The sequence below is a fragment of the Temnothorax nylanderi genome, unplaced genomic scaffold (assembly GCF_030848795.1).
Source record: "Temnothorax nylanderi isolate EJ_2023f unplaced genomic scaffold, tnyl_v1.0 TNYL_tig0387_pilon, whole genome shotgun sequence".
In the NCBI taxonomy this organism is placed as follows: Eukaryota; Metazoa; Arthropoda; class Insecta; order Hymenoptera; family Formicidae; genus Temnothorax; species Temnothorax nylanderi.
Window position 1 is genome coordinate 55393 of NW_027249449.1, and position 124035 is coordinate 179427.

General features: G+C 33.8%; 4 protein-coding genes and 2 long non-coding RNA genes across 15 annotated transcripts; 4 read left to right on the forward strand and 2 right to left on the reverse strand.

The window, feature by feature from the left end:
* Positions 1 to 415: 415 nt before the first annotated feature.
* LOC139782103 (uncharacterized) lies at positions 416 to 1643 on the reverse strand. The gene is made up of 3 exons (XR_011720796.1): positions 1294 to 1643; positions 887 to 1172; positions 416 to 741 (listed from the first exon to the last, which is right to left on the reverse strand). It is a non-coding gene; the product is annotated as an uncharacterized lncRNA (long non-coding RNA).
* A 7772-nt stretch (positions 1644 to 9415) lies between these two features.
* LOC139782097 (uncharacterized) lies at positions 9416 to 11850 on the forward strand. The gene is made up of 4 exons (XR_011720794.1): positions 9416 to 9764; positions 10237 to 10323; positions 10543 to 10646; positions 11663 to 11850. It is a non-coding gene; the product is annotated as an uncharacterized lncRNA (long non-coding RNA).
* Positions 11851 to 12794: 944 nt separating this feature from the next.
* LOC139782094 (uncharacterized) lies at positions 12795 to 16282 on the forward strand. Its single transcript, XM_071721040.1, has 5 exons — positions 12795 to 12840; positions 12901 to 13060; positions 13153 to 13385; positions 14058 to 14375; positions 14475 to 16282. Exons 1-5 carry the CDS (start codon positions 12795 to 12797, stop codon positions 16280 to 16282), a joined length of 2565 nt encoding a protein of 854 aa, XP_071577141.1.
* Positions 16283 to 29127: 12845 nt separating this feature from the next.
* LOC139782095 (uncharacterized) lies at positions 29128 to 33172 on the forward strand. Its single transcript, XM_071721041.1, has 3 exons — positions 29128 to 30530; positions 30615 to 31240; positions 32424 to 33172. Exons 1-3 carry the CDS (start codon positions 30213 to 30215, stop codon positions 33007 to 33009), a joined length of 1530 nt encoding a protein of 509 aa, XP_071577142.1. The 5' UTR covers positions 29128 to 30212; the 3' UTR covers positions 33010 to 33172.
* Positions 33173 to 35844: 2672 nt separating this feature from the next.
* LOC139782098 (uncharacterized) lies at positions 35845 to 91393 on the forward strand. 10 transcript variants are annotated; one of them, XM_071721052.1, is made up of 11 exons: positions 35847 to 35948; positions 38919 to 39017; positions 42069 to 42309; positions 79975 to 80235; positions 82432 to 82503; positions 86643 to 86823; positions 89152 to 89286; positions 89467 to 89618; positions 90085 to 90445; positions 90577 to 90766; positions 91092 to 91393. In XM_071721052.1, coding segments are annotated over exons 3-11 (1515 nt in total). In that variant the 5' UTR covers positions 35847 to 35948; positions 38919 to 39017; positions 42069 to 42307; the 3' UTR covers positions 91253 to 91393. The 10 variants fall into 10 exon arrangements, with proteins under 10 accessions (XP_071577146.1, XP_071577153.1, XP_071577147.1 ...); XM_071721053.1 differs by lacking the exon at positions 35847 to 35948 and adding an exon at positions 37633 to 37651; XM_071721049.1 differs by lacking the exons at positions 35847 to 35948; positions 38919 to 39017 and adding exons at positions 39609 to 39804; positions 40385 to 40473.
* Positions 91394 to 92683: 1290 nt separating this feature from the next.
* On the reverse strand, positions 92684 to 121163 carry Slo2 (slowpoke 2; the record flags this gene model as incomplete). Its single annotated transcript, XM_071721055.1, has 9 exons — positions 92684 to 102091; positions 103098 to 103211; positions 104868 to 104999; positions 106293 to 106478; positions 109004 to 109175; positions 109570 to 109821; positions 110590 to 110717; positions 110822 to 110927; positions 121072 to 121163. Coding segments are annotated over 9 exons (2088 nt in total), but the record flags the coding sequence as incomplete, so codon positions are not given.
* Positions 121164 to 124035: the final 2872 nt, after the last annotated feature.

Consider the following 124035-nt stretch of genomic DNA (forward strand, 5'->3'; position numbering starts at 1 on the left):
AATAAATATTTAAATTGTCCAATTTATTCAATTAATTGAACATTTAATAAATGTCACACAAAGATCGAAATGACAGGAACTAAAATTGGCAGTGAAAACATCTCTTGATATTTTTAATATATATTATTAATTAAATTCGAACAACTCGCTGTCGCAAAATTCACGTTTTGCAACGCGCAACACTTGCACATACACACCGGGTAGTTCTTGCGAGACACCGCACACCGCACCGCGAATTCTTCGACGATTTGGTAAAAAGTATAAGAGAATATTTCGCAAAGAAAATAAACTTCTTGGCAGCGAACGGAACAAGTATACTTATGCACATCCACTGACCGATTCAATTCCTGTTAGTATACGGATTAAAATGAAATAACAACGGCAAGTCGTAATCTAGTATGCCTGCGGTGAGAGATTAAAAGCCTCAATAGCATATTTTATTTGTCACACTTTTAATTCGAATGTGTATCCCTTACATGTATACAAATTTATATAACAAAAATTTTGGCGGGTATAAAGTACTATTACATTACATTCAGAATATGTAGATATGGATGAAGAGGTCTAAATATAGATGTTACGAATATTAAACATAGATGCTTTCTAATACGCATGATAATCCATACTCTGACGTAAAGTCATACATTCGACCTCATCAATTTTCAAAGTATTCGTCTTCACGTTAATGTTTTCCTAGAGTTGAATCTGCATTTTGAGTAAGAAACGTAGCGACACCTCTGCCTGCAACATATAAAAATAAAAGATAAAAGATTAATAAAAGATAAAAGATTACTGTTTGCGCAAAGTTTATCAAATTAGTATTGCAAATGTTGGAATTGTACAGTTAAGATTATCTACAGCAAGACACGAAACAAATGTCACAAACCTCGCAGAGCATTCGTTGAAGATTTGCCGCGACATTCCGCAATTCGTGTAGCTCCTTCACGAGATTGACTTCGACCAAGTCCTCGGTGAATTCGTTTCCTGGACGTTGACATCGATGACTTAGCCTTGTATGAGCCAGAGCCATGTAACCTTCTTTATCAGCGCAATTGCTTTGTCTTATTCACTTCTTTATTCACATCGATAACATTGCTATTCGTTTGTAGTTCCCATTCATTTAACGCTACTACCCTGCGTTTAACAGTCCCTTTGTACGTGACTTCAATATTCTTGAATATTTCATGAAATTAAGATTATATGCTATATTAAAGATATGTAATTGAGAGATACCTGCTAATGTGTGTAAATTATATGCAATACTTAGAGATACTCCCTAACGACATTACGCACGATTGGTCGAGGCGTGAAGTATCGTGGTAGACACTCAGATTGAAATCGGTCTCCTTCAAAGTCACGTTACGACGATCGATGCGTAAATTGCTCTCCTTATTTACGAGATCCTGATCGATGTGATACAGCGTGGCTTAGTCGTATCCTTTTCCAATGCCCATCTATTAAGAATTCTATTGCTTGTTCCTTATTCCTCGCATTGTGTTCGAATCCTTACGCTTTAAAAATATTATTATAAAACTTACCTCTATTTCTCTCTCTCTCTCTCTCTCTCTCTCTCTCTCTCTCTCTCTCTCTCTCTCTCTCTCTCTCTCTCTCTCTCTCTCTCTCTCTCTCTCTCTCTCTCTCTTTCTCTTTTTCTCTCTCCTCTACTCTTTTCTTAAGTAATCGTAAGGGCCTGAGCAGAATAGCTGACTTATAATTTTAAGACAGTGTTTTATGCTTTAAATCTTTGTTTTTAGCAACGCACAATACTGTCTTTGTCTCAAGTCTTAAACGAGTGTACAAAAGCTGCGTTCGGGGAGCGCGCTATTAGCGCTATTTGCTTATTCTATCCTTGTTCTACACTTGATGAGCGATAAAGATAGAATGATGCAATAGCGCTAATAGCGCGCTCCCCGAACGCAGCCAAAGTGTCAACATTGTAAGACTTGAGACATAAGACAGTATTGTGCGTTGCTAAAAACAAAGATTTAAAGCATAAAACACTGTCTTAAAATTATAAGTCAGCTATTCTGCTCAGGCCCTAACGCACAATACTGTACAGTATTGTGCGTTACATAAGACAAAGACTTAAGGCATAAAACATTGCCAAGACAGCCATTCTGCTTAGGGCCTAACCGATCGTTACAAATCACTCTCACTCGCGCTAACCACGCGTCATGCATCATCCCTCACGATACACATTTGGTCTGTTCTTTACAGCTGAACTGGCTGCACTAGTTCAGAGTTCATCCTTTTCCTTCCAATGTGGTGTAAAAAAGATAAACTCTGAACTAGTGCAGCCAGTTCAGCTACAAAGAACAGACCTATTGACACATGACGAGGTTAAAACGAACATTTGATACGAAGTAACGCGCGCAACGCATCGAGATAACCAATCAGCATCGCGGTAAAAAGGCAACAATAAATTCGACTATCGACTTAACACGGCAATTTTAAGATAGGAAAATATAAAATATTTAATATAAAATAATATTCGACGCTGACTGGCAAAAAAGATTTATTCGTATTGTTAATATTGTTATGCGATAGCTTTATGCTCACCAAAATAAGCAAGTATAAGAAAGAAAGAAGCGTCAGAGTCAGAGGATCACCACTACCCTGTTCGATCATCGATGTCAAGCGACAAGACGCCGGTATACTACTTGGATGGGTGACCGGTTGAGAGAGCGGATTTCTTCGGACAAACGCGCGACGGCTATACGCACATATACGGCTTAATATATTTTTTTTGTTCCGGTAATAAAATATTTTATTTTTCACATATCAACAAATAGTTTTTGCGTCAGTAAGAAAATTTTGTTTGCTAATACGAAACATTTTTTTAGTGTAAAATGTATTTGAAACATCTCTGAAGTGTTTCCGCAATATTTCGTAGATATATTTGAGAAATACTTCATAACATTGCCGAAATCTTTCAGCATGGTGGCATTTTAAATAATTGCGGACATTGAAACATTGCCGAAATGATGTAGAAACGGTCGTGAAAAATTTCTGAAATATTAATGAAAGATGTAATATTTCAAATGGAATTTTGCAGAAATGCCTTTGAAATATTACATGCCGAGTGGGTTATGATACACAGGGCTAGAAAAGTATAAATATTATGTCAATAACATTTTCTCACACATCTTATGCGTTTTTAAGTATTATCCAATGTCTGTATACATAAAATATTAATAATATACGTAACGTTTTGTCGTTCCTTACAATTTGTTTTAGATAAAATTCACGTCCAAAAGTTTTTTTTGCTGACAATCACAAAATTTGCAAAATGTGCAAATATATTTATTTGTAGTGCCAAATATCATATTAATTAGCAACAATGGGAATATTAATTGACTCTACGGGCCATTATAATCGCCAAGACAATACGACCACAATTTGGTTCGATTATCGTCAAGACGCTCTTTTAACCTTTTAAATGAGATGCTTATATATAAGTATCAAAGATTACATCAGCTTATATTGGTTAAAAGAGCGTCTTGACGATAATCGAACCAAATTGTGGTCGTATTGTCTTGGCGATTATAATGGCCAGTAGAGTCGATTAATATTCCCATTGTTGTTTATTATTTGATTGGCGAAATAAAAATGTATTCATATTAATTAGCATTATTTAAGTTCTTTACACGATACGAGCACATATCAAGAGACACGGTAGTGTCTCGCGCCAAGTACACGCGGAGCGAGACCGACCGTGACTGTTTTACGCGACGCGACGATTTGCGAGTACTCGAGATGTTGAGATCTCGATAACGAGTGAACGGATCAAGTTCTAAATAGGCTTGATCGATAGCTTGGGGTCGATTTGGGGGGATACGTTCTTTTCATTTTTCCGCTACGTGTCCTACGAGCGGAGATATTGCGACGCAAAGTTCAAATGTGAAAATTTTATATTAAGATACGTCTACGTCGTCGTCTCTCATATCACTGGAGTCGCGTCCCTTTCACTGTTTCGACACTGGCGGTGCTAGTATCGCCAGTTTCGATATGTATCGATATGTATACATATGTATACGTGTGTGTACTGCGCGCAGTGCAGACAGTACGTTCAGCGCGCTGTCACAGTCAGTTAACCTATATTAACCTATCAAGAGACACGGTAGTGTCTCGCGTCAAGTACGCGCGGAGCAAGACCGACCGTGACGCGACGATTAATTCAAGGTAATTGTTTTATTACATGTAATTATCCTATCCTATATCAAGATACTACGTTTTGTAGTAACTTATGATAATTCCTTCGCGTAAACGGGATCGCGTAAATATATATATATATATATATATATACTAGGTGCGCAACTAAGTTTCCGGGTTTTTTTGATCAATAAAAAATGGAAAATTTCAAGAGAAATACAAAAAATGGTTTATTCAAAGTATCGTCCCTCGCTAGCTATACATTTTCGCCATCTCTCTGGCAATACATGAATACCGCGACAATAAAACGACGCGTCTTCGGACCGAAACCATTCATCCAACCAATTTTGCACTTCTTCGAAATTGGTCAAGTGTAGCCCAGCCAAGCCATGCGCCATCGACCGGAACAAGTGATAATCGGAAGGCGCCAGGTCTGGCGAATACGGCGGGTGCGGTAGCAGATCCCATTTCAGCGTTTTGATGGTGTCCTGGACGATGGAACTGCGATGGCACGGAGCGTTGTCGTGCTGCAATATCACTCGTTCGTGTCTCGTGTCCCATTCTGGCCGTTTTTCGAGCAATGTATGGTTTAAATTAATCAGTTGTTGTCGGTAGCGATGCCCATTGACAGTTTCGCCCGGTTTCAGCAGCTCATAGTACACGATTCCTTTCTGGTCCCACCAAAGCGCTCCTTGTCCTCAGTGTCGAAATCGCCACTTCTGAAGCGTTTAAACCAATCTTCACAAGTAGTTTTCGATGGTGCATGTTTGCCGTAGGCCTCCTCAAGCAAACGACGTGCTTCAGCTGCATTTTTTTTCAAGTTAAAGCAGAAAAGCAAAGATTCCCGCTAATGCTGTTTATTTGGCACAAAACTCGACATCTCCGTTGTTAGAAAAAATATTTTTGCGTTGCGATATGTGTTTATATAACGACTGGTTATTGTTAACAGATGTCCAAGCTATAACTTCAGACAACTTCAGACATGTAAGTCGAGTACATGTGTTATTGGTGCTATCTATGTGTGAAACCCGGAAACTTAGTTGCGCACCTAGTATATATATATACTATTACGTTTACGCGAGCGTTACTTATTCTGTAGTAACTTATCATGTACTTAACTCACAAAAGCATATATAGAATTTCAACCAATTTTAAATTGAAATAACTTTTTGTCTGGGATTATAGTATTTTATAGTATAGCCAGAACAACCTTAATTTGAATACTTATAAGAACTATGGCCGGTATTCATAATCGGATCTTATTTCAAGGCCGTCTTAAGTAATGTTTTAAGATGCTAATACGGTCATTTCATTGGGTGGACGGAGTCTTGAGACTGCCTTTGACCGGACCTAAGACGATCTTAAATATAAGATCTGACTATGAATACCAAAGCCTATGTATAAATAATACATTTTATATATCTGCCTCTGCCTCGATTGTAATAAGGGAAACCAGGGACAAACGTAACATTTTGCTCATTTGAATTGATGTCTTCGATTTGCTTGTTTGTATATAAACTCTTTTTTTCATAAGGAAAACACGTACATTCTTTGCTTACATTATAGTATTGATGAAATATATCCATATCTTGTAATTAAGTAGAGAAATCAAATTTTATGAAGATTTGTTACTGTTATTCCTATCCCTAGAGTTGTAACAGCAGAGCTGATTTGTAATATGGTAAAATAAAATGAAAACAAACATAATTATGTAGCAAAACGTTGTATTTTAGTTTTGATAATTTCTTCAAGATAAAGATATTTTTCTCAAAATTATAATACTTCTGGGCATTTTAAATTGTTTTATACATAAATTATACGAACATAAAATTAACGAAAATTTTTAACATAACAAGGAATTTCTCCTTTATAATTTAAACTATTTCTAAATTAAAGTTAGGTAACTACTTATCCCTGAAAATAGTAAAAAAGGTCTCTCTTTGATATATTGAGATCAATATAAATATAAACAAAAAAAGAAACTAATAAAATAAAAGTATGGAATACTTCGGTATCTGCTACAAAATTAAGAAAGAAGTCACTACTCAGAGGAACAATTACGGCAGACATAATTAAATTTATTATTAGTGCCTCATATGAGCTTCTTCTGCCGCCAATTCATACACTTCGGGCGTTGCTAGACCTCTGTTTGTTTCCCTTTTTCGTGTATTCTGTATTCTAAAATAATAATAAGAAGAATCAACCGAATAAGTACATTTATTACGCCAACAGATAATTAAGTGTTACGACTTTTAATCGACTCAATTGGCTATCATTGTCATGACAAATCGACCATTGGCTTTGGTCAGATTAATCGTCAAGACCTTTCGATCATGGGTTTTGGACTTTCTAAATTGATGTAATTTTTATGTTTATATATAAGCACATCGTATTTAAATAATTTAATTTATTGCGAAAAATATTACCTCAGCTAGTGCTGAGATAATATTTTTAGAAGCATTACCCTTATGAAAAAGTAGTACTGGTTTTAATACTGGAAAAAGTATTGGTGAAAGTACTGGAGACATAAGTACTCAAAGTACTACTAAATTCGACCATACTGACTTTGTCAGTACTCCTCCCAGTACTCCTCCAATACTCATTCAGTACTCCCTCCAGTACTCCCTCCAGTACTCCCCCCAGTACTCCCTCCAGTACTTCCCCCAGTACTCCCTCCAGTACTCCCACCAGTACTCCCTCTAGTACTCTTTTAGTACTTATCGAATACTCGTAGGATGCTAACGTGTGGTACAGGCGCAGTACTTGCGCAGTACTATCCAAGTAGAACAAAAAGTCAAGATGATATCAAAATAACGTCATATTGATAGTTTAGTGTGTTAATTTAGTATTTTATTAATTTAGTATTTCCAAGATACGTTACGAAAAAGTAGTACTAGCAATCAGTACTCAGTACTGAGTGATCAGTACTCGTAGTATTGACAGTATTAGTATGTTAATACTCATGAATATTGCAGAATGGTCAGTACTGTGCCTATTAGTTCTTACAATACTGGCAGTACTATCATGATAGTACTCCGAATATTAATCTGATAAAGTACTGACCACTTCAATACTTTGAAGTACTAATGAGTACTATTGCTTGTAGTACTGCCAGTACTGTAAGCACTGACAGACACAGTACTGACCATTCTGCAGTATTCATGAGTATTAACATACTAATACTTTCAATTCTACAAGTACTGATCACTCAGTACTGAGTACTGATTGCTAGTACTACTTTTTCGTAAGGGTAGGTATATACAATAAACATCAATTTAGAAGAACCAAAACCAATGGTCGATTTGTCATAACAATGATAGCCAATTGAATCAATTAAAAAGTCTTAATTATTAATAATAAAAATATTTTTTTATAAAAATTATATATATTTATTATATATAAATTAATTTATATATATTAATTATTAATTATATACATACATACATATACATATATATATATATATATATATATATATATATATATGTATATATAATTAATATATATTGCTCGGGGGGCGGTAGAGCGATCCCCGGATTCGCGATTGAACGAGACTCGAAGGACCAGCGGGGTGTGTCTCGGTCCCCGCAACGCGAGTGAACGATAAAGTACGTGCAGCGAGTAGTATGCAAGCAAAAGCGACTTACCGTTTCGTTGCCCGGTGCCCTCTCGGGTGTGTACTCGAGTCGTCCGTCTCCCGTAGGCTGGCAAACCCTCCGTGATAGCGGGAAGATGTACGGCAGGCAAGGGTAGAAGCAGGCGGCAGGCAAGAAAGGCACGCAGAAGAGGCAGGCAAGCAAAATGCACATAACAGTGGCAAGCAGAGCGAGTCACGGCGCGCGGTGCTCGGTGAATCGGTTCCAGTACAGACTCGATCACTTCCAAAAGTGTGTTGACTCGACGACTTCCGAAACGAGAGTCCGGCTCGCGTCGCGCTCCTGTTGAGAACCGGCGCGAGCGAGTATTTGTTCCAATAATTGGGGGTGCCACCCGCGGGCGGGCAGCACGAGTCGGGTGAGTCGCGCGAATATTGACTTAGATCGCGATCCACCAACGTTTCGCGCGAGTCACCAACGCGGGATCTATTTATCGACGGCGCGACTTTACCGTCGAATCACGAACACGACAAATTACTGTAACGCGAATGATCGCTAATGCTATTGCGGACGAATTAACGATTAACACTAATATGTACAGCTATGTATAGGGGGCGAGCGCCAAACATATATAAATTAACAGACTGTTACTTTTATCCTAACATATATTTTGCCATAATTGGTCATTCATATAAAAAAAAACTAACGTCAAAAGAAATAAACCAAATTGGTTAATCTTTGGAAAACCCACCTATATGAAATAATAGGTAAGAATACCCAATTTCTATGTATTATTGTCCTCTGAACATGAATATAAAACTTAAAAATGGCAGTCGGACTCATAAGTTAAAGAGAAACCATGAAGATAATTATTTGGAATAGGGCCTTTTCCGAATTTTGATATTTTTTGTGGCTCTCTTGATAAAAATTTTTGTTGTGACTCTGACAGTGATAATCAATTATGGGGGAGTCTGAAGAATATGTACCCTGTCAGACAATATATCCCACATAGCACGTAATATTACAGAAATATTGCAGTAATATTGCAATATAGTAGAAATATTACGTATTACAATGAAATATTTCAGAAATATTACTGATGTATTATACGTTTTTAAATAATATTGAAATATTACAGTAATATTGCTGCAATATATTGTTGAAATATAATACTTTAAGTAGCAAAATAATGTCAAATGACATTTTAATGACATCTTATTGACGTCATTAAGACGTTATTAAGGTATCACACAATCATACGTACGTATTGCACAGATAATATATACCAGTTAAAGAATTTTGGACTGAAAGAAAGAAAAATCTGAATCAAAAAATGTGATGGAATCAAAAGACTGACTTGTACTTTCGGGGAATAAAAGTGATTAAGACAAATTTTATAAGTGGTATTTAATTTTATAACTTGTTATTTGTTTTGTAATAATAAAAGGTAATTATATATACAATTAATTTTTAATTAAGAGCCAGTAAGTAAATTGATAATAAAATAAATGGATAAAATTTAAAATTCATATTTCTTATATAATCAATATTAAACTTTTCAAATTACGAGTTTGTCACACGGATAAACAGAACGTTTCTGTGTGCGTAAGTGGAGGGAAGAACGCTAGTGTGTGTGGCTATGCGCTTGGTCGCAGCACCGACCCCCACCATTCCCGGTCTTCTCTCGCTGTCTCTTGCAGGAGTCGGTTGGCGAGCTCGATCGTGTTCGGACGTGTTTTGTCCGAAAGCAAATTTTTTTCAAAGTATTGCGACTGTTACTGTCTGCATTGTTTAACTATCAGTACCTTGTATCGGCGCCTTTCGAGGCCTACAACCTTTGTAATTACGCCGCTTGCGGCTTATAAGACTAGTGGTTCGCCCTGGCCGTTTTTAGAGCAGCACTACTGCTTGAAGGCCATCATTACATAGGAAGAAGAAGCTGTCTCTTGCATGGCTCCGTGGGACCACGCAATCACGTAGTACGACACCGCACAGAAACAATCGTTTTAATTTCAGGTAATTTTTCTTTATTTAATAAATATTGTTCACACAAATATTTTTAAAAGTATTTTCGTATAATTATTACTAATATGTACATTGTACATATATATTTGGCGATTTGTCGTTAAATCCAAAAATAGAGATTACGTGGCATGGTCTGCAAAAACCAAAAACCACGTTTATATCATAAAAATCATTTCAATGACCATCTTAAAATACATATATTTGCCTTTGTAACCTTATTGAACGAGTCTCTAATGAAATTATTTATTAACGGCTTTATTCTTAAATCTTGATGCTAACTTAACCTCAAAATTTTTAACAGTTTAATCCAACTGGAGCCCTCAGTTGCAGATACGTGATAGAAATATGCCGATCCCAAATCTTCTAAAAAGCAGTTTAATCATTAATTAAGTGATTTAACCATGATTATTTAACTATTTACGTGATTTTATAATAATTATTGTTCTTATACTATATATTACAGTATTGCTTTCCATCAGTGGATGTTCATGCAGTCCAGAGCAGCATCAAGTAGTTTGATAGAAGAGCAAAAGATTTATTTATTAGATACGTAAGTAAGAAAAAGTTAAATTTGATATAAACCATGCTTTCCAATATTAAAATCGTCAATACTGAAAATCCAAAGTATACGTGTAACATTTATAACTACAGATTTTCAGTATACATAGATAGTGAATATCGGAATACAGATTCATACTTAACCTACTTTTATGTTTAAAATATATAATTAGATGTAAATAATAATTACTGTTTTTGTATTATGTTGCAGTGTTACGTTGCTTTCCATCAGTAGAAGTTCACGCAGAGCAGTACCAAGCAGTTTGATTTCTATCAAACTCTTCTGAGCGACAGCTTTATTTATTAGATACATAAGTAAGAAAAATTTAAACTTGGTATAAACTGCGTTCCAATATTTTAATATCCAGTACTGAAAATCTAAAGTGTATGTATAACATTAACCATAGATTTTCAGTATAGACAGTGAATATTGGAACGTCATACTTAACCCCGTACTCTTATGTTTGAATATGTAATTATGTATGAAATAAACAGGGTGATTTATTTCGTGTGCCAATCATCTCCGCTCTAATTATCTCAGAAAGTATTGATTTATTGGAAAAATGTTTCGGATAAAAGTTGGAGGGTTCAAGGAGGACCAATAGACAATTTTATTAGATTTTGAGTCCGGACCTGTGTTAAGCCTAATAGGATCCAAGTCAAATTATTTAAATATAAATCCCTTTTTTATTGTATCATCTTTTTTTACTAATTAATATGAACAACTTTTGTCTGAAACATTTTTTTATTTGCCTTATACTTTTTGAGATATTCAAGGAAAACTTGGTTTCAAGAATATACTGTTGCAATAGTATTCTAATTTCTTTAAATAATTGTGTACACATGAAAGCTTCAAGGAAATGTATACACAAATATTTAAAGAAATTGGGGTATTATTGCAATAGCATATTCTTGAGACCATATTAAGTCAAAAAGTCTTGTATCATTTTTCCCTCCGACAAGCATTTATCAAGATATCATAAGCTAAATATTAAAAAAATTACCAAATTTTTCTTGAATATCTCAAAAAGTATAAGGCAAATAAAAAATGTTTCAGACAAAAGTTGTTTATATTAATTAGTAGAAAAAGATGATGTAATAAAAAATGGGAGTTTTTATTTAAAAAATTTGACTTGGACCCTACTGGGCTCAACATGGGTTCCAGACTCAAAATCTAAGATCATCCATTATTCCTCTATGAACCCTCCAACTTTTATCTGAAACATTTTTCCAATAAACCAATACTTTAGGAGATAATTGGCACACAAAATAAAACTCACCTTGTATAATCAGATATAAATAATAATTACAGTTATTGTATTATGTTATAGTGTTACGTAACTCTTTATCAGTGGAAATTCATACAGTGCAGAGCAGAGCAATGCAGAGCATGGAGCAGTTTTGAAGAAGAAAGAGATAGAAAGATAATATCAATATTATTTTCTTAATATTATATGTAATACTATTATTAAAAATAACAATTTGATAAAATTTAATAAAATTTATTAAAATGGTTTAATTTTTAGCAATATTAAATAAATATTGTCTAATATTACACAAATAATATTATTGCGTTAACAATATCAATATTATTTTAATATTGTATGTAACAATACTATTAAAAATAATTTAATAAAATTTAATAAAAATTATTAAAATGGTTTAATTCCTAGCAATATTGTATAAATATCACGCAAATATTACAGTAATATTACCGTAATATTACTGATATATATTACAGTAATATTACTGATATTCATTTGGCGCGGACATTTTAATATTACCGAGATATCTCAGTAATATTACTGCAATATTTCTGTTATATTTCATTGTAATATTGCAATGGAAAAATAATATTGCTGCAATATTACTGAAATATTATGTGCTATGTGGGATTGTATGGCATTTATTGTCTTTCACATTTTAATCCATAGACATTTGACATTCATCGTCAAAACGTTGCCGTAGTGAGAGGTGAAAGATTATTACGGCAAAAAGTAAGTTTTTGAGTTGAATTTCCATGACTTTTGCATTTATTTGCGATTCGCTTTTAGAAAAAGTATTTTTGTAATCGAATGCTATAAACATTAACTTAACTATAAGAACGTAGCTACAACTCTTTCAGGTATTTTTTAAGTTAAGTGCCACATAACCTACAAAAAGACCCTTAGTGGTCTATAAAGGTTTAGACTGTCCGTTGAACCAAAGGCAATGGGAAATGAAGGCATTTATATTAAAGACAAAATAGGACTTGGTTAGATGGCGCGTGTGTGAATGGTAGCGGTGAAAGTGCGTTGTGCGATTTTAGCTTTGTTTCTGGGTTTAAAGATTAGTATGTGGCAAGTAGGGATAATGGAAAGATAGGGTGTAAGTAGAGGATGCGATGAGAATGAAGGGAGATAGTAGGATGCAAGTAGAGAAAAGTAGTATAGAAGTGTTTAGAGAACATGGTAGGATGAGGTTATGGTGACGAGTCAGTTAGGCGGTAATGGCGGTAATGGCGGTAATGGTAATATTAAAGACAAATAGTACCATTTATTAAAATGCCATTAAATTCCCATTGTTCCAGACGCAATGGAAATGAAGGCATTTTTGACAAAGATAAAAATTTCCACACAAAATCCCATTGGTACCAGTGTTAATACCAATGGCAATACTAATGGCAATACCAACGGCAATACCAATGGCAATACCAATGGCAATACCAATGGCAATACCAATGGGATTTTGTGCGGAACTTTTTATCTTTGGCAAAAATGCCTTCATTTCCATTGAGTCTGGAACAATGGGAATTCAATGGCATTTTTTAATGGCAATGAAGGGCACATTTCCATAAGGGTTATCTACCTCATCGCCACGTGGTGAAGGAGGGCAGCACGACGAGAATTCGACCAGTATTCGACGCATCAGCCAAGGAGCGGACGTCGCCGTCGCTCAACGAGTGCCTACATAAGGGTCCAAATTTGATAGAATTGATCGCGTCTATTCTTCTGCGCTTCAGAGAAAATAAAATCGGAGTCGTAGCGGATATTAAAAAGGCTTTTTTGCAAATCAGTATCGATAAAAAAGATCGGGATTTCTTGCGTTTCTTATGGTACGATGCGGGGGGAAATATAATTGTTTTTATAGACATTGTAGAGTCGTTTTCGGAGTTTCATCGAGTCCCTTTATTTTGAGCGCGATTATCAATTTACATTTGAATAATTATGCGAAGTCTGTGAAAAGTTCTGATAAAGATGTTTCGACGGAAAATATTAAAAGATTGTTAGAAAGTTTTTACGTTGACAATTCAGTAACTAGTGTAAATACGCGAGAAAGTTTGAATAGTTTCATCTCAGACGCAAAAAGACTGATGAATATAGCTGGTTTTGACCTTCGAGGGTGGGAGTAACAGTGATGATAATTCCCAAGACAACCAGGCGATAGTATTAGGCGTTACTTGGGATAAAAAAGCTGACACGTTAGCAGTAAAAATACCAGATTTTCCAGAGTTACGTGATTCGAAAATTACGAAAAGGAAGATTCTTTCGTCGGCGCACCGTATTTTTGATCCATTAGGTTTTGTATGTCCTGTTATGCTTTGCCCACGAATTCTGTTACAGGAAACCTGGAGTGAAAATTTGACGTGGGATGATAAAGTTCCATACGAGTTAAAAAATAAATTTTTGAAGTGGATGGAAGATTTGAAAGAGCTTAATAAAATTAAAATTACACGATGTTTTTTAGGACAAATCTCTGAGTCGGATAACGTAAGTTTGCATATATTTTGCGATGCCAGTAAAGTCGCGTATGCTACGGTTATTTTCATTCGCGTTGAAAATATTGATGGTGTGAAAGTTCACTTTGTACAAGCGAAAACGCGAGTTGCGCCTGCTAGGAAAGGCAATACGGATGCGCGAACAAGCATACCGCGTTTAGAGTTGTTAGCTGCGACAATAGGCGCTAGATTAGCGAGAAATGTATTAGACGCGCTTAATTTTAAAACGCTAAAACTTTTTTATTGGACCGATTCCTCGACCGTGTTAGCATGGATCCAAAGAGAATGTAATTAGGCTACGTTTGTGTATAATAGAGTAAAAGAGATACGTATGCTATCGGATCCCGCGTGTTGGCATCATGTTCAGGGCCGTTTGAATCCCGCAGACTTACCATCGAGAGGCTGTACGGTGAAACAGATTATGTCTGCGAGATGGTGGGAGGGACCCGTGTGGCTATATGAGGCGTCAGATAATTGGCCAATGTGTAGAGAATTGTCGTGCGATGAAGATGAAATCAGTAAAGAATTAAAGAAAACCGCGATAAACAAAAAATCTGTTTGTACTCTCATAGCGTTAGAAGGAGATGGTGCGAAAGAGAACGAATTTTTCAATAGATTTTCTGATTTTGAGAAAATGATAAGAGTGTTTGCTTATGTACGACGATTTTATTGTAATTGCCGAGAAAACAAAGAGAGTCGTGTTAGGGGTGCTCTATTGTATAAAGAAGTTCAAATGTCACGTACTCTGTTATTAAAATTGATTCAAGCCGAATGTTTTACTGACGAAACGGATATACGTGTGAAACATCTCAACACGTTCAGAGATAAAGACGATTTAATTCGATTGAATTCGAAAATTGTTCTGCGCAACGACGTTTATAGTTTTAAGTGTCCTATTGTACTTCCCGGTAAACATCGAATTGTTAATTTGATTATCAAAGAAAAGCACGAAAGCTTAAACCACGCCGGAATAGAGATTTTGATGAATGCATTGCGTGAAGAGTATTGGATCATAGGCGGTCGTAAAGTAATTCGATCGGTGATTACGAAGTGTGTAAATTGTCGCAGACAAGATGCGAAGCCTCTCCAAACAATTAGTGCCCCATTGCCTTTAGATCGGGTAAAAGACGCGGCCGTATTCGAAGTTATAGGTGTAGATTTCACTGGGCCCGTTTATCTTAAAGGCGGTCAAAAATCATGGATCTGTTTGTTTACGTGTGCGGTTTTCCGTGCAGTACATCTTGAGCTTGTGACATTGTTGTCCACTGCAGCGTTTCTTATGGCTATTCGACGTTTCATTGCGCGCCGTGGAAGGCCGAGTGTGATATACAGCGACAATGGTACGAATTTTGTCGGATTAAATAATATGTTTAAGCATCTGGATTTTGAAAAGTTGTCTCGAACGTTAGCCACCGAACGAATTCAATGGACATTCAATCCTCCATCTGCAGCGTGGTGGGGCGGATTTTGGGAGCGATTGAATGGAGTTTTGAAGCGATTATTGCGACGAACGCTTAAAAAATCTTGCCTTGATTACGAAGAGATGTTAACGGTTTTGTTAGATTGCGAGGCTGTGATTAATTCCAGACCAATTACTTTCCTTTCCGAAACTAAACAGGATATTTTGCCTATAACTCCGTCTATGTTTTTGCAAGAGATAAAGGAAATCGGAGTATTAGATTTAGACAAGATAGAGAAATGCGATTTATCCAAGAGGTACTTGTATCGTCAGAAAATCAAGGAAGATTTACGCCAAAGATTTCGAACCGAATATTTAGGTGCATTGATTCACCGAAAGTCTAATGCGAAAAATGTACATGATATCAAAGTCGGCGACATAGTTTTAATCAAAAATGAAAATGTAAAACGTTTAGATTGGCCTCTAGCGCGCGTCAAGGAATTAATCGCTGGTAAAGATAATAATGTTAGAGTCTCTCGATTGACTACTGCTAAAAGCGAGTTAATTCGGCCGATTCAAAGACTTTATCCATTAGAGCTTAGATATGAGAAGAGTGAGTCCAAGGTGGACGAAATTATTGCGGACAAATGTAAAGCTACCAGGAGATTTAAGGAATCTGAGAGTTGTACTCCAGATATTAGTGGAGCATATGATATGCGCAGTCGCGATGATGAATCGTACGTAACGAGAAGTGGAAGGAAAATTAAACTTCCAGAACGGCTGTCTTATACTTAAGTTTTTTTTGTTATTCTCATAATTTGAATATGACTGTTTTGTATTGCTTTGCGATTTCAATTTATGTATTCTTTTCCTGTATTATGACATTTTTTTTATATTATACCGTGTCATGTAAGCATTGAGATGACAGGTGCGTGGCCATCTCAATGGTGGGAGGATGTTGGATTACGATCGAGCGTTGAGCTAGCGTCTTTTTTGTTCGACGCGACGTTCTTATTGTCTTATGTTTTTTCGGGCGGCGTGATGGCCGGTTGCGACAGGATTCGCGGTAGTAGCACAACGCGCGCCGTCGAAGTAAGAGCCAAGAAATAAATGTGGCATTTTCTTATATGTATTTCACGAATTTAATTATACCCGTGCCTATTAATTGACACACAATCTGTTATCACTGAGTTTCGAACGCTACTGAGGTGGGAGGGGCATTCAAAAGGCGTTATATACCAGCGGACAAATTCGTAAACAAATGTTATTTTTTTAGTAATCGCTTATTACGTTCATCCCAGGTTACTCTTGTCCCTAGTTTCCGTTACTAATGTCAAACAACAAATTACTAATCTAAATTTTTGAATTGCCTATATCTATGATGCATAAAAGAATGTGGAAACAGGCGATTCAAATTTATTTAAATTAGAGTAGAATGGGGCAAAAGTATGCACACTTAGTTTTTGATCCCATATATCTACCGTTGAGATATAGCTAGAGTCTTGAAATTTGAACTGTAAAATCTTCAAACATTCTTTTTCAAAATTTACTAGGGCTCATGTCTATATTTTGAATATATTTCATGTAATAAATTTTTCTTGAACTGATTGCAAAAACGCACTTTTGCCTCACCAGTGGGGCAAAAGTGCGCAATGCAGGTATATTTGATTTCGTGTAAATTAGGTTATTGACAATACTAAGTTAATTTCGTAAACTGTCATGACTGAATGGCGCCGTATGACAGCCGATTCGACTGAACAGCGTTGAAACTATTAGTATTTTCGATTTGTTGACTCGACCCGACTTGGGTCAGATCAAAAGTTCAGTTTGAAACTCGATGACTTAACTATCATGGTAGAAAGCATTTTTTAACTTCCATCACATATTCTTAGCATTATGGCGGCATATTATCATATTTCATTATCATTTTTCCGAACTTTTAATCTGACTCGAGTCAGGTTGAGTCAACAAATCGAAAACGCTATATATATGAGGTAAGTTTTATTTTTCAGCTTTCTGATATAATGTTTTGATTTCTTCCAAACTATATTTTATAAGTAGAAATAAACTTAAGAAAATCATTGATAAGGCATTTTGATTAACTGGTTTCTGACGTGTGTCATGCATGCTATATTAGACATTTTAAATTGTTATCCGTATACAGTAACGCTTGCCGGTAATTTAGAAAGTGTCTCATGCCCCTTAGAAAGAAACGAAGAGTGAGTTAACCTAAGATTAAAAGTTAACTTTTAAGATTAAAAGTTAACTTTTAATCTTAGGTTAACTAAAACTAAAACTAAAACTAAAACTTTTAGTTAACTCTAACTAAAACTGACGTTTGTGGCACTGGACCTTAGAGTTAACTTTGGATATCAAGTGCGAACTTTTGCCCCACCATGATATGCGAACTTTTACCCCACAAGACACTTTAAATTACCGGTAAGCGTTACTGTCTACGGATAACAATTTAAAATGTCTACTATTATAGCATGACACACGCCAGAGACCAGTTAATCAAAATGTTTTGTCGATGATTTACTTAAGTTTATTTCTATTGTACTTATATGAAATACAGTTTAAAAAAAATTAAAATATTACATCAGAAAAATAAAAAATAAAACTTACCTCATAGTTTCAATGCTGTTCAATTGAATCGGCTGTCAATACATAATGGTGCCACTCAGTCGTGACATCTTATAAATTAACTTAGTGTTACCAACCTAACTCCTACAGGAAAACAAGTAATACCTGCACTGCACACTTTTATCCGTCGCGCACTTTTACCCCACTCTACTCTATGTGTGAAATAATTGAAAAATTACACAGGCACACAAAAAAAAGTGTCTTGGCCGAGACACTACACTAGTGTATTTCCATGTACTTTTTCCCGCTGAATCCGAATCCGAAGTCAGAATTGTCAGATTGGCTAAAATTTATGAGATAACCACAAAAAACAATTTTTTCCCCTTTAATTCGTGTTTTTGAGCATTTTTTTGTGGTTATCTCATAAATTTTAGCCAATCTGACAATTCTGACTTCGGATTCGGATTCAGCGGGAAAAAGTACATGGGAATACACTAGTGTAGTGTCTCGGCCAAGACACTTTTTTTTGTGTGCCTGTGTTATTATTCTTACAATTTGAGAGGCACATTTTATGATCAAAATTGCAAGTAAATATTATATGGATGACCTGATGAAACTTTTGTCCGTTCAATTTTCTTTAGCTATTGATTGTTTCATCATTACATTTATTTTATAATTTTTAGTAATTTAATAATCTTTTGAATGTACACTTACTCATCTCGACTCTGGATTCTTTTGGAATGTCTTTCTAAATGTTGTCGTAAAGGTGCTATATTTGTTAAGAAAGACAATGTTTTGCAACAATCTTTACATTTTGCCTTAGACCCCGGTAACTCCGAGTAATATTGCCTTAAGTCATCAGGTAGTTTGAAAGTGTCATCATTGAGAGATTCCATGTCTTTTTAATAAGTGTACTCTTATTATTTTTGTGCGTCTTGTTGGAGGATTAGGTGTCTTAATTTTTTTTTACAGGTCGTGCACTTTACCAGCGAAGGTTTCAATCCTTTGAAATAATTCCACAACTTTCTGCGTTTTCCTTTCGGTGCCGTCCTGTAATACAGATTGTCTGATACTAAATGTGATACAGTTATCGTCTCAATAAGCAAAAAGAGGCATGGTTTATTTAGTGGAATGTACGTTTATGTGGATATATAGTTCAAATTTACCAAATCGCGTACAGATCTTCAAACTTACTTCTTTCCAAGAAAGATAAAAAAACGCGCCAAGTGTACGTGTTCTATACAAAATTTTTATTAAAAAATATTTTAATTTTATTTAATCTTATAATTTTATTTGTATTTTTCACTACGAAAACAATAATACCGGAAGGTTTACGTCAAGTAAATATAATCAAGAAATACAAATAAAATAATATGACCAAATTATATCATATAAAATCTTTTTCAATAAAGATTTTGTATAGAACATATATACTTGGCTCGTTTGTTTAACTTTCTTTTTTTAAGTATGTATATTTATACGGATGTAACGCTTTTTTTACAAGTACACAAAAACTATAAAAATATAAAATTTTGATATTTTGCAAATAAAATAGACGTGGACAATACAGAAGCAACGGTACTGCAGTGTTTTGACGTTCTGCAGAAGGATTCGTATCATAACCCGTTGAACTTGAAATGCTTGGCCTGCATCGAAATGTGGTGCAATTAGAAATGGAATTATATAAAATATTAACTTTAAAAATCATTCTTTTGCAGAAGAATAAATATTTTAATAGTATGAGCCTCCGCACAAGACTTTCGTATGGTAACGTAGTGTAACGAAACGTGGGTCAACGCACAAGAAACGTATCAGTTACGGCCTTATACGTCAATACGTTTCTTGTGCGTTGATTTACATTACGTTACCATACAAAAGTTTTGTGCGGAGGCTCTAACCGATACGTTTCTTGTGCGTTAATCCACGTTAAGTTACGCTACGCTATCATACGAGAGTCTTGTGCGGAGGCTCTAAAATATCATTGTCTGATATAAACAAAACGGCAAAGCAAATAATTACTCATTAATTGCGCTTGTTTTTTCTGTTGTTTCTTTAAATAATTGGACGGGCAAATTAGATGTATCTTGACTTTGACGTTACAAAGGTTGAAGAAAAAATAGTTCAGTTTACTAAAGTTAAAGAAAAAATATGTAGTGTGCAAAAAATATTATTAAGCTACTAAATAATTTTTTTTGTTATTGCGATAAATATTACCACATGCCTCAGTGGTCGAATTGGTACGACACCATTCACGGAATGAAGGAAGTTCCAGGTTCGAATTCTGGCTGAGGTAATATTTTTCGCAATAATTTCTTTACAGTTTTTAGATAATTAAATCGCGTCAATTTAATTTCGGGGAAGGAAGGGTTTTTAATGTTCCAATGACAGCTGTGTGTGTTTCAATTTCGACAAAAAATCGGCGCGCAGTTTATTAAGTTGGAATATATATATGTGTATTTTGTACACTGTAATTTATTAATTTCGATATTTGAGCACCAAGTACCGCGCCTGACTCGCATTTGCCGTTGATTTTGCTACTAAATAATATTAAGCTACTACCCAATAAGCAGATGATATTTTTGAAATGTTTTTTTAAATATTTATTTTTCATTAATTATATTATTATACATTGTACAATTTATTGTAAAAAAATATTTTTTAAATATTTATTAAATATTTATTTTACATTAATTATTATCGATGAAAATTATTTCATTTTATAGGAAAATTTAGGCACTACGGAAACTCGCGCTGTCACGTAGGTAGGTTAGGTAGTTCTGTAAGCTTTGCTCAGAGGACCCCATCAACCTGCGTCACATTGGACCCCACTGAACATCGATATTATTTATCGTAAATATTTCAGATACAGAACAATTAAACGTTTTTGTGCGCACGTTGGTATTGAACCTAGATCCCGACGAACGTCTTATGAATTTTTTTTTAACTGTAGAATCCCTAGAAATCCATATTATACATATCAAAAAGTTATGACAAGTAAAAATTTATTTTGCAAGGCTCCAATTACATATCTGCCTTTAACTAAAGTATATATACTTATTTCGGCATAATTTTTTGATGGAAGTTATATGTTTTGAAAACGAAAGTTTTCATACCCACCGTCACTATTTTGCAGAACGTTAATACAGAAAACTCGCACCGTCACATTAGACCCCGTGGCTCAAGGGAGCCCACTCTCCCCTACTTGCGCAGTACTATCCAAGTAGAACAAAAAGTTAAGATGATATCAAAATAACGTCATATTGATAATTTAGTGTGTTAATTTAGTATTTTATTAATTTAATATTTCCAAGATACGTTACGAAAAAGTAGTACTAGCAATCAGTACTCAGTACTGAGTGATCAGTACTCGTAGTACAGTATTAGTATGTTAATACTCATGAATATTGCAGAATGGTCAGTACTGTGCCTAAGAGTTCTTACAGTACTGGCAGTACTATCATGATAGTACTCCGAATATTAATCTGATAAAGTACTGACCACTTCAATACTTTGAAGTACTAATGAGTATTATTGCTTGTAGTACTGCCAGTACTGTAAGCATTGACAGACACAGTACTGACCATTCTGCAGTATTCATGAGTATTAACATACTAATACTCTCAATACTACAAGTACTGATCACTCAGTACTGAGTACTGATTGCTAGTACTACTTTTTCGTAAGGGAGGGTACATATTTTTCGGGCTCTCCCGATTGATTATCACTGTCGGAGTCACAACAAAGGTTTTCACCAAGAGAGCCGCAAGAAAATATCAAAATTCGGAAAAGGCCCTATTGTAAAGAATTACCGAATACTCGCGCGATGATATCGCCCGTCAGACGCTTTGGACGAGAATACTCGCGCGACAATATTGCCCGTCAGATGCTTTGGATGAGAATACTCGCACGACGATATCGCCCGTCAAACGCTTTGGACGAGTTAACTCGTTTGTTACACAGAAAAAAAAGTATCAAACACTGATATATTTGTATACAAATCAACACTGATATATTTGTATATACGCAAGAATTAATCTTCTTATAAAGATTTCAATTTTTTATTTTAACTTTTTTTTCTTAATTAAACCATATAAAACTTCGTTTAACTATTATATAAATGACTTCATTCAAGCAAGTTTTTTTTCGTTTAACGCAATATAATCTCATTTCAAAATTATATATTCTTGTGTATATACAAGTAGGGGAGACCGGGGCTAAACCGCCAGCGGGGTTGAACCGCCAAATCAAATATCTCGGAACCTGTATATTGTGCGAACTCGCTATTAACATTGTAAACGCTGCTTATGGTACCCATGTGACCAACGGAGTTTCGGCAGGTTACCTGCCGTGTTATAATTTTTACGAGGGCAAACGTGTTTTCGGAAGGTAAAAGTGAAATTTTCTGCGCGTAGAAATATTGTAATATCTGCAATAATATTTGCTCTCCAAATCTCGCGGTACGTGATTATAAAGAGTAATGCATGCTGAACACGAATCCAGTGTAGTTTTTTCATTATCGTTGATGTCTAATATTTTGTGGGCGATCAAACCTGAAACTTATGTTTGGGGTTTATCCGCCAGTAAGCACCCGGGGTTGGTCCGCCAGTCTTGTCACTGTGGCGCGCCGGGCGCACGACTTCAGCTCACGGCGATTTCAGGTTAGGTTTCCCTCGAGCGTGATTCTGTTTTTCCTTGCACGTGCGTCAGTTTGTATAGGAGGGAAATGGTACGCACGTATCGTCGCAAAACGACTCCCGTCGACAAGGAGCAACTCAAGAAGGCAGTTCTTGCGGTGAGAAAAGATAAAATGAGCGTTTCCGCAGCCGCAATACAATTTGATGTCCGGCGAAGCACGTTGAAGGACTGGTTGAAGAAGAACAACGATGAGATAGAAAACTTGGATGACGTGGTCGTACTACATAAAGGACATATCTCGGTGAGTACTTAACGATTATTAATTTTTAAAAGCATGTGAGGTGTAATAATGTGAGCGCGCTGTAATCCACCACCCCATGGTTCTCCCGAAATGGGAGACGGGTGATCTGCGCAAGCCCATCGATCCGCGATCCGCGATGATCGACGAGACTGAGGGAAGCTCGGCCTCGTTCTCTTTCGTTCTGGGGACTCCGAGCTGAACACACCTTCGAAGGGCCCAGACAGCATACTCTAAATACGGGCCTTGATACGACGACCGAGCGGTCTGAGGATCTATGGAACGCGGATTGTGATGCGATCGAACTGACTGCGGGGCTCAATACGGCCCGTCCAGCATTTTACCTGCGACTGGAGGAAAAGGTAGCGAGGGTCCCCGGAACAGGCGAGAGAGCCAACGAGGGAAGCGCCGTATAATCTAATCCGAGTACACAGATGAGTATCTCACGGTCTTTAATGTAATTCGGAATCATAACCGGCACACGTACTCGGGGATTGGAATGACTCGAACGCCACGTAAATGTATCTCTCTATTTCATATGCTGTGCCGTTGATAAACAGCTAGGTTATTAGTAGTCTCTGAATTGCAACATATCCGCGTACATTTTATATATTGACGACCATCTTCGGCGTAGAGTGCGGCGAGCAGTAATTGTGAGTGAGCGTATGTATTGAGCGAGAGTGCGTGTGTGTGAGCGAGCGTGCGTATATGAGCGGTCTCCGAAGAGAGATAGTTGTAGTCACCGGAATTTCAAATAAAACTGCGGATATAATAAAATGAATGTTTCGATCGGATAAATCCCCGTCCCCTCCAGTTAATCGAGTCATCTTATTTCATGTTTGAGTAAGGTTGAACTAAAGTAAGATCTTACAAATTGGCGCCCAACAACGGGGCTCGATAAACTAAGTAAATGCTTGTGAATGGCAGATGATGGGACGTGTATTTATCTAACAAAATCCGGCAGAAAAGCGAAGCAAAAATTTAATAAGTACACTTTCACAGGAAAAAAAGACAAAATGCCGATAATTCCAGACGATCGATCCGTTAACACGAATGAAAGTAACGGACACGACGCGAGAGAAAAGGAGGAGAGCTTGAACAGACTACGTGAGGAATTGGAGCGAACGCGACGAGACTTGGAGGCCATGCAGAGGATAAACGCTGAATGTCAACAGCAACAACGAAATGTCCTTCATCAGGCTACCAACAATGAGGGAAGTAGAAACTCTATAAATGCTGAAGAGATTGCGACGGTAGTTAGTAATCTACAAAATTGTAATTTAGACATTAAGATGCCGAAATTTAAAGACGAAATTACATCAAATCCGATGGAATTTGTGGAGGGGCTAGAAAAATTCTTTAAAATGAAGAACGTGAAAGAGAATCGGAAATTGGTAATCGTTGAACACGCGTTAGAGGGAAGGGCGAGCCTGTGGATGGACTTGCGAAATGCGGATATTCAAAGTTATGAGGAGTTCAAAGAGCAATTCATTGAGGAATTCTATTCCGACTCGCGTACATTTCAAAAACGCGTGGATGGAGAGACGGTACGAGTCAGGGGGGGATTCGTTGCAAACATACTACTACCGTCAGCTTAAAGAAGCGAAATATTTCATTCCCAAATTGTCTAAATACGAAATCAATTACAAAATCATCCAACAGTATCCCATCTGGATAAAAGAAACGATGGTAACCATTAATTATAATGACGCGAATTTGATCGTGCAAACGCTTGCGAATTTGGATGGAATTCGAAGGGAAAAGGAAAGTAGTCAACAAAGATACGCGAGCCCGAACATAAGACAGATAAGCACTCAGGGATCAATGCCGCGTGAAGGGCATTGGGAACATAATAGACATAGGTATCAAAACAATAGATTCCACAACAGATATCGGAACGAGGATTATTATTCGGGTTATAGAAGGGGTGGTCGAAGCGGTTTGCGAGACTTCAGGTTACCTGATACGCGTTATCCTCCGCCAGCGGATACACGAAGGGATAGAGATAACTTCGACACTAGGATTAGTAACAACGAATCGAGTAATAATTTAAACTAGAAATCGGTGCGATGAAAACCGGTCCGTCATCGCATCGGGAGGATTTTGATTTCGTGAATGAATTGGCTAGCGGAATTGAAGGAGAAAAGGACCAAGATAATGGCGATCGCGTTAATTTATTGGCTAAATGTCCACATGTCCGAGTTAGAATACATAATCAGCAAATGATGGCATTGCTGGATTCGGGTAGTCAGGTGTCAGCGGTGTCGGAGTCATTTTATAAAGAATTAATGTCACAAAACAGAATAAGAGAATTACCCGTGACAAATCTGATGGTCTCGACCGCGATCGGTAAAAAGTCGACACCAATTAAACGTCAAATTTTTATTCAAGTAGAAATCGAGGATATCACGATCGAGGACTCTTTTTTAGTCGTACCCTATTTAACATCAAACGTGATTTTGGGCCACAATTGGCTATCGAGGAATAATGTAATCATGGATTATAAGCGGAAATGTATAGAAATACAGGGGAGACGGTTAGCGGAGTCGTCAGTAATGTTCGGGCGGGATGCGATGGAAACGCTTGTTTGCACTCAAAGGAACGACACGGTATATGTATATGTGATAGAAATGTGTGAAGTGGACGCGAAGAGGGATAATAACCAAACAACAAATGGCGTGAATAGTTCAAATGAGATAACGCGAGAGGAAGATAGGGGGGGAGAACTGAATTGTAATAAGATAAAGGATCAGATGATAATGGAAGTGATTAGGAGCGATCGGGTTGAAGAAAATGATAAAGAAACAATTATATACGAATTGGTACAAAAGAATGATAATAATATGGATAATGAGATATGTGATGGTAATAATGGGTGTAATGATAATATATGTGATGAGATATGTGATAATAATAATAATATATGTAATAAAAATGATGTAATGATAGGTGCGATGAGATAGAGGATGGTAGTGATATACGTGAGAATAATAATATAGGTAATAATGCTCTGGTAGATGAAGATAAGAATGCTGAGTGTAAACAAGGTGGGCTGGAAGACCCGATAGAGATCGCGTGTGGAATGACCTTACTTGACGGCGTCCAAAAACGGACTTTCCGCGAAATATTAGAAGATTTTCGTTCACTTTTCTCGGACAAGCCGGGTTGTGCGAGGGGATACAAGCATCGCATAAAACTAAAGACCGGCATCCGTCAACCAAGAATCCGCCATAGTTACCCCGTTCCGTATGCGTTACGCGAGCCGACGAGAAAAGCAATCGAGAAAATGATCGAGGATGGGATTATTGAGAGGGGGATTAGTCCGTATTGTAATCCGTTAAGAATTGTAAAAAAGGAAGATGGTAGTGTTAGGGTTTGCTTAGACGCGAGAGGCATAAATGAGGTAATCGAAGATGATCAAGAATCACCACCTTTAATAAATGAATTAACGCAAAAGTATCACGATGCTCAGTGGTTCTCAAAAATAGATTTGACTCAGGGATATTGGCAAGTGCCATTAGAAAAATCATCGCGACCGTTTACCGCGTTTTTGTTCGATTTCAAAACATATCTATTTTGTAGAGTTCCATTCGGATTAAAGACCGCCGGTAGTGGTTTCATAAGAGCATTAAGTAGCGCGTTGGGGGAGGAGTTCGACGAGTTTATATCTCGTTATATTGATGATGTAATAATTGGCACTAAAACGTTCGAAGATCACATTACGGTTCTAAGAAGAATCTTTAAACGTCTCCTTGAGTATAACTTCACCTTAAAATTACCAAAATGTGTATTTTTTCAAAAACGTGTTTCCTTTCTCGGACTTGAGGTGTCAACGGAAGGTATTTCGCCGGAGCGAAGAAAGCTTGAAGTCATTATAAATTTTGAAGAACCAACGAACAAGAAACAACTCCAACAGTTTTTAGGGGTGTGTAATTATTATCGACAATTTAATGTGAGACACAGTATGTCAGTAGATTCACTCCGCGAATTGCTGAGAAAGGATATAAGTTGGAATTGGACACGAGTACATTCAGTAGCGTTTAAAGAGTTAAAGGAAAATCTTAATCAAAGTTTAACCCTGAAGCATATTATTCCAAAAGTGCCCTTCAAATTACAAACAGACGCGAGTGATCGAGGAATTGCAGGAATTTTGTATCAAGTTGATGGGGGAGGAAATCATAACATAGTCGGATTAGTGAGTCGGTGCTTATCTCGTCCGGAAATTAAGTATACTACTACAGAGAAGGAACTCCTGGCGATCGTGTATTCAGTAAAGAAATTTCGGGTCTATTTGATAGGTGTACACTTCGAGATAGTAACAGATCACAAAAGTCTAACGTTTTTGCAGTCCGCGGCTTTTCAAAGTGGTAGAATTATGCGGTGGATATTGTTGTTGCAACAGTACTCTTTTTCGGTGACGTATTGTCGGGGTGTAGATAACGTAGTGGCTGACTTTTTCAGTCGAAATCCGGAAGGAAAGTTTGCGGAGGAATACCAGGAGCAAATTGTTATCTCATCGTTGCATCAATGTTTCTCTCCCGCATACAGTAAAGAGGAAACATCGCTGAATGTAATAGCCATGATCCATTATGATGCCAATTTCGCTCGAGGCATCAAGGCGTTGAGCGAATGGCAGCGTGATGATTTAAAAATAAGATGTTACATTGATGCTGCTGATGAGAAGGGGGGGTATGCTGACTTTGTTGTGTATAACGATATACTGTTTCATCGAGAAAGGAGTAGTAAAAACTGGAGAATTGTAATACCAAAGAAAATGCAACGATCGTTAATAGAGGAGATACACTCTAAATTAGGTCATCCGGGTGTTTATAAAACCATCGCATATATGAAACAATTTTATTATTGGAGAGGTATGCCGGCACAAGTAAAGAAGTTTGTCTTGCATTGTGATCTATGCCAACGAGTAAAATATTTGACGGTATCGATGGAGGGAGAATATAACTTTATCGAATCAAAAGGACCAAACGATTTAGTCACCGTTGATTTTTATGGCCCTCTCCCGATGGCCCGGGGAGGGATGCAATATATATTTGTAATGTTAGATGCTTTTACAAAATACGTGAATTTATATCCAATGAAAAAAGCAACTGTTCGTATGTGTGTAAAAAAAATTATGGATATCTTTATTCCAAAATTCGGAAAGCCAAAGCGTATTCTGTCAGATCACGGTAGCCAATTCACGTCCGCATTGTGGAAAACGCGACTCGAAGCTGAAGGTATTAAAGTTTTATACAGTTCAATCAGACACCCGCAGTCAAATCCAACAGAACGCGTGATGCGCGAGTTAGGCCGATTATTTAGAACGTTATGCGCGGAAAAACATACAAAGTGGGCTAATTTCGTACCGAAAATCGAGGAAATATTAAATATTACAGCCCACCAGAGTACGGGACTGTCACCTTATGAGTTGCAATTTGGTCATTCCGTTCAAGACGAAATCCTCAGGCTCGTTCAATTTCCCAAGAGTGAGAAACCTTTGCACGAGTACCTAATTACGATGGCTAGAGAAAATATGAGAAAGAATTTCAAATATCGCAAAAGACAAGGAGGTAAATCGAAGGTTCAATTATCGGTTGGGGACTTAGTCCTATTAAGAGTAAAACATCTCTCAAATGCTTTGGATAAGGTGATCGGGAAGTTTTTCCATTTATTTGAGGGTCCCTATAGAATAATTCGAAGGATAGGAGAGAATGCATTTGCACTCGTTGACCCAAAGAACGAGCAGGCATAAATAGGTATATATAACCGTCTCAATCTCCGAAAGTATTATGTTGGAAAAGATGAAGACCGCGAAAAGTAGATAAGGAAGTATCTGTTCAAGTTCTCGTCCTAATATTTTGCGTGATGATTAGAGAGTCTCTCAAGGACATTTCGACGATGTGTACATGCGAACACTATTGATATTGGAAGGTTTGGACGTAGGATAAGATACATTGACGATATGTATGCGAACACTGAAATTAGAACGTTTATATAGATGTAAGTTGCGAGAATATTGGATGATAATGTTGTAAAACGAAAAACAATGTAAATTGAAATAGGCCCGCTCTTGACGATGTGTCTATGCGAACACTGTAACAATAGTGTTGAAATGATATATGTAAGTTATCGGTATGAGTGTGAGATTGAATGCGGTATGACTGGATCTCGCGTCGGTGTTTTGATGGAAAAATGGAAGGAATACGGCGTTGACGAGTGACTAATCACGAAATACGTTATAAATTTGTAAAAAGAAAAATAAGTTTATGGCCCTCACGCTGAAGGTGTGTCCCATAAAAGGGGGGGGGGGCATTGTGAGGTGTAATAATGTGAGCGCGCTGTAATCCACCACCCCATGGTTCTCCCGAAATGGGAGACGGGTGATCTGCGCAAGCCCATCGATCCGCGATCCGCGATGATCGACGAGACTGAGGGAAGCTCGGCCTCGTTCTCTTTCGTTCTGGGGACTCCGAGCTGAACACACCTTCGAAGGGCCCAGACAGCATACTCTAAATACGGGCCTTGATACGACGACCGAGCGGTCTGAGGATCTATGGAACGCGGATTGTGATGCGATCGAACTGACTGCGGGGCTCAATACGGCCCGTCCAGCATTTTACCTGCGACTGGAGGAAAAGGTAGCGAGGGTCCCCGGAACAGGCGAGAGAGCCAACGAGGGAAGCGCCGTATAATCTAATCCGAGTACACAGATGAGTATCTCACGGTCTTTAATGTAATTCGGAATCATAACCGGCACACGTACTCGGGGATTGGAATGACTCGAACGCCACGTAAATGTATCTCTCTATTTCATATGCTGTGCCGTTGATAAACAGCTAGGTTATTAGTAGTCTCTGAATTGCAACATATCCGCGTACATTTTATATATTGACGACCATCTTCGGCGTAGAGTGCGGCGAGCAGTAATTGTGAGTGAGCGTATGTATTGAGCGAGAGTGCGTGTGTGTGAGCGAGCGTGCGTATATGAGCGGTCTCCGAAGAGAGATAGTTGTAGTCACCGGAATTTCAAATAAAACTGCGGATATAATAAAATGAATGTTTCGATCGGATAAATCCCCGTCCCCTCCAGTTAATCGAGTCATCTTATTTCATGTTTGAGTAAGGTTGAACTAAAGTAAGATCTTACAAGCATGCACTCTGCTCAGCAAAGTTTATATTCATGCAACGTCTTAATTTCAAATGTAGGTTATGGACTCTGAAACTGAAAAGACTTTGGTGGAATACTTAGTACATTGCAACGATATGTACTTTGGGCTATCTGCGAAGGAAACCCGTGGTTTAGCCTTTGATTTAGCCAACAAATTGAATCTGAAGGTACCAGCATCGTGGGAAGCCGCTCGCATGGCCGGTGAAGATTGGCTAAGCAGCTTTCTCAAACGACATCCAATGTTATCCATACGCAAACCAGAAGCGACAAGTTTAGCACGTGCCACCAGTTTTAATCGAACAAATGTAGAAAGGTTCTTTGCGCTGCTAAGATCTCTGATGGAAAAACATCATTTCCAGGTGTGTTAACTAATGAATAATGTTGCCAGTAATGAATAAATGTTGCCAGTTTTGGTTAAAAATAACGTTTCTCATTATTTCCAGGCTCACTGCATATGGAATATGGATGAGACGGGAATTACAACCGTTCAGACACCGAATAGAGTCATTGGACGTCGAGGAGTAAAACAAGTCGGGCGAGTGACTTCTGCGGAAAGAGGAACCCTCGTAACTTTGGCGATGGCGGTGTCAGCGACCGGGCATTTTCTACCTCCATTTTTTATTTTTCCTCGTAAAAATTTCAAGCAACATTTCCTTAACGGCGGACCATCAGGCTGCACAGGTGTAGCGAATTCAAGTGGCTGGATGAATGCGGAGCATTTTGTCCAGTTTTTACAGTTCTTCCAGTCCCATGTGCGTGCTTCCGTCGACGCTCCAGTTTTACTGATACTCGACAATCACGAATCACATTTGTCCATCGCTGGTCTCGAATTTTGTAAAGCGAATGGAATCGTTCTCCTATCATTACCGCCGCATTGCTCGCACAAAATGCAACCGCTGGATCGCACCGTCTTTGGACCGTTAAAGAAAAGTGTACACGCACAGTGTGATAACTGGATGTCGATGAATCCTGGTAGAACAATGACAATATACGATATCCCCGGAATCGTGGCTAAGGGTGCCATTACATGGAGCGCGGAAACGCGGAAACGCGGAAACGCGGAAAGAAAGTAACTAGATTCCGCGTTTCCGTCGCTTCTTTCTATCGCATTTGAGCGGAACAGCGGAAATCATGCGTGTTTTGTGTGTGTGTGTGTGCCAAGAAGTGCTAAACAATAAACATCAAGTATATAACTTTAACAGTTAATATCTCAAGCTTGAGATATTAAATACAAGATATTAAATACATATACAATATTTTATACAAGCTTGAGTAACTCATTGAAGATTGTTGATGACATTCTGAGATAGTTGAAGTATTTTTCGGGATCTGTCAATCTCATCTCTACAAGTAAATTGTTGCTGTCACCTTGTGCAAGTCTTCTTTCTTCGGTAAAAATAGGTCGTACCCATATTCTTCGATTCTTTTTGTCTTCCAATTTCTTGTAACGCAAGTACAAATAATACATTGAAGTCACTTTTTTCATTGTTATTTCTGCATGTCTCATCGGTTCATCTCTTGCTTGTATGAGAAACTTCATAATAATCATTAACATGATATTTGGATCCATGATATACTTTTAAAATAATTAATAAAATACACGAAGTACAAAATAACTTTTTCTTCCGAGATTTGTAATCGATAGAATATATATATATATTTGGAGTCTTTCGCACGTGCCACAACTAGCCTGCACTAGGAGTCACGGCTATAGAGCACTTATGCATTAGCGCTTGTTCTACCGAATAGTTTATAACAATTAAATCACTTTTCCAATTTCACGGAGAAATATCCACAATATTCTAAGCGGGATAGAATATATTATAAAAATACATAACCTATCTGAGGTATCTGCGTGCAACAGTACAGAGAAAAAGAACGAACATTTGACGCGTCCGTTCCGCGAGTTTGTTTCTCCTTATATTACATGGAGCACAATTTGCGCGGAAAAGCGGAACAGTATAGTGACAAATAGACATTTGTATTCATTTCTTAAAATTGTGTTTACTTAATTCATTGCAATTTTTATTAATATGCTTATCTTTTCAGCTTATCTATTGAATACAAGCATTTTAATCAATAAATACCGTTAAAAATTAATATTTTATAATTCTCCGTTCCGCTTTTCCGTTCAAAATGTGCTCCATGTAATATAAGGCATTCAAAACAGACGGAACGGATCGACGGAAATCTAGTAAATTTTGTCTTCCGCGCTTCCGCGTTTCCGCGTTTCCGCGCTCCATGTAATGGCACCCTAAGTCACTGCCACTTGCCGTAACGTATCAAAATATTGTGTCCGGGTTTGAATGCACTGGAATTTATCCATTGAACCCGGACATTTTCCAGGAATACGAATTTTTGCCGAGCAGTGTTACGGATAGGGAGATGCCTTCTACTTCCGCTCATCCCGAAGAAGTCAACCTCAACGCAGCCGACCAGGACACAGCCGACCTGGACACAGCCGACCCGGAGACATCCGAACCCGACACAGCCGACCAGAACGAATTCGATCCCTCGGCTTCTTCCATGTCTCGTCCTGGTGATACACAAAACTTGAGCACGACGCTTCAAAGTATTCGACCATTTCCTAAAGCCGCTCCGAGGCAACAGACTCGTAAAGGACGAAAACGAAGAAAGAGCGCCGTTCTTACTGACTCGCCTGAAATGGTGGAATTGGCGGCTGAGCAGGCGGAGTCCATGCGGAAAAAAAAAGGAAAACCTGCTACGAAAAAGACGTCAAAATCTACACCTGCCACTGCGCCGAGAAAGAGAGGCCGGCCCAAAAAAAATGCCACACAAACAGAACCGCAGCCTTCGACGAGCAGTGGGCGTAGGTAAATCGAAATCAAGGAAGCAGCAGCGGTCGGATTCTGACGAAGACTTGGATAATATGTGCTGCGTGTGCTCAGAGAAGTTGACAATAAACAGAGCATATGGGAAACAGTGCATTGCGTGCGAGCGTAGGGCACACTATACATACGTGCGCTTGTCAGGATCTGTATTCACGTGCCTAAATTGTTTTATGGAATAACTAAAACAATTATTTTTTAATAAATTTTTATATTTTTCTCTTAAAAAACAATTATTAAAATGTATCCTATCATTTTTTCAGGATTACATGTATAGTCGCGGACAGAAAGGTTGTCCGAAAGGTTGTCCGACTTTGAGCCGTATTCATAGTATGAATACGGGTGTATAAGTCGGACAACCTTTCTGTCCACGAGTGTACGTATATGTATTGAAAATGCAGTGTGGCGGATAAGCCCCGGGGGGGTGGCGGTTCAACCCCGGCATTTTTGAGATTTCAATTTTTGCACCGTTGTCGTTTTTGCTCTATACCGGTTAAACAAAGCAACATAGATAAAAATTTCCTATATAAATTTTGTAGCTAAAGGTTCACTCTTTACAGTGGTATACCACATTTAACCACAATTATTTATTTTGTTGTTAAAAATCGGCACCGAAAAAAAACTAGCGGTTTAGACCCGGTCTCCCCTACATAATATATCAGTGTTGATTTGACACTTTTTTTTCTGTGTAAGGAAACTATAGTCTGACTCTCAGGAGTCAAATCGTAAGCATTGTAATGTTGCTCTTTGTGTTGTTCCATGCTTTCGAAGTTATCACACAGAGAAATAATTCAAATAAAAATTAGTATTTTTTCTTTATGCATTTTTTCCTTTTTTACTTTTTCTCTTACTTAAATATTGATATAAAATAAAAAATTAGTTGCTGATTAAACAATCTTGATTTTTAATCATATTGTAGTCAAAGCATGAAGATTTGTTTGACAAACTTACGGCCCAAGTTAACTTCAAAGCCTCTGACGGGCAATATCGTTGCGCGAGTATTCTCGTCTAAAGCATCTGACGGACGATATCGTCGCGCAAGTATTCTCGTCTAAAGCAGTGAATGGGTTAAAATATTGGGTTGTCGGAAAAGTTATGACGTATGGAACACAACTCCTTTACGATTAACGAGCTCTGGACGTTTCTGGATGACAGATTCGTTCAAACTGTCCAATTGCCGACAGTACACATTCGAATTGATTGTTTGGTTTCTTGGTAGGAGCTCGAAAAACACGACACCTTTAAAATCCCACCACACTGAGAGCATAACCTTCCTCTGATAAATGTCTGCTTTCGATGTCGTGTTCTTGTAGAGCATTGTCACCGTAAACTTCACGCAACTTTTCACAACCTTGACGCGCGTTCTTCCCTTTACGGAAGTAAAACAGTAAAATATGGCGAAAAAGCACAGTTTGGTCTTCCATTTTCAACTTGTTGTAAAATCTCCAAAACTCAACCAAATCGCTCAATTTTTTTTTTTAGAATGAAGCTAGAACCGTCAGCTGTCAAATGACCATACATGAGAATGACTCTATAGTACTTCCAAAACTGAACTAGTGCCATCTGTTGCAAAAATACGTCATGACTTTTCCGACAACCCATAACTTCTAACTTGTTGTGTTTTTTTAACAATATACATTATCTTTACATTAAAAATGTTTATTATAAAAACGTATCTGATTAAAATAATTTTCTTAATTTGAAAAATAATAATTTGTAATATTTGTAATTAAAATAATTTTTTAGATTTCTCTATTTTATTTAGTAGTAAATAAATTATGGATATTACATCTTTCTTGTATGATTCAGAATTTAATTTAGATTAAGGTTTGACATTTTATTATCGTTATCACGGTTTGTTTGGAGTCGGTAGATATCTGTCGACGATAATGCATGCTCGCGATTGTAAACACGTGAACTGATATAAATATTTCCAACAAGGTTGATAAATTCACATTCATGGACTTCAAAAGGAAGTATTCGTCTGTTTCTCGATTAATACTTTAGAAGCAGTCGCAGAAGCAGTGTCCGGTCATTTAAATGCCGCGTTCTACATTTCACTTTCTTTTTTTATTTAAGGTGCACCTAGTTTGCTACGCATGCATAATTCCTCATCCTTACTCTTAATTCATTCGCTTCGATCGTTCGATATTGAGTGCACGCAACTATGTATATTACGCTTTATAAAAAGAGACATCTAATATTTTTCACAAAGCAGTGATATTTATGGTATTCCAGAATTATGCTTTAGAAGATAAATATTTAAATAGTGTCAAATCTAAGTGAGATTTTTGATATAATATAAAAAAAATAAAATTTAAAGTTAATTAAAATTGAAAAAAGTGCAACTTACAGAATTTATTTTTTTCGAAATTTACCTTCAATTATCTTCAACGTTTTGTTTTGTATTATTCGGAAAACGAGTAATAAATGTTGCAATTTTATAACTATAATTATTTTTTTTGCCAAAATTAGTTACCTTAAAATTGAATTAATTAAAATTAAAAGCTGTTTAATTAATTTTTATTTGCTTTATTTTATTAGCTAAATATGTTTAATTTTTGCATTATTAAATGGATTAGTATTTATTAAAAATTAATTAACAAATAGATTGATAAAAATACTAGACTTGTTTGACGGTTTTTTTGAATCTCAGACCTTCAATTAAGTCGACATTTATAAATTCTAGTGGAGTTACAAGAAATTGTATGTGAACGTAATACTAAGGTTACTATCAGACACGTTAAAACGTCTTATCAGCTTGTGTCAGTACTATATAAATGTTTGAACAGTATTTCGTTCATGTAGTAATGACAGTGTGACAGTGTGGTGCTTTAATGCGTGAGTCAACTTGCCTTTTCCTCATTGTCAGCGAAATCGTTTGTGCTAACGAACGTCGACGATGTCGTTCTCTGAAGATAACGAGAGGTAAGTAAATACTATATTATATTTGGTAAAAATGTCTGATCATAATCAATTTCTATGTAAAATGGCGACTTTAAAATGTAATTTACGGCGTACAACATTTTGTTAAATCAAAATGATAAGTGTGATGAGATTACGAAGCAAATATATGTATAGGTAAATTTGTGATAATATAATAATTCATTATTTGTGTCATGCAAAAGGCGAGTGAATAAAAATAAGAATTTATTAATAAAATTAAAAATATACAAGTAAATTTAATCAATAATATAAATAAATATAAAAAATTATGTAATATTAAAAGTGTAAAATAAAATACCATATAAAACATAATAACTTTATTTAAAATTTTATTTAAAATTATTTTATTTAAAATTTAATAAATATAATTAGATTATTAAAATTATTATTAACCCTTAAATGCCATACCTCTCAAGAATCTCGTAAATGACACATGGAGTCTAAAAGACCCCAGCATGAAAAATGTCTCCTTACTTATTACTTATTACTTATGATTTTTTGATATTTAGTTATGAAAATTATTTTCAATGTTGTTCAAGGCTTAGAAAAGAGAATAAAATGCTTATATTGTTAAAATTTCAATTTCAACATAGTATAAAAAATTAAGATCGCCAACAGTTAAAATATTGGCTCCAAAATCAAAAAAATAATAAATAAATATGAGCTCCATGGCGGGAACATTTGAAAATATATCATTCTAAAGGGTCTGGGGTCCGCTGGACCCCGGGTGGCATTTAAGGGTTAAAATTATTTTATTTAAAATTTAATAAATATAATTAGATTATTTAACTTTTTAATAAAGATTTAATAAAGATTTAATAAAGATTTAATAAATAGTTAGATGAAATTTAAAAAATATTAGATATTAATCTTAAAGAGAATTAAATTGATAAATTAAATAAAATTGTATTGATAAAAATGATTAGCTAATAGTTATAAGTGTTATAACTAGAAACCGGATTGCGGTGCCATTTTCCCCACTCCAAGGGTGTGCTAGCGGCCGAGCGCCGTGAGAATAATTACATAAATAAATAAATAAATATATTTGCTACGTTACACCGCTAGACCGGCGCGGTGTAGAGGGTACTCCTTCTCACGACTGCTAGCACGCGCTTGGAATAGGGAAAACGGCACCGCGATCCGGTCTCTAGTTATAACATTAAAAGTAACCTAAACATTATAAATCATATTTTAGATTATGTTATTAACAAATTTAATAATTTTAATTTATATTAATTATTAAATATTAATTTATATTTTAAAAATTCATCCATTTTTTAGAGAAACATACTTTCAATTACAAGGATATTTTTAATATTGTAGATGGATATTGCAATGCTTAATCAATTTTAATTGCTAAATAGAAATTGATTAGTTATTTAAAATTTGTTGTGTTTTAATTATGTACCTATTCAGTTCATTGTCTTATATCAACTGGTTAAAGAGGAATAACATCAATATTTTGTGATTATTATCAATGTCAGACTTACTATTAAAGTGCAATGGTCACTTTTAGACTGTGTACTGTTACGACGGACTCATGAAAGCCATCATAGCAAACTATAGGACACTTTACTTAATTGCAGAAGATGGGTGTGGCTCGTGGCTCGTATCTATTCTAGAAAACTCAGAGTTGTGTTGTATCAGGAATACTGGTAGTTATTAATAGCAGCGTTGTTTTAATGGTTCGTAAGGATTGTCATGATTTTTCTTGCATGTGACTCTTATATTACATATTCATCGGCGACATTATATATGTTATTTATACAAATTATCACACTTATATCTTCAAATAATGTAATTTATTAAAAATAAAATATACAAGAAAAATAATGCTGCCAGAATGTTAAATAAAATAAATAAATAATTTCTATGAAAATTTAGTTATTAATAGAAAATAAAATCTTTCTTAAAATCTATTCTAGCTGTTTTATATATTTACACTTGCTAATCTTTATTAAATCCAAGGTTAATTTTCTTTAAGTTTTATTTTGGATACCAGGAATATAATGTGATTCACTTTTTGTTAGGCAAGTAGCTCACAAAAAATGTAAAGTTTACGAAATGTAAGATTAATTTTCTTTAAGTTTTACTTTGGATACTAGGAATATATGTGACTCACTTTTTGTTAAACAAAAAGTGAGTTACGTTTTTCTGGAACCTTTTCTTATTATCAATATTATTTACATTTCACTCCAATCTATATATTATAAATAGGTCGTTATATCACAATAATCTTATCTATAAAATTCGCATACTTTTAAGTTTCTGATGTGTAAATATTAACGTATTATATTCTCTATAATAAATTTAATTGATGTTTGTACATAAACTTTGCATTTGGTGGAACTTATTTTGCACCTACTGAGAGAGATTGTTTAACAGTTTTTATAATTAGTCATCACGAATAAAGGATGTCGTCTATTTAATGCCCTTTTATAAGTTTATTCTCTTGAGGAATAATACCAGAGTCAATTAAATTCACTTGAGCGATGAACGCGTGTTATGTAAGAGCTAAAATTAGTGAAGGGTTAGCGGTTATGACACTTTCTGAATTGTTCGGTGCTGATGAACGTTGACGTATTTTATTAAAACTATTAAAAGAAACATCGTGAAGTAAAAATATTTGAAAAGTCACAGACATGTATAACTCGATTATTTAGTGCTGTATCATTATAGTAATTTATATTAAAATCATCACTGCACTATAAAACATTGCGCGCTGAATATAACTGAATGTAATTACTATACATATATATAATAATAACTTCATAAAGTTAAAACTTTGTTAGGAAATCACAAACCTTATTAACACACATATACAAAATGGCATTTTTAAAATTATTCAATCCCTAAATATTATGCACCAATCATTATAATCTAATTTTATTATCATTAGTTAAATGAGTTCTTAAAGGTTATTAATGATAATGTTTAATTTTTTGATTTTAGAAATGACGTTTAAATGTTGCACTCGCCTATGACTTTTATTAGTTGGACATCCGATAGTTTGTCTAACATATCTGGGGAACTAAAGGAATTGGCGATTGAGTGAGTAATAACTGACCTATCGTCTGTGTATAACTATTATAATTTTATTTTTAGCATTAATTTAAGTTCCATTTTCGTGAATTGATAAAGACCACGTGCGATAATTATGATAAGATAGTGTTTCTTTACCAAATTTGTATATCTTGGAGATATTAACAAGATTTTATACGGATTAAATGTTATCAAAAAAGTATATCTTGGAGATATTTTATATGGATTAAATGCTATCAAAAAAGAGCTTGAACTGTCGTTAGCAAAATTTCGTAGGCATTCATTTTATGACTGCATAATAGCTTGTAAGAAATTGTACTGATAACATGATAAAGATACATATTAAGTATATTAACATCGAAAAATTATGTTCTATGCTCAGATTTTGTAGCATTTAAAGAGAAAAGCGCTTTACAGTTTCTATAAAAGATATCCATCAGGTTTTGAAATATTACTGTAGAATTATCGCTTTGTAAAATATGCGTAAGTGTATCCCCGAAAGTAAAATTACGACCGGCAGAAATGGAAAGCCGTCGGGTTGCTTCTTCGACATCGAAAGGATTCACGTCGACACCATTTATATACACGTTTGTAACGGACGACTTTCACTGATAACGAGAACGCGCTGGAAACATTCATGCTTCCGAACTTTTAGAGCGGGTGACCCGCGATATATCGTCAGTTCCTTCGCGTGATCGTTCAACAAATGTCGTGATCGAGTTGTTCTTCGTTTTTCTTGCAACTTTTATACAGACAATTTTAAGGCAGATGCGATAATCAGCGCGACAAGACGAAGGTAAGTGACGATATTATATTGAACGATATAAAATTTATTTATTTAAATATCGAACAACGCGATATGACAGTGCGCATTTTGTAAATAATTTGAAATTTGTTGCTTCAAGCAAAAACAAATTTTGAAAAGAAATTTGGAAATTTGTGGTAATTATAAAACTATAAAATAAAGAAGAGAAAGAATTTAAATAATATATAAAACTACTTCAACATTATATAATTCCATATTAAAATTATAGAAATATGATATATGTTGCCACCCATTAATGCAATTTTATATTTTTAAATTGCGACATGCATTTTATTTAATTCTGCCTGTGATAAAACGAAATAAATAAATCAATACATATTCACATATATATACAATATAGCAATACAAATTTTAAATAAAAAAATAAAAAAAGAATATTATAGAAAAGTAAAAAATCCTGGTAAAGACAGAATAAATTCAGAATCTCTATTATACATTTTTCTTAATTGCGCAATTATGATGTACACGGTCGTTTAAGATTAAATCAAGCTATACTATCAAGTTTATCAATCAGTGTTACAGTGCATAATGTATATCTGGGTATGTATAGGGTCAAGATGTACGTGATAACAAACAAAATGCAACGGTCCATTATGCACTCGTTGACCTGGTTGGCGTGTCATCAGTGCAGTCATCGTGGTAATAACTAGGCCGCCGCGTGTACATGCGGCACGCTCGAGAGTTCCAGTATGGTTTCATTATCGTGCTCTCCCTAAATTCCCGGCGAATATCTCTATATTGTTTTGGCTCGAGAGAACCATACAGTTACTTGAACTCACTCTTATTCTTAATCCCAGCTATGGGACACATTCTCTCCAATTGTAATTGTTTTATTTCTCACGTCGGAGCCTTTGGAGATCTCAGTGATTACTTGAATCTCGCTAAAGCATTTCGCTAAAGTTTTTAATTCTGGAACCTGGCAAAGATTTCTTACTTGTGATAACAAATTAACATCACAATAAAAAATATTATAAATAAACATAAAGTTTTACATATAAAAAATGTATATTAATTTTTAAATGTTTTGTAAATTTGAATATATACCTATCTTTTATGAACTATATTGCTTATAGAACTAAATTATAATAATTTTATAAGCTCCAAGAGATATTATGATTTATATGATTTATATGTATATGTGTCTTAACAATCTTTAATTGTAAATATAAAAATACAATTTTATTTTAAAAAATTGAAGATATTCTTGTAATTGTTCTGCAGATTGCTTGTTATCAAATTCAAGCTTAATAATTTAAAAAGAGTGAAACTACATGATTAAATTGTCAATCGATTTTAATGCATTTGCAGTTAACGGTAAAGGAGTTTGTTAGAATCTATTTGATAGATTTTGTACCTAGAAACATATTAATATTATTAATCCTTTGATGATTCTCTCTCTCTCTCTCTCTCTCTTTCTCTATTTATCTATCCGTCTATCTCTCATATATTATGAATATACATAGAAATTTAATGTTATAAGTGCATTCAGTAACCCAAATCCTGTAATATTGATTCTTCTAAAACTATTTTTTAATATTGTAATATTGAAAAAATTATAAAACTAAAAATACATCATCGTATTTGTCACGAAATCTCTATAATGAGATCTTATTTGCAATCAATCGTAAATATTTTTCTTTAAAGCATTAATAGCGACGATATCTTGAACGCTTACGTTAGCATTATGTCGTATATTTATAAACGCAGTTTTCCTGTTTCGTAATAGCATATATATACATATATGCAAGGTCATACATACGATAAGAACGTATAGTAAAAAACTACGGCATAAAAAGAGTGGACAAAATACCGTTGATTGTGAAGTAATATTGAATATTGGGAAACCAAGAATATTCGGGTTATGAATAACCCTGAATGATATCACATGTTTATTTATTATTTATGTATATTACTAATATAATTATTGAACAAAAATAATCGAATTTCTTAAAGATTTATTGTTAGTTTCGATTATTAATCTCTATTTTTAAGCTGCATGAAGAAAGACACGCAATATTATGTGTTTCTATTCACAATCTACGGGTTTAATAGCTGTAATATATGAAGAAGATACATGTAAAGTTACACACGGCGGGTACCGTCGTTTGCAGCGATACTTTGAAGCTAATTGTCAACTTTACTAACAATTATACGTGATTTGTTTTATCCATAATCTTTATTAAGTACTATATTTAATGTAAAATGAAATTTATTTTAAAATTATTCTTGTTTAGATGATCGGGCTCAATGTAAGCATATTGGAATCGGAATCGGACATTAACAAATATGCAGCGAAGAAAACGGATCATGATATCGCATTGATAGTCCTAGTGATCGTCATCCGGCCTCCGTCTATAGCGACTGCCATCGTGGTATTGACATCAATCCCGCTATCGCCCGTTAAATAGGTCACTGTCTAACCACCACGGAATATCAATGACCGCGTTCGATTTATCTGCCGGATATTTACGGAATGTAAATAAAATTATAACTCTTCTTATTGGCACAATGCAGAGAGTTAACGACAAATTGATTTTCGTAATTCTCTGAAAGATCTTTTTGTAAGATCAAGTTATCCAACATTATGTGAAAGTGGACTTCTCATAATGTTTTCGCATTCGAAGCAAAAATCACGAAATCGGAGGCGTTTATTTCTTTATATCTTGAAAACATTTTGATAGAAAAATTATATTTTGTTACAATTATAATTTTGAAAGTTATAGTGAAATCAGAATATTTTTTGGAATTATTTATAGATAGCGTATTTTTAATTCGGCTATGAGACATACTTTAGATAGGATATCTGCTTTTCTATATTTAATTGCGTGTCAATGCAAATGCGACTAGCCGGTTTAGCGTCATCTCCAGTGATCTCACTCTCTTCGAGTGCGACAGGTCGAGATGAAGCGACCGTGAAATTAAACATGCGAGGGAAAAACCACAAAGTAGTTGACATATTTAATGACATTCATGTACAAGGTCGCTAATTACATTTCACCCATGGTGAAATGCATGGAATCGCTTGAGATTAATACTTAACGTAGCGAACATCCGTACCTTTGCTCGAGTGGCATGCGGTAAAATTTGACGTGGAAAGCGGAAATTAGCGTGGAATTTCCTAACGGACATAAAAATCGCGAAAATTGCATTTCCCTTGTGTGCCACTTGAGAAATAAGAATGTACGTGAAAAAAGATCAATGAATCCGGAAATTAAAAATATGTACATATAACACGCTTGCTATCTAAACTTATAGCACATTATTCTTGTGGAAATAGCTATTGATATAATTTATTTTAACGTCGAAAATTGAGATATTTAGTTAAAAATATAATTTTTAGACAATACGCCTGTTAGATTATAATAAAGAAAAAAAATTATTAACGGATGTCATCCATAATGTCATAAGATCCATGATGTCATAAGATATCAATAAATAACTTTTATTTAAAAACATTACTTAAATCATTTTGTTTCTTTAAAATGGTTAATAATTAATCATAATTCTATTATCACGGTTAATAAAGAAGAATGTAAAACGAATGTAATTTCAATGCAAATTTATAAAATTTGCATCCTAAAATTTTCTACAAAACGATCTGCAGACCGATGTTGCAATTATAGCTAAAGAAACCGACATCGTTCGGTTTTGCATATTGCAATGTATATATATGTACTGTTGCGTGGTTTATGTGAGGCGTCTAGAGTACCGCATTGTTTCTGCAGAAGCTGCGAGAGAGATTCGTTGCGAGATTCAGCTAGTCACTTCCAGTCGCTGCCTATCCGTGATCGAAATTCAATGTGTACGGGAATGCAAAACGATTTATGCATTTTGATAAACATCTTCCGTTGCGGGTACGTGTTCGTCATCGGCGGCGTGTAATTAGAAGACAGACTCTCGGCGCAGTGCGGCAACGCATCATTGGATTAAAGATTACCTCATCGCGATAATAGTTTTTGCGTGATAGCGTCAAGAAGATGATTCTGGAATTCGTTAAACTATATAATAGTTCAAAATGACTTAGAAATATAAAAATGTGAATAAATTAGATACTTTATACGTTGCTTCAAGAATATTAAGCAGCTTTATTTTTATTTTGTTCTTCAATTATATATAATGTTAATTAAATGATATTTAATTCCTTGTAATTCATTAGCAATTAACGAATTGTCTGAGCACAGATATTATTTGTGTAGTAGATGATGAATAAAAAGTTTAAAATGATTAAATATAGCTTTTTCATAATAATGAGCTTCTACATAATTCTGTGTAGATTACAATTCGTAATTATTGCTGAAAACCCACTGCGTCAGCGTATTATTAACGAGGAAACAACCATTAACTGTTTTTGAAATGTTCTTCTATATACGCTGTTGATTTCTTTGGCCAGCTGAAGAAACTTTCTCCAGCTCACTGTCAAGGATTTCTCGAGCGATATAGAAGTTTCCATTCTCTTCTAGGTCTTTTCTTCCTTGTTTCGTACGGAGGTGGAATAAACAGATTTCCTCTCTTACCGATCAGTAATCGAACATCGACATTGGCAAATCTGCAACGGCCGTGAACTAATAAAAATTACTGCCGCGATCGCATACGCTGACTTAGGCCCAGTTTCACAAGTGTCGGTTAACTTTTAATCTTAGATTAACTCACTCTTCGTCTCCTTCTAACGTTCCCCTTAGAAAGAGACGAAGAGTGAGTTAATCTAACAATAAGATTAAAAGTTAACCGACACTTGTGAAACTGGGCCTTAACCGGCGCCAGCGCACTTCTTTCCGCTTGTCTGCTTATTAAGTTCGTAAGAGCTATAGTCGGAAACGAGAGCTCACTAAGCATAATTCCTTCGTGAGTATAAAATCTCGATTATTTTAATTAATATCCTGATATATTAATATCCAAATAAATCTTCTTTGCATCGCTTACCAAGCGCTATCCAGCGTAGTATCTGAGCTTTGATAGCTATGTTAAATAAATCAATATTAATATCGTGCAAACGTCAGAAAAAATAATCATTGTTAATCCATAAAATATTTACTTACATATATATTATACTATTAAATATAATTCTAAATTTGATAATTTTATTATATATATAATTCTGAAATTAACAGATCAATGAAAAATCAATAAGTATCAGAAGATTAAAAAATCAGAAGGAATTAAGAAAATAATAATTTATTTGTAAAAAAAATATTGTGTAGAAAAAACCTTATTCATAAATCAAAAATATCTTTAGACACCAATTATAATTTATGTATAAATTCATAAATTAAAAATATCTTTAGACACAAATTATAATATATAAATTTATTTAATTTATATTTAAAATTTAATATTTAATTTATTTTACAGTAAATTAAAAAATGCGTAAGAAACTGACAATAACTAATATACATATAAAATTTTGTTGCTCCTTATATTAATTTTTATGTTAATTTAATGAAAAATATTGGATAAAAAACGTTCGCAGAGAATTTCTGCTAGATTGTAACTATTGTAACTTTCGAAATTTACATGACATTCTACAGGCGTGTACAAATTCAATATAAGTGCAATAAAATATTAAACCAATTTCCTATTATTTATTTCAATCTCGCAATGCCGTTACGTATATAGAAGTTTACTCTTTTGCATCTGCCTTATATTACCTTACAGCTAGCTTACCTTACCTATTCTTTCCTTTCACGATCTTGTTCAGGAACGTTCGTCCTTGCAACTCTTTGAAAGTTACATAATATAACCCTTTCCAGTGACCTGAAATACCTTTGAGCGCGCTATATACGATAATCGAATATTTTCATGCAGCATCATGAATGTAACAACTTTGTTGATTCACAAATCAAGTGAAAAGTCAGGTTGCAAGAAAATCACAGTTATTAAATATTTTTATGTTAAGCAACAAATTGTTATTTTTGAGTTATTTGCGAAAAAGTGACGAGAATTTAATATACTGAATGAAGAACTAATATATAGCAAGATATTTTTATTCTTCTGTAATCAGCTATTATCAAAATCGAATTTTAAAAATAATATATTACAAAATTTTAATAATTCAAAATATTAAAATTTATTTTTTAGAAGGCTTTGTTTTTTAAGTTATGTCATTGCTGCAGAAAATGAGCGAAATGCATTTTTCAAGTTTTATAAATATATATTTTTAAAATATCAAAAAGAGACTTTACATGTGTAAATAATTGCAACATTTTTGTAATTTTGTCTAATAAATAATAAATAAACTAGAGATGTAAAATATAGAATATTATTATATAAAATATCCTATATAATTCTAATATTCTGTTCATATTGCATAAAATTTATATTAAAAATAACAATATGTTTAAGAAATTTTTAAAAGTATTATTAATTATACGTTTTATCCTATATATATAATGTTTTTTATCATGTCGAATCTAAATTAGTAGACAACAAAGCGACACTAATGTTGAGTTCACGGAAGATATCTCTTTGAATGTCCGTTTAATTCGGTTTTAATTCGTATGACCTATTCATATCCGTAAAATTCGCTTTCATCTCTTAACGGTCTCTCTCATTATCGTACATTGCACTTGCGATTATAATTGGTTAAATGTGTGTGAAATTTATATTTTTTATTACGGATATATACTACGCTTATATTTTATTCCTAAAAAATGTGATATATATAAATCACTTTCAAACATTTATTACATTAAGAACATGTTTAACAGAATAAATATTTTGGATAAATATAAAATATGAAGATCACATATTTCTCATTATATTATATATTTTTACAAGTTCTTGCATATTTTACATTGCCAACTCTGTGGAACAAATCATGTCTTTCTTAAAAATTTTTCTTTAGGAATGGTAATATTTAACTTTAAGAAGAAAGTAAATAACAATGGTGGTATTTAAATCAAAGAATAAGCGAATTTAGGATTTATTTGGATATCGTCCGATTCTCTAGTTTATAGCGCGTCTATTTTATTTAAGATTTTTCTTTTATAAGGTTTAATATTTTTTTAAACTCAATATTTTTTACGATTATCTTAAAGTAATATTTGTTTCTATAAAATAAAAGTCATAATTTATATTTACTAATTGTAAGTGATTATACTAATATTCCAAAACTTTTATATTTATCCAATATTTTAATTATGCCATTTTTTAAATTCAGTTTTAGATATATTAATTCCAAAATAATGATAAATTTTCAAATATTTAATCTTGTTTAAAATATTCAACACTAAATCGATATTATAATACATAATATTAATATTATAATATCGTAATAAGTGTATTATTAAATTATTTTTTTTTACAAAAATTGATGAGTGAGACTTTTGTAGGTACAGGTTCACTCTCGCTTTCTGGGTTAGAAAGTTACGCTATTGGCATCGTAAGCCCTCTTTTGTGGCGCAACGTGTACCCTATAGACGGGATTAGAATCCATTCCGCGGTAATACGAGCCGCTTTATCTCGATGACCGACCGTTACCGAAGGTGTTCGTAACGTCACAGAATAATAACTGTATTTCAACCTATAGCAAGATGTCGCAATGGTCCGACGAAAAAAAATCAAACCTGATTGTAATGATACGCGAGCCGATCGAGAAACAGGGCCGACGAGTATAATAGAGTGCCGAATATTTATACTATTATATAAAGTCCTTACGGGTGGTGTATGTTTGGCCGTTTTTAACTTAAAAACTATTGGACCGAATTTTTACCACAAGTATATAAAATAGGGGTAGAATTTTCCGGAAAGTGCTATAGAGTGTGTAGTTTTTTGTTACCGATTTTCTGGAAACCGATTCTTTTAATTTTACCACCCGTAAGAATTAAAAGAATTAAAAAAATCGGTTTCCAGAAAATCGGTAACGAAAAACTACACACTCTATAGTACTCCCCGGAAAATTCTACCCCTATTTCATATATTTGTGGTAAAAATTTGGTTCAATAGTTTTTTGGTAAAAATTCGGTCCAATAGTTTTTAAGTTAATAACGTACAAACATACACCACCCGTAAGGATTTTATAGATTGGTATACATAGATATAGAGTATAGATTAGTATAGATTTTCTGGAAACCAATTTTTTTAATTTTTTTAATTTTACGCGAAATAATTGACCGAATCTTAAAGAATTATATATGAAAAAATTCGGTTCAAAATTCCGGTTCAAAAATTTTATTAATTTTTCGAGGATGGGTTTAATTGCCATGATGTGTATTATTTTTTGATAACAATTTACTTTTTTATGTAGGATAAGTTGCTTATTTCACATATTATATGTCAAAGAGAGAGAGAGAGAGAGAGAGAGAGAGAGAGAGAGAGAGAGAGAGAGAGAGAGAGAGAGAGAGAGAGAGAGAGAGAGAGAGAGAGAGAGAGAGAGAGAGAGGGGGGGGAGGAAGAGAGACTATTTGCGTGTCTTATTACATATGTCCTCCGGGGCGAAGCCCGGGTAACCAGCTAGTACATATATATATTCCAATTTAAAACTGCGAGCCGATAAATGTCGGACTGAAACACAGCTATCATCGTTGAAACATTAAAAACCCTTCCCTCCCCGGAATTAAATCGACGCGATTTAATTATCTAAATTATCTAATATTATCACATGCTTCGGTGGTCGAATTGGTACGACGCTCTACACGGAGTGAGGGAAGTTCCAGGTTCGAATCCTGGCTAAAATAATATTTTTCGCAATAATTTCTTTATAGTTTTTAGATAATTAAATCGCGTCGATTTAATTCCGGGGAGGGAAGGGTTTTTAATGTTCCAACGATAGCTGTGTTTCAGTCCGACATTTATCGGCTCGCAGTTTTAAATTGGAATATATATGTATATTCGTCGCTTGTAATATATAATTATAAGCACTAAGAACGTGCTTTGTTCGCTAGCCCCTTTATGAAATTAATACAATTTATTTTAACGTCTTTGTTTTATATTTATCTATGTTTTTTGAGAATTATTTACAAATATAAAATTATTTTCTAGCTTGAAGGAAGCAATACACGCATATTTACTGTGGTTTACATTCTCAAACGCAGTCTAGATTCCGAACAATGGCAGCTTCTACAGTCGATCAATATTAAACGAAGATTCAAACCCGCCACATGGCAAATGGTATAAGATATTAATGGTCCGGGAAAAATTCCCGTATCTTTAATGGGGAACCAGAATCATCTATTCTTACACTGTTCATTCAAGCGCGTATCTACGATACACGTTCCCGGAAACGAGATAACCGCGTGCTGGACAAAGCAGCTGTGGCTAATCACGCAGATTACAATTATTGACCGCCAACGTGTGTAGTGCCAGGTCGCGTTCTATTGACCTCTGATGCACGAGCTGTATACACTCTTCCGATTGTTATTAGGTCCGCCGTGCGTGACGGTCGTCAGCTGAACTTGCTTTCGTCAATTCCTAAATTACCCCGATGATCTAATGGTATATATGAAGAAAGAAAAACTGGCACCCCCCCCCCCCCCCAATAACATAGCTAAAAATTAATTTTCATTTCTTTGTACATCAAATTTATGTAATTTACAGTGTTTGAACACTGACGTAATTTATGATTGACTGCATGTCAAGTTTCCGAAATTTCACGTTTATGTAATTGAATAACTGATATTTTAATCAAATGATTTTTATACTAATTCTATAAGATGATGTATGATGTTTTACCAATTATCCAATTAAATAACTGTGAAACTTCGAAAATTATACTAAAATGCAATTGTCAGTCAAAATTTTCATAGTTAAAATATTTTTTACGCACATAATTTTTTTATTTACAGTATGGATATAAAATTGATAAGCATAAGTTTTATATATGTATATGACGATTGACAAACTGTATAATTTATTTTATATATATTTATTTTATATATATATATTTATAATAATTTTACTTGAATACACAATCCTATACATATATATAATTTAAATTTCTTTTAATATCTAAGACCATCTTTTACATTACGCGCTGCTAACATTTCGTATAATTAGAAGAGTATATTCTTTTGTATAAATGTTCTTCAATAAAGGCGAAAGGAGCAATTCTCCTCCGGTTAACCTTAATACAAATTAAAATGCCCATTTATTTAACTTTAACTGACCACACCTTCCACATTGGAACGAATTGATGAAGAAATGAGGAACTTTCGCGTTATATTCTCTCGCTTATCCTTTCGAGCAACAATGTGAACGCGAAAGCCTGTTCACCTTTTCAAGATCCGCGATCAAAACATTTCGTAGTCGTTGTATGCATCACGTTATACGAATGGTCATAAATAATTGAATGTCATCGTCTATAGTCTAAACAGACTGTGATAGGTCATACTTACGCATTATCTCGTGTTTAAGTTCTCTTCGAAGAATAAAAGGAAAATTTGTGTCATTACTTTTTATCGTCTCGAGCTTGTTTTGAGTATCTTGTTTCTTTACAAAAATCTTTGAGAAATTGAAATACAAATATATTGCTTTCTCTTTTAACTAAGAAATGCTTGCCATTGCCAAAAAATAATAAAAGAGATACGTCATGAAGAAATTAAAATACAAATGTATTGCTTTTTCTTTCAACTAAGAAATGTTTGTTATTGCTAAAAAATAATAATAGAAATACACTATGGAACTGTTATTAAAATATTATGTACATATTTCAGTGACAGTGAATGACCTGTATATTAAGATAGTTCCATCACGACATGAACTGAATAAATACGAGATCAATAGTCCGCGTGCACCGTTAATCTTGTGGCCTTCTCGTGACGCGGCTTCGCTCGATCGAGGATTTGATCTACCTATCATCCGACGACATCATTGACTTTACGCCCGAACGATTGCATGGATCGACAGATCTCTTCTTGCTCTATCGCTTCCTTGAGAAATTCTCTTGATTCGATAAATGTAGCTATCTGATAATTTCACAGTGAAAACTGTCTAGAGAGATCTAGACAGTTCGAATTTAAAAAGGTGTCAGTTTAACATTATATCGAATGAAATTGTCTTTCTTCTAAGAGAAGAGAAAGAAGACTGATGTCTTTCTATATCGAAAGTAGATTGATAAGAGTAAATTGAAAAAAAAGTTTCTTTCTCTTTTATATTTTTAAGCTTAAATGCACACAATCTTTGATTTATACATATCTGAAAGATCTTTATCATTACATCATCTATACATCATACATAATTTTGAATAATAATATACTTTTATAAAAACAAAAAATTAATTGATATTGATGCATAATTTTATGTAAGACGTCCGTCGTATATGTTTACATTTTATTGATTTATTTAAATTAATTTTCCAAATCTAAACTGTTTCAACTAAACTATCAAAAACTATCTTCATATCAAATTATTAATAAAATAAAATTCTAAGATATTTTGATATTATCATGATGTTTCGATAATTATTATGAAAAAAAGCCCTCATTTGCCTTTAGCTTGTGTGCAGTAATTAAAATCAGCGTAGTACTTCGTCTTCGCGTAATTAATGCAGGATTGAAAGGAATTGAAAACGTGCTTACAAATTATTACATTCTCGAAATACGCTTTTTGAAATATTTTTCTTTAAAAGTTCTCTTTTTTCCGACCGCTTACAAAGTGATTGATCTATGCTTATCTTAAAAACTATGGTGGCGGCAATCCAACGCGACGGCGGCCCTTAAGGTAGCGGGACCTCCGACGGATCGCCGGCGGAAGCGACGATTTTAAGTGCGGACTGAAAGACATATTTCGGGACGTGATCTATATTTACACGCGGGTGTACGCACCTATGTGTACGAGAGAGCGCCGAGCGATTTACGTGTCTGAGACTCTCTCGACATTCCGCGCAACTTTCTTTGTGGTTCCTCGGGGAATGTATGTGCGTGCGTGTGCTCGCACCACACGCCGCCGCGCTCTCTGGAATCCCGCTTACGGAATGCAGTGCGAAACTTAGTCTCGCGACTTCATCTTTGACCACCGACCGGCAACATTTGCGGATTTATGTGGCGCTTAAATTACGTCGTTGTCACTTAACATGAATTATTGGCACCGCTGAGTCCGCTCATTCCAGAAGCGTATCGCTTACCAAAATTAAGCCATCTATTTGTAACAGTATTTGTAAAAAAAATGTCATACTTGAGAAGAATCTTGTAAAAGTATTATTTTTACACTGAAAAAAAAAAATATTTAGATCCAAGAAAATATTTATTTAGATAGTACCAATGACTTATTTACTTAATATAATCACATATTTATTTAGAATTAGATATATTTACTTAAATTAAGTAAAAATATCTAATTCTAGATAAATATGTGATTATATTAAGTAAATAAGTCATTGGTACTATCTAAATAGATATTTTCTTGGATCTAAATATTTTTTTTTCAGTGTGGGAGAAGTTTTAGGGAAGTAAAACTTTCTCAAGAATAGCTTTAGAGTTGATAAAGCAAAAATCATTTAACAGAACAGATATAATTTAAGTTAATAAAAATTTTGTTAAAATAGAAATGAGAAAGAGAGGGAGAGAGAAAGAAATCTATATATTCTCCGAAAGAAACAATTAAAACTAAAACGCGTAAAGCAGGAAGAAAAACACAAAAAGTCAATAAGAATATATTTCGCTCATGCGTATCGTGTGGAAGTCAATCAATAAATGCATATAACAAAGAATGACAGCGAGCGCAGTTTACATTGTCCACAGAGATCATATAAATTCTACAATAATTTCTTTATGAGAAAAGATGCAATTTGTGAGAATATAAGTATAAGATTGATATGATTTATTATAAGATTTGATCTAAGCTTATTTACACGTAGCACGCAAGAAGAATATCAAATAATTCTGAGTTAAGAATATATGTTAAAATTCAGTTAGCTTTGCGAGTACGAGAAATGGCCAAAGGGGATACTTTAACTATAATTCAAGGAAGCATCCGCCTTGGCAATCTATGACAACATTCCGCATATAGTTTCAGCACGGGTGTGCCGTTTTCGATTTAGCATCGTTACGTATAATTTATAATGATCACACAGTAGGCATCCTACTCGCTTTGCGGCCAATATAGGAAACTTATCATCATTGTATATGAAAAAGACTGATGTTCACATATTCCAAACTCTTAACATAGTTTAAATTCTCAATATAGAACTGCGTATTATCAGTCTCGGATTTATTCTTAGTAAAAATTTAATTCTTTTTTTTATGCTTTGATACGATATGTATAATTTAACTCGACCTTATCCCACAGTAGATTTGAGTTAAATACAATGTTTTCTTAAGGGTGTTAAAAAGCAAATGGTAATTAAGTTTAATTTTCTAAAAGTAAAAGTAATTTAATTTTCTAAAAATATGACTAGATACTAGTAAGTAGTACGTAAGATAAGATAATAATGGTAAGATAAAATAGTAAATATTATAAGTATAATTTATTTATCTAAAATAACATAACAATTCTTTATTAACTATTAACTTTATCAAACTTTTAAGCTTTCATTTTCTATGCTTCTTCACAGAACAAAATAATGCAACAAAAAATATTGCAATAATGATCGTAACTTGGAAACTAATAAAATAAATAATTCAAGAATAGCTCAATAAAGAAGACAATTTTTTATATAAATGAAACTGCACATATTAATTGCATCATTATTTAGTAAAATCTCAATTTTATAAGCATACATTTTATTTTTATAGAACTTATAAATCGGAAATCATAATTTCTTTGGCTTTTCAATACAGATGGAAAACATAAAACTATATGAAATTTTTAAGTTTTCTATAAATTCCATCTATATCACTCTCTTACTTATTTCTACTTATTTTTTCATTATTTATAATACAAACATTTTCAGCATTTGAGCTAAATAGAACCAGCAACAACCTGTGTAAGTGTTATTTTTTGAAGCAATTAATTTATGTACATATGTACCGTTATCTAACTTTCCTCGACAACTTGCACATGTTGCGAGTTCTCTATGCCGTCTATGCAACGTGCCCTGTTCCCCTGAGCTGGAATAGCTTGACGCTACTTAGAGGAAGAGACCCCTTCAGGCCTCAGAAATTCATTCGTGAACATTCCACATAATTTCGTGTCGGCAATGCTGTTTTCGGCATGGCAGACCGTCGCGTCGAGCGTTGCACACGATTTAGAATAGGTACTCGGTCCGCGAAATCGCCGGTATTGTTAGGATTATCCGCGACAAGGTCCTGCCACGAGTGCAAACATAAACATATTTCCTCTTCCATACACTTCAAGCTTACGGTGCAACCACTCGACATAGAAATTTATGCGAGTTATAATCACGTATATACATATCTTAATATAAAATTTTCACATTTGGACTTTGCGTCGCAATATCTCCGCTCGTAGGGCACGTAGCGGAAAAATGAAAAGAACGTACCTCCCCCCCCCCCCAAATCGACCCCAATAAGCTATCGATCAAGCCTATTTAAAACTTGATCCGTTCACTCGTTATCGAGATCTCAACATCTCGAGTACTCGCAAATCGTCGCGTCGCGTAAAAGAGTTACGGTCGGTCTCGCTCCACGTGTACTTGGCGCGAGATACTACCGTGTCTCTTGATACATTGCTTCTACATTCCGCGAATTTTTTGTTCTTGTTCATAATATCGTCTGAGATTTAAGGATTTGCATATGTAAAAGAAAAATTTTGATAATAATAAGTATCAAATATAGAAACAAGTGTCGTTAATTTTCTTTGTTATATTTTTCCTTTTATGGAAGATGATAAAAAAAATCTATTAAGAAGATTTTACTTTAAGTAAAAAAAAATTATAGTTGTTTTGGTTGGTTTGGAGAATTTATTTTAAAAAATATTTAAATTGCTATCGCGGAAACGAGGATCCTTGAGTAAAACTTAATTAATAGATATTTACAGAAATTTCAACTACGATTGATCTTTGCGAGAGTCCCGCGTTTTGAGTACTGAGTTATGTGGCGAATAGCCAGATTTCAGATTTCTGGTGGTCATGACGAAGTTATAAACGTGGCATTCGTTTAGCGTGGCCTCTCTCGTCACCTAATAGTAACAAGGGTTCGTGTATCGCCATCATCGCAAACCGTTAAATATCGTCTGCGTTATATCATGTTGATACTTTCATCTTAATGGGATGGGAATATGGACGATGTTAATTGTTATTGCACGTATTAATTGAAGCGACTCAGACTGTTCCTCTGTTCGTAATTAGCAGCCGTTAGAACGAGCTGCACACGACTCGTAGTCTCGCGAGAGTGGATCGGAACGGAAATCGATCGAGATAGTGAAATATCTGCCCGATCGTCGGGGTCTTAATCCGGGCAATGATCCGTTGCGTGCGGCCCTTAATTGGTCAGCCCTCAATGAGCTTGATATTACGGATCCGGCGATAAGACTACGTGTGCAGACTTGAGGAATGTACGATGTAAAGATTGTAAAGGATGATCTTGCGAATTATGTGAGATGATACGCGTCTTCCGTTAAGTTTAAAATTTTTAAATAAGTAATTCTTTGTTAAGATTATCTAAATTTAATTCAGTATATTTTATTGTTTGTAAAAGATATTTGTAAGATATTGCTAAAGACATTAATATCTGTAATTGAAAACATTTTAAGATAAAATCTTAAAATCTAAACTTGATTTGTTAATTTTATTGGAAAGAGTAAAGATAAAATTGTTGTAATAATTCTAAACAAACTATAATAGAAACGGTATGTTATCGAAATATTCAATATTTTCTGCTCCAACTTTTATAAACTTAGATTGTAACTTAGATATTGTTGCAAAACAATTAAAAAGAAACAAAAGAAAATATTTAAATTATTTAAAATATTTAAAAAAATTTATTGACATTCTTTATTATTTTTTTTTCTTTCTCGCTCTTAAATTCAACAAAGTAGGTATTCTATAAAAGTTTATAGATGTATTTAATAATAGATATTAAATTGTAATGAATGCCATTTTGCGTTTACTATTTTTTCTAAATTGTTTCCATAAACTTATAAAAGTATTGAGCATCTATGAACATCTATAAAATATTTTTTATCTTGATCAATGATTGAAAAATCCTCAATAAAAAGTCTTTCGTATTCTATTCTATTGCTAAAAGAGAAAACGTAATTTTCATTTTTCTAAGAATTAATATGAAAAAAGACTTTAGAAAACAATGCTAGATAAAGAATGACACTATTTATGAATATCCAATTCGGCCCCACCTGTGCTTGAGCGTGCGCGCGCGCGCAAGTACTTATGAAACCTACGCGGCGCGCGGCTCGGCGACCAGTCCGATTCCTCGTCGCAGTGCGATACGGTCGATAGAACCAAGCCACGTAGTGTAGCCACGGTGGTTGTATTGAATTGCAGTAACGAATGCGGTGCTACCGCATGGCATACTGGGGTCACCCCCAGGCATCGCGAATCACTTTACACGCTTCTCCCTCTCTCGACATCGACGATGTGCCCGTTCATTTTGCTCGTGGATACTGAAGAAGTCACGACCACGTGAACAAAACGTTATAGTTGATTTCGGAATATTTATCGTGGAGTGTTCGTCAATATTACAGTAAAACTTTACTATGTGCAAAGAATAATTTTTATGAAAAACATTGTGTTTACAGTTGTATATAGTTTATATACAAGTATATTAACCGTTCTGCATGAATGTGTTTCATAAATAACTGTCGGAAATTTTTCATAATTCTTTTGCAAAAATTTAAGATAATTCAGTTTTTTTCCACTGAACCTTGTTTGCTGTCGACCTCGAAGATATAATAGCCGTATGGAGATTTTACTTTATACGAGTTTCTAAGGCTCATTACTTGCGATCTTGAAGAACAAAGGTGTCTCCGGGGTGTAAAGAATCTTTAATGAGACCGCGAACAATCGTAGGAGAAATCGGAAATGACCGACTCACCGCAGTCACATGAATCTTTTTACACCTGCAAGTTGACAATTGCGACATTACGGATGAGAGGATTTGCATAGATCGATCGCTTCAGAGTTTCCCGACGTGGAACCGTGACACAACCGTGATACAAACCTGGAGCAGAAAGAAGCTAGGTTGAAATAACCGGTAAAAAATACGAGGAAAAAGGTGTACAAACAAACACGCTTGAACGAACATCAACCAACTATAAACAGACAGAGTAGTGTCATCATTGCCGTGACATTGGATATTACTGTGACAACTATTTACGTGTCAAGCCGTGACATTGATACCAAGATATTTCGTGAATTCATATCACGACTTTTCGAACTGATCACACAAGAAATCACTGACCTTGGGAAGAGACACGTTTCTCTTCTATTTTTCGTTCCGGATCGTTTGATTGAACGATAAATCCATTGAGATTTGCTATCGAAAGATCAGTGGTTCATTTACTGAGCATATCTACTAGTCCAGGATAATGATGTCGGCTATGTTAAAACTCGGCTCCTCTTCCGTCAGATATCGCGAAGATATCTTCGAGTCAACTTGAAGGGATTACGCGCGTGGACTACAGAGTGCAACTTAAAGGGTGGAAGTTCGCAGACGTGGGTGTAGAGACGCCTGGCGAAGTATCGATCGACCTGCATCTTGAAGAGGATGCTCTCTTCGGTCTCGTAGGAGCAGAATTCTCGTTGTAGTCACGTGTCGCGTAGAACGCGTGGATAGACGCAGCAAGGAGAAGAGAAACGAGGGAAGAGCCAGAGTGAGTGGGCGAGGAAGGAGGAGAGACGCTTTCCAACAGGCGACACCGCGACGTCGTCATGGAAAATCGATTCGCCGCCGACCACCACCCCGCTACAACCACCCGTCGCAGTGCAATGACCTCCAAACCGGGAAGATCCTATAGCGTGAGGTAAGCAGCTTCGTAGTGGCGATCGTAGGGTCGTGGCGGAAGAGAGGGCGGGAAAGCGATGAGTTGACTGAAGAAAGAGCCTGGCCCCCTCGTAGAAAATAGCCGCAGCTTCACGCTGCGTCCCGACGTCTACGACTTTCGCAACGTTTTTCTCTATTTTACTTCCGGCCGCGGCTTTCCGAGAAACGTTTTTAAACCTACGGCCTCATCGTTTCTTTTTTTTTTTACAGAAAAGAAAAGCATCAGCTTCTCTTGTGAAGCTGATGTTTTACACGCGGCCTCGTTAGGATAAATGAGAAAATGCAGCGTGTTATTTTTCGACATTTTAATTTACCATGAAACTAATTAATCAAATGTATAATATAATTGATATATTAATTATAATGAATATTTTGTAATATTAAATTAGTTTGTTAGAGTTTTTAAAATTTTTTGGAAAAAGTGCATATTTAAAACTTGTTCAAGAAAATTATAATCTTGATTTTAAAGAATTTATTATATAAGTATATCTATGAAAAATGCATTTCCTTTGATTTACATCTTCTCGATAATAGAAAAATTTGAAACAAATCGTGTATGTATATGTGTGTGTGTGTGTGTGTGTGTGTGTTTTAATCACTACTTGTTTGGAAAAATGACGATTGTATTAAGTTGAAGTTTTTTATTTGTGTCATGTGTTAAATTGTTTAATTCACGTTTTTAACAAGAACGAATATCGAAGAAAAAGTAACTCTAAGCTAAAGTTAAAATATTTTTTATTCATGCCAATCTCACGTGTAATAAATTATCAAAAGGATTAGCATTTCATCAGTTAAAGATAGAGGAATTTCAGCGACTCTTTATTTCACTTTTGTTCGCGTCTTTTCGAGGTCGGGATTTAAGCTGGGCATTCTAAAGCGGAAAGCAAGGTCGTCTCTTCGCAGTACGACGCAAGCACGATGAAACAAAAACGTATCTTTTCAAACATAACACTCCTTATAATTCGCGTGCGTAAGCACAACTGTCGTAAAACATTGATTCTGTATTTAGATTGTGTATAAAGAGACTATTCTCACTGTAAATGCTGTCTGATTTTAGAAGGTATATTGTAAACATCCGAAATGACGTAAATCTAAATATATTTTGGATATACACAATGTCAAATAAAATTCGAAATTACATGATCGCTTTACACGAGCTAAAATTATGCATACTTATCTTAAATTTAGCCCTGAATGTAGCTGTCCAGGTTTTTAAGTTCTATTTGTTCAGAAATATCACGTTCAATGTCAACACAAGAGATAAAGAGACATGTACCTTTAATGCTGAATATGCAGTCGGAATACAAAGCAAAGCGTTCGTAGAACTGATGTGCGCTTTCTGTGATTTCGCGCATCCTTCCAGAAGAATTCGCCGGTGGACGGGTTGTGAGATAATTAATTGACGGGCATAGTTATTAATATTATTCCAACTTTGAAACTTCTTTGTGCACGAATGCGCATCAATCGTTGAATTCTCTTAGGAATTAAGATCGCCAGCCTTTGTGATCCCTCTCTGTAAAATGAACATAAATGAACATAAAATACTTCGTGCATGTGCACTTCATGCATCTGTAAAGTGCATCCAAGCAGCTTGTAACATTGGATTAAAACTGTCTGTGGTTCGTTGAGAAGGATAACGTTTGCCCTTTACTCACAGATTAAATAATTACAGCGCTCAATATGTCAAAAATTCGAAAGCAGATAATAAATTGGCCTGTGGAACATTAATTATAATACTATTCAGTAAACGAATTAACGTAATAATTAAATAATAAAAAAAATTGTTGTGGCTCAATGAATTAATACAATTTGCTTTTTTATGCAATTATCGATTTTCTTCATATCTGATGATTGATTATTTTTTCATACTTGGTTGCAATGTGACTTTGCACTTTTTCACTCTCTACATTGCGCTTGACTTTAATGATTAAAAAGATATTACAGTTACGAATAAAAAATAAGTGGTTTTTATCAAAAATTCTGGTTGCCATTCTATTATTGATCTAATTTCGAAAAATGTATTAAATTTTTTATTTCGTCGTTATAAATATTTTTTCATGACTTTCATATTATTGCTTACATTGATATACGTATAGAGACTTTCTAATGGAAGATAATTTTCTAGAACTACGATAATTATATCCAATTTATTACGTCAATTTACGGAAGACTTCAGCGAGATGTTCGGATGACTGATTGATGAGATATTGCATAAATATGATTCGAATAATGGAAATAACAATCTATCTTATCACCCACTGATCGAAGCCGTTTAATGATTACATATATATGAGTCGACGACAGCTGGGAACCGTAAGAAAGATCGGTCCTCATTAATTGAACGATTTTCAGCGTCAATCTGTGTAGTCCGGCTTAATTATATCTTAATTTAAGATTTCATCGAGCTCACTCGTTGTTTCGGATTGGAGCAATATGCTCCAGAATGTTAGATCACCTACTTCCTAGACCTTCGGAGCGATTTAAGAAGATTTCATTGTAACCGGTAACGGTGGGTTTCCGCCGTTTGTTCAATGCGCTCACGATGATGTAAATATTTTTTTAAAGAAACGTTATGTAATGCAATTGAATCCGAAGACGTGATGCATATAAAAATAAAGATGAAGGCAATAAGACTGGAAATAGAGATTTGAGAATGAATAGAATACCAAATCAGCTTAGGTCGCTGTATTTCACGACAATAATGCAATTAATCTTGAAGATATAGACATTACGTGACGAGAATTAAAGTATTTTATAAGAAAAGTTACAAGTATTTACGTATTCACAATAAAACGAAGTATACCATCAAAAGTTACATTTGTCAAAGCTAAGGAAGTATTTCTATTTCTTTTTTACGTTGATTAATGAATAAAAGCATGTATAAGCAAATTTCAATAATATGCCACGAAATTTAATTTTTACAAATTGCGGTGCAATCTTCTGAGAGACGTGTACGCGCATCAATTTAACGTCCCAAGCAACGTGTCATTAATCACGCAATGAGTACGTTATATCTCGTACGTTAAAAGGTACATGCCGCAATTACGTAAAAAGGAAAGGATGTGTAACCAGGCGGCCTGTCGCACATGTGAATAATTGCCTCGTGATTGCCGCATTAGTGTATTCGGAATATCGCGTTTTACGAGACGCTTTTAGTTTGATCTTTATACTCGTATATACGGAATATCCCAGGAAGTTCCATTAATCAATTAGATTTTTTTATCAATCTGAAATTAATTTGCCAAATGTCAAATAGTCTTGCTAATAGTTTTCAAGCAACATACAATTGAAAACAAAATATTAAAATTAAAAGAATACGGTATAAATCTAATTGGTTGTTTACATTTTTGGGCATAATCTTAATCTAATACTTAATTAAATATCAAAAGTATATATTGTACTGCATATTGAAACGTTAAAAAATATCACAAGCGTTCTTCCTTGAAACTTTCTCTTTAAAAAAATCGATTTTGTTAAAGAATCTGTCATTAAAATTAAGGTCGCAATAAATCGTAGTTTTATCGAGATCTATAATATTTTAAATTAAAATTTATTTTCTCATTCCGCGTGGGTGATGAAGTGAAAGACGAAAGTTTATTCACTATGAGAATATTGTGGTGGGAAATTATTACGTGGAAAAGATCGAATGTAGCATGAGAAGTCAACCCGAGTAGAAATTGTATCAGGCATGCCTGATGTCAGACGAGGTCCGAATGAGGTCCTCATTCGGACCTCGTCTGAACCTCGTCTGACATCAGGCTGCCTGATAAAATTTCTACTCGGGAATAGATGGACAATGATTTTACCGAGCGTTGTGTATTTTTATTATCATTAAGCATTATTACATCAGATTTCGAAATAGCTCTCATAGCGAAAGGTGTGGCGTGGGAAACTTAAGCTCACTAGTCTTGTATTCATCTTGCGTGTCTTTTACTCGCTGTGCTATTACGCTGTATGTTTCGCATTATCGTTCGTGGCTCATCGCCGGCACGTTACCCTTATTATTGCCTGTAACCGAGAGTTAATCTTCCGATTTGCTGATAAGAATAGTCGAGCTAATGGATACGCATGATGTAGCTTTCGAAGAGAATAGACATGGATGGAAAATCGATTCAATTATTTATCCAAAATACTATTATTGATACGCGTAACTATTATTTTATATGCGTATAGATGTATGCGCTATGATAATAACATGCAACACTAATTAAATCTTCTAGAGTTTTGATTTAGAGACTGACAGATATTATTAAGCTTACTATTTTATTAGTAGAAACGCTCTTAAAATATAATACATTTTTAAATTTTATTTTTTGAAAATTAAAGGGAAGTTAAACAAGTTAAACACTTTTTCACTTTTGTGTCATTTTCATTGCTATCTGTTAAAAATAGATAAGGACGTTATAGTTCCTAGCTTTAGTGTGCATGCGTGTGCACGATATGTTATCTGCTGAATTGACGTATGACGTATCGTAATATGTACCACACCTTTGCATTATCGTGATAAGTCTATTATGAGTTATAGTACGGAAAAAGGAACAATCGTCAAAGTAAACTGAATCGTCGATAAATTCCATCTGCTACAAAAGAGCAGGAGAAGGACGTGCGACATAATTCGATAAGAAAAGTATTATTGAATAGGTATATGAGTATTATTTTATTTTGTTGGTAGCTTTTACATTGATTGCAATTATTTTTTTTTTCACATCTTAGAGATTGTGTATTTTGTATAAAAATCGTAGAAAATAAAATTAATGTTTATTTAAAAAATGCTATATATGTGTGTTTTAAACAGAAATAATAGATTTCAGAAATAATAGATTTAAATAAAAATTTATATGCATACCCCTATTTTAAAAAATTTCCGAAATGTGATTTAGACAATTTTTAAATGGTTTATCTCTTTAAAAAACTATACATTTCCATGATATTTCGTCGCGATATTAATTCAATAAAATGCTAAATTGCACAAGTATTAGCTATAATAAGATTCTAATATGCTAATTTATTGCTTGAGTGAATAGAATATTAGATTTTGATTGACCCTTCTCTTCTTGTTGCAATTGAATAAAATAGGTATTATGCAATTTACAAAAGGTTACATTAACTTTCAGAAGTAATTAAATGGTGTTTTATTATGGACATTAATTATAATTATTAATTCAGTTGAAAATTAAATGCTTAACTTTTACTTGTACTTTGAGCAAATAGAATCATATAATTGTAAGCATAAATCATGTTTTACAAATTAATATGCGCGTGAAGAAATTACTTGATATATACTTGTTAAAAAATGCATTACAGTCTTTGCATTTATTCCAAAACATAATCGAAATATAATTATTGAATAAAGTACATGTTTTTGCAAGTCTGTACAAAATTTAAAAAGTCTTATCTCAAGACTTCAAACTTTGATCAGGTGTGCTTTGATCATATAACATGTCAAGATGATAAGGTGTTAATTGACGTTAGAACGTCCTCGCAGCTGATGACGTTATATGTGTACAATATACAGTGAGTCAGAAATAATACAATACCTTTAGATGGTTCCGAAGAATGACATAATAAGTATAATCTTTTTCGTCAAATCATATTTTTTTAGAGTTATTAAATTCATTAATATTTCCTGCAACGAAAAATATTTTTATTCTTTATTACAGTAAAACATGAAACCATGTTTTACTATATCATCTTGAAGCAAATTTATATTTAGAAATTAAAAATTAGATACGTAAATTTTTGTACTACAAAGTTATTTAATTTACATCACATATTATGTATGATAACAAATGTTCAGAATTATCTAAATAGAGTTCTATTATATATTTTCTCACATCTTTGATCGAAGAAACCCAGTAAGCAAAAAATCATTATTACAATGTTAATGCAACGATATTCTAGAACTTGTAATGTTGTTAAATATGTTGTTCTTAATGTTGTATAGAGCATCATTATGAACATACTTTGACCACGATTCCGAAATTTCAGTAATGTTGAAATGGGAGTGCCATAATAGACGGAGAGCTGGCTACGAAAATTAAAAATGATAAGGTGCAGTCAAAATTTATATATGAAAACTTTCCTTATACTATCTGAAAAGCACGTAGCACTGAAGCCAGAAGTCGCTCCCGGGGAGGGAAGCGTGGGCGGGCGGTCAAACGCGTTTATTTTTAATCAAAATAAAATCTTTAAGTGCAGTTCTGATATTTTGTGAAGTTGTAGTTTTTAACTGTAAAAATTACGGAAAATTATTGCCAGAAGTCTAAGCCGGGGCTAAAACGTTGCCAGAAGTCGGTAAACTTGTAAAAAAATTGTTTAAATTTTAATGACAAGGTGCAGTTCTGGCGATTTTGTTTTTATATTATTTAAGGCTTAAAAAAATTGGATATTAATTGCCAGAAGTCAAAACGATGGCTATGTATGTGAAAAATGATAATATCGTAAGAAGTCGGTAAAACGGAAAACGATTCTTTAAAATTTAAATAATAAGGTGCAGTTCTGGCAATTTGTTTCTTTTATTATTTATACTGTTAGTGAACTATATATGCAATTGCAGAAGGGGCTAAGTGAGGGAAATGCATAAAAAAACCATAATCATGCCGAGTATAAGCGCTGAATTGTTAAAACCGTTAAGTGTTTGAAACACATTGTGCAAAAGTAAATTGCATATAAATCATGCATTATCAGTGGGAAGCACTTTAATAGGTGTAAACGTTTACACCCTTTAGTAGCTTTAGGCCTACAAATGTTACATGTCGAACAATTTTTAATTGAGTATGACATTGAAATCTCTGACAATGTTATCGAAGAATTAACTAAGATTCAATCTGAAAAATCTGTGAATGATATGATTGAAAATGAAGAAATTTCAGAAATATTAATCAAGTATTTACAATATAAAGAAGACACTAAAAATGGAAAATTCGGTAAAACACCGCAGTTCTATATAATGTACATAGATTTTATAAATTATTATTTTATGCTAACTAGAAGTATCAGAATGAGCGATTTTGAACTGTACAAATACGTTATTTTGAAAATAAGCAATGTTTTTTTTATTTTTAATTAAATAAATTATGCACGATGGACACAAAAATATTATGATAATCTACTACAAGTTGAACAAACACATCCAGATTTAGCAGATGATTTTAAGAAAGGAATGTTCGGTGTTAAACGAACTGATAAACGTTTTTCAAGGATACCAGTTGATTTAACGTTGGAATGCCGATGCTCCCCGGAAGCTCACGGGTATATCACATTTTTCAAATTCCATAGCAGCTCGTCAGCGATGGTCTAAAAGCCATGGGATAAGATCAGCGATTATGTCGTATGTTTATGAAATATGTGGCCTTAAAAAAGCTCAAGACATCACATCTGAGTCGGAAAAACATCAAATAAAAAAAGATAATTTACAGTTGAACGCATTTCTTGAAGTGTTAAGAAATAATATTAATCCATTTGATAGCAAAAAACTAAATCATGATAAGTTATATAATATCATATTCATTGCCCTGTACATATAAAATATGCTTACAATAATATATTTATATACTTTGGAGTGTGATAGCACAAATATGTGAAAAAAATATAGAAATGAATAAAAAGTCAGTTTTGGTCTTGTTTATACTGATCGTTTGTTACGTCTATCAACTTTATACTAATTTTATACTAAATTACTCTTTCAGTGATATATGCAAACGATGATGTATTAAAGCCGTACAATACTTCTTCAACAAATCGTCTCCATGCATATTGTACCAGCTTTATACGTTATCGTTTACATATTTCGCCAAATTTTGAGGTTATTTTATAGAAAGTTACACTGTTTGGTACCATCGAAATAATAGTATTGACGAACCTTGATGATATTTTTGATATGTTCAAAGACAAGTGTATTATAGAACGTAGATAGATTTGATATTTTCTCTCTTCTGTAAATCTCTCTTGTAAATCGGAAAATGAATCCTGCATCACCAGATACAATTCATAGCACGTATGGTTAAATGAGTTCTTATCATTAATATACAACTTTTAGAATATAATAGTTACTTACTTATATATAAATATAATGCTGTAAATAAAGAGCACTCCGCACTGCTCGATCCACACACGTGTGTATACGCACTCACGCATCGTATGTAGGATAATCATGTATGTACATCATGGCTGTCGCGATGAGCATTGCGCACAATATAAAACAATAACATTATAACAACAGAAAATTAATATACTACCAACGTTATTTTTAAGTCCAAATTACAAGGAATTTTGAACTATTGCATTGATCTGAAATAAATGTCAGAGTAACATTTGAAAAATATTTTCTGTAACGTTTTTAAAATATTTTAACAACATTCAGAAAAATCATATTACGAAATAATATTTTTCAAATCTGTGTATAATATTATTAAAAAACGTTTAAGAAATACACATAAAGTCAATATTTCTAAACGTTAATTTAATGTTTCTTGTTTATTGGGAAGATATTTAAGTTCTGTCTCTCAAACAATTTACCCTATATTAGACACGATAAAGTCTATTTGTAGCGAAGTCGCTTAGCAAATTGTATTGTTAGCAACTTTAATTTTTAGCATTAATAACGATGTCACCTTCCTAATGTCTGCTATAAATAGTCGCCAGTTTAAATAATGTTATTGATTCAAGTTTTGTACTTGGTTTGTTGTCTGTACATCTCTTTATATCTGTATCTATCAACAAAAGATAAACTTTAAAAATAAGAAAGCGGATGCATTACATTTTGACAATATTTCTTATGCTTTATGCCAATAAATTATATTAATATATATAAATTTTATAGTAACAGAATTTATACTTTTATGAACTTTTTGCTATTTGAATTTATTTTATAAATTTGCTTGTTAAACGATACAATTTTTAATTTGTATTATTATGTTATGCATATAAATAATACAATTTTTATGTAAAAAGGTTGGATAAAAAGTGAAATGTACTTTTGTACTTTTGTACTTTTTAGCTCTATATTTTTATATGTTGATAGATCTGAAATTGTCTTTCGCGAAAGTTCGCAGAATACTTTTTCAAACCGTTCGTCGAAATATATTAGTCGACAATGGTTGTTGCGCAAACCACTGACTAATTATCGGCTATTACGTCTAACTGATGGCGCGGTCCTGATTGCATCAGAAGCCTATTTGTGTACCCATACAGCACAAAATGTTTTCAAAAAATATTTTTGAATATTTCTATAAAAATATTGCAAGAAATATTTTAAAATGGTTTTAGGAATATTTTAAAAAAGTTAAAAAACCTTTTGTGATAACATTTTTAAGAATATTTTGAGAATCTTTTAAAAATATTTATAAAAATGTTCTTCTTTATCACCCAGGAAATATTTTCTTAAATATTTGAAATATATTTTTGAAATATTAATTTAAATCAACATATTTATTGTTTTATAATCTTGTTCCAAAATATTTAAAAATATTTTAAATCTATTATTGGTTCTAAAATCTTTTTTCAAATATTTTTGAAATATTATGAAATATTCTTAATTAAAAGATGCATGATAGCGCATCTTTCCGTTCTAGTTTGGAACGACGCTGCTAGGCGGCGCATAATGGTAAGACTAACTCGTAAGTAAATTTCAGTTGAGGGCTAATATAAGCAGGTCTCTGGCGAAGCAAAATCATGACATTCACAAGATAGATATGTATATTTTTCAAATATATAAAAAAAAGATGTACCTATACTTTACAGATATTAAAAAAATCTTTCAAACATGAAACACAATTATTACTTATTGGGTTAAACATATTTTATTTTTTGAAGTAATATTTCTAAAAGATTTTACAAATATTATTAAATATATTTATTTGCAATCTTATAAAAATATTTTTTAAAATATTTTTCTGACATAATCTGGCGGACATAGAAACAGTCAAAAAATATTTTTGTGAATTATTTTATTCTTCCTAAAAAATATTTAAAAAATATTTTAAAAACATTTTGTGCTCTATGGGTAGTCTCTTCTAATGTCAGATCAAAGCTAAATTTCAATGTTGGATCGAAGCGGTCTAAGATTCGAGATCCAACATGCATGCAGAAAATCCAGCTTCTTCATAAAACGTTCACATTCGCAAGTTCATGTTAAGTGCTTTGCTAACGTTATCTAAAGGTGCTATTAAAAAACACTTTATGACGACGAAGACTTCTATCTTGTCGCGATTATTCTTAACTCATGTCTCAGAATAATTGCGTATCAGGGAGAAGTTCTAGAAGCGCTACCTTCTATGATTTATAATACATGTGATACGCTTGAAAGGTTTATGTTTTGTAAATGTAATTTAAATTTTAGTAAAGACTAGCTGGTTACCCGGGCTTCGCCCCGGAGGACATATGTAATAAGACACACAAATAGTCTCTCTCTCTCTCTCTCTCTCTCTCTCTCTCTCTCTCTCTCTCTCTCTCTCTCTCTCTCTCTCTCTCTCTCTCTCTCTCTCTCTCTCTCTCTCTCTCTCTCTCTCTCTCTCTCTCTCTCTCTCTCTCTCTCTCTCTCTCTCTCTCTCTCTCTCTCTCTCTCTCTCTCTCCTCTCTCTCTCTCTCTCTCTCTCTCTCTCTCTCTCTCTCGCTCTCTCTCCCTCGCTATCTTACATGCACGTGCGACGCGATCTCGATGCATCGCGCTCATTCTCGTAACTATAATCGCAAAGGGTATTACTTCCGGCCGATACGTCGCGTCGGCGCCTTTGCGAAATTTTATTACATTTATTTACTACTAGCTTTTTCGCCCGCGCGAAGCGCGGGCGAAAAAGCTCTTCTTTCTTTTCCCCGAATAGTAATATTTACCCCCAAAAAATTTTATTTTTTAAAAGACTTTTTTCAAACAACTTTGTATGAGGGCCCTTTGTCCCCGGGCTCAGAGCCCTTCCCAAAACCCTCTACGGTCTAAGTTAGAGTATCATGAGATAGTATACCAAATTTGGTTGTTCTAATTTGAAAACTGTGAGAGTAGAATAATAATATCACAAATTAAATTGATCATCAAATTTTAAACGCACCTGATGCTAATAAACATTTTTTCCCAGCAGACATTTTTTCCTCGCTTCGACCCCTTCCCAAAACTTTCTATGGGCTAATTTATTAGACAGTAGACGATGTTTTTTCCTCGAATAATAATATTTACCCCCAAAAAAATTTTTTTTGGAAGAAAGAGACCTTTTTTAGACAATTTTGTATGAAAGCCCCTTTTTTATTTTTTTATTTTAATTTTTAATTTTATTTTAATTTTTTTATATTAATTTATTCTTCATCGACATTATCCTCGAAAAATTAGACAAATTTTGATACCGGTTTCCAGAAAATCGGTCCATTAATAAATAAATAGTTCGCGGTCAGACAGACAGACATTTAAAAAATTTTGGAACCGCGCGGTTTCCTAAAACCGATTTCCCAAAATAACATTTTTTGTGAAAAATAAAACTTTTTTTTGAAAAAAGGAACTATAAAAATTATGTATATTTCCCGAAAAATTTCGGAACCGATTTTCAAAAATTATTCTTTAAGATTTGGTTTAAAAATCGGTAACAAAAAATAATACACATCATTGCCATCCCTAGAAAATTCTACCCCTGTTTCATAAGTATATAATTCTTTAAGATTCGGTCCATTAACGAATAAGTAGTTCGTGGTCAAACATTTTTTTTTTTTAAGGAACCCTAAAAATTACGTATATTTCTCGAAAAATTTCGGAACCGATTACCAGAAAATCGCTAACAAAAAAAATAATACACATTGCTATCCCCAGAAAATTCTATCCTCTCTATTATTTTCATGAATGCGGGATATCTTCTTAAACATATATCTACTCTGTTTCATATATAATTCAATTAAGCAAACATACATACACACCAATTCACAAAAATACTATAAATTGAAAAATATCACTTTTTTTATCGACTGAAATTCAATTCCGTCGTATACAATTCTTTGAGATTTACTCAATTATTTTCTAAAAAATTGGAATTGTAACCAATTTCCAAAAAGATCGGTAACGAAAAATTATACACTTTATGGCACTCCCCAGAAAATTCTACCCCTATTTTATATACAATTCTTTAAAATTCGGTCAATTATTTCCCAAAAATTGGAAAAATTTCTGATACCAGTTTCCAAAAAGATCGGTAACGAAAAATTATACACTTTATGGCACTCCCCGGGAAATTCTACCCCTATTTTATATACAATTCTTTAAAATTCGGTCAATTATTTCCCAAAAATTGGAAAAATTTCTGATACCACTTTCCAAAAAAATCGGTAACGAAAAATTATACACTTTATGGCACTCCCCGGGGAATTCTACCCCTGTTTTATATACAACTCTTTAAGATTCGGTCAATTATTTCCCGAAAAATTGGAAAAATTTCTGATACCACTTTCCAAAAAAATCGGTAACGAAAAATTATACACTTTATGGCACTCCCCGGGGAATTCTACCCGTTTTATATACAATTCTTTAAGATTCGACCAATTATTTTTCGAAAAATTCGAAAAATTTCTGATACTGGTTTCCAAAAAGATTGGTAACAAAAAACTATACACTCTATAGCACTCCCCGGAAAATTCTACCTCTGTTTCATATATAATTCTTTAAGATTCGGTTAATTAATTCCCGAAAAATTGGAAAAATTTTTGATAGCAGCTTCCAAAAAGATCGGTAACGAAAAATTATACACTTTATAGCACTCCCCGGAAAATTCTACCCCCGTTTCATTGACAATTCTTTCATTCACAATTTCATTCACAATTCTTTGAGATTCGGTCAATTATTTCTCGAAAATTAGAAAAAATTAGAAAAACCGGTTTCCAGAAAATCAGTAACGAAAAACTATACACATTATCCACTAACGAATGAGTACACATCGTGGCAATTAAACCCATCCTCAAAAAATTAATAAAATTTTTGAACCGGTTTTAACTAAATCGATAAATCGGTAGATTAATGTAAAAGCATATACAATTCTTTAAGATTCAGTCAATTATTTCCCGAAAAATGTTAAAAATTTCTGATACCGGTTTCCAAAAAAATCGGTAACGAAAAAGTACACTCCCCGGGAAATTCTACCCCTGTTTTATATACAATTCTTTAAGATTCGGTCAATTATTATTCAATATTTCCCGAAAAATTGGAAAACCGGTTCCAAAATCTCGGATACCGGTTCCAAAAAAGATCGGTAACGAAAAACTATATACTCTATAGCACTTTCCGGAAAATTCTACCCCTATTTTATATACTTTTAATAAAAATTCGGTCCAATAGTTTTTAAGTTAAAAACGGCCAAACATACACCACCCGTAAGAATTTTATATAATAGTATAGATTAGTAAAGATTACAAGTAAAGCAAATGTGTTGAATCAGAATCTTTTTGTTATATAGTTCAAGGATGAATATGTCATGCAAAATCCGAGACAAGATCTTTATAAATGGTACTAACGTTTGTGAACATAGGTTGTCTTTGATCTCTGAAGACAAAGTCCGGTTTATTGTAGCACGCAATTTTTTTAAAAAGATTCGTTTTATTTATTATTTTTCTTTCTTTTTAAAGAAAAACGGATTCACATAGAGAGAAATATTTATGATACATCTGATATATTTCTTAAAATTTCTGGTCTTATATTTAAAATTTTTTATTCTTTAGGAATCGTATACTCAATTATTCTTAAGGAATTTCTAATTTAATTATAAGAAAGATTTAATTATAAAATATCTACTTATTACTCATTATGTCTAATGTTAGTGCTAAATTGATGTGATTAAGTTTGACATTAACAATTTTAAAGATTCTTGGAACTTAATTTATATTACTTCCAACATTAGTACCTTTAACCTTATATGTATGGTGTATATATGTATATGCTTTTGATAATGTGCAAATTACTTAAAAATGTTATGTGTACTTATATATTTATTATTATATTGAAATAAGAAGTCTAAAGTTTACATGTAAAATTACTGAAAAAAGGCTAAATTGATAATTGAAAGCATGTTAATAACAAAATGAGTTAATGTAATAATAATAATGAGTGTTATGTCTAACTAGTGTTGTAGTCACTGTATCCAAGTAGTATATACTATATCAACGAAACTTTTTTATATCGTTCTCAGCGTTTCAATTAAAGACTTTGGAATTACTTGCCCTTACGTTGAAAATTTAATTAACTTTCGCGGTGGATTTAATTAACTTTCCAAGGTAGCAATTCATAACAAATTAATTCGCATCGCAATTCCGCTGTAGTGAGAGCGACTAAGAGATAATTATTCTGTTTCTTTCATCGAGGTCGCTGTATTGACGATTGCGTAATAACGTTTCGAACGAGCATTTTTGTTACGGCGACAATGTTGATATCTCACGGATTTTTTAAGTGCGAGAGTCGCACCTTTCGAGTCATAGCGACCTCGTGGATTGAATTACTATGTATCTGTAATGATCGTACCGGAAACTGACTGTGATGCCGTTGATCGTGTCATCCTTGTGCACGCAATGCATCATTCAATGTGTAAAAATATAAACAATGTGCATTGGATAAAACATATTTTCTATTACATGAAACATTTTTCTTTGAGTCATTATATTTTTGTTTATAATACATTGCTTAAAGTTCATAGAAGCACATTTTTGCTTTATTTTTACTTTACTCTTACGATAATATATGTATGTGTAGATATATATCGGTTGCATTATACATCAATATCAATCAATTCAAATTTAAAATATAATTAATTTATTAATTAAGTAATATTTTATGTTACTTATTAATATTTTTCTTCTAAAAAAATATAATTTTGTTGTGTAAAAAAATAATTAGAATCGGTTAACTAATATATCTACTAATCGGTTTAACTGAGCTTTAATTAAATATTGATTAAAAATGGTCCTTTTAACTAAGAAGAAAATTTGTGAATATAAATAAATTTATTTTATTGTTTAAATTGTACTTGATTATATTCTTTTCTTAGGAGCATTTAATTTAAAAATTATTAAATTATTTCATAGCAATTAACAGATAAGAAAGCGAACCAAGTTTAAAGTTCAATTTTTTAAACAAATTTTTATTTTATCAGATATTAACTAAATTAATTTAAGTAACAATTGTCAACAAATTTAAAATCTGATATGTACCTATTTAAATAAATGCTAAAAATAAGAAAATTAACATTTTTTGGTTAAATGTAAAATGTTTTGTTAAATGAAATTGACTCGAGTTCAAGAGTCCGTAATTGAATAGAACTCTAATTTCGAGTATAGAACTTCTATCATGCAAATTTCATCGCAGAGTTGTAATAAACGCCGAAATTACGCGGTGCCATTAAAAACTTTTCCAAATCGATACAACGATCTACTTTCCAAGCAATTAAGAGATTCGTCGGGCGATTTGCGAAATCGCAGCATGGCTTCGCAAATCGTCCCGCTGCTTTTACGCGTGACTTCAGCAGTTGATATAAAAGTCCGTGCTACAAGAGTTCAGACAGGTTTTTTGCGATGCTATTTTACGTAATCGCGTTTTATCACCCGCCACTGGCACTAAAATGAGCCGGTTATTATACAATTTCGTTCGTGTTCCGCGTTTCTACTGACAACCAACGACATTGTGATACAGATTACGGTGCATGGTTGTCGGCCAACCTGACTCGACCTTGAACGAACGCCGATACTCCGTTTCGTGTGCACTGCTAGTGAATTATGCAACGCTTGCTTTATCAACCCTTGAATGCAAACGAGGACACGAAGCGTTTGTATAGCAATTTATTGTACTGTTTCAGTTAATATTATAGCACAAAAGTACGTTTCTATTTTGTCAAAATACATAGAAAAATTAAGTTTTATGCGAACTTATCTGTCTATTAGACATATTTCAATATTATGTGTCCTACAATATCTTTCCGTAAAATCTCAGACGATTGTTCTTTTCGTCTAAGTAAATTGTTACGAGGTTTCTTTTTAATGGAAGTTATTGATATCATAAAACTCTAAACGTTTTCCTTATTACGTAATAAAATATTCGAAGATAATATCGAACGCTTCGAAGGTTGGCGGAAAATTAACTACGTGTATCGAAGAATAACAGTTCGATTTGAAGGTCGCGATGATGAAGATAATGAAGATAAGTCTGGACGACGATCACATGGTTGCGACGGATCGATCGACAGGGGCTGTTATTGAGATTGTTGCAATAGTTTCTTTCTCGGTAGACAACGAAGAAATGGCTATTCTTCGAGTACAAATGAAAGTAGCGTGCGAACCCAGAGTCTGTCCCCTCGACCGGAAATGGCTCGTCCTTTTTACACGTTTCGTAAGGCTTCCTGTTGTCCTCTTGTTAGTTGGTCGCTCTGATAATCTGCACGCTCGAGTGTTTCGCCTGTTATGCGAGCGTGTGGCCGCGCACCGGCACGTGCCGTACTTATAAATTAAATTCGTCGATAAATCCTTCAGATAACGAGAGTCACGGGAATGAATACAATATAGCGTCTGTTTCACTGCTACAGTTTTTATACGTGAAAGTCATACGCTAGCTTAAAGATATAAGATAAAATAAGATCACGGCGAAATTTTAAATTGAAAAGAGAGTGAAAGAGATAATTAAACATATTTAGTGCTTTGAACAAGTTTAAGAAATTAATTAATAAACAACAAGTATTTGAAAAACAGAAAGCAGTCTTGTAATTTAAAATACAATTTATTCTTTCAGACTAATGATAATAAAATCTACTAAATGGTATAAACTATTTATCATATGAGTTTGTACAAATTAATTTAATTATTGAATTCTTTTAATTATTTAAAGATATTTAAAATTATAGTTAGAGTTAAAATAGAGTGTGAATTACATAAAACTCTCTTATATAATAAATTCTTATATAAATTATTTAATATTAAAACTTTTTAACTTCACAATTGGTCAAATCTTTTATATCTTTCAATCTAATATGATGTAATACTGAATCAATTAGAAACCATAGAAAGCTATGGAGAAGTTATAACACAAGTGCTACGTAAATTATTTCAACATCGTCAAAATATCTATTAAGTAATTTTTTATTTAAAAAATTGTCACTAAAGATCACAATGAGTGCGCATACGAATTTTACTGAAAGCCATCCGCCAAACAAAATTATAAATTATTGTATTACGTATTCAATGAGATCTACAATAATAGATTTGCTGGTAGGTGTAGCTGCATGAAGACTGTCAACTGCTAAACAAGACGCTTTTGCAGTTGCCAGTTGCTACATGTGGACCAACGGCTTGATCTCTTCCGAAAGACGGAGCTCAGTTTCTTTGCACGAAAGCCCCCTGCGTTAATTTCTCGTGCGGGGGGGGGGGGGGGGGAGGTGCAGTTTGAAATATAAAATTCCTAGCTATTATCAGACGAACTCGAACACGATTCCTCGCGGTTACAAGTTTGGCGCTTTACCACTAGACCACGCATTGCCACCCGCAAGTAATAATTATATAAGTAATAATTATATAAATATTATTATATGTTTAGAAATTTTGGAACTAGATAAACAAATATACATATATTACATCTCTCTACACTCTATAATGGAGAAATTACTATCTCTTTTACATCGTTTGTGAAATTACTTAAAATTAAACAAAATTTATTTAGACTTAATTAAATTAAATCTGATTAGATGAGTACACTTACAGTGAATATGGAATCGTGATTTTTAGCAGCAGTTTTATTGATATTTATGTTTAAATGTTTAGCAGTAATTTATGGAAATGTAAATTCTAAATTTTACAATATTACTCGATAGCGTTACACGCTCGAGATCAATGCGCTTCTACTCTCGAATCGAGCAAGAGGACGATACCGTGTTGTTCCAGAGCAGTGATTCCGGTCAGCCGGAATAGCGGTACACGCTTGGCCATACGTCTTCGTTCTCGAATTATTATGTTGCTTTCTGCGAGGTGCACAGTAGCACGCTTTGTCGCGAAAGCGGAAGAAACTTATACGCATCATGCACGAATCCATTTTTTAGTGCCATTTCGCGGCCTTTCTTTTTCTTCATCATACATCTATATATATATATATATATATTCCCGAAAAATTGGAAAAATTTCGGATACCGGTTCCCGAAAAGATCGGTAACGAAAAACTATACACTCTATAGCACTCCCCGGAAAATTCTACCCCTATTTCATATATAATTCTTTAAGATTCGGTCAATTATTTCCCGAAAAATTGGAAAAATTTTTGATAGCAGCTTCCAAAAAGATCGGTAACGAAAAATTATACACTTTATAGCACTCCCCGGAAAATTCTACCCCCGTTTCATATATAGTTCTTTAAGATTCGGTTGAAAACTGTAGATTTGCATAGAGGACAAACATACATACATTCATTTTTATATATAAAGAGATAGAGATATATAGAGATATATAGGTATAACTAAATCACGTTCTATATTTTACAGATCGTAAATTACGGAAATAAAACTTATTTGTAAAGTCTTATTTTGCGAATTAAATTGCATAATGTTTTTATATACCTATATTATAGAATGAGTTTCATCAACAGACAAATGTTTTCTTTCCAAATTTCGCGAAAGTATGACTCGTTTTCGAAAATAGTGTTTCGCATCTTTTTCGTAACGCTTAATAAAAGTTATTAGATTCGTTTTGTAGCTATATAAAAAAAATTGTTTACACATTTTGTTGTCAATAATTTCCGTCGAAGAGTAGCTCGAATGAACGGCAGTTCGCAGCTCGTGGCCTGTCGAGGGAGACCCGCAGGAATCGTGCGCGTTTATGAACGTGATTCCGTCGAAGAGCGCGAGCAGTGCAGCGTGGTGCAGCGACGCGATACAGCGTACCGCCGCGCCGCCGCCGCAGCTGCGTCGGATAGTTGGTCGAGGCATGTGCGCCGAGTAACGGCTAATTGGCCACCTTTCCTCTCCGGGAGAGGAACCGTCTCTCTCTGTTTCGCTGTCCTGGCCGACGTGCCAGTTTTGTTCGTTCTGTCGTGCGGCTTATACCGAGTATAGTTGGAGCCCCGATGCCGCGTGAGAACACCATGGTGTCCTACCGGAGATTTTGTTAAAAACAACGTTTCTGTGAAATCGAGCACCGTAAGTCATCGTCATTATAGTCTTTTTCTTCTTCTTCCTCTTTAATGGGAAACTGAAGCAAGATAATTCTGTGATATTTTTTGTAATTTACATAATAAGAATAGGCATTCATAAAACGGTAAACGCGCGCATTTATTACAGTTTTTGAAAAAACGTTATATGTTATTTTAGTTCTGAACGCGGAAGAGAAATAATAAGGAATTACAAGGAGTAATTCTTGTAATCGTGAACATTGTAAGTTTTGAGATATGAAATCTTTGCTTCTATGATGGTCAGTCATGAATTCGTGCGCGGATTTGCAACCGCGAAAAGTGCCTCGCTCCGAATTAACCGCGCGAGTGATCGCCGTGAAAGTGCATCGAACAAGAAGTCTAATTGTGCGCGCTGGGCTTTTATTAACGTAATTCACCGAGCCGTTATTTATCGGAAGTCACGGACTTTCTTTGCAGGAAAAAAACTTAACAATGGCCTAAGAATTTTCGAATATATGCGTTTCATCAACAGGTTTCTGGCATAAGTTGGCTTGAAATATTATTTTTGCGTTAATATTGACATTTTATATTCTTTAGTGACATTAGAGAAATCGAGCAATTTTGGAAAGACATTAGAAAAAATGATTCTTTAGCGAATTGTCTAATGATCTGTCTTTTGAAGACATTTCTTCAGCCTTAGAAGAACCAATAATGTTGTTTTTAGTTCTTTATTCTACTCGAAACGAAACTTTATTGAGAGGTGCAAAGGTATACTTTTAATAAAAAGCAAAGATATAAATAGCTGACTGACATTTATATCTGCGTCGCTAGTATCAAGCATACAGTAATAAAAATTCGAATAAAAAGAAAGATTTTTAATTTTTATTTCAATATAGACATTTCAGGTTCAATCGCGATGTCCTGTAATAATAATGTGAAATGTATACATCTTTTTAGTGGTACAATTATATCGTCGATTATACTTTTGCCTCTCGCGTAGTGTTTCTCAACTTCTTTATCAAATTCCACGAATTTTTGTTAAAATTTGCACATAACTTCTTTTACAGTCATATTTTCTTCCTTCATTGATTCTGAGCAATGCTGTCTGGAAACGAAATGCTCCCGATAGAAAACAGCTATGAAGAAATACATAAGTTTAATGAAAAGTGTTTTATTCAATTTTTTAAAATATACATTGAAGTTGAACAAAAATAAAAAATAAAAATATTAGAATAGTATTTTTAATATCTACATATTTAAATATTCGGAAAAGAAGAAAATAAGACAGCATTATTATTAAAATGGTTCAATTATCTCTTATAAGGAAAACTTATTCGCGATGAAGGGTTAAGATGGGTTAACGAGGGGATACTTTAGACGTGATGAGAGGGAGATCTTCCTTAGACGTTATACTTACTGTTAACGTGCATACTGCAGTTTAATCGTCCGACTAATCCATAGTTTCGCACGCAAATGACGATTTGCGTCGAAAGGGAATTTCGTTCTAGTTATTCCGTTCTAGTTACAACCAGTGTTAACTTCGACCAGGTCATATTTTGTAAAATTCGTCAACATAACATTTTAATTGTAACAATGGCACTGCATTATACTGCATTAATGTGAAATAAGATTGTCTATAAGATTGTGAAATAAGATTTCGAAAAATTAAGGTTTTATTTTTTAATAATTTTTATAACATTTTATTTCAAAGTAAAATTTTTATTGACTGCAACTTTTTACAGTAATTATTAAGTTTTCAACACTAAATTTAATAAGCAGTTCTGAAGTTTTAATCATATTAAAGTAGATTGTTCGATTAGAATACATTTTATAGTTGATTAATAAAATACGTGAATTCTTCATAATTCTAAAGTGTATGATGAAAATTTTTGCGTAGAAAAATTCTTTATTTGAAATATTTGCACTTTGTTTATAAATTTTACGTAAGTATATTGAATAAAATGAGCTGTCGATGTAACGGAATTCAAGCATGTGATATTAATTAGCTTTTATATAAAATGAGAAAATGTAAGTATCATTACTACTTGAAACAATATAATAGTGTCGCTATCGGTTTTTGTAGATGATTTAATTCTTCTCGATACTAACCTGTCGCATCCGGATATAAAGTGTCATTCGTTTGCGATACGCGTCAACGAGTGGGGAGACCAAGATACTAATTTACACGCGTAAGAAAGCCCAGAAACGTTCGAAGAGAAGGCGATTAATAACACAGGCACACAAAAAAAAAAGTGTCTTGGCCGAGACACTACACTAGTGTATTCCCATGTACTTTTTCCCGCTGAATCCGAATCCGAAGTCAGAATTGTCAGATTGGCTAAAATTTATAAGATAACCACAATAAAACAATTTTTTTTGCCTTTAATTCGTGTTTTTGAGCATTTTTTTGTGGTTATCTCATAAATTTTAGTCAATCTGACTTCGGATTCGGATTCAGCGGGAAAAAGTACATGGGAATACACTAGTGTAGTGTCTCGGCCAAGACATTTTTTTTTTTGTGTGCCTGTGTAATTAAAGTCACCAGCAATTGACGTTAATTGCGTGTATCGCTGAGAACCGGTTTATAACATATGTTGTGATCGTTGATCACGAAAAGGAAACGGTATAATGACGATTTATTGGTTCTTCTACTTAAGTCAGTTATTTAATACATACTGTTTTGCAGCTGATGATGCATTTATACGTTGAAAAATATATGGTATGCAACCGTTATGTTGAAATAAGTGGCGTATCATGACACTCGAATGAAATAACAGTGAAGAAATAAAAATAATAGCAATTTTTGAACAGTAAAAAAGTAAAGATACTTACACACAAATTTTATATAATATATATATGTGCGCATATACATATATTTTAATTTAATTAAACATTATAATATTGTAATATCTGTAATCTGTTTCATGTACGCAATACGTTCATATATTTTTATTCATCAAAATATGCAAAAAAGATTGATTATGTATTAATTAGAAATTAATTATATATTAGAATTATAACAAAATAAATACAATAATTAAAATCTAATAACAGATATGTAATATTTTAAAGTATATATATTTTTCAGTTTTAATTAATGAAAATTATAACTGTATGATTATATCATTGATATACAGTATAGCAATGTCTAAATTATTATTTAGATTTTCAATTATATTACTATTGATGCGCTATTAATTATTATAATCATTTATGTTACAGGTCTCCGCGAATCGGAGGTCCTCTTTCGCAATCACTGGCTATGATTCCTCCAACTATGCACGGACATGAGTTTAATCAACCCTCGTCGAGGGTAGTTATGGTCCGTAAAACGGATCAAAGGACATTCAGCAAAGGAAGACAAGGTGGTGAGCCTCTTCTGGAAACTGTTACCAGGGAAACCGTTGAACTCTTTAATGGTGGTCGAGCCGAAAGGAAATACACTTCCGAAACGAGGGACATCGTTACACCGAAGTCTAGCAGGTTTGACGATTTTCCAATTATTAGCGTTAAGTATTACAGATATACTAAAATAGTAGACTTCTTCTGTTACATTAATTATTTATGTTTATGAACGACATAAATTAACAAGACACCTTAAACTTAAATTAGATTGTGAAATACGATAACGTATTGAGTAATGTTTAATAGAGATATTTTGAAATATTATATTTTAATATTTTACTCAACGCAACTTTTATTATTAAAATATGTAAATTATTGTTCTCAATATTTAAAGAATATTATTAGCTTTTATACATATTGTTTAACATTTTCCATTCGCACTGTTTTAAATTTTAAAAATAAGTTAGTAAAAATTTATAAAAATTGATTACACATATATGTATTCATAACAAGAACAAGGTTTTAAAATTATTTTCCGGTACTATATAGTTTAATAGACATTAACCTATTAATAGACATAATAAACAACACTTGAAATACGTAACAAGTAAAATTAAGATGTATTTTACGGTATATATATCAAAGTTTGAAATTACATAGGTCGGCAAGTAGTGATTTAGATAATATGATAAATGGTTTTTTAATGATAAATTAATAATTATATTTTGATTGTTATATATTATTTCTTCCTTTTTTGACCAAAAACATAAAAGCAGAAAAAAGTGAATTAAAGCAATTGCTACGTGTATTGGAGCAAATGTATTATTTGTAAAATCAAATTTGCAGAAAATGAAATTGATACTTTTCAAAAACTATATCGTACGCGCAAAATATATTAATATAATATAAATATATTATAATTATAATATAAATATAATTTATATTACAATTATAAAATGTGCATTATATATAAAATTGAAATATATTGGAATATCGTATAAAAAGTAAACTTAAAATTTTATTTTGTCACTTAATTTTACATTAGAATTGATCTAAATATTAGAAGAGAATAGACAATTTAAAAAAATACTGAAATAGATGCATGTTGTAGTATAACAAATTGATATTATATACATATATCTGTCATACTATTAGTCCTGCGTGTTAGCGAAATGTTTCTTTGTTGTACGTGATTGGAAGTGCATTTCCTTCTTACACAAACGTGTACCGGAAACTTGTTACATGGTTCGAAGTAGACAAAACTTTACCTGTCGTAAAATCAGCTGTCTCGCGTTTCAGTCCCTTTCTCTTGGTTGGTATATATATGTACAGGGTGTTCCAAGTTTGCTGTCTTTTTCTTATTCTATCTCTAGAAATTTTATTTGCAATTAATAGGTAAAAATTAAAATATTAAAGCTTAAACTAATAATAGACGATAGTTTTCTCCGAATCTAAGAAAAATTCAATATTAATATAGGACAGTAAACTCTTGATATATACCTCTGTATTCTATGGAAAGGTATTCTGAGAGAAACCGCAAACCGCAAGTTTTCAATTATCTCGTATGCTAAAAGCGGAAGAGCGACTTGTTCTTTCGTTTCGGTTAATCTTGAAGCCTACGTGTGAAGAATCTGTGAAATGTCGTATGACATTTAGCAGGTTCTCTACATTCTTACGGAGCAATTAATTTCTCTCAGCACTCTCTCGCGAGTAATGTTGGGAATCGAGACAACTTTGGTTTTCAATAGAATGTAGGATTACATAATGCGATACATCACCGGAGAAACCTATGCTTTTAAGAATATAATTTTTATACACAAAACGTTATAGAAGAATCGCTACAACTTATCAATTGATTCTTTGATCAATTTGGCATTTTTTACGAATATTTAATTAAAATCATGTTTTATTTTTTAATATTATATTATTTTTTAGTATTATATTGAGTATACCTAAAAATAGAATAGAATTTTATTAGAATTCTAATAAAATAACTATACGTGAAGTTAAATGAGAGAGAAAGATAATTTTCTGTTGATTACTTGTTAAATTTCTTTAATGTTGAAAATGCTTATATTTTCAACAATATTTCCACGTTGCTAAGATTCATAATTCAAAGAATAATCAATAATGTAATATAATATTTGATAGATAACTCTATATTATTGCCTTAAACTTTCGGAGTTTTCGTCATTATCATTGTCGAGCATCTCCGAAGTTTATGAAATTCTATCGTGAATTTTTGAATGGTCTTATTTCTAACATTATTCACACGAGAAGTGAGAATACATATACAATTTAACATTTCTCTAGTGTAAGTCGTTGCTCTTGTAGTATGCCATCGCTCAGCGTGCACGGAACGAAAAAGAAGGTGGTCGGTTTTGTCGATCAAGTGTCGTCTGACAGGTATAATTGCCTATGCGGCACAAACTTGCAGTTTAACCAAATCCCGATTCCAGTGAAGCGAGAGTAAGCATGTGAAAGACAGACTTGCCGCGAACACGACACCGATAGCATTTTGCCAGTGTGTTTTGTCGCTTATTGTCAGATGTTTTCTGAAACTTCACTAGGATCGGTAAGTGGTCCTAGTTCACTAGCGTAGGTGGCACATAGAAAGCAGAGCGACAGCTGAAAGTTCGCGTGCTTACGATACGTTCAAACGAGTCGCAAGAAGATGGAAATTCTGTAAGGATACTGTAAATTACCGGCTTTCACGATAGCGTAACAGGATGATAATGTTCGTTAGCCAGGAATGAGATTTATCCGTTGCTGAGTTAAATTGAAAGTATGAGAATCTCTTGGAGGCTGTAAAATATATTATAGGTATATGCGCGTTTCTCTTTATATTATTATTATTATCATTGATACCTCTCTTATTTGGTAATAGTAGTTTTCAAAACAATATGTTATCATTTGTAATTTTTAAATTTGGTAGGTATAATATTTGGTGTAACTCTTATTAACAATTATCTTAAGAAAATAGTTTTTTATCATAAGGCAAATTGAAAATATGAAAATGCTGTACACAATCGCATACAAAGTTGCGCAGGAAAAATATATATTATTTACTTTGATATTTATAATTAAGATAGGCTTTTAATCTGTATTAATATAATTTTTTAAGAGAGCATACACTGAGAAAAATCTCTCGGAAAAAGTTAACACAATATTGTAGACCTTATTTTGTCAGATAAGTAACTTTAAATTGTAATGTAATAGAAAATATGAAATACACCGATTAACTACAATTTTGTAGCAAATTTATTTTGTCACATGCAAACACAAAAACTGTGATTCTGTGAAACAAACGCGCGAATTAATATTATAATATTTTACAGTTTTAAACAGTTTGTCAATTGATTTCAGACAATCTGAGAATAATTTTTTAGAACAATTTTTTAGACTCATTTACTACAATTTATCCCTGTCCCTATTTGTACTATTATTTGTAGAAGAGATCTTCACAATTGTATTATACTATCTGATGCTACACTTTTTTCTGAGTGTATAATTTTATCCTAATTAGAATTTATAAATGATTTTTGGTAGTTTTGTTTAAATATGCATGGTTAAAATTATATAGCGCCATTTGTGTACATATGCTGTCAAGTTTGTGAGAAAAAATTCACTTGGGTCATTTACATAAAAGATTAATCGCTGCGAGGTTCGTATTGTCGGTATTAAATTCTTATCGAAGAGGAATCGTTGCTTGACGTACCCGTATGCGATTCCGCCCACGCAAGCGGCGTGGTAAAACACAATGCTATAAGGTATAAAAATGAGATGGAAGAAATATGCAATAAAATACTGCATGCCTTAAGTTCAACAAGCGATTGAATGTTACACATTTTTGTGAATTATATATCTCAAAGGCATAAACTATAACAGAGAACCTTATTCTTATCTTTATTCTTATCTAATTTAAATATTTTTATCAATATTTTGAGAATTATTCATAAAACATCGTTTAATCTAAAAAATTACAAGACTTTATTGTGTATTTAAGTAAAAATTAGTTTAAAACTCTAAAAAATATTTTATTAACATTTTATTATAAAATATAAATAAATGCTGTATTTTATTGTGGTCAGGCTCTTATAGCATTTTGGAGACTCACAATTAGTCTCCTTTTTCTGGGCGCGATATAACAAAGGAAACGACAACCTTTCTTTCGCGGTGACCGTGGCCGTGGACGCGTCGCAAAGGCTCGTAGGAAGAAGGAAGTACGAGCCGTGCTCGTAAAGGCGTATGTGACGATATACGTAGATGAGCACGATGAAGTGTTCGCTATTTCGCGTGACCTTTAACGGGGTCCAGTAAAGACTTTGGAATTTTCAGCTCTCCCTTAGCTTTCTGATGTAACATCTTTCGGCTGAATACCGAAATTGTTCGAATTTTTAATAAAATTTATTTAACCGCTTGAAGCAAAGCGGCTTTCTTACATTAAGATGTTTGATTCACATGCATAAATGATAGAAAATAATGTTAATTAATGTTGGTTAATTTTTGTATAATATAAAGTACAAGTGGATATTCTCTCATTACACTTTGTTTTACATAAATGCACACAGCTATTCAGTTAAAATTTATATCTAATTAAATCTTCTCGCGTGCGTCAGACTTTTCTAAAAACTTTTTAAGATTAATATTTTAAGCAGTTTCTGTTCTAAATATGTTCTTACGCCATTTGGTGTTCTGTATGTGTATTCGTCAATAAACAGATGTCAGATTGCGAATTACTTGAAACCTGTTAAACGTACATAAAATATTCTCAGAACTTTCTGTTCAGAATATGGCTACTTTATATAAACATAATAATAAATAAATAGGTTTTTAAATTCGACGAATAATATCTGCAAGCTTCTGAAAACGTACCTATCTTTAAATCGAGATTGGCAAAATTATACAACATAATTTACAACGATCGTTTTCTGCGGTGCATCCGTATGCATCCTAATGCGAAGTTAACTACACAGTCCGGCAAAATTGCTATTCATTAGTCAATGTGCAATTTTGCATGGAACGATCATGGATTTGCATTATAAGTGTATAATGACTGGATATCTACGTCGTGGGGATTGTTTACATGGGCAAACACAGTATTCAGCCTGTCGTAAAATATTTTAGATTTTAGAGAACTAGATTAGAGACACGTTGTAATTACACAGTGCTCTTAGATACCTTCATGTTCAATCGCTTTGATTCATTGCACATGCCATAATGGTCGTCTATATGATCTTACAATTAAGATCATTGCACATTGTAATTTCATCGGCTTTCCTGCTTGCTCTCATTTCATCGAGATACAAAGGGACAGACTGTTTGTAATCTTATACAAGTATTATATTTATGCTTTATGTATTAACGCAAATAATTTATGCCAATCAAAAAAAAGAAACATATTGATCGTAATAGTAGATTGTTGATTTAAAAAAATTGAATAATATTTGTTTCATATAATTCGCGCTTTTGAGAAAAATTATCAAAGAAGTAACGATATTTCTTAAACAAGCTGTAATGTAATAAAATAAAAATCTACAATTTAAAATAAGGCATATAATTTTAGATTGTGATTTATTACACTTTTGTTATAAAAATATTTAGATTATTTACATAATCCTTTTGATACATTTCGATTCACGAAACTCAATATTAATTTAATGTCAATGTCATCACTTATCACTGGGTTACAGGATCAGAGAAGAAGATGCAAATTACATCGATTACGATATATAAAATTTTTAAAGTAAACTAGTAAAAATCTTAATTAAATTCTTTTTTATTTTAGAATTCTTAGATTTTTTACACTATATGATAATATATTTTATTATACTTATAATAATTTAAAGTAATCTTTGATTTGGCTACTAGGCTTATTGTAAAAAAAACTTACGTACTTTTATATTTATATATATATTTCAACAAATACTATTTATTACTTATTTAAATTTTGTTATTTTAATAAAAATTTCTTCTAAAAACAATTTTTTAATATTTTATGATGAATTAATTTTCCTTTTGATAATTAAATTAATGAAGTTATAATAATATTTATTTTTATGTGTATTAGTATTATGCGTATTGTTTCATACAATTTTCTTTATTATTTGTATTATCTTCAATCGATTTTAAGAATATCTTAGTTGCGTGTGTGTATTCATGTGATACTATTAATCTATAAGTGATCACAAATCTGTATACCTATTTCATGTACTTTACATGTTGTGTCATGTACTTCACATATATTTCAGAAGTTTTACTCTTAATTATAAATAACTACTGTCAAAACAATTTTAACGATTTCTTTTGTATATAATTTCTATAGAGCTCCTGAAATAGCTAAGTTAATTGTAAAGAAATTCTTAAAGCATATTTAATCCGAATAAAATTCACATTCGCTCATATAAAAGCTTCTAGTGCAAAGAATTTCAATAAATTCGATCTGCTTATTTAAAGCGTTCAGTGTTCATGCGTCACTATGTTGTCTGGAGCAAAAAGGAGCGCTATGTATTTCTTCGTACACCGTGTAATCGGTCTACTTTCAGGTCGAGGACAGACTCGGTAAGATCGAAGTCTCCGTTGACGGCATCGCCAGCATCACCGGGTCCGTTGTCGAATTCCTTGCACGGTAGTTTCCACGGCAGTCTAGGAAGCGATGGCATGTCTTGCAGCAGCGCTAGATCTTCCTCGGCCTCTCCCGATTCCGCAAGATATTCGTCCTCACAGGTATTGACATCTATTGCAATGTATTAGCCACTAATATTCCGAAGAGCCAAAAACGCAAATTTAATGAAAATTTGAAGTTACGAAAATTCGAGCTAAACGGAATATGCAGAGTTTTAAAATAATTTCAAGGGACAAAGAAACCAATGTTCCACGATTTTAAAATTCTAAAGTCTTAAAAATTCTTATTTCAAATTTTTATTATCATAAACCCTCAAGATTATATTATCTAAACTCTCGCAAAAGAGAAAAATCTAAAAAGTTAAAGTCTGAAAAACTTAAAAGCGATAATATTTATAGATGGTCTAGCACGTTAAGACGACAGAAATCTTCTTAGTATATCTTCACATAAATGCACAACGCAAACGCTTACGTTGCGCATAAATAAAGGAAAGATAGTATCACGATGCAAATTGCTGATCGTGCTAACAATATTGCAACGCAACGTAATAAGCAAATAGATCGTGCTACTTGTACTACGTGATCTAAACGCGTCTAAAGTGTTATACTTTGTAAGAGTCTAGATTTACATCATAAATAAATTTTCTTTCTCGGGAAGATAAATCGCGTTGCGATAAGAAGCCGTCTATGTAGAAATAAATATAGTTGTTTCTGTCAGATTCTTGATATTTTTTTTGTTAACAATTTTATCAGATTAGCAATACTGGATGAGTCTAAAAAGGAATCGACATATTTACCTATTGTACGTAAGAAGATGTTCATATACATATAATTAGAGGCAAAAATGCTAATTGATTTATAAACCTATAGACTATCTCTTCGGTAGCTAATTTTTCATTAATCGATCTACCTGTAATATCTCTTTATGTTAAGAGTCTTTTGGTTTCAACCTACTTGGTAAATTAGCCAGTTGGAAAGCGTAACTCTTCGACTTTGCGTGCAGTGTGAAAGGAGCCTAAACATCATGTGCTTTGTGGAAAGGTGCATTGCCACCCGCGATGACTCAGGATCGCTCCTTTTTCGAGAGTCACCGTTTACACTGCTCGGATGACCGGTGGATCATTCGGATACGATCGTCCGGCGATCTCGCGCGATGACTATTATAATCCGTCAAAGGTTCAAATTGCACTTCGCGCGTTTGCGGAACCAATTTTTCCGCTCTATTTTCCACGCGCGCGTGTCGTCGCGTTCTCATTCGCTGGACTTGTTCTTCATATACGCGCGGGATGTTTTTGCACTTACGCTAATGGCCTTGCTCACAAAACGGCCAGACGATTTGTAGCGCGAACTGATGTATATTGATCAAAGAGCGAGCTCAATAACCGCTAAGTTTTCAGCCGACTATCTGGCACTAATAACTAGCAATTGGAGGAACTTGTTTGAATTTTGTTTAAGCTAACAGTTTCTCCTCTTTTCGTTTCTTCTACAAATGCTCTATTTATAAGTGTCTATTTTATTTTTTTTTAAAGAAATTTTTAAAGATTATTCGGCATCACGGTCTTATATTATTTAATCGTCCAATATTGCTTACTTTTTTTAATCCAATTTATTAAGTCACCGCCTACGTGCAAATTATAGGCAATTAAACAGATGATTGTCGAGAAACTCTGAAGCTATCGTCAGTCTGAGTTCCACGATAATTATCGTTGTTTCCGATTGCGATCTCTAATTTAATCATCGGAGTTATATATTTTAAAAAGTTATTTTTTCATTACTTATACTTAGTCATTTACTACACGCGGTAAATTTTCTCAGCAAGTAAGAGAAATTTAACGAGCGGTCACGCAAACGGAAGTGCGAATAAAAGTTTATCTATGGTCATCCTAATCGCGTAACAGATAATCGTGATCCTATAGGACGATGGGAAATCGTTTCTGCCGGTCAGTTTTTTCCTGTAGATGGTTTCGCGTTTAAGTTATTAAGGACATTGGCTTTTACCATTTACATCGTTGTATTGCTTACCATGCATTTGCTTCGTTGGCATTGTACTCAATTCGCAATTAAACGATAACATTTGCATTTTTTCTGATTTTTTGAAGTCCTCAAAATCTTGTGAGGGAGATACATATAATAATACTATTGATATATTGATAAATATTGTATAATTTAAAAAAAATGGATTTGACATTTACAAATGTCAATGTTTAAAATGATTTTAAACCTTTACATTTTAAACCTAAGATATAAACAAATTTAATCTAAAGCTTTAATGCAATGTTTGAAAAATGCAAAACGCAGTTTGACTATAATAAAATGTAATTTATGCCTAACTATGATCTTTGTATATACTCATAGATTTTACTAACAAATCTGCGGATTTATTATTTGATCTTAATCCGTTATATGATGCTCTCTCTCTATATGTTGTAGATAACAAAGATTGATACGCGTAAACCGTCTGTGCGCAGATCGGGACCACCGAAGGAATTTATTAACGTCTGCCTTGATACGCATAATTTCTACCGATCGCGGCATGGAGTACCGCCGTTACGACTCAGCAAGCAGGTTACTGTCGATCTTTCTTTTGCAATAAAATTGTAATAAAGTCGCAGCCCTCACTGTGCAACTTCCGAGAAACGAGGAAACCTGATTTTTTTATGCTTGCTTCGTTCTCGGAAGCGTGGAGGGATCTCTGCTGACAACTTTAACGGGAAACGATAAATAACGGTGTTGGTTTAATTTTAGCTGTGCAAGACAAGTCAAGACTGGGCTAATATATTGGCGGCTAGAGGTAGATTAGAACACAGGGCGAACATTGACTATGGAGAGAATCTCTATTGCATGTGGAGCTCCAATCCAAAGACTATTGTCGGAGGCGAAGAACCGGTGAATGAATGGTAAGGTTAATTATCGCGTATATATTTATTGTTAATGTATATATTATATTATGTTATATATATGTTTATATATTATATTATATATCATATATATTACATATTATGTTATGGTTGCCACATTATATTATAATATTGAATAATATAAGTCATATTTAGAATAATTGATATAATAATGATGGAAAAAAATATTGTTCTTTAATATATCTACATTTTCATCAACAGAAGATAAAAATCTATTAATTTTTAAATTATTATTTCAAGTATTTAATTACATTTTATTCATGTTGAATTGCCTGATGTAGTCAACTGCTTTTTGTACTTAAAACTAACAGATTGAAATTTTTGTGCAGAATATATTTAATACATAAAAATCTGCATCACAGATAAATCTTTATTAATATAATATAAGATAATTATATTGTTCTTATTTATAAATATAATATGTTGGGATTTTTACCTGTTGTAGGTATGCTGAAGAAGCTCAGCATCAATACGGAAAGGAGCCTACAACACTGAAGACTGGTCATTTTACACAAGTGATCTGGAGGGACAGTACTGAGTTAGGGGTGGGAATGGCTAGAAATCGAAATGGCGAGGTTTATGTTGTCTGTAATTACAATCCCGCTGGGAATTTCTTAGGCAGTTTCACAGAAAATGTTCTTCCACCCATGGATCCTGCGAAACGGATTAATTTTACCGACCTAAAACAACACTATATAGACGAGCAAACGTGGCGGCAAGAGGCATTATTGGTTCATAATGAATATCGAAGAAAACATCGAGTACCAGATTTAAGATTAAGTCCGGAATTAACAGCCGCTGCCAAGGTAATATTTCAGAATATACAATATTATTATAATTTTATAATTTTATCTGCAATGTATTTTAAATACAACTGACCAAAAATTGTAACAAATAGCGTAAAAATCAGATGTTATGCATGTTTATTTATCCGTAGGCCTGGGCAAACACGTTGCTAAACACAAATAAACTGATACCTCAATCGTCGTCTCCGTACGGCGAAAACATTTATTCGATGCAGTGTTCCGATCCTAAACTGATCGTTTCTGCACGTGAAGTCATGTCAAAGTGGTATTCCGAGAAGAAAGAACATAAATTTGGCATTGAGCCGAAAGTTCTCAACACATGTATGTATCGTATTATTTCCATGCATTTTAATATTATCTCAAGTTCAATAACGAAATAGGACAATTAATGGAATGGAAATATTATATATAAAACAGAAATTGTGCCAAAACAGATAAAAAAATCAATTCCAAAAAAAAAAGAATTAATTGATTTAATTTCATATTTATTTTGCTATAATAAGATTTATAATATTTATCGTAATTATATATATTAACTTATTTAACAATTTTTTATATTGTAAGAAATAAAATGTTTAAAAAACTTAAAAATTGTGACAAAATTATAATTAAAATATGCTCGCAATAATATTATTTATTTTTACAGGCCATTTTACGCAAATTGTCTGGAAAAACACAACCGAAATGGGTATTGCTATGGCCAAACGGGATGGTACATGTGTCGTGGTAGCATGTTACCATCCGAGAGGTAATATAGTAGGACAATTCACTGAAAATGTACTGAAGCCTATAAAGAGCGTTTGTTAGCCGGACTCATTTCTATCGATAATGTATTTAAATCCTGTATTTATGTATTATGCAGAAGAACGAGGTATACGCGTAGTAAATGTAATGTATATATGACACTTGTGCATATTATACGTATAATAAACATTCCACGTACACATATTTATAACTTCTTGACTTTATTATTCTCAGTATCCTCTATCTTCAGCAAATAGTAATAAGAAGTTAATTTTTAAAATAAAATAATGGATAATCTGTCAGAAGTTAAAATAATTATCTACCTTCAGCTTTCAACGTAAATATATATTATTATGATAAAATTTTTAATTTAATATAATTTTATAAATATAATTTTACAAAAGAAGCGAAAGGGAAGGAATGTTTTATAAACAGAATGAAAGCGGCAAAGAAGAAAAAATCAAATAAATATTTTATGCATTATAATATTAAATTCTACTCAATCTAAAAAAATAATTAATTAGTAAAAATTTAGTTATTAATATTAATTATTAATTAATAAAGCTTTAAAAGCAATTAAGAGTAATTATTTCTTCTGGAATGTTGCGTTTTCTCATGCTTCTGATTTCCAATTTTTGAAAATGTCAATATTTTACACTTCAAAATTTTAGTCTTTTTATGCATGAGCTAAATAAATTTTGCACAAAAACATTAGCGGTAATTCTGATTAATATAACATAATTATTAAGAATTAGCACAGGAGTTTTGTTCGACCAAACTGGCAATTTTATTATTAAAAAGACGCTACGTTTCAACCGCAAAATTCGGTCCTTTTCAAGCGTGTATGACTCGCAAATATTAATTAGTTGGACATAGTTTCCAAAATACGCCGAATCTAAAAACTAAATATCAGATTTTGTAGAACGTAGCAGATAGAATAAGTCTAGGAGCATTATATAAATCAAAAACTTACATATTAGAGTGTTATTTCAAGAAATAGAAAACGGTTTCACTACATTTCCGTTGTCCGTAATTATATCAGAGGGACGAGTCCCTGTCGTGCGATGGTGAAATTTCACCATCGCACGACAGGGACTCGTCCCTCTGATATAATTACGGACAACGGAAATGTAGTGAAACCGTTTTCTATTTCTTGAAATAACACTCTAATATGTAAGTTTTTGATTTATATAATGCTCCTAGACTTATTCTATCTGCTACGTTCTACAAAATCTGATATTTAGTTTTTAGATTCGGCGTATTTTGGAAACTATGTCCAACTAATTAATATTTGCGAGTCATACACGCTTGAAAAGGACCGAATTTTGCGGTTGAAACGTAGCGTCTTTTTAATAATAAAATTGCCAGTTTGGTCGAACAAAACTCCTGTGCTAATTGTTAATTATTTGCTGGCGACTCAACTTCTCAGTTTTATAATTATTAAGATAGAACTTTTTTTAATAACACATACAGATATTATCGAGAAACGCTCTCTTCACTGCTTTATAATAATTTATTTATAATAAATTTACATCGCACGCATCGCGTTACAACGTCGCATATTGTATATCTTTTTTTATGTATACATATAGATACACATTCTCTCTCTTTCTCTCTTTCTCTTTCTCTCTGCTTTCTGCTTTTATTATTTTACATTACGTACAGCCGTTTACAATTGTATTTGTGGTCGAGGAATGCTTAATTATTTAAATCTTATTGTAAGAACCAGCTGGACACTTCTGTAAGACTCACGCCATTCGAAGAGAGCTCATTCGAAGTGCACCAAGCTCTTGCTTAGACTTTCGAAGGAACTTGTGTGATATCTGGTGCAACCGCGAGAAAATACATGCGCCTCTCTTTAAGTTGGAAAACAAATTCGCGCTTTCAAATATGGTCACTTCTAATCCATACTATACCAAACTGGTATAGTATGGCGAAATAATCATAATTAAGACGCGTGAGAAAGTGAATAAATATTATTAAAAACGGTGTAATTTAATCACTTGAAAACAAAACACATATTTATCTTTATTTCAATTTGTGAATGATATGTGATTAATTTTAAGCATATCTTTAAAGACAAGTGAACACGTTGCATAAAATATTTGCCTAAATATTGATAAAGAAGTATATTCATTAAAATTAAACATACGTCGTTACAATCATGCGAGAATCGTGAGAGAAAAGAATAATGGTCCGCATTTTTACCATATATTTATTATTAAACTACTGTCTAATTGAATGTTGAGTGGTTATTTGATTTTCATATTATATTGATTAAAGGCGATATGGATGTTAAGTGAGCAGTGTTAGGAATTCAGTGTCAGAGATAATCAATCTAAATACCGCATTAAATTTAGGAGAAATACGAACCAAATCATGTGGCTGTAGGAGATATATTAAAATTATCAGAAGAATCAGGTTAGTATAAATACTATTTCGCGAAAAATTAAAATTTGGAAACGTTCAGAAAACTTACGGATGTACGCTCGATGACGTACTCTCGCGTTATAAAGGCACGAGAACTTTGACAAGCGATTTTATAAACATTAAGAAAAAACTTGTGCTCTTCGAGTTTTACATCACAAATGTGGGAAATAATTTCTATAACATCAACACAGCTTTAAATTCTAAACGTGAGTAAAATTGTCATAAAATTGTCAAGCTCTAACGATGAAAAAAGAAATATAATTATTGATGAGTATGGACATTGATTAGTATTTAGACTGAACGAGAAAAATGAATATCAATAATGTATTTTGTCTATCACTAAGAACTTTTATGAAAATTTCGCTACGGGAAAGAAATATAATAAACAATATATTCCCTATAAATAATCAAGTTATTACAGATTAATTAATTGCCAATTCTACACGCTATCAATAAGTTATGTTTTTAAATACAACTTTTTTCTTTATTCTCGCGCGGATTTTACATCTTTTAATATAAATTGAGATGTGATGAGTATATTTCGAATAGTGTCAAATCAAATGCAATGTTTTGTTTTCCGAAAAATCAAACACGCGTTGCACGCACGATAAATCGTTGTACTTATCCTACCCTGTGCAAGAATTATATGCGCAAGTCCAATTTTTGTATATTGTAAGAAGGGCTTCATGCAAAGTTTCGCGGAATCGATCGCGCCCTCATTCGAGACGTAGATTCGAACAATCTTCCTCGAGAGCAGCAAACACCTTGCGAGAGATCGCCGTGACTTTGCCGCATTAAATATATTGTAACGTGATAGGGGAGACCGGGGCCTAACCGTCAGTTTTTTTTCGGTGCCGATTTTTAACAAGAAAATAAATAATTGAAGTTAAATGTGGTATACCACTGTAAAGAGTGAACCTTTAGCTACAAAATTTATTAAGGAAATTTTTATCTACGTCGCTTTGTTTAACCGGTATAGAGCAAAAACGACAACGGTGCAAAAATTGAAATCTCAAAAATGCCGGGGTTTAACCGTCACCCCCCCAGGGTTTATCCGTCACACTGCATTTTCAACACATATACATACATCTAATCCTGAAAAATAATAGGATACATTTTAATAATTGTTTTTTAAGAGAAAAATATAAAAATTTATTAAAAAATAATTGTTTTACTTAATCCATAAAACAATTTAGGCACGTGAATACAGAGGTTAACCAAATCGTAAACTCCCCAACGGCACGTCATATTGTCAACGCGGGCAACCACGGGGAACACGCGTGACGGCGTTCCGGTGCCATAGGATCAGCGCGGACCCTCGAGCAACCTAACCAAGCCGCGTTTCTCGCGGGGGAGCGATAAATAGCGACAGGGGGGTTAGAAAAGCTCGCGGTGGAGCGCGACCATTTTACCGACTCGACGGCGTCCTCGCGCCGATTCCTCGACGCGCCGACGACGACGACGACGACGACGACAGCCACGACCACCACGACGACGACGATGACGACGACGACGACGACCACCACGACGACGACGACGACGACGACGACGACGACGATGACCACCACCGACACCACCACCACTACAACGCCGGCGACAATGACGCCGAGACGATGCGGCGAACGCTGGACGATGCGGTCGCACGCGCGACTGTCACTGACACAACGACCAACAACGACAACGACGATCTACCGCGCGCGCGGCATGTCAACTCTCGCGCGGAAATCGCGGGATCTCAGAGCCGTGCCGTGCCTCGCCGTACCTCGCCGACGTGCCGTGAGCGCGAGCGATCTCAAAAACAACGGTCCGCCATCTTTTCGGTCGGCCAAAACACCCGTTTTGCGACGATACGTGCGTACTATTTCCCTCCTATACAAACTGACGCACGTGCAAGGGAAGACAGAATCACGCTCGAGGGAAACCTAACCTGAAATCGCCGTGAGCCGAAGTCGTGCGCCCGGCGCGCCACAGTGACGAGACTGACGGATAAATCCCGGGTGCTTACTGACGGATAGGCCCCAAGCACAAGTTTCAGGTTTGATCGCCCACGAAATATTAGACATCAACGATAATGAAAAAACTACACTGGATTCGTGTTCAGCATGCATTACTCTTTATAATCACGTACTTTGAGATTTGGAGAGCAAATATTATTGCAGATATTACAAAATTTCCACGCGCAGAAAATTTCACTTTCACCTTCCGAAAACACGTTTGCCCTCGTAAAAATCATAACACGGCAGATAACCTGCCGAAACTCCGTTGGTCACATGGGTACCATAAGCAGCGTTTACAATGTTAATAGCGAGTTCGCACAATATACAGGTTCCGAGATATTTGACTTGACGCTTCAACCCCGGCGACGGTTAGGCCCCGGTCTCCCCTACTCTATAGATTATTGAATTCAGCTATGAAGAGTCAGGTCACATCATATTCGGTTCCTATAATTAACTGTAAGTGTATATATATATTCTCCGAATAATCGTTTTACTCGCTCTCTGGTAATATCGTAAGGATACGTGAACTTCGATGCATCCCTAGATTTAAATTCATTTCTGCAATTTTACAATGGTAATCTTCCTATCAAAATATCTTTCCCACTTAAACAAAAGAAGTTTATATTCCATTACATTGTGTAATTTGAAAGTATTTTTAAATTCAATTAGAACTTTTCTTTAAAGGGAAGGAACGAGAGTTTCAAGGGAGAGTCTCGGAAACTTGAGCAATAAACTTTTAATTGGAAATAGGAGGCTCCGTAACATGATAAATGACGTTATTTTTGTCCTTACTAATAATTTTAAGATAAAAGCGTGTCAAAACGATAATTCGACTGTACTTGGGCGGCCTTCTCTCTGTTAATACGTTCCTCGGTAAAATTATTCAAAATTGCCGAGCTTCTCTAAGTTGATTATTGTTTGAAACGCGATTATCGCGTTCCTCATATTCGGAATACAGAAATCTGTTTTATTTACTATATAAAAAATCCTTCATTATTTTTCTCTGAAAGATAATTCGCTCACATGATATCTATGTATAAAAGTCTATACGAGATACTGTCGCCGATGAAGGAATCAGCGCTAATCGAAGAGAAAAAAAGCTAATAACAGAGAAAAAAGAGTGATACAGAGAAAATAATTTGACTAAATATTTAAACACGCCTGGGCGACTAGATATTGAAAATGGCCGATTTTACTTCAATCAAATAGTAGAATGACGAAAATGCGATAATTCAATGTACATGATACGATAATTCTGACATTCTCAATCGGATGTGAAGCAAGCCCGAGAGAAAAGAAACATGACGCATTACTTATTATATCTTACATTTTGATTTTGTATAGAGCGCATTCAAGATTTGCCTCATATCTCATCTCGACTGAATGAATTATCGTATTATTTTGACGTTAGAACAGATGGCTAATCTATTCCACGAACCGACTTTTTAGCTTTCGATTTTGTGCTTTGCGCTCTTAAAAATATTTAACTTTTGTTTTAATTTTTAATTGTTATAATTAAATTAAATTCAAATGATCATAGTTACTGTGTAATATATCGAGTGGACAACACAATTTTTTTTCTAATCTGAAAAAGTAAGGCATTTAAAAAATTAATATAATAAAAATTTATTATATTTTATAATTAGTTAATCATGGATTAAATAACAAAAATCAAACAATATTTAATTAATAATTTTTAATATTAATTATAATTAAACAAATAGTTTCTTTATTGCTGTAGGGGAGACCGGGGCTAAGCCGACACTATTTTTTCAAAGGCAATTTTTAATATTTAATTAAAATTTTTAGGCAAATTCAATGGTACATATTTAAAGAGTGTTTCTTCAGGTACAAAATTGATTCAGGAAGTTTTGCTGTACGTCGCTTTGTTTTGCCGCCAGGAAAGGAAAAGTGACGCGAAGACAAATTTTCGAATTGAAAAATACCGGGGCAAACTCGACACCCCGCCGGGGCAAACTCAACACTTTGTCTGATCGACACAATTTGATCTGGAACTTATTTTTTACTGTCTGAAAATGAAAATACATTGTTTATTGTGTATTTAAAAAGTACAAAAATTCGGAATAAAGTAGCTAGAACAATCATTTAAAATGATAAGAACAAAAATTGTTGAACTTTCAATTATCTTCATCTAAACTCATGTCTGAAAAACAATTAATACAGGTAAACTCGCGATCGGACGTGCGCATACATTTGTCATGAGCCATACGGCTGCATGACAAGCATCGTTTGTTACTGGGAGCCGACGAAACGGCGTGGTGTTGACTTTGCCCCGGACGTCGTTTTTCACTTTTGTCACTTCAAAAACATGAAAATTTCGAAAATATGCAAAAACGATTATCGGATTCATATAGAGCATCAAATTTCCCATCAAAATCACTTACCGGTAGATTCGCAAGAGTAAAGCTCGATGAAAGAGTAGACATTTTCGAGAGATCAGAAAAATTACTTTTCACTATCAAAAACGCTTATGTCGCGTTAAAAATTACACTATAACTCAGAATGTTACCAAATTCCGTTGATAATACTGGCACATAAAGACGCATTTACAGTAGGAAAGGCAAGTTTCTACGATAGATTTAAATTGGCAAAAAGCCTAGTGTCAAGTTTGCCCCGTTGTCGGCTTAGCCCCGGTCTCCCCTACGTATTATTTTATACAATTATCATTTGCGTTGCAAACATTTAACGTTCTATTAGAATGCTTATACATGTTGAAAATTGATAAAATAGAAAATAGTAATCTAAAGAAGTTAGAAAATTGTTTCGTGGAATAGATTTCTATCCGCGCATTTAATAGCACCGAATTGACTAGGCTTAATGAAAGCAAGCAGGTAGTCGATAAAATGACTCGATTGGTCGAAGAAAAGTGTAAATTGGTCAACGAACGATTGCATTTGGCTATGAGCGTCACATTGGCGGCGCCACATCAAAGATTATATCCTATTGTGACCCGTTGCACCAATCTGGCTAACTGTAGTGTATTTATATCTTGCCCAGACAACACTTTATCACTAATCTTTCAAGTACTTTTTAAAAAATTTTTCGGACATTCTTTAATTTTTTATAAATTCGGTATTCTATCCTATTAACACCAGCATACGATAATATGGCAATCTAGAAAAAAATCAGAAAAACGTCGTTCACAGTTAGATAACTATAATCCAGTCGGTGCAACTTGTCTTGAGTCGCGAATGACGATTCGAATTCAACTAACTAATTGTACGAATTGTTGAATTATCAAGCGAAAACAATTGCATTCACTCGCTAACGATAACTGACATTTGGGACAATACCCACGATACACGGAAACTAATACGAGAGTAAATTAAGTAGAAGAAGAAGAAGAAGGTAAGGTAATATATGTAGTAATAGTTTTCGTGCGATTCATTTGCGATCGATTCTCGTCTATCACGTAATTTTTATGATACGATTCTTGTCTATATTGGTTTAAAATATCGGCCGTAAATCTCGGCGTCGTCACGAAGGTCGACAATCGTCCTGCGATTCGATATTAAAATCCATTGACGATTTATTAGCCACGCGAAAAGTCATGATATAATATACGCGCGTGTTCTAAGCACTTAAATCTTTCTAAAATACTCTTCCTCCTATTTACGTAGGATATAATGATGATTTCCGCGTGTGCGGCACTCTCGCGTGATATGAATAAAATGGTCATACACATCGTATCTCTATAATATATATATATGATATATATATATATATATATATGATATATATATATATATATGATAGACTCTTTTTTTCTCGCCGTAAATTTTCTCTCTATTATAAAATTATTCACGCTCGACCGCTGAGCGCGAATACGCTATTCGCTAGGTAAGAATCGAGGAGTACGTTATAGAACATTCCTGTTGTATTCTCGTTTCGTATTTCGAGAATGTACGAAGTAGACGACGGACAAGCATATTTATTATAAATCGTGATTTTAGTTTAAAAATTATTAATTGTAAATAATATAATTATATAAATTAAGAAATTAATTTTTTAATTAACTCTAGAACGCCACACTAGGTGTACCATGCTTGTTATTGAAATGCGTTTCTATATCGTTTCTATATAATAAAAGATAAAGGGGGTGTAATTAGAGGGTAAAAAAATTTCTATTTTCCTTTTATAACTTTCCATGCTGCACAACCTCCTCAGTTTAGTTAGTTTGATAAATGTCGGGGACACCATTGAAATCAGCATTGGATATGCTACATCCAAGATTAGGTATTATTTTTTTAAAGAAATAATTGTTTCCACTTTTCGAAGAGTCATTGATAGTTGAAAATAGCTTGGTGCAATACACTCAGTGAAATCGGGACTCGCAAGCGTTCTAGGGTTAATTTAGTTTCTTTCTCTCGTCAAAGAAAAACATGAAAAATAAACACAATTTACAATTTCCAACTTAAACAAAGCATTTTTCAAATTCCAAACTAATTCCATAAATAAAAAAGTGATATTAATTCGCAGTATAATAATTCGTATTTGTAATTGTACGCTTAGATCGCAGGTGATTCAAAATATATGCTCGTCAGTCGTAAAGCGCTTTTCTTACGTGCCATTTTGCATTAATTTTATACGATTTACTGCCTAACGAATGAAGTCATAAACGCGGATGACGGTATGCTAGAGGCGACCTAGAGAGCAAAACGTTTTAAGAACGTAACTACTACTGGTATGAATTATAAAAGTAAGGAATCTAAAATCTGAAGCTCATAAAATAGTTACATCGCTCTCTAATAACAAAATAACGCATATTAGTTTCTGATGCGATTCTTCATTCAACAATCGTGGTAGCATTGAAATCTCCAACGAGGTCCTTCATAAATAGAAAGCACACTCTTCAGAGGATCAATGGATCTAACGTATCACAGTTACGATTTCATATACCTGCGTTTAAGTCCATGAACTGTCATAAATCGCATCATCTTGAAGCGAAAAAGAAAGTATTATCATAAATTGGAGTGCGAGTAATTCAACAATATTAATATAAAATAAAGGAGTGTTTATATAATTTAAATCGTCATTTTATAAAAATTTGTTTTTGTAAATATCAACGATAAATAATCAATTTAAAATTAAATCATTAAAATATTAATATCGACGAATTGCATTAATAATTTTGAGTTATTTACTTGCAATAAAAAATTTAAAATTTATGTATTTTACATTTGAGGACTGTGAGAACTATAAGAGGAATAATATAGAAACCAATTCTACAGATTCAGAACTAACAATAAGTAAAACTTGTTGAAGTAATCTCATCCCAACTCACTTTACCTATTGCAAAATATCCTCTGACACTCGCAATAGTTATCAGTCCGATGTTAATTTTATCGAAACACCTTGCTCTTCAGCCGTCTCATCCATCCGGCTTGGTCAGTCCCACGAAATACGTTGCTCAAATATCCTCTGTCGATCCGTTATGATCGTAAGAATGTCGGTCTTGATGTCGCCCAGCCCTAAATGCCATGTGGGAACGCTACAGCCACTTATTTCGTGTCACGCCGGAGAGCCTGCGTCCCCACATTAGGTTATATCATACTATTGTCCCCTGTATGTGCTGTGGATCTTGTGTGGTACCTTGCATCTGCGGCGACGGGCAGGGTGAGCCCATCGGGCATTGAAGGGAAGGTGGATCGTAGAGACCGCCTAAAGAGCCGCCGAGGCCCGCGCCGAGACTAGGTCCCAAGGCCGCGTTAAGTTCCGGCATGGAGGGTAGACCCACGTCGAGAATGCCGGTATTGCTAGCACCGCCGCCAGCCTGCAAGCCCTCCTCCGGCGGCGTCACCTCCAGGCCAATCGAACCGTTCAAGGCGATCTTGATCGAGTTGTGGTTGGAGGGATGTGAAAGCGCACCCAGACCGATGTCCTCCAGGCTACTCTTTCGCCTGGTCGTCATCGTCAGACCCTGCCTCAGGGAATTGCTACGTCGCAGCAGGATATCGTCGACGACCCGCAACGAGTTGGAGCGACCGCGCAGAGTGCCGGCTACGGTAGGGCTATCGGGTAGAGACAGTGAATTCGACTTGGTCGTGCCTAAGGGTGGTGCCCTGGCCAAACCTATGCTGGAACTGCGACGACTACCCGGACCACCGGTCTGTAGACCCGCGGCTGCGACCGCCGCGCTCATCTGGGATACCAGTTGCGCCGAGCAGAAGCTGATGTTGCTCTTGCGCCGGGAGTTGTGCCGTTCGAAGGTCTTCTGCGCGGAGAACGGGCTGGGCCGCACCAAATAAACAATGTCGCCTTCCTCGAGCTTCAGATCGCAGCTCGGGTTGATGATCACGTAGGACAGGCTGTTACGCTTTTCCGATACGTCGTCGTAGTCCGCGACCGGCAGATTCAGCGATTCCATCCGCGAGCGCACCAGGTTCGCGATCTCCGCCCGTTCAATCTGCTGCGCGTGGTTGTCGCGTGCCTCGTCGCCAAGACTCACCGAATACTGCCGGTATATGAAAGAGAGACGATAAATTATTAGCATAAATCTGCATTCACTGAGAGATATTCTGTTGTGACGATCGATAATATCAACGAGGTGACCTGAATAACATCAGTCATTCCATCTTATCTCTTATCATAGTTTCGCATAATAAAGTAGAGACATCAGCATTGTGCACTCGAAATTATGTGCTCTTTAACAAAGTGCGGGATAAAGTAAAGAATTGCAATTTTTGTAGGATATTGTAATGCAAATAAAAGACTCTTTAGATTTTAACGCTTTCTGATGTCATCTTGTAATTTTATTATTACTCGCTATAAATGTAGGTTTTATAAGCTTGGAAGATCGGTTAACGTTCACGTGTGAATTATCAAACGCAATCAAGTCAATTGGACATATATGTGCATACATGCAACAAGTGGCTTAACGCGCGCGGCATTTATGGTATTACAAGAACCGCTACCACCCCACTGTTACAGCCACCTTCTCGATATTAGCCGAACGCCACAATCGATTGATTTTAAATCTTAAACGAGACATAAAATATTTTCGGCTCCGCGAAGACGTTCAAAAATTCCTGGTGTGAGTATAATCGATCTCAGGGATACAACGTTTCGCATGCGCTGCTGTGCTGCGGTAGACGAGTCTGAACGTCCATTAGATAGAGTGTGAGTGGGGGGGGGGGAGGGGAGAGAGAGAGAGAGAGAGAGAGAGAGAGAGAGAGAGAGAGAGAGAGAGAGAGAGAGAGAGAGAGAGAGAGAGAGAGAGAGAGAGAGAGAGAGAGAGAGAGAGAGAGAGAGAGAGAGAGAGAGAGAGAGAGAGAGAGAGAGAGAGAGAGAGAGAGAGAGAGAGAGAGAGAGAGAGAGAGAGAGAGAGAGAAGGAAAAAAGAGAAAGATATGAAGAGGCAGAGGCGATAATAAGATATAGAGGCGAGAGTGGAGAATAAAGTAGAAATATACAAAACAATCTGAAGAAAGGAAACAACCACCACGTCGACGTTTTACTCACAGCAGATGCACCCTTGTCGCGGGTGGCGCAATTCGCAAGGCACGAAGCTGCCGCCGAATGACGCACCTTGTACGTCACACCGACGCCGGCGTCGCTTTCCGCGTCTGAGTCGGCCTGTTAAAACGACAAGCAATTCTACCCTTATAATACTAATGATAGCGCATCGCCGATACCGCGATTTCGCACAGTACGCCGCGCCGTGTTTCGCAGTACAGCACGTTGCTGTGATGTAACGATTAGATCGATCGCCCGCTCGACTTCTTCCATCGAAGTAAGTGCTCCTCGCCGAGGACACATAACGCTCGAAACGAGCGCTTTGTATTTGTATTTGTCGGAACGGTCTATATTTTTAACTATAATATCAATGTAGACTATCTTTGCTTTCGTATAGAAGAATTTTATTTATTAAAGCATACATTAAAATTTATATATATATTACTATATATATTAAATTGATACAGGGTGGCCCATTTTAAAAGATGCAGGCAAATATCTCGAAAAATATAAAACATACGGAAAAACGTTTCAGACAAAAGTTGTTTGGTTCGAAGGGGGACATAAGATGGTGTCATTGGTTTGACCTCGGATGGTCGTTTAAAGCTCACGTAAACGACACCTTTAATTTCTTAAATGGAAACCCCTATTTTTCAATGCATATTCTTGTAGCTAATCTCGAGAGCTTTTCAAAACACTATAATAAAGTATTTTTTCGTTAAGAACTTTTGGAATTATGAGGCTTGAAAGTTCTAGTATTTTGACATAAAATACAAAATATCTTGTAAAACATTAAGTTTTCGGTAATGTTACCTTAATACTTTTATGCACAGAATAATGAGACGAATCAATTGGTATGAAAAAAAGGCATAGTTCCTTTAAGAAAAAATATGTAATTTGCAACACGCATCTGCATACTTTTTCTTAAAAGCAACTATGTCTTTTTTTCAGCTCTCAAGAATCTCGTAAATGACACATGGGGTCTAAAAGACCCCAGCATGAAAAATGTCTCCTTACTTATTGATTTTTTGATATTTAGTTATAAAAATTATTTTCAATGTTGTTCAAGGCTTAGAAAAGAGAATAAAATGCTTATATTGTTAAAATTTCAATTTTAACATAGTATAAAAAATTAAGATCGCCAACAGTTAAAATGTTGGCTCCAAAATCAAAAAAATAAAAAATAATAAATAAATAAATATGAGCTCCATATTTGGCGGGAACATTTGAAAATATATCATTCTAAAGGGTCTGGGGTCCGCTGGACCCCGGGTGGCATTTAAGGATTAAAATGGGCCATGTATATATATATGTATATATATATCAATTATATATATATATATATATATATATATATATATATTAGAAATATATATTAAATTGTAACTATTAAGATTCTATTATTTTGTTACTATATTTTGTACGCCGGAGATAAAACAAAAGCTGCGTCGCAATCGAGCACACTAAATCTAGCACGATGCAAGTTTAAAGACGCTAAGACCAATGAATTGGGGAGATAACGTGCTATGAAAGTTAGTTCGTCAAGATGCAACGGTCCCGGATCGTTATTTATGCGCGGCAGGATTAGGCCACGAGAAAATGCCACGAGAAGAAATGAGGCAGGAAACGAAATCAAAAAGAAGTAGCGAGAGCACAACCATGCGCTACTCACAGCCGCCATTCAACGATTTTTCCTGTCTTTGTAAAAGTACCAGTAACAAACTCTACTTCGACTATATTTCTTCCTAGATGAGATATGTGAAGTTATATACTTACATGTGAGGAGTCCGATACGGTAGTGTCCTGCGTCCTGTATATTCCAATTGGAATTTCGCAGGTGGTCGAACAAAGTTTTTGATACAATCTGCCGTACGTTCTTATCCACATGTCATCCTTAGTTATTCGCATCTGCAATTGTTTTCATTGCATTTGCTAATGATGTCAACAACATAGTACACATAATGAACAGAAATATATAGTAGAATTCTTTATAATTCCTATGTAGAAATTGACTAAATAAATTGATATAGGGGAGACCGGGGCTAAGCCGACAACGGGGCAAACTTGACACTAGGCTTTTTGCCAATTTAAATCTATCGTAGAAACTTGCCTTTTCTACTGTAAATGCGTCTTTATGTGCCAGTATTATCAACGGAATTTGGTAACATTCTGAGTTATAGTGTAATTTTTAACGCGACATAAGCGTTTTTGATAGTGAAAAGTAATTTTTCTGATCTCTCGAAAATGTCTACTCTTTCATCGAGCTTTACTCTTGCGAATCTACCGGTAAGTGATTTTGATGGGAAATTTGATGCTCTATATGAATCCGATAATCGTTTTTGCATATTTTCAAAATTTTCATGTTTTTGAAGTGACAAAAGTGAAAAACGACGTCCGGGGCAAAGTCAACACCACGCCGTTTCGTCGGCTCCCAGTAACAAACGATGCTTGTCATGCAGCCGTATGGCTCATGACAAATGTATGCGCACGTCCGATCGCGAGTTTACCTGCATTAATTGTTTTTCAGACATGAGTTTAGATGAAGATAATTGAAACTTCAACAATTTTTGTTCTCATTATTTTAAATGATTGTTCTAGCTACTTTATTCCGAATTTTTGTACTTTTTAAATACACAATAAACAATGTATTTTTATTTTCAGACAGTAAAAAATAAGTTCCAGATCAAATTGTGTCGATCAGACAAAGTGTTGAGTTTGCCCCGGCGGGGTGTCGAGTTTGCCCCGGCATTTTTCAATTCGAAAATTTGTCTTCGCGTCACTTTTCCTTTCCTGGCGGCAAAACAAAGCGACGTACAGCAAAACTTCCTGAATCAATTTTGTACCTGAAGAAACACTCTTTAAATATGTACCATTGAATTTGCCTAAAAATTTTAATTAAATATTAAAAATTGCCTTTGAAAAAATAGTGTCGGCTTAGCCCCGGTCTCCCCTACTCTTTGTGACTCGATTTTCTTTATTTATATTAAATTTACATATTATTAAAGTTATTGTTAGATTGAAAATGGCTTATAATAATAAATGTTGCTGTAATTACTGCAACTGTCATTAATATATATGTTAAAGAAATTATAACTAATATGAAGGAATTAAACATTCGTAGATTATTAACAATTTGTAGATTATATTTGTAGATTATTAACAATTTCATATTAATGAGATATATTTTAAATAATTGCTCACCGACGTGAGGAATCCAGATCCTGGCGCTTGATCTACTCCTAGTAACAATCTTACGAATGTTATCACGTAATCTTTGACGAACGCTTGGTAAAGCAAAGTATCTAACATCGAGGCGCTGAAGACACTACCGGCGGCGAACGGCAATCGAAACATGTACGATATGTGAGATCCTCTTTCCTTTTCTCTCTGCAAACATTATCAATCGTCAATTTTATTTATTATAGATAATATCGCTGGCTGCTGCAAACAATCGCTCCTAAAATTGGTTACGAACTCTCATACATTTTCCGCCTTCCTCTAATGTACACAAACATTTTTCACTTTTCGTTTAAATACATTCCGAGTGTGTCAACATTTTCAGTTAGGCATGGAACAGCAATATCAATTTTTAAGTGCTCCAATATTAAATATTTCTATATAGCAAACAAACGCAAGCATTTGTAATTCCGAAACCACATATTGATATTGTAAATAAATAAAATATTAAAAGTATATATTATTGTTTAAGAAATAAAGTTTTATATTATAAAATGTTTATTTGATCAACATTAATCATTTAATAATCCATAACATAATATTGAAGTCTATCAAATAAAAAATCTGTTATCCAACGCAATGTATTATACAGCATGATTATACAAAATGTATGTATTTGATTTATACATATAAACAAAATTAGCTTTTTTTAAGTCCAACTAATTCTGATTCAAATACTGAAATTTGGGACAAATTGATTTTAATATATGTATATCTTTATATTTATAATTTAACTAGTGTCAAATCTTTTAAATATTGAAAATCTTCGAGCATCTGGCACATCGCATCGCATCATGCAACGTGGCATGAAAATGACATGGCGTAAATAATTTCACGTTTCTTCTGTACAAATAAAGAATGAATATTAGAAGATTAGAAACGCTATCGCATAATGATGCGGCATATCAAGGGAGAAAATGAAAGAGGTTCCTTTAATGTAGAATTTTTAACTCACAAAATTGATATTCAAGACGTTATAAGACTTATACTAATATTAGCATAATTAACCTAATGGCATTCCGTGGCATCTACGAAGCTAAAACAGATACTGTCGCATATAATAATATTAATTGTTTTGGTAACAAGATATAGATAGATTACGTTGATTAGTTTTTCTCCAAACCGCAATTAATAACATAATTAAAATTCAATACAATTTTAATTCGCCAGTCTGAAATAATAAGCTTAAGACGTATGAATCGGCCTAACTGGCAATAATTTATTACTATATTGGTCATTATAGTCGCCAAGACGATACAACCGTACTTTGGTTCGTTATCGTCAAGGCATACTTTTTAACCAAGGATAATTAAAATTATTCTAACAATATACATAACTTCAAACAACGTATTACGCGTTATAGTCAATAATTCATTTCCCTACTTGATGATAAGAAACGAATTCATAGATTCATGATTGTTATGTGGAACATAATTTTTGAGCAAGCACGCGTGTCACATATCTTACACAACACTCAATGTATCATAAAAAATGCCGGGTAATTGTCAAGTAATGCAGGTTGACTAAAAATGTGTCATGCTTTAGATATAATACAGGGAAATAAAGTAACACACGCGTGTATGTTTGTGCGGAAAGGCGAAGAAAATGATTATAATGTTTTCAAGGATTCTAATCTATTAAGCGGCATCAATTTCAAGGCATGAGTCACCATGCTATAACATCCAATTTAAGATTAAAGAGTACTAAGAAATAGCTATCGATATATTGAGTGCAACGGGACAATAAGTACAGAAGGTAATCAGTTCATCGTGACCCAAGCATCGATACCTATAAGTTCATAAGCGGCTACTTGTAAAATGTTGTTCATATAAAGTCATCGATATTTTCCATGTTCTCATCGCTCTCTATAAAATATCTCGTAAAATATGTATATAAAAAAAATTCCTGTCTTTAAAAATTTAAAATTTACCACATCAGCACTTCTAATCAATATATACACATTCTTAAAAATAACTATAATCAACTTATAATTGTAGTTGTGTATATGACCAATTTATAATTAATTACAGCGTAAGTTATAACGTAATTATGTGCGCTACACTTTATTCTCCTTAGAATCATTTAAAAAAACCTCTCTCTCTCTCTCTCTCTCGAGTTCTTCCGTGTTAATATCGCGGACCAAAGAATAAAGTAAAGATGTGATGGCGTTGGTAAAGTTGACAAGCGGCGCCGAGGGTGCATGCGGAAAGCAGCACTTAGAGCAAAGTGATTTCCGCGCGGAGCGACTTTACCCTCGTAATTTCTTTCCGCTTCCAACGGTGCGGCTTTACGAGGCCGGCGATCGCAAATCTCGGGGAGCGTCTTTTTAAGTTTGCCGCAACCTCGAACGCTGCATCCGCCGAAATTAGATTTGTATAAAAGCCATGCCGGAAAACAGCGAAGTAGGACGAAATATGGAAGAAATAGTTTTATAAGTTCAAGCCGCAAAAGTGCGTTCTTTGTTATCATTCTGTGGATATTGGTAAATCATAAATTTTATATAGGGGTTGCGCAAAAATATTAATTTTACGATTGTGTAATATAGTATTTTTGGGTCAAGTACCGCGAATATATTAGAACGAGAGCGACGATAACATTAGAATTTAGCAGTCAATCGATCAATCAATTCAACAATCAATCAGTCAGAGTTTGGAGAATGAGTGATATCGTGTTACCGGAGAGCCCATCGGAGGCTCATCGGAGTAGTTGTCATCGGTAGTAGCACTGAGGAGTACCTTTTCCATTTTGCTGAGATGCAAAGCGTACTTGTCGTGTGCCCGGAACTGCATGAAACGCATATTGCTCGACTGGGACAATTCTGTTATACTCTTTATGCTTGGGAAGAATCTATCAAAGAAATAGAAAATAATCCCATAAAAAATGAGAATGTAATATATAATTTTGTGTAATTTTGTTGATAATTTTTCTCTTTATATTTGTCGTTATTAACAATGCGTCTTAAATGTCATTTTCTTTAAAATAAACATTTTTATAATCTTGATTTTCTATAATAATAATTTTAAATTGTAAATATCTTTTATCTTTACATCATTATAATAATAATAAGATATCAAAATGTATATTTAGAGATTAGAATATATATCATATTAAAATAATTTATTTTATACTAAATAACAATACGAATATCTTTTGCAAACAAGGCACAGTTATTATAGGTTTAAGTTATAAATAATGGTCGACACATTTTCTGCCAGACAATTTTTGTAGTAATAATACTCACTTAAACATAGTCTGCACCGCAACGATTGTATTACAATCAGCCAGGGTGTCCTCCTCGGCGGAATTGTTGAGTTCCTTGTTTACGACTACAACGTTTTCAGCTAAAGTGATACCAGCCCGGAGAAGGTCGTCTAAACAGTCGATCGAACCGCGCATCCAGTAAACCAACGGAAAGTAGGACACTGCGTCGAGAAACGCGATTTCCGGTTTTCTCTCCAGCAAAAGGATGATCGGATTCAATGATGTTTTCGACCTGACAAATGTTCCTGCTTGTTAATTGATCGCTTCTCCTCGTACCTACGCTACTTAATCAATTTCTTTTAGCTTTAATTATTGCGATATCTCTTTTAACTTTAATTGGCAATACGAAATACTTTAACAATATTAAGAGAAAAACAGCGTGCTCTGTGATCACGACCCATCGTCTTTGAAGTCACATGTAATTTTTAACAAAATTTGGAATAATTTCCTTCTTAAAAACGTGAGCGCGTACGCACGTCTTTAATAGAAATACATTTAACAATAGGCTCCTAAAATATATTTTGTATTAAAATCGCAGTTGAATATAAATAGCTTTAGGCCAAAGTTGGTTTTAAGTAACACTGTAATTAAGAAATATTTGAGATATTTGAAATCATTAAATATTGTTTAAAATAGTTTAAATTAATGAAAAATGTTAACGTGATTGAAAAATGTATATTAAAATAACGCTCATAAAATTATAATAAAATTATAATAACTAATAACTATAATAATTATTTTATTTAATTATAATAAAATTATAACTAAAGAAATAACAATTATATAACACTACTAGAGTTTTAATGCTACTTATAATAGCGTTCACATTTTTTTCAATGTAATTAAAAAGTTATAACCGCATAGCAATATAGATGAAAAAATTTCTACTTATTGGCAATTGCCGTATGGAAGCAATTTTATAAAGTTAAGTGAACAATACAAACATGTTCACTATTAAATAATCCACCATATATTAAAGCATTAATGATGCAATAAATACCTAAAATGTGCCCTCAATGGTATTATAAAGTTATAAATTCCATTGCTAGCATAATCCGCTGCCAGTATAATGGTCTTATTCTGCCAATTGTATTCTTTGGCGTTTCTATAGCTGCAATGTTGGCACACCTAATAAAACGGCAAAAAGAATCGTGAGTGTCAAAAATCAATACCATTCCGTATTCATAATTTTTAATTTTATTTTCCAGAGAACCGTCCGTAGTGCCACATACCTGAGCCAGCTGAAGGCAACAGAGAGGCTTCTTCTCCTTGAGAAGATAGCACAAGGTTGGCGAGACTCCAATGAAGGGTGAAACTGGCGGAAATCCCTTGACAATCCTGTAACATTGTTATAACTTAATTATTTCATCCCAACGCCTCTACGTATGATGCTACATTTCGGCGCCGTGCGCCTCTTATTAACGAATGTCGCTTGAGGACGATACGACAACTTGAAAAAGCGTGTCATCGACATAAAGATAATAGAGCTCGACTGAGCAGACAGACTTGGTTTTTAAGGATTAGATTAAAATTAAGTTATAAATTTTTATCATATTTTGTGTTAGTATATTAAATAATCATATTTATGCACGACAGTTTTTCTAGAAAAATGTACGCCTCTAAAATATGCAGCTCCTTTATGGAGAAAAGCTCGGCTCTCTCGAATGTTATTTACCGATTTTCAGTTCCTTGAAAGCCAGAGATAAGTTGTTTGAAAGAGATGAAAGGGGTAAGTTGTTTTATATTCTTTCGGATTTTGTATCTTCATGTCACGCGCGCGATCCAAACGGTAAATAGTGTTCAACATTGGGATAGTGTTAATGTCTGACCGGAAGCATTTATTACGCGCATAATGATGTTATTCTGTTTGTAAATCATATCTTAAAGTATATTCTCCATTAATCACGTTAAAAATATCCGAGTTTTTTTGCAATAAAATCGATGATGTTTAAAATACAAATTTCAGTGCTAAATTTTTATACTTATTTATAGCTATTAATTTATTTTTGAAGTAACAACGTTATTAAAATTATTTATTATCTGAATTTATCATTTATGTTAAAATTATTTATATCTCATTGAAGATTTAATATTATTGATATTATATGTATAAGTACGTGCCTCAAATGTCAAATTAATAAAGACGATATTAGATGATAAAGACATAGATTGTAGGGAGGTCCAGATTTAAATTCTAGCGAGAGTGATATTTTTCGCAATAAATTCTTTACAGTGATTTAAAAGGGATCTTTATTAGTATCAAAAATGAAATCAATTATCGATTTAAGTATGTGACTTTACTGTTCCAACAAAATGTTGTGTTTTAAGACAAATAATCGATACGCAGTTTACTGACAATGAGTTGGAAAACGTATACAAAATTCACACAAAAACATTATTATTAGGCTACCAAGATCCAAAGCCCGACCAAAAATAACATTTTTTCTAATTAATTGTTGATATTATATAATTTTAAATATTAATGATAAAACAAATTAAAATTTAATTTATATTAGTTTAAACGAAACTATAACACGAATATTATAATTACAGAATTATTAACAGCCTCGAAACACTTATTTTTGATATATACTTACAACGTTGACACTTCAACCAGCAAATCTTTAAGTTTATATAGGGTGTTCCAGGAGGAAAAATCACTACTCTGGGAGGTGATAATATCGGTCATTTTAAGCAGAAATGTTTACATGAACAAGCGTTTTATTCCGAAGAAGACGGTTTTCGAGATAGAGCTATTTGAATGTATAACAGTTGCAAAATTACTGATAAGAAAGATACATGCTTCACATAATAGTAGACTGTCGCACAAATGCAGCAGTGGTATTACCATCACAGAAGCCGTAAACATACAGCATATCTGCATATTGAACATTTATAAAAATGTGCGGCATTTTTTACAACACTTCTACAATGTCACTATCAACAGTCAACTGTGTGAAGTATGTATATCTTTCAGTAATTTTACAACTGTACATTCAAGTAGCTCTATCTTGGAATAGGACACTTGTTCATATAAACATGTTTGCTTAAAATGACGGATACTATCACCTCCCAGGTATGTGACCTTTCCTCCTGGGACCACTTTGTATAAAAATGTACTATGTACATTAAATGTATTGTAATATATAAGTAAACTAAAATTAAAATAGGGTGTAGTTCCGAATGACCCCTGCTCCTAATCAACCTAAAATTTTACTCATAAGTTGTTTTCGGTGTGAAGAATAAAATCCGCGTGGTCCCAACTTCGGGAAATAAAAAAATTTTTTTATGTTAGCACTTATCGACTAAAATCGATTCTATATGATATATATGTTATTGTAAAAGTGATAAATTCGATAATTATATGTAAATTACCGGTTATTATGCATAATTTTCAACATACGATGGTAAAGGTGATAAATTATAGCAAATTTATTAATTTTACCGGTAATTGTATCCAAGACTTTTTGGTAAAAGTAATAATAAATCTTTCATTAATTTTGTTGTGGGTGGGAAAGTGTGAATCTATTGTATTCACGCATATACTTTTCCATCCACACAACAATTCCCATACAGAACAAAATATCTAATAGATATCCAATGGATATCTACATATCCATATGACGTCCATATCTATTATAGATATCTAATAGATATCTAATAGATGTAAAAATATCTATATCTCTCAAATAACCAGCAGGGATATCCATTAGATCCATGTGTTATCCACATATCCATGTCCACAAAGTTATATCTGTCAAAGATATCCATTAGATATCCACGTGCTATCCACATATCTATATCCACAAAGTATCTGTCAAAGATATCCATTAGATATCCACGTGCTATCAACATATCCATATCCACAAAATATCTGTCAAAGATATCTATTAGATATCCACGCGTTATCCACATATCCATGTCCACAAAATATCTATTAAAGATATCAAGCGACGCAGTAGCGTCGCGACGCCAAGTACATAAAGAGAGAGCTAGCAGACGACGCTACCAAGTACTTTATCCGGAGTTTTCAGACCGATCGATTTTCCGAATCAAACATCTCAAGAAAGAAAACTGCGATCGAAAATCTGACGACAGTTATCTAGTATAACGTTGATACGAGCTTTCGATTGCGACTAATCTGATTAAGATTGGTGCAGTCAATACTGAGATCTCGAAATCTCACATGTCAAAAATGTGAATTTTTTCGGCGAGATCTCAGCAAGAAGTTCAGATTTCAGTCACACGGACACGCGTTTGCACTCACACACGCAAAGCCAGTTTATCCCTCAAAACGCGTTCATACCGCTCTGGTTAGTGCAATCAGTCCCAGCAAACACAATGCAACATGTTACCTACAGATTAGTTGTAATTTCCTGCTCAACAATCTAAATGCAATATAATATGTGTGTTGCATTGTGTTTGGTGGGGTGTAACCACATTCACACGCTCACATTCCTTGATGCTGATTGATTATCTCGCTTATATGCAGATCGAATCTCGAAATTATCATAAGAGTGAAATTGATATTTAATGATGTTGATTAGTAATCTCGCTTGAGAGTCAACGGCTTGTCAATGCGTGTCAAAAGGTTAAATTTGTTTCGCGTTTGACAGTGCGAGGTTACAGAAAGAGTTTCAAGAGAGAATTTTTCAACAGAGAGAGAGAGAGAGAGAGAGAGAGAGAGAGAGAGAGAGAGAGAGAGAGAGAGAGAGAGAGAGAGAGAGAGAGAGAGAGAGAGAGAGAGAGACCGGAAGGGGATACAAAAAGAGATATATATTCCAAAAATATTTTAACATATATTATACTTATGTATACATGTATGCATTATGTAAGTATGCATGTATGTTAGAACTTGATCCGTTCACTCGTTATTGAGATCTCAAAATCTCGGGTACTCGCAACTCGTGCGTTCGCGTAAAAGAGTCACGGTGCGTGTCTCTTGATATTTGGTTTTGATTACAGATTATTATAGATACTTTTTCCTTAATATTAAGGAAGACAAATAAGAGAGGAAAAGGAAAGAGAAAGGAAAAAAGACCTCCAGAGCGAGCGAGCGAGCGAGAGAGAGAGAGAGAGAGAGAGAGAGAGAGAGAGAGAGAGAGAGAGAGAGAGAGAGAGAGAGAGAGAGAGAGAGAGAGAGAGAGAGAGAGAGAGAGAGAGAGAGAGAGAGAGAGAGAGAGAGAGAGAGAGAGAGAGAGAGAGAAGAAACAAAGAAAGAGAGGTACCTATACATGTATTTCAAAAATATTTTAATATATTTTAGTATCATATGTAATATGCGGACCACTGTTCGTGGGCAGGTAGAGCGGGTAAAACTGGATCGAAAAATCCTTCATCATATTGTAAGTTTCTTAATAATTAATGAGAAATTATCTTAACCCTTCGCCCGCATACGTTTTTTTGGCACCTTTACGCCGCCAACCTGGGTCGTTTTCGTCCTGACGTTTTTTTTAAGTGTTAAAGTGTTACAAAAAATCTGAAAAAATTCATGGAGGTAATTCAAACCTTCAATTTGAAGTATCAATCATAAAATTATAAACAATTTAATTTTTTCACATAATTTATATTAAAAAAATGGAGTAACTAGGGGTAAAATCATTTGTTTACTCAAAAAATCATAACTTTAAGACAAATAAAGATATCGAAATGAATCAAAACGGAAATTGAAGGGGAAAAACGTACCTTTCATAAAAAAAATATTGCATGCAATTATTTTGAAATTAAATGCTTAAGTTTGCGACCTTAAAATTGCCAATAAATTAGCCCCAAATTTCGTAGTAAAAATAGTAATAAATATTTAATAATAAAAAAATTAGTAATAAAATAAGTAATAACTCAATAGTTAAGTATCCCAACATTACTTTATTGTTTATCTAGAAAAATACATTAATGTAAGTCGTAAAAAACACGCTACACAAAGCACGGCACGCAGCACGTAACGCGATGATCATCGCAAGTTGGTTTCTTGCATTTCACGCAGCAATAGTTAGTTTTGCGATCTTTATCACTCGGGCAATAGGCAATAGACATTTCCTCGACCGACCGCTGCGCCATTTTTGTCGAAAAACTGAACAAAAACATTTTTGTAATTTTTTTTTCGCGGTCAGATGTTTTTATGAAACTTCTACGGACACAATGAACACTTTAAAACAAAAAAACACAAAAAAATTACTTACGTTTTTGGGCAACGTTTGCCGCAAACCTGGGTCGTTTTCGTCCTTTCAAGAATTGACGTGTCTCCTGTGACGGCCGGAGGGGGACTGGCGCCTTGAAACTCGGTAGGCGGGTTCTCGGGGAGCATAACTTTTTTACGGATGCGCAATGGCGCCCTCTCTACCCGTTTTCAAAAGTTACAACTACATTTGATTTTCGCCCGGACGAAAACGACCCAGGTATACGGGCGAAGGGTTAACACAGATACGCGAATCAAGATGCGTCTGTGCGATTCGACGAGAAAGAGCAGTCCAACTACGTTTTGTTAGGTGCGTGGCGAAGCATTGGAAGGAGTGAAAATAACAACGGCTATACATGAGCGACATTCGTGCGTAGCCGTTGTTATTTATAAAGCGCTCCTCCTAAGATTTCTCCACACAAAAGTAACAACGTAAACGTTGGGCTGCTCTTATTCGTCAAATCGCACGGACGCATCCTGATAATTTCTTATTAATTATTACTAATAATAATTTAATGTTCCAGACTCGTAATCTGAGGAACCAGGTTCGAGTCCACTAGAGCCATGTAAACATGGAATGTTTTTACGAAGCTGCGCCTCTCCGTGCAAGATAGGCTCTTGTGCGGAGCAAACTGGGCTCCGTCTTTCGGAAAGAGACGTTAAGCCGTTGGTCCAAAGGGTTAAAGTGAAAGGAGAAAGGATAGTAGTGTAAAGGTTTGGGTAACGTTCCTTATAAAAACGACTTGCAAACCCTGCGGGGATAAGCAATAAAAATAGTTTATGAGTTTTTATAATAATTTAAATTTACAATAATTGATTCTTGTTATTCTACGTATAAGGGGCTGCGCACAATAAAAGGAATAAGGAACAGGGAATGGGGAATAGGGAACAGTTTATTATTTATATATGAAATTCATTAACATATGTAATTTATTAACACATAATAGACGAACAGAGGAATAGTGCCAAGGAACAGTAATAAAATTTTATTCTGTATTTTATATGCCATGTACACAATGCATATATTAATATTAAGCTGTTCCCCTATTCCTTGTTCCCTATTTCTTTCATTGTGTGAAGCTCCTAAAAGTATCAAGGTAAAGTCATCGAAAAGTGAATCCTTTATGAGATATTTTATATTTCATAATTAAAAATGTGACAAAATTTAAAATATCAGAAAATTCTTGACGAAAGAGAACTTTATTATAGCGTTTTGAAAACGTTTCAACATCAGCTACAAGCTACAAGAATATGTGATAAAGAATAGGGGGTTCTATTTGGAAAAATAAAGTCGACCTAACCTAACCTTGAAATAGTGCTTTAACCTTGATATTTTAACCCAAGGTGAAACAAAGGTCATCCTCAAAAGACCCTCTCAACACTGAACAACTTTTGTCTAAAAAGTTTAAAATGTTTAGAAAAACTAATAGCATTTTTAATATTTATAGTAAAGGTCAATTTATTTATTTGGGCACGCCAAGTTTTTGAGTCTCGATGTCAAGTCTTTCCTTAACTTCTCACCTGGATATTTCAGCGTTTATTATTAATATACATGCAGAGAACCAACGAATTAATATAACAAAGTGTAAATGAGAGAGCTTAAATACTTCTTACTTAATATATGTATAGATAGCAGTACTATAAAAATTGTAATTCAGATTATAACATTGAAACTATATGTATATTACCCACTCGGCATGTAATATTTCAAAGGCATTTCTGCAAAATTCCATTTGAAATATTAAATCTTTCATTAATATTTCAGAAATTTTTCACGACCGTTTCTACATCATTTCGGCAATGTTTCAATGTCCGCAATTATTTCAAATGCGACCATGCTGAAAGATTTCGGCAATGTTATGAAGTATTTCTCAAATATATCTACGAAATATTGCGGAAACACTTCAGAGATGTTTCAAATACATTTTACACTAAAAAAATGTTTCGTATTAGCAAACAAAATTTTCTTACTGACGCAAAAACTATTTGTTGATATGTGAAAAATAAAATATTTTATTACCGGAACAAAAAAAATATATTAAGCCGTATATGTGCGTATAGCCGTCGCGCGTTTGTCCGAAGAAATCCGCTCTCTCAACCGGTCACCCATCCAAGTAGTATACCGGCGCCTTGTCGCTTGACATCAATGATCGAACAGGGTAGTGGTGATCCTCTGACTCTGACGCTTCTTTCTTTCTTATACTTGCTTATTTTGGTGAGCATAAAGCTATCGCATAACAATATTAACAATACAGATATACGAATAAATCTTTTTTGCCAGTCAGCGTCGAATATTATTTTATATTAAATATTATTAAATATTTTATATTTTATATTAAAAATGCCATATGACAAAATTTGGAATATCAGAAAATTCTTAATAAAAGAGAAAAAATGCAATAATTATATAATAATAAATTTAATTTTTTATAAGTTCTAAAGTCTGTCAGCAACTTTTCGGAAATATTACTAATGCAATGTTGTATGTGAAACATTCAAAAATATAACGCGTGCAATGCAAACGTAATAATAGTTTTATCATGTATCAGAAATGTTTCTAAACCATTGCATCTGCAATATTTCTCCCGCAATATTGTAGAAAATTCACTGCCTGCAATTCAATTTTTCATTACCGACGCAACCTTTCGGAGATTTTTCACAGGTATTTTAGATGCGGTGTTGCGTTTGATATGTTACAGAAATATTATTCGTGCAAAGTAAACGTAATAGTGCTTTTGTAGTGCTTTGGAAATGTTTCTGAAATATTGCATCTGCTACATTTTTTTTGCAATATTACAGAAACTTATAAATATTGTAAACAACTTTCTGAAAGATTTTAGACATATTGTTAATGCAATATTGCAAAAAACATGGTGCAGGTACATTTTTGAAATATTTTAGATGCATAGTTGCAAGTGAGATGTTAATGAAGTGTTTCTGCATTGTTTCCGAATATTTCAATATTTCAGCAACATAACATGCCGAGTGGGTATGTACTTGATTAATTGCATTGATCTCACGTCTATTTTTGAACAAAGTTAATTTTAGACATCTATTTTTTCCAAAATCTACATATACATATATACTTTGGTTTGTTATGTACTTGGCGTATTTTTTTTCTTTTGTAAAGACTTCTTGTTATCCATTAGATATCCACGTGTTATCCACATATCCATGTCCACCAAGTATCTACCACATGTCTACCACAGATATTTACTAGTTCGTAACGACGCCGCTAAGCGGCGCATAATGATAAGACCAACTCGTAAGTAAATTTCTGTTGGGAGCGAATATAAGCAGGTCCCCAACAAAGCAAAATCGCGACATCCGCGGGTCTTCGGACCCGGCTCCTCTTTTAAATCTAGAGAAATAATATTTTTGAGATGTTGATTCAACGTTTATGTGCTTTATAGGGATTTATTTGTGTATAATGGACATATATAGAAATAAAAAACATCAAATAAATATCCACGCAAATATCTAATCAATATCCAGTGTACGTGTAATATCTATATAAATATCCAGTGAATATGCTATGGATATCCAATGGATATCCCTATGGATATACTGCCTCCACGCATACATTTTCCGCGCAAAACGAGATGCTACATGGATTTTTACAACTTTCCACGTGTGCTATATATATTATATATACTATATATATTATATTTTTTATATATGTTGTATATGTCGTAGGCTTTTAGAAAAATCAGCCCATTAGCTAAAATCCTAGGAACTTAGCTAAACGCCGGCCAATAGAATAATCAACCGTGGATTAGTGTAATAGCCTAGTAAATTCAGCCTCTTAGGCTAAAAACCGGCTGTTAGTCTAACGGCCTGACAAGTTTTGGGCAGTTAGAAAAATGATCATTGGATAGCATTACGAATGTAAACAAAACATTTAAAAAGATTCGGAGAATTCAAATATAATATATGACAAGGTCATAACGGCTATATAATTATACTTTTAATATTTGTTATGACTTACATGTCATTGTTTTTAATATTGACTCTTTAGATCAGTTCAATTTGAATTCAAATGGCAGAAGAAGCTCGCTTCTCATTCTTAATTATTTATTGAATTTTATCTATTGACTACTCACCTTATAATTTGACGTGCAAAACTTACATTATGGTCTTTTGCGTTTTCTGCATGACTACCAATTATTATTTCATTTCACCATTGACGATATACGAATATGTAAGCATACTAAATCAATTTCATTTAATTCACTTATTAATTTATTATTTATCTATTTATTTATTTTTGTTGTTTGCGCATTATCCATATTAACCATTGTCTTCTTCTTTTGTCTATTCTGCCTTTTTATAACAAGTGAACACATTCTTCGTGTGATTAAAATGTTAGAAGAGCTTGAAAATTCCAATTTAAAACAGTAGACTATCTCTCATTATCACTATGCTAAGATGTATGAACTTGCGAAAATTGGGTCTGAAACGCGAGTAATTGTAAAAAGACAAAACGCAAGCGAACCAGTGATTTATATAGAGGCACTTAAAGATTATTATGAGAAACTGATGGAAGTTCACATCCAAACTGGCCACGGAGGTAGAGATAAAATGCTTTATTATATCAAAGAAAAATGGCAAATTACCAAATCACACGACATATTTCTCACCTTGAGAGAAGCTACTGCAAAACAGTCAGCAAGTGGTGGTCAGGCGTATAAAAAATGTAATTGTAAAATAGCCAAGAATCAGTGACGGACGAACAGGTATGCCTGCTTTAAAGCAAAGATTTTGTGCAACTCTCGTTACCACATGAGCTCAACTTGCATTAATAAATAATAATGTATATAATAATGTATATGTGTAATTAAATGTTTTGTTTACATTCGCAATGCTATCCAATGATCATTTTTCTAACTGCCCAAAGCGTGTCAGGCCGTTAGGCTAACAGCCGGCTTTTAGCCTAAGAGGCTGAATTTACTAGGCTATTACACTAATTCACGGTTGATTATTCTATTGGCCGGCGTTTAGCTAAGTTCCTATAGGATTTTAGCTAACGGGCTGATTTTTCTAAAAGCCTACGACATATATATCATATAGAATCGATTTTATATTTAGTCGATAAGTGCTGTCATAAACATTTTTTTTTATTTCCCGAATTTGGAACCACGCGTACTTTATTCCTCACATCGAAAACAACTTATGTGTAAAACTTTAGGTTGATCGGGAGCAAGAGTTATTCGGAACTATATCCTTAAAATAAATGAAATATATTGTAATAAATAATTAAGCAAATCAAAAATGGAGATGTGTAGAAGCGTAAAATAAGAGACTCACCCTTTGAAACTGCTGGACGGAAGTCGTGCAGTAAGACGGCAGTGCACAAGGACGATGCAAGAAGGAAGACATCGAAAACATCCATGAGGACATATAAGGTGTCAGGCAGGACAGCATCGAGCAGCGATTCAACGGCACCGTCCGGTGCCGTTAGTGAAACAGGCATCGAGAGACATTGAGACAGGATACATCAACCATTGATTTGCATGACTTATACTTAACGATTAAAGATGAATAAACATCAGTGCGTCAAAACATTCGCGTCACGCATAAAAACGATTCGATCTACCGTGTTCGATACTTTACGCTTCTCAGAGAGATGGACCAAAACGTCAACAAAACAAACATAAAACGATAAAAAATTATAATTAAGAAATCTATAATTGAATCTATATCTCTGGGGTCTTACTTCGAAGCTCTATATTGTTTGGCGTGTGCACAAAAACACATCCCAGATTTTTTAAATCTATTTAGAGATATCAGAGATCGTACTTACTGCTAGCTATATAGGCAAAGCACTATTGCTACTTCAGACTAGCAAAGTATATAAGAAAATGTAAAAGCTATGTACGTTTATTTATATAAATATTTTAGAAATCACTCCTTATGTAATCAGTAGACATTAGATATTACATTATTAAGAAGAGTTATTTTTTTTTATATTAGAGGATTATAGATATTAGATACATAAACATAAATAAAAGGTAAATTTTAATATTCTTTTCCATAAACTGGAAAATCGCGATTGTTAATAAAAGATTTTAGTTATTTTATTATTAAAAATATAACAAAACAGTAATTTAGGATTCTAAAACACTAGAACATTTGAAACGGGTAAGATCTGTAGTATATGTTTGAATTCACGAATAGATACAGGCTCATTAGAACTGATAGAGGATGATGACATATACAGTGATTACTTGCGTAGTTAAATTAATTTTTTAAATTAAGATTTTAATAATACATTGTATAATTTTTAGTAATTACAATTATCGAAAATTATCAATAAATTATTCTATAAAATTCCAGATAAACAGTAATATAATAATATATTCTTAATTACAGCCATTTTTGCTTGTTATATAAAAGTCAGAGAGATGCAAATATAAATTCTATCATCAAAATAACGGCTCTTGCGCTCATGTGAACTAACACTAGCTTTCTGACAAGATAATGATAATGTCGAGAGAATAGATAAAGATGAAAGCATATCGCAAAGAGCCAGGGTGTACACGGTGTAGCCCAGTCAAATTAAGATTTTTGGATGAAAAAATTGCCGGCAAGCTAGAAATTGGTATACAGGTTCATTTTAGTGTTCTTTTAAACATACTAAAAGTCCCCATACATAGAGCGTGAGCCGGCTGCGCCATCTTGAAAAAAAGAGTACAAAAATGGGTTTTTTGCGAATAACTCGGAAATTATTAGTTTCACGGGAAAGAACATTCAGAGCGAAAATGTAGCTGATAAAATTCCTCGTAATTTGGTTCTTTGTAGAACTTCGTACGACCATTAATTCCCGAGATAGATTTTTTTGAAGCATCGGCCAAATGAGGAACGAGCTGTTTCTTCGAGCGTTTTTTCAAAATATCTCAGTTCTGGCTGTCCGAAAGTAAAAAATGCATACAATGAAAGTGAAAGAGAATTAAATTACCTACAAAATGCATTATTTATGTTATACCGCGCAATTAATATTTCTGGAAATATTACGGTTTAAATGAAATTTTGACTTTCGGAAATTGTGAGAATAAATATTTCCTCGCAATATAAGTCGGAAATGAGTAGTCCTACGTAAAAAATTGTTAAAATCAAATAGAAAGGTTATTAAATTTTCATTATTTTGGTTTTTGACCGATTTGCATACGACTAATAGTATTTTTGATATCCGTAAAAGAAACGGTTTTTAGGTACACTTCTCAAAATGGCGGACTTCCGAGTTATCTTTTTTAAAAAAATACACATGTTTCTTGAAGTTTATTAAATCATCTTTAAAATGATTTTTTATTTGACCTTCTGTGATGAATACTTCCAGAGATATAGCCTTTTAGATATTTGTTTATGTTAAAAATTTCTTAATAATTTATAGTTTTTTTTACAAAACATGACATAAAATTACTTTAGAAAAAATAATATCGACATTTTTTCAAAAGTTTATATGCATATGTATGTGATCCTGCAGTGGAACCGGTTTTGAAATGAAAGTTTTTAAAAAATTGTCATTTCAATTATGCCTTTCTTAAGAGTTTTCGTAAAAAAATGGGGTTTGCCACACTTTTTTGTAATTTTCTCAGTTTCTATGAGAGATACGTACAAAATGCTTCAGACCAAATTTGAAGCTTATAAAATTTCCTGAAAAACAGTATATTCGGCATTAATATGTGACCAACAATTATACCAACAACAGATGCTAGAATAATGTTGCTCTTTTTTCCTCAGTTTACCGTAATTTTTAATGATTTAAATATTGTCGAAAAAATTTATTTGGAAATTTTTGCGGTCGGCGTAAGTTTCAAATCTCATTATACATGATGTAAGCTTCCCGCTGGTCTTTGGGTTAAATTTTTAAGACGGGTAGTATTCGAGATATAAGGCGTCGAAAGTGGCCGCAACAAATTTCTGTTTCATATGCAGAGGCGAGCACACAGTGCAAGTAAGGGATGCATATTTATTGTTGATATACTAATAATTAAACCAATAAAAACATAAAAAACTGCGTACATAACCTAAAATAAAATTCATAAAGAAATATTAATGTCAAAACGTAAATATAATAAAATACAATAATAATAATAATAATAATAATAAATAATAATAATCCTAAAAAAATAATACAATAACTACACAGGCCCACAAAAAAAGAAAAGTTGTCTGCGCCATGGACTAGACCATGGTATTCCCATGTATTTTCGCCTGCTGAAACCGAATATGACCTCAGTTTTGCCCCTACACGTCAGGATTTTTTTCTAC

Coding starts and splice junctions, on each gene's coding strand:
- LOC139782094 (XM_071721040.1), top strand. CDS start 12,795: ATGGTGACGAGTCAGTTAGGCGGTAATGGCGGTAATGGCGGTAATG. Junction 12,841..12,900: donor TGGCGGTAATGGCGGTAATG/GTAATATTAAAG, acceptor CCATTGTTCCAG/ACGCAATGGAAATGAAGGCA. Junction 13,061..13,152: donor GGCAATACCAATGGGATTTT/GTGCGGAACTTT, acceptor ATGGCAATGAAG/GGCACATTTCCATAAGGGTT.
- LOC139782095 (XM_071721041.1), top strand. CDS start 30,213: ATGGACTCTGAAACTGAAAAGACTTTGGTGGAATACTTAGTACATTGC. Junction 30,531..30,614: donor TGGAAAAACATCATTTCCAG/GTGTGTTAACTA, acceptor CATTATTTCCAG/GCTCACTGCATATGGAATAT. Junction 31,241..32,423: donor CGCGGAAACGCGGAAAGAAA/GTAACTAGATTC, acceptor CATGTAATGGCA/CCCTAAGTCACTGCCACTTG.
- LOC139782098 (XM_071721044.1), top strand. CDS start 57,551: ATGGAAAATCGATTCGCCGCCGACCACCACCCCGCTACAACCACCCGT. Junction 57,643..79,974: donor GGAAGATCCTATAGCGTGAG/GTAAGCAGCTTC, acceptor TTTATGTTACAG/GTCTCCGCGAATCGGAGGTC. Junction 86,824..89,151: donor CAAGATATTCGTCCTCACAG/GTATTGACATCT, acceptor TATATGTTGTAG/ATAACAAAGATTGATACGCG.